The sequence below is a fragment of the Cervus canadensis genome, chromosome 2, assembly GCF_019320065.1.
Source record: "Cervus canadensis isolate Bull #8, Minnesota chromosome 2, ASM1932006v1, whole genome shotgun sequence".
Classification (NCBI taxonomy): Eukaryota; Metazoa; Chordata; class Mammalia; order Artiodactyla; family Cervidae; genus Cervus; species Cervus canadensis.
Window position 1 is genome coordinate 42,049,614 of NC_057387.1, and position 144,179 is coordinate 42,193,792.

Below are 144,179 nucleotides of genomic sequence, written 5' to 3' on the forward strand. Positions count from 1 at the left end.
CCTTATCCATTCATCTGCTGATGGGCATCTAGGTTGCTTCCATGTCCTGGCTATTATAAACAGTGCTGCGATGAACATTGGGTGCACGTGTCTCTTTCAGATCTGGTTTCCTCAGTGTGTATGCCCAGAAGTGGGATTGCTGGGTCATATGGCAGTTCTATTTCCAGTTTTTTAAGTAATCTCCACACTGTTTTCCATAGCGGCTGTACTAGTTTGCATTCCCACCAACAGTGTAAGAGGGTTCCCTTTTCTCCACATCCTCTCCAGCATTTATTGCTTGTAGACTTTTGGATAGCAGCCATCCTGACTGGTGTGTAATGGTACCTCATTGTGTTTAGCATTTGCATTTCTGCTAATAATGAGTGAGTTGGACACTTTTCATGTGTTTGTTAGCCATCTGTATGTCTTCTTTGGAGAAATGCATCTGTATTTAGTTCTTTGGCCCATTTTTTGATTGGGTCATTTATTTTTCTGGAATTGAGCTGCAGGAGTTGCTTGTATATTTTTGAGATTAATCCTTTGTCTGTTGCTTCATTTGCTATTATTTTCTCCCAATCTGAGGGCTGTCTTTCACCTTACTTATAGTTTCCTTTGTTGTGCAAAAGCTTTTAAGTTTCATTAGGTCCCATTTGTTTATTTTTGCTTTTATTTCCAATATTCTGGAGGTGGGTCATAGAGGATCTTGCTGTGATTTATGTCAGAGAGTGTTTTGCCTATGTTCTCCTCTAGGAGTTTTATAGTTTCTGGTCTTACATTTAGATCTTTAATCCATTTGAGTTTATTTTTGTGTATGGTGTTAGAAGGTGTTCTAGTTTCATTCTTTTACAAGTGGTTGACCAGTTTTCCCAGCATCCACTTGTTCTTAAAGAGTGTTGTCTTTTTTTCCATTGTTATATCCTTGCCTCCTTTGTCAAAGATAAGGTGTCCATAGGTCGTGGATTTATCTCTGGGCTTTCTATTCTGTTCCATTGATCTATATTTCTGTCTTTGTGCCAGTACCATACTGTCTTGATGACTGTGGCTTTGTAGTAGAGTCTGAAGTCAGGCAGGTTGATTCCTCCAGTTCCATTCTTCTTTCTCAAGATTATTTTGGCTATTCGAGGTTTTTTGTATTTCCAAACAAATTGTGAAATTCCTTGGTCTAGTTCTGTGAAAAAATACCGTTGGAAGCTTTGATAGGGATTGCATTGAAATTATAGACTGCTTTGGTAGATGCCATTTTGACACATATTTGATTCTGTCCAATTCCATGAACACGGTATGTTTCTCCATCTGTTTGTGTCCTCTTTGAATTTCTTTCATCATGTTTATAGTTTTCTATGTATAGGTCTTTTGTTTCTTAGATAGATATACTCCTAAGTATTTTATTCTTTTTGTTGCAATGGGAAAGTGGTATTGTTTTCCTTTAATTTCTCTTTCGTTTTTCATTGTTAGTATATAGAGCAAGGGATTTCTGTGTGTTAATTTTATATCCTGCAACTTTACTATATTCATTGATTAGCTCTAGTAATTTTCTGGTAGAGTCTTTAGGGTTTTCTATATAGAGGATCATGTCATCTGCAAACAGTGAGAGTTTCACTTCTTCTTTTCCTATCTGGATTCCTTTTACTTCTTTTTCTGCTCTGATTGCTGTGGCCAAAACTTCCAACACTATGTTGAACAGTAGTGGTGAGAGTGGGCACCCTTGTCTTGTTCCTGATTTCAGGGGAAATGCTTTCAATTTTTCACTATTGAGGGTGATGCTTGCTGTGGGTTTGTCATATATAGCTTTTATTATGTTGAGGTATGTTCCTTCTATTCCTGCTTTTTGGAGAGTTTTAATCATAAATGAGTGTTGAATTTTGTCAAAGGCTTTCTCTGCATCTATTGAGATAATCATATGGTTTTTATCTTTCAATTTGTTAATGTGGTGTATTACATTGATTGATTTGCGGATATTAAAGAATCCTTGCATTCCTGGGATAAAGCCCACTTGGTCATGGTGTATGATTTTTTTAATATGTTGTTGGATTCTGTTTGCTAGAATTTTGTTAAGGATTTTTGCATCTATGTTCATCAGTGATATTGGCCTGTAGTTTTCTTTTTTTGTGGCATCTTTGTCAGGTTTTGGAATTAGGGTGATGGTGGCCTCATAGAATGAGTTTGGAAGTTTACCTTCTTCTGCAATTTTCTGGAAGAGTTTGAGTAAGGTAGGTGTTAGCTCTTCTCTAAATTTTTGGTAGAATTCAGCTGTGAAGCCATCTGGTCCTGGGCTTTTGTTTGCTGGAAGATTTTTGATTACAGTTTCGATTTCCTTGCCTGTGATGGGTCTGTTAAGATCTTCTATTTCTTCCTGGTTCAGTTTTGGAAGGTTATACTTTTCTAAGAATTTGTCCATTTCATCCAAGTTGTCCATTTTATTGGCATAGAGCTGCTGGTAGTAGTCTCTTATGATCCTTTGTATTTCTGTGTTGTCTGTTGTGATCTCTCCATTTTCATTTCTAATTTTGTTAATTTGGTTCTTCTCTCTTTGTTTCTTAATGAGTCTTGCTAATGGTTTGTCAATTTTGTTTATTTTTTCAAAAAACCAGCTTTTAGCTTTGTGGATTTTTGCTATGGTCTCTTTAGTTTCTTTTGCATTTATTTCTGCCTTAATTTTTAAGATTTCTTTCCTTCTGCTAACCCTGGGGTTCTTCATTTCTTCCTTCTCTAATTGCTTTAGGTGTAGAGTTAGGTTATTTATTTGGCTTTTTTCTTGTTTCTTGATGTGAGCCTGTAATGCTATGAACCTTCCCCTTAGCACTGCTTTTACAGTATCCCATAGGTTTTGGGTTGTTGTGTTTTCATTTTCATTCATTTCTATGCATATTTTGATTTCTTTTTTGATTTCTTCTATGATTTGTTGGTTATTCAGAAGCGTGTTATTTAGCCTCCATATGTTTGAATTTTTAACAATTTTTTTCCTGTAATTGAGATCTAATCTTACTGCACTGTGGTCAGAAAAGATGACTGGAATGATTTCAATTTTTTTGAATTTTCCAAGACTAGATTTATGGCCCAGGATGTGATCTATTCTGGAGAAGGTTCCGTGTGCACTTGAGAAAAAGGTGAAGTTGATTGTTTTGGGGTGAAATGTCCTATAGATATCAATTAGGTCTAGCTGGTCCATTGTGTCATTTAAAGTTTGTGTTTCCTTGTTAATTTTCTGTTTAGTTGATCTATCCATAGTTGTGAGTGGGGTATTAAAGTCTCCCACTATTATTGTGTTACTATTAATTTCCTCTTTCATACTCGTTAGTGTTTGCCGTACATATTGCGGTGCTCCTATGTTGGGTGCATATATATTTATAATTGTTATATCTTCTTCTTGGATTGATCCTTTGATCATTATGTAGTGTCCTTCTTTGTCTCTTTTCACAGCTTTTATTTGAAAGTCTATTTTATCTGATATGAGTATTGCGACTCCTGCTTTCTTTTGGTCTCCATTTGCATGAAATATTTTTTTCCAGCCCTTCACTTTTAGTCTGTATGTGTCTCTTGTTTTGAGGTGGGTCTCTTGTAGACAGCATATATGGGGTCTTGTTTTTGTATCCATTCAGCCAATCTTTGTCTTTTGGTTGGGGCATTCAACCCATTTACATTTAAGGTAATTATTGATAGGTGTGTTCCCGTTGCCATTTACTTTGTTGTTTTGGGTTCACGTTTATACAACCTTTCTGCATTTCCTGTCTAGAGAAGATCCTTTAGCATTTGTTGAAGAGCTGGTTTGGTGGTGCTGAATTCTCTCAGCTTTTGCTTATCTGTAAAGCTTTTGAATTCTCCTTCATATCTGAATGGGATCCTTGCTGGATACAGTAATCTAGGTTGTAGGTTATTCTCTTTCATTACTTTCAGTACGTCCTGCCATTCCCTTCTGGCCTGGAGGGTTTCTATTGATAGATCAGCTGTTATCCTTATGGGAATCCCTTTGTGTGTTATTTGTTGTTTTTCCCTTGCTGCTTTTAATATTTGTTCTTTGTGTTTGATCTTTGTTAGTTTGATTAATATGTGTCTTGGGGTGTTTCGCCTTGGGTTTATCCTGTTTGGGACTCTCTGGGTTTCTTGGACTTGGGTGGCTATTTCCTTCCCCATTTTAGGGAAGTTTTCAGCTATTATCTCCTCGAGTATTTTCTCATGGCCTTTCTTTTTGTCTTCTTCTTCTGGGACTCCTATGATTTGAATGTTGGGGCGTTTCACATTGTCCCAGAGGTCCCTGAGGTTGTCCTCATTTCTTTTGATCCTTTTTTCTTTTTTCCTCTCTGCTTCATTTATTTCCACCATTTTATCTTCTACCTCACTTATCCTATCTTCTGCCTCCGTTATTCTACTCTTGGTTCCCTCCAAAGTGTTTTTGATCTCATTCATTGCATTGTTCATTTTTAATTGACTCTTTTTTATTTCTTCTAGGTCTTTATTAAACATTTCTTGTATCTTTTCAATCTTTGTCTCCAGGCTATTTATCTGTAACTCCATTTTGTTTTCAAGATTTTGGATCATTTTTATTATCATTATTCTAAATTCTTTTTCAGGTAGATTCCCTATCTCCTCCTCTTTTGTTTGACTTGGTGGGCATTTTTCATGTTCCTTTACCTGTTGGGTATTTCTTTGCCTTTTCATCTTGTTTAGATTGCTGTGTCTGGAGCGGACTTTCTGTATTCTGGAGGTCTGTGGTTCCTTTTTATTGTGGAGGATTTACCCAGTGGGTGGGGTTAGACGATTGGCTTGTCAAGGTTTCCCGGTTAGGGAAGCTTGCGTCAGTGTACTGGTGCGTGGAACTTGATTTCTTCTTTTTGGAGAGCAATGGAGTGCCCAGTAATGAGTTTTGAGATGGGTCTATGTGTTAGGTGTGACCTTGGGCAGCCTGTATATTGACATTCGGGGCTATGTTCCTGTGTTGCTGGAGAATTTGCGTGGTATGTCTTGCTCTAAAACTTATTGGCTCTTGGGTGGTGGTTGGTTTCAGTGTAGGTATGGAGGCTTTTGGACGGTCACTTATTACTTAAGGTTCCATGTAGTCAGGAGTTTTCTGGTGTTCTCAGGTTTTGGGCTTAAGTTTCCTGCCTCTGGATTTCAGTTTTATTCTTCCTGTAGTCTCAGGACTTCTCCAACTATACAGCACTGATAATAAAACTTCTAGGTTAATGGCGAAAAGATTCTCCCCCGTTAGGGACACCCAGAGAGGTTCACAGAGTTACATGAACAGGAGAAAAGGGAGGAGGGAGATAGAGATGAGTAGGAGGAGAAAAGGGGGGACTCAAGAGGAGAGAGACAGATCTACGCAGCTGTCTGTTCCCAGAGTGTTCTCCCTATCTCAGACACCTACAAGGATTCACAGAATTGGATTGGGAAGAGAAGGGGAAAGGAGGAAATAGAGGTGTTCTGAGGTAGAAAACAGAGAGTCAAGATTGGGAGAGAATAATCTTCGGTTTAAAGATAGGGCTTCTCTCTTTTTTTTTTTTGTAAGGTTATAGTGTAGTGAAAATGAAAATGAAGAGTAGTAGAGGAGTACTAGAGGACTTTAAAAGAAATAAGAGAAAAAGAAAAATAGAAAATAAAAGAGAAAACGGAAAGGAAAAAAAAAGAAGAAAAAAGAAAAAAAAAGAAAAAGAAAAAAAAGAAAAAAAAAAGCAAGAAAGAAAAAAAAAAATTTTTTTCCCCCTAATTAAAAAAATCGTAAAAATCTATGAAAATGAAAGTTAAGGAGTAATGGGGGAGTAATAGGGAATTTTAAAGGAAAATAAAAGAGAAAAAATAAAAAAGAAAAAATATAAAAAGAAAACAATTTTTTTTTTTTTCCTTACTTAGAAAAAAAAAAGTAAAAATATATCTAGGAGTTTCTCTGGAGCTGCTGCGGTCAGCGTGGGTTCGGCTCAGTTTCAGATAGCTCCTCGTTCCAGCTTACACTTCTCGATATCTACAGGGCCCTTCCGGTGAAGTCGGTGTTTTCTACAGGGATTTTAATCTGTTGCACCAGTCCCTTCTGAAGCGGTTCCCTTTGTTTATTTGGCTTCTGTTTGCCGGTCTCTTCAGAGCCTCATTTCCGCCCTGACACAGGCGGGCGGAGGTGGACTCTTATTCAGTTAGCTAGTTCCGTTGCGCTGCTGGGAGGGGCTGACGCTGCGGGGATGGGCTGGCGCTGCGGGGCGGGGCTGACGCTGCGGGGAGGGGCTGGCCCTGCGGGGGCGGGCTGGCGCTGCTGGGAGGGGCTGACGCTGCTTTCTCCGGTCTGCGCTGCTCAGGCTCCCGGCTGTTCTATATGGAGCGCGCCCCGCGCTGCGCTAGGTTCCAGCCCTCGGGTGTTACACAAAAGCGTGGAAGGAAAAGCTGCGCCTGCTCTCTGTGCCTTCCCCGTCAGAGCGGTCCAGGCAGCGAGGGGCTTGATGGGCGCACTATCCCCAGGTGTGGCGCACTCACTCCCTTCCGCGGACCCAGTCTCAGTTTCCGCTGGCGCCAGTCGGGTGCACGCGCCTTCCGCCCTCTGCGTCCCCAGCCCCAGTCCCCGCCCGCGCCGGTCGGGTGCCTGCGCCCTGTGTCTCACCGCGACCTTCCCCTCCCCCCTGCCTCCTGCCTCCGGCGGGGCTGGGCCGGTCCGCAGCCTGCGAGCTCTTCTCCGGACTTTCTCCGTCCCTTTGTTCTGCGAACGGCCGGCAGTGTGTTCCGGCCGGTTAATTTTCTCTCTCTCTTTTGGTCTCCCACAGTTCAAGTTGGCACCTCACAGAAGCTCCCTCCGATTGTCCTCAGGGCACTCAGGCCCGGACCCTAGCCCAAGCAAGGCCGCCTAAGACTCCCTTCCCAGGACGGGTCTCCGTCCTTAGCTCTTTTGTCTCACTTTTTATCTTTTATATTTTGTCCTACCTCCTTTCGAAGACAATGGTCTGCTTTTCTGGGCGCCTGATGACCTCAGCTAGCGATCAGAAGTTGTTTTGTGAAGTTTGCTCTGCATTCAGTTATTCTTTTGATGAATTTGTAGGAGAGAAAGTGGTCTCCCCGTCCTACTCCTCCGCCATCTTGGCTCCTCCCCCTATTTTGATCTTTAACTGAGTGTCAGTTCTACCATTTTACTAATTCTTTTGTTTCTTTATCTTGTCGTTGAAGTCTTCTGTCACTGAATCCATGTTGCTGCTGTTCTTCTAAAATATTCTACTGTACAAGGCACTTGTAGGAAAAGCTCTATTTCTTTGACTGTAATTGCTTCCACATAAGGCTCTATATTCATTCTTTAAATAATGTGTTTCTTTATTTCTACTTTTTGTGTGTTGATGTTTTTGGAATGGAAGCTTTGTTGTTTCTTACTGATTTATAACACAAATGGTCTTATTAAGACATTCCTTCTGTTTTGATATAAAGTGGGTATTTGTCCCTGTTCCAACAGTTGTCTGTACTAGTTTGGTGCTCATAGGCACTTTCTCAGGCAGAAAGTGTCAAACGTCCTACCTTTTCCCAGTGCAGAATGCAGCCCTGAACCTTAGCTTCTACAGAGAGTGAGGACCAGATTTGTATTTTCATTCTCATTTCATCTTCTCCCCCTAAAATCTATTTCACTCCTCTACAATTCAGAGAGGGGAAAACACTAAGTGATATTTGTGTGTCTTATTCCTGGAGTTTCTAGGGTGAGGGGTGAAGTTGGGAGACACTTTCCTTGGAGATCTCTGTATTCCACTTCTCCTAATTCTCTGCTCACTTACCAGAATTTAACTGCCTGTTAAGATTTTCTCATATTTATTTTTACTTTTGCTTTGTAAATTGCCTCGTTTCCCCTTAAGCTTTCTCCCATTTAATAAGGTCACTATGACAGCCCCTGATGGATTTTTGTGCCTTATTAAGGGAACACTTAATAAAATTAAATTGTAGATGAGTATGAGCAAAATTCTTGAAGGTTGCTTTGGACATCTGTCTGAGTTTCTCACATAACTTTTCATCAGCTTTTTAACAAATTAGTTGGGAGTATGTTTTCAATGGGGTTTAGGTGGAGGGTATGGCATATTTATCTTCTTTGTTTATAATTTTTCTCTGAGGGGAGATAAGGTTAGGAGGATGCTGAGTCATATTGATCTTTCTGGCTGTACTGAGTTGGTACACCTTTCTTTAAACATTTGAAGCTGACATATCAGTTTCCTCCTTGAAGAGTTTGTTGTTGCTGAGTCCCTAAGATTTGGGGAAAATGGAAAATTAATATCCAGCCTCACCTTCTTTCTTACCCATGATTTTTAAACATGTGCTGTCAATATTTAGCCCAATTAAAAAATACTAACAATCTTCCATAGGTGCAAGTGGCTATTGATCTAAACTATGCAAGTTGCAACTCCATTTAGTAACACAGAAAAGGAGATGAGCTTGAGGTAATGATGTATGGTTGTTTTTCCTAATAGCACCAGGATGCTATTGGAAACAAATTGCATGTCTGAGTAAAAAGACAGTTTATTAACATTCAACATTAACCTTTGCTTTAAGAGAAATGCACATAGATTTATCATGTCATTTCAGTGAGCAACCTAGTAACTGGAAAAAAAATAGTCTCCATAACATCAGGAAAAAAATGTAACCTGAGGGATTTTAAATAATATCTAGTAAGTATGACTGTAGAGACATTCAAAGAGACAGCACCCCAGAGACAGGAAAGTTATTATCAAATTTTACATAATAAAACTCAGAGAAATGACACATACATGACATCTTCAGAGGATTCCAACTAGAAAAGCTAGCATTGATTTTTTTTCTAGGTTTTAGATTCATTGTCCATAGATTAGTGATCTACTGTGAGTAATCTATTTCATGACTTTATTCATATATGTACTACACTTCTCTTATCCAAACCAGTGATACAGCTTTATAAGATTCCAGTCACTCTACCTGAAGTAGGGAATGGAAGCAAGTAAAAAAGATAAATTGAAGGGCAAAAGAAATATGAAATAAGTTTAAAAATTCATTAAGGTGTTAGGTATAAATAAATTCCTTTTTCATATTCTAAAAGTAGAAAAGTCTTTTAAAATAGCATAAACCATGGGAAAATTCAAATGGATAATTATTTGCAGTAAAGGAAAATGAGTTAAAATAACTGGGAATATTAAAGTTTATATTTTTATGTTCTCCAGATTTCTCTTGATTCTTCAATGTCTACTTTCCTACCCCTCTGCGTAATTTTAGAAAAGGTAGACGGCTAAGAGGAAAAAAATGTGAGGTTCTTTCTGCCCTAAGGGCAACCAAGGAAGCAGACCCCTTTACAGCCTCTGTCTGGTAGAAGTCTATGAATTCCAGCCTCATAAGAAACTCAGGCCTCCTTTTAACTATTTCCCTCTCCTAAACCAGAAACAAACATAGTGCAAATCCTCAATGCCAGCTGGTACCCTGGCCATGTCACATTGTAGATGATATTTCTACCTCTGTCACCCTCACCTCAGTTTATTTAAAACACAAAATATCATTAAGTACACACCCAAGGCAGCCTGGAAGTGGTAAAGTATGGAACGTAATGTCACATAATACCCACATTTTCTACACTCCTATGGACTGTACTCAACAGAAGTTCAGACTTTTTCATTTTTTTTTTAATGTTGAAGCTGACCATCTAAGTGCTAGATCATCATTTTTTTTTTTTTAATTTTATTTTTTGGTCACACCAGTGGCACTTGGGATCCTAGTTCCCTATCCAGGTATTCAACCCCTGGTTGAAATCCAACCCATTTTAGTGGAAATGCAAGGCCCTAGTTACTGAACTACCAGGGAATTCCCTCTCAAGTATTCCGTAAGCTTCGTTCGTCATCTATGACTCACAGTTTCACCTCTCTGGGGCCTGAGCTGCCAGTCCCTGTCCCTGTGTCCTCTGAAGCTCATGTTTTGTCACTAGCAAGATCCTCTGTCCTGTCAGCCTCTTCTCTTAACATTCCCTTCAGCTGCACGTGACAGCAGAAGCTCTCAGTTCCCCGAGGACACAACCTCCCCCCATAACCTTCTCAATGGGTGATTGTTTTCTCCTGCACTGGCCCCAGCTAGGGGCAGAGTAGATATTCTTGTTCCTCTTTTTCTAGGTCATCGCTCCTTTTCTCCATCTGAAGAATCCCAACCTCTTTAAGCACAGATCAACAAACAACAGAAAATTCCCTTGGCCAAATGTCCCTATCCAGTTTCTGCCTCACATCTTTGTTTTCTTTTAATAAACATTTTCTCTTTTAATAAACATGTTCTCTTTTAATAAACTTTTCACTACTTCACTCCTCACTCACTGAGTGTCCATCACAATCAGGTTTTCACCACCAGCATTTTGCTGAAGTTGCTGTTATCAAAGTCAACCTTCCTGGTGACTTAATGCAGCCAAACCCAATAGTCAAATCGAATTTCTCACCTTGCTCTACTTTCTGCTTCATTCAACACTGTTGATCACTCCCTTTTCCTGAAATCCTTTTTTGACTCATCTTTCAGGACAGTAACCTCTTCTTGTTCTCACAACTATCTCCTTAGATAGGCTTTTCCAGTCTCCTTCTCTATTCCGCTTCTCCCGAATTCTAGGTTTTGGAGTGTCCGTAATTTGAAATTTCTCTTTTTTCTAACTTCATTCTGTTAGGTAGTTAGAATAGGGAAAAGGAGTCCAGAATGGCGGTGGCTAGAAGACCTGGAAGGGAAAAGCCCACGAAAATAGAACAGAGGAAAGTCCGAGGACTGGAGTGAGAACCTCAGGTGAAACAAACAGCACTTCTGGCTGGCCCAATTTACGTAGGACAGGCCCAGGGAGAGAAAAACATAAAAAGAGGAGCCAAAGCTAGCTCTCTCTCTCCCACTCGCTGGGGCGCTCTTCTCTTCGCATCTTTGGGTCAACATGCCCTCACACCTTGAAGATGGATTTTCCTGTATTATCTAAATAAAATAGAGCTGTGACACTGAGCTGTAACACTGATTTATCTAAGAGCTATAACACGGTCTGTTTGAGACCTGAGAGCTATAACACGGTCTGTCGAAGACCCAAGAGCTGTGACACGCCGAGGGGGCTTTAATGTCCGTCACTCCAGATCTTTGTTGTGACGAGACAAAGACCGAGGAGCATACACTCTCCTGACAATTTCCTAGCAGATCACATCCAGACATCCATCTTTGAATACCATCCATCTACCAATGTTTCCCACCTTCATATTTCCAAACAGTCCTCTTCTCTGAATTCCTGTCTCATATATTTAACTGTCTCTGTGTGTGCTCATTTGATTAGTCATGTCCGACTCTTTGTGACACCATGAGCTGTGTAGCCTGACAGGCTCCTTTGTCCATGGGATTTTCCAGGCAAAAATACTGACTTGGGTTGCCACTTCCCTCTCCAGGGAGTCTTCTCAACCCAGGAATCAAAACTTCATCTCTTGCATTGGCAGGCAAATTCTTTGCCACTGTGAAAGAAGAAACAGGACAGGCTCTATTTTGAAAGCAGGACTCCATCTTGGGCCAGACTGTGGACTTTGAGCTATATGCCCGGTATCTATGGAGATGACATGCCAATTGGAAAACCAGGCCCCCAGAAGGAAAAGCCCCAGGGCTCTCCATTGCCTAAAAGAATACCTTAATTATCTGTGCAACTGAATAGAATCATACATTGTATTATGCTTATTGGGGTATGACCACAGGCCTATTGATAATTGTCCACTGTTAACTACCTAGACTTAAAGCATATGAATCATGGGTTAACTTTGTATCTTTCTTTTTCCTTTGTTCAGACTAGCTTTAGGGAATTTGGGGATGTGGGTTTGTGCACGTACACTGAGGGTATATAAGGTTTTCACAAAAATTGGCTGGGGTCCTTGGGTAAGAGGAGACTCTACCTTGGGCCCACCTGTGTAATAAACTGCACTCCACTATCTACTTTGTCTTTCTGAGTGAGTTTGTTTCCCGGAACATGTGGCTACAACAACTGCACCACCTGGGAAGCCCATATTTAACTATTCACTCCATATCAAAACTTATCTAGAAAACAGCACTCTCGATTCTGTCCCCAAACTCCCTTAGTATTTCCACCTTTGTAAATATCACTTTCCTTCCTCCATTTGCTCAGGCATCTTCTACATTTCTTCCAATCCATCAGTAAGTCCTGTTAGCTCTACCTTCATACTATATCCTGAATTACCTTTATAACTACTATCATCCTTCAAGCCATTATCATTTCTCTCCTGGACTGTTGGAATAGATTCCTAACTCACCTCTCTGGTTTCGACTTTGCCACCCTGATGTCTCTGCTCTGCATGGGATCCAGACTGATGATTCTAACAAGGAAATTACACCACATCACTGTTGAATCTTCAGTGCCTTCAGCACTTTCTGCTGCATAGTTGTCACTCAGGAAATTTTGTTGAATGAAGGAAAAAGAAATATACTTTAGAGAAAGGGATTAAATATAATAGCTCTGGTATGTATGTATACATTAGTTCCTTTTGTGGTTCAGTCTCATTATCACTCATAAACTGCCTTCTTGAATTTTGGGGAAATTTTTCAACCTCTATCATTCTTCCTTACCAACCACAGCTGAGCTCCCCAAAGTGTGATATTGAGAGTAGCCTTGTGGGTTCATCACAATAGAGAGCATATGCTGATGTCCTCCCTTTTGCTCTCTAGCGTGCAATAGGAAATTCACTGACATGAACCACTCCATCAATGTAAGAGATTATACCTTCATGATAGTTAAAATTATTTTCAAGAACCAACATGTTTGTGCTGCAACTCAAAGTGTCAGGCATATAGAGCTTATAATATACATCTAACTATAATAGGCAAAGACTTCCCCAGGTGGCACTAGTGGTAAAAAAACCCGCCTGCCAATGCATAAGACATAAGAGATGCAGGTTCAGTCCCTGGGTCAAGAAGATCCCCTGGAGGAGGCAAGACAACCCATTCCAGTATTCTTGCTTGGAGAATCTCATGGACAGAGAAGCCTAGTGGGCTGCAGCCCATAGGGTCATAAAGAATCGGACATGACTGAAGAGACTTGGCATGCATGCATAATAGGCAGGATCACAGAGGGCTGGGAGAGGATTTGTTGACTGATGAGAGAACTTTTCAGCTCCTCAGATCACACCATATACTTAACCCACCAATGTATAGCATCAGTCCCAACCTTGACATTCATTATTCAGTATGTAGATATTTTAGGAGGTTAGTATTCAGATTGGTTTCAGGAGTTACATCAATTTTTTCCCTAAAGTTCACATATGACAAAATGGGAAAAGTCAGAAGTTGTTTTTCTCTTTTTTCCTAAGAAAACTAAACTTCTTGTAATCAATCTACTGACTAGTTAATTAACAAGAGCTGAATAAAACCTCCAGGCCATGAAGCACTTAATTTGCCTTGGGATTCTAATCTAGTTAAATGCCAAGTCTCTGGAGAGAGACACTATCTTGCCACATTGTATTCTTGGTAAGCTGTTTGGAATTAGAAAGAACCAAGGAAGCCCAGAAAGAATAAGTAGCTTTTGGCTCAAGCAGCTCTTTGGCAAGATAGACCTGGATGTCTATGCTTGTCAGTCTCCATTAAGCACTAAGAAAAAGAAAGATTGAGGAAAAAGCAATTTATGTCTCTGAAAGCCTTCTTGTATGTAACACAAGACAAACCAAATTGGTAAACCAATACAGGTTAGTTGTGCTATGTCCCTGTGACCTTGTTATAATGAATGGTAAAAAATAATAGAAAGCTGTTGCCTTTTCACTAAATCTGCTATATTTGAAGATCATGAACTACTTCAATATATAAGAGAAAAACATAATGCTTTTCAGTGTGAAACAACAGATGCCAAGATTTTATGGCTTCAGGGTCAGCATCCTGAAGAAAATTTAGTCACAAGAAGAGTAGAAAATTGAGTCTATAATTTACACTCTAGCTTCTATTTTTGGCTTTATCTGATGACAGGAGGCCCCAGGTTAATTATGGCAGGTCTAGTATTCAGGAAGAAGCAGAGTCAAGGCAGGGATTGTGTGCTGTATAAATAGCTACTCCCATTAGCTAGCCTTGGGATATTTCATTTGGGATGCCAGCGTTCAATGCTGCTGAACTTGACACCAATCTAGTGATATTTAAAAGGCTCGTTTTGCTTCAATAGTTTTCACTTCCTTGAGTCACAGTTAACGATGACACATTTATTTGTCAAGTGAAGGTGAGTGGCAGTTTATGCTCATTAGGAATTTATTGAGGGAATTTAAAGTCTTTCAAAATCTAACATTATTTGCTTAAAGAAATTCATGTTCAATGCAGTAGCAAAAATCATGAATATAATCAGTTTTTGAAAAGAGAAAGCGGTTATGTTGCTGAAAAATGAATGGAGAAATAATAAAGTCAGGGGAGCCCTGTGATAAGGTAGAGGACTGCTTCCAGGGCCCAGACCCAACAATGAAAGGGATTATTGTTAGTGAGCATGAGACAAAGCCAAAGGCTCTTTACTCAAGGTCTGGCGGAGATAGGGAAAGACCAGGACAAGAGAAATAAGGCAGCAGATGGTGGATTGGATTGAGTAAGGGTGACGTGTAAATGTCAGTTTTTAAGCCACATGTTTGTTTGTACAGAAAGTGAAGCATAGATAAAAATATGGAAAAAAACAATATTTTGCCCCAAATTGAAAGTTAATATTAGATTTATCCTTGCCAAGTGCAAGATAGCAGAGGACAGCTCAAAACATATAATTTGATTAAAATGAGTGAATACAGAATCCTTTCTTTGAGTTCAGACTCTTCGCATGCCAAGTAAAATGATCTCCCCAATCCCATGTCTCATACTGGAAAGGACTCAGAGGGTTGTATTTATATGCTGACTTTTAATCTGCAAGTGAAATTTTCTTTTAAGTGAAGAATAAATAAATTATTTCAAAGAGCATTTTGTTTCCCTGAAATGTGTTAAAGATTCCAAGTATAAAAAGAATGGAATATTTTTGTTTCTTAATTTAAGGAGTTAGAACAGCTTCATTAATCTTTGCATGTGAATCTTTGAAGTAGACAACAATCATAGGATATCCTTTCCATATTTCACATGGGAAATCTCTGGTAATGAGAGTTAATGGGCTTCTGAACCTCAACAATAGTATGGGACTGTGAGAACCTATTAACATAAGTTTTAGATTACAGTCTTAAACTTAGGGATCTTGTTAGTTAAGGCATGTGGCACTTAAATACATTTTAAAGATACAAATGAAAGCATTTGGGTCTTTTGTTGGGCATATGTCTTGAAAGGCTGAAATTGGAATTAATTATTTGAAAGATGATTTAGTTTTATCTGGGCTTTCCCCCAAACAGCTTCTAGCATAGATGTTATAAATGTGCACAGATTCTCAGCATGAATAAAAGATTGCCATCTTCTGTCTCATGGGAAAAGTATAAACTTCTATGGATACCACTATAAATAGTGCTATGCTTAAGAATATATTGATGTATATTCTACATGCCTAAGAGTATGCTGAAATTGAAAAAAGAGTGCATTTACCTTAAGAACATTAAGTTAGTGATGAAAAGATGAAACTATACTATATCTAGGTATTTGCTAAGGTCTTTTTCTATTCTTGTTTTAGGTACTTTTCTAATTAATAATGTTGGTAATATTGACACCAGATAGATGGTGTCTTTCTTTTACTCTCTTCGAACTGCAAGCCCACATTTTCCCATTGTGAAGTGTGTTGTTTTAGACATGTCAAGGTGTCTTGGTGTCCCCATTCAGGAGCAAAGATGATACCACTTAGCTGTAGTGAAGGATAAATGAGAAGGTGTGCATGTAGCAGGGACTGAAGCCAAGACTCACATGGGGTTTATGTGCATAGACAACACCACTTCATTACCTTCCCTTAGATCTTCTCTGCGTTCTAAATAGTCTAACAGTCTGAAAACATCCCAGGTTTTGTTCTAAACTATCTTTTGCATAGGACCACTCAGACTGCAGGGAAAGAATTTAAAGCTTGTCCACTGTGAGCTTCCCTGGTGTCTCAGTGGTTAAGAATCCACCTGCCAGTGCAGGAGACACAGGTTCGATCCTTGATCCAGGAAGATCTCACATGGCACAGGGCAACGAAGCCCACACACCACAATTACTGAGCCTGTATATATGTAGATTCTTAAAAATCCAATAAACTAATGAATATAACCACAAAAGAAGCCAACTCACACATACAGAGAACAAACCAGCAGTTACACATGGGAGGCAATACAGGGGTGGGGGAGTGAAAGGTACACACTATTGAGTGTAAGATACGCTACAAGGATGTATTGTACAATACGGGGAATATAGCCAATATTTCATAATAACTGAAATGGAGTATAACCTTTGAAAATTGTATTTAAAAAATAAAAATGAACACACAATGAAGTGAACAGTAGCGTTGGAGGTGGTGGTGAGGATGAGGTCCAAACAGCTCTGAGCGGCTGGGGGCAGCTCAGCAAAGAAGCAACTCTTTACTTGGTGTTTAAAATGGGAGCAACATTGAATATGTATATCTTTCTTCTGTGGAATGCTAAGTATTTTTTAAAAGAGAATCCTGACTCATCACCGCAGAAACACAGAGCACACACTAAAAATAGCAGAATGGCTCTGCGGTGGGGGATAGTCGGTTTTGCTTTTCAAATAGAGGGGTGATCTACAGAGAATAGAATTATCTCCTGGCTAGAGGACCCTGTCAGCTGCCGGGGGGATTTTCCTTTCAGATGATTAATAAGAAACAGCGGAGATAGCAGGGAGAAAGAAGTTTGTGGATTTTGAGGAAAGTGAGCTTCCTAGGCGGCGCTAGTGGTAAATAACCGGCCTGCTAGTGCAGGAGATGTAAGAGTAATGGGTTCAGTCCCTGGGTTGGGGAGATCTGGAGAAACACACGACAACCTGCTGCAGTCTTGCCTAGAGAATCCCATGGACAGAGGAGCCTGGCGGGCTACAGTATTTAGGGTCGCAGAGTTGGACCCGGCTGAAGAGAATTAGCATGCATGCATGGTACTGTTTCTGTAAGCATTTCTCCTCACTTCTATTAATGGAAATTAACATACACTCTGGTTTCCTCAAGGTCTAGATCAAATTGACTTTAGCCAAGAAGCAAACCCAACAGATACCTTTACAAAATCCTCAGTTCTGTTTTGGCTTAGATTTGGGAGAAGCTATTCTGCACACCGGTCTGGTTTTGCCTGACCTCATGTCATGGCCTCAGAGGAAAGTCAATTGCTGAGAAGGTTCATAGGGACAAACAAGACACCTTCTGCAGAATCTAATGTTTGGGATCTTGACTGTCCCCACAGTTGGGTTCACTGGTTCTTTATGAACCAGTGACCAGAGTTACCAGCTAAAGAGCCTCAGTGTGAAACTGAGGGTCTCTCCTGGTCAGAGCTGCAAAGAATGGACCATCTCTGTTTCCATGCACAATGGCGCTTTCCAAAGACAGACACTGCATCTCCTCACCGCAGTGAATTCTGCTCAACTCCAAGTGAGCCTACACACCCCATTAAACTATAGTTGATCTATCAAATCATTGCTGAATGATACATTTAAAGTAGAATCATTAAATGCTGCACTTTAACATTTTTGTAAGAAATTATTTGACAGTAAAAGGAAAGAAAGAAGGATTTAAAAAAAAAAAAAACTTCTGCTTATATAATGAAAGATTTCAAAATTTAGTCTAATATTTTCATTATATTCTAACTTATATTCAAACACATTTCCTTCATTTTACAAACACAGTATGAATATATTTTGATTAAGAAAATTTTCTATTATTTTTACTCAAGTTTCCAGCGTCAAGAGGAGATTTCTGAAATCAATTGATTCTGCTTTTGATGTTTTGATAGTTTCTGCAACCTGTTTTGGTCCTATTATCTATCTGTGACACTTTAATAGAAATATTTTGAAAACAGAATTGCTGAATATTTTAAATAATAGCAGGTGTGCATAATGCTTGCTTTAATGTTCTTTTCTTGTATCTTGACATATTATCCCAAATCTTCAAGGACTTGAATATCATAAAATGTACAGTAATGACCTTTAAAAACACCTGAACAGTTGGGTACTATGTTCCATCTTGAGCTGAGTGGGAGTTATGCTAGTTAGTCTCATTGTGGCCACTGCCACAAATCCTTCCCTGAGACATTGATAAATGCAGAAATAGGCCTCTTTACTGTTAAGTTTCTCTGATTCGTCCATTCTGTACATATCACTGAATATTGAAAGAAGAAAAATATGTGGGTCCTTTAAATAGCCTTTAAGTTTCAATATAAATACGTTTATTGGGTAGTCATTTCAGTATCAGTTTCTGTGAAAAGAAATTTTCAAAGATGAAATATATAATATTCCATTCCAGATCAGCTTTCAAAAATAAACATTTGCAATGATTTTGATGTTAGAGAACACTAACTTAAATCCCAATTAAGAAGATGTTATTCTCCCTCAAATAACTACTTTCATGTGTGTACCTGTATTAAAAAATTGTTTTCAAATATTATTGTAGTTCGAATTCTGTCAGTAAAAATTTTGTGAAATTTTGTCATCTCTCTTGTTATAAAAGTTCCTACATAATATCTTTGGTTTTGCCTCCAGGCCTACAAAACCTAAAATGTTTGTTGTTCAATCCCTTATAGAAAAAATATATACTAAGTCTGTTTTAAGGCAATTGTCCTAGTTGTAGGAGGGAAGATGGATTGTTGGGTGGTGAGGGGTTGGGTGAGGGTGCTATTATAGATGTTCAGGTGAGAGAAGACGGTGTTTAGAAACAGGCAGGAGTGTCAGAGTGGTCTTCTCCCTGAAAGAAGAGTGTTAAACCTTTTCCACATACCCTTGACAAGAGTCGGAGAAGGCAATGGCAACCGGCTCCAGTACTCTTGCCTGGAAAATCCCACGGACGGAGGAGCCTCCTAGGCTGCAGTCCATGGGGTCGCTAAGAATCGGACACGACTGAGCATCTTCACTTTCATTTTTCACTTTCACGCACTGGAGAAGGAAATGGCAACCCACTCCAGTGTTCTTGCCTGGAGAATCCCAGGGACGGCGGAGCCTGGTGGGCTGCCGTCTGTGGGTCGCACAGAGTCAGACACGACTGAAGCGACTTAGCAGCAGCAGCAGCAGCTTGACAAGAGGAGGGAGGGATGGAAGTCACATTCCCCTGATCTAAAAAAGAGTTTCTTTAAAATAACCACTACTAGAAACTAGGGTTGATAATAGATACTAGGGTTGATAATAGATAACACATATTGATTGGTACTTTTATCAGGTACTATTATAAGAATGGCTTCACAAGTGGTGCTAGTGGTAAAGAATCTGCCGGCCAATGCAGAAGACGCAGGAGATGAGGTTCGATCCCTGGAAAAGGAAATGGCAACCCACTCCAATATTCCTGCCTGGAAAATTCCACGGACAGAGGAGCGTGGCGGGCTATAGTCCACGGGGTCGCAAAGGGCCAGACACTACTGAATGATTGAGCACACACATTTTAAGAGTAGTACAAGTATTAATTTATTCAATCATCATAATAACCCTACGTGTTAGGAGTTATTCTATCTCAATTTTACAGACTGGGTATCTGAGTTACCGAGAAATTTTACCAGGGTCACAAGGGTACTAACTAGAGGCAGGGGGATTTAAACTGAAGCAGTCTGGCACCTGCGCTTGTGTCTTTCCTGACTATGCTGCCTCTTCCAAAAAGAAGGCAGGCAGCTAGTGCAGGTCATGGCTGAATATCTGCAGAGACAGTAAGCTTGTTGCTCTGTCCTCCATACTTAGCAAAACAGGGGAAAGAGAAGAGAGAGCAGGTGGAATCTCAATGCTTGGTGTGGCAAGGACAGAGGGATCAGACAGACTCTGGCAGAAGCTGGGCTGCAGCTATCTTGTGAGTACCTGAGGGCAGAGTTCTGCCTGCTGAGGTAGAACTCCAAAAAATAAGTGAGAGAGAAAATGGGGGAGATGGAGCTACAGAGTATCTTTTATATCAGCAAACTATGCATTGTGGAGACTTCTATATATTTTCCTGAAGAACTTACACATGTGCCACTTGGTGAGTGCGGTTGGGACGGGGTGGATAACAGTAGGACACCCGCCACACAGAAGATGATGATAGCCTAGAGAAGTGTTTAGTAACAAAAGGTATTTTTAAAAAAGTGTCTCCTTTTTTCTGCCTCAACTCACCCCTAACACTGCTAGAGATGTAATGAAAGCAAAATTGTGTGTGTGCGTGGCAGGGAGGGGCAGACTGGTGGGGAGCAGAGACAGAATGAGGGCAAGAGAAGGACAAATAAGTCCAGCTTACTTCTCACCTTAGTTCCTCCATGTTGTTCTGAGTGAGTGAGGGAGTGAAAGTCGCTTAGTCGTTTCTGACTCTTTTGCGACCCCATACAGTCCGTGGAATTCTCCAGGCCAAAATACTGGAGTGGGTAGCCTTTCCCTTCTTCAGGGGATCTACCAAACCCAGGGATCGAACCCAGGTCTGAGCCTGCCTAAATGGAAAGTTCAAATTTCTCTCCTACATAGACATCATATACTTAGAGAATGTGAATCAATTTTACTGTGGAATAATGCCAATAAACAGATCTGATTATCCAAAGAATGCTGTAAAAGCATTTCATGGGGCAGAACAACTTGATATTATTGACTACACGTCATGTTATATAAATCCCTTTGCAAATAAATTTATCTTAATTTTGATAGTCCTTCAATGAAAATTGATGGCTCTTTCCCAGGTGACTCAGTGGTAAAGAATCTGCCTGCCAATGAGGTAGATGCAGGAGATTCAGGTTCAATGGATCCCTGGGTAGGGAAGATCCCTTAAGGGAGGAAATGGCAATCTGCTTCAGTATTCTTGCCTGGAAAATTCCATGGACAGAGGAACCCAGCAGGTTACATCCATGGGGTCACAAAGAATCAGACACGACTGAATAAGCAACAACATTCACTGTATACAATATAGTTTCCCATTTCCACCCTCAATTTCAATCTGCGATGAGCCCCAAGTCACACAGACAGACCTAAAGTGAAATGAAACAGCTTGATTCACGGTAAAGAACTGCTCATCTTAGAATCTGAGAGGACTGTCTGTATCTGTGTAGGACTTGAAGATTATTATAATTATTGAGCCATCTGCAACTGATTTGCCAATTACATCATCAATAAAACTGAAAATTGGAGGTGTCCTATAATATTCAAAAAGCCACACTCTCATTCTCAAATTTCATCCATTCAAGCAATGTAAAAATATCATAAAGACTATATTCATTCATTAATTCAATAACATTTTATTAAGTACAAGGCTTGTTTTAGGCACTAGTGATTCAGTCATGAAGGAAATAAACAAAATTCCTTTTTCTTGTAGAGCTTATATTTAGTAAATATATATAGATGTGGGTGTTATGTGGGGAGGGAGATAGAGGAGAGACAGACAATAAACAAAAAAATAAGTAAGTTATAGAACAGGCTAGAAGGTGACAGGTGTTGTGGGAAAAAAATAAAGCAAGGTTGGGAGAGGAAGGTTGTGTGGGGAAGTGGTTTGCAATTTTAAAAAAGGGCTCTTCCCAGTAATATATGTGTATATGTAAGATTAGTTTTCATGTGGCAAAACATCATACAAAAGCTAGAGTTTTTTTAATTGGGGGAATTACAATATAGGCATCCATTTTCCAAGGCAGGAATATGCAATCTTGTAATGAAGAATGTACAGAGGTACAGAATAGTCTGCTTAAGCATTATGTGCTCATCAAGCATCTCTGCATCATGGTCCCTAATATCTTCTAGTGAAGAAATAAAACTATTTCATTGGAACTGGATGCCTTTATGGTTCTTATAAGGAACGTAAGGAACAGTTTAGAATGGAAGACTAAGATAAGATATATTTATTTCTACACTGGTTTTCAAAAGCATCCAGGTATCAATCATCCATTCATCCATCCATGCATCAACCCATTCATCCCAAATTATTTACTGAGTATGTATCATATAAGATGATACTGTTAAAGTGCTGCTCTCAATTTGCCAGCAAATTTGGAATCTCAGCAGTGGCCACAGGACTAGAAAAGGTCAGTTTTCACTCCAATCCCAAAGGAAGGCAATGCCAAAGAATGCTCAAACTATCCCACAATTGCACTCATCTCACATGCTAGCAAAGTAATGCTCAACATTCTCCAAGCCAGGCTTCAAAAGTATGTGAACCATGAAGTTCCAGATGTTCAAGCTGGATTTAGAAAAGGCAGAGGAGCCAGAGATCCAACTGCCAACATCCATTGTATAACTGAAAAATCAGGAGAGTTCCATAAAAACATCTTCTTCTGCTTTATTGACTATGCCAAAGGCTTTGACTGTGTGGATCACAACAAACTGTGGAAAATTCTTAAGAAATGGGACTACCAGACCAGCTTACCTGCCTCCTGAGAAATCTGTATGCAGGTCAAGAAGCAACTTAGAAGTGGACATGGAACAACAGACTGGTTCCAAATTAGGAAAGGAGTACGTCAGGCTGTGTATTGTCACCCTGTTTATTTAACTTATATGCAGAGTACATCATGTGAAGTGCTGGGCTAGGATGAAGCACAAGCTGGAATCAAGATTGCTGGATGCAGATGACACCACCCTTATGGCAGAAAGCGAAAAAGAGCTAAAGAGCCTCTTGATGAAAGTGAAAGAGGAGAGTGAAAAAGTTGGCTTAAAACTCAACATTCAAAAAGCAAAGATCATGGCATCTGGTCCCATTATGCCATGGCAAATAGGTGGGGAAACAATGGAAACAGTGACACACTTTATTTTCTTGGGCTCCAAAAATCACTGCAGATGGTGACTGCAACCATGAAATTAAACGAAGCTTGCTACTTGGAAGAAAAGCTATGACCAACCTAAACAGCATATTAAAAAGCAGAGACATTACTTTGCCGACAAAGGTCCATTTAGTCAAAGCTATGGCTTTTCCAGTAGTCATGTATGGATGTGAGAGTTGGACTATAAAGAAACCTGAGCACCAAAGAATTGATGCTTTTGAACTGTGGTGTTGGAGAAGACTCTTAAGAGTCCCTTGGACTGCAAGGAGATCCAACCAGTCCATCCTAAAGGGAATCAGTCCTGAATATCCTTTGGAAGGACTGATACTGAAGGTGAAACTCCAATATTTTGGCCACCTGATGGGAAGAACTGACTCACTGGAAAAAACCTTGATGTTGGGAAAGATTGAAGGCAGAGACGGGGACGACAGAGGATGAGATGGTTGAATGGCATCACCGACTCAATGGACATGAGTTTGAGCAAGCTCCTGGAGTTGGTTTTGGACAGGGACCTGGTGTGCTGAAATCCATGGGGTCACAAAGAGTCAGACATGACTGAGCTACTGAACTGACTGATGTATTTTATCCCAGAAATTTTGAAAAAGGGCTGGAACTATAAAAGTGTTATGAAAGTGTTCATGTTCTAGGTGAAAGAGATAATAGAATTAATGTTAATATCTAATTAATAATAGAATTAATTAGGGATTATATTCTAGAGATTTAAGTGCTTGCTATGTTATTTAAGGAAAATGTCTACAAATTTCACTTAACATCAGAACAAAATATAAACAATTCCTTGAAAAGTGAAGTAACATACCTTCTTATATAGGGTGTGCAGAAGATCTTTAGTTTAATGGTAAAGGTGATGAGCCAGGACAGACTTCCACAGGAAATTTCATAGTGTGATAAGTATTATAAAAATCAAATGGAAAATAAGAAGAGTTAGCTATTGAAGTGTCTTATAAATAATATTTTTAGTTAATATTATAAAGAATTGCTATTGTTGTTCAGTTGCTAAGTCATGTCCAACTCTTGGCAACCCCATGGATTTCAGCTTGCCAGGCTTCCCTGTCCTTCACTGTCTCCCAGAGTTTGCTCAAATTCATGTCCACTGAGTCAGTGATGCTGTTTAACCATCTCATCCTCTGTGGACCTCTTCTTTTGCCTTCAGTCTTTCCCAGTATCAGGGTCATTTCAGTGAGTTGGCTGTTTGCATTAGGTGGCCAAAGTATTGGAACGTCAGCAACAGTCCTTCCAATGAATACTCAGGGTTGATTTCCTGTAGGATTGACTGGTTTGATCTCCTTGCAGTCCAAGGGTCTCTCAAACATCTTATCCAGCCCCACAGTTAGAAAGCATCAGTTCTTTGGCACTCAGCCTTCTTTATGGGCCAACTCTTACATCCATACATAACTACTGGAAAAACCATAGCTTTGAGTATACAGATCTTTGAATTCTAGTTATTGGCATAGTAAAAGCCACATTCAAGTAGAAATAGTTTTATTTCCTTTAGTGTAATTTTCAAGATGGCACTGACAACCTCATATTAGTATATCATTTTCAAATTCTTGTGTTTATAATCATTTAGTATTTTAAACATTGCACATTTTAATTTTAGAAATATTAAATAAATTCATTATCATAACTATTTTTAAAAGTCAGATAAAATAATAGTTTCAATTATCATTGTTAATTTTTTCTATGTGCTTATTGCATATATGTGTACATAAAGAATATATAATTTTGTCTAACTAGTTTATGAAATATATGATACTGTAAATGTATTGGTCTATAGCTTGCATTTCTGCTTTATAGTACACCCTGGAGATTGTTTCACATTGTGTAAATACTGATATATCATTTTTTTTTCAAGAGTTACACTGCATGGTTTTACATAATTTTCAGTGTCACAGACAAAGTTATGAAGAAAGTCATTGTATATACCCTCTACACGTGGGTAGGTATTTCTTTAGAAAAGGTGCTGAAGAGTTCAGTTGCTAAGTGACAGCATAGAATGGTTAAAAGTATATTTTGACTTCTAATGGTGCTTACAAATTATTGCCTAAAAGAGCTGTGCCAGTTTTCACTCCTACCAGTACTGTATGACGATAGCTAATACTGCCAAAACTCAACATGAGATAGTATTAAACGTTGAGGTGTTTACTAATTTTCAATTATTTTTAAACTGATTTGATGAGCTCTGTATCTATTGTGGGAAATAATTCTTTTCTCATTATAAAGGCTGAAAATATATTATTGTCATTTTCAGTTGATCTATTCTGTATATCAATCTCTCTCTGTTGCAGTTGCCATCTCTGATGGTTCAGATGTTAAAAGAGTCTGCCTGCAAAACAGGAGACGTGGGTTTGATCCCTGAGTCGGGAAGATCCCCTGAAGAAGAGAATGGCAACCCACTCCAGTATTCTTGCCTGAAGAATCCCATGGACAGAGGAGTCTGGCAGGCTACAGTCCATGGGGTCGCAAGAGTCAGACATGACTGTGTGACTATCACTGTTTTATAGGTTGACAGTACATTTGCCCAATCTATAGCTTTTTAAAATCTGGGATGGGGAGGGAGGTGGGAGGGGGGTTCAGGATGGGGAACACATGTACACCTATGGCTGATTCATGACAATGTATGGCAAAAACCACTGCAATATTGTAAAGTAATTAGCCTCCAATTAAAATAAATAATTTTTTTAAAAAAGAACTAAAAAAAAAAAGGACAGAAAAATAAATAAATAAAATCCATCTATGCTGTGCATCTGGGCTTCCTTGGTGGCTCAGTGGTAAAGAATCTGCCTGCTAATGCAAGAGATCCAGGTTCGATCCCTAGGTCAGGAAAATCCCCTGGAGAAAGAATGGCAACCCATTCTAGTATTCTGGCTTGGAAAATCTCATGGTCAGAGGCGCTTGGCAGGCTACAGTGCTTGGGGCTGCAAGAGTTGGACACGACTTAGCAACTAAAACTAAAATAGATGCCGCGTACCTATCTATGCATCTACAGATGTAGCTATATAACTGCCTACCTGTCACATCTTTTTTTTCCCCCCATTCATCTATTAGTGGTACTTTGGTTGTTTCTGTATCTTGACAACTATAAATATACATGATTAAGTCGTTACACTAATTAACGTTCCTACAAACAATGCAAGAATGTTTCCTTTTCTCTATATCCTCACCAACAGTTCTTATTACTTGTCTTTTGGTGATATTATTCTAACTGGTGTGAGGTGCTATCTCATGGTGGTTTTGATTTGCATTCCCCTGATAATTGGTAATGTTGAGCATCTTTCCATGGGTCTACTGGAATGGTATTATACTTTTAAGTTTCAAATCCCATTTACTTATTCCTGGTATATAGGAAAGCCTTTGACTTTTCTATATTAATCTTGTGTCCTGAAAACTTGCTATAGTTCCTTATTAGTTGCAGGAGGGTTGCAACTAATTCCTTATTAGTTGCAGTTGTTGTTGTTTTTGTTCATCCTCGTATGTTGTTGTTTAGTCACTAAGTAATGTCCGATTCTTTTGTGAGTCCATGGACTGTAGCCCGCCAGGCTCCTCTGATCATGGGAATTTTCAGGCAAAAGTACTGGAGTGGGTTACCATTTCCTTTTCCAGGGAATCTTTCTGACACAGGGATCAAACCCACCTCTCCTGCATTGGCAGGTGAATTCTATCCCACTGAGCCACCAGGGAAGCAGTTGCGCAGTTGGTAAAGAATCTGCCTGGCAAGGTGAGAGATGTAGGTTCAATCCCTGGGTCAGGAAGAGCCCCTTGAGGAGGAAATGGAAACTCACTCTAGTATTCTTGCCTGGAAAATTCCATGGATAGAGGAGCCTGGTGACTGAGCATGCACTCACTCCAATCCTTGTATGTTTATTACATAGGTCATCATGTCATCTGTAACAAAGCATTCTATCTTTCTATATGCTTATCTATCAGCCTTCTGCATTGTTTCCTCACCCTTTTACATTAGCTAGTATTTCTGGAGAAGGAAATGGCAACCCACTTCAGTATTCTTGCCTGGTGAATCCTGTGGACAGAGGAGCCATGTGGACTACAGTCCATGGCGTTGCAAAAGAGTCAGACACGACATAGCAACTAAACAGCACCAGGATCTTCAGCACAATGTTAAAAACAGATGGTGAAAGGAGAAATCCTTACTTTGTTCCTGGTCTTAGCAAGAAAGCTTCAAGTTTCTCATCATTAAGTATGATGTTAACTATAGCCTTTTAATGGATATTCTTGATCAAGTTGAGGAAACCCAATCTATCACTTTGTTTTCTACTTTTTGAAGTTTAAATTTTGGTGTAGTCAGAATTTCCAATGTTTCCTTTACAGCTTCTGTGTTTCAGTATTGTTTTTATAATACAGAATAAAAAGCCTCTTCTATCTGCAATTATAAGCATAAGTTTCTATAATGTTCCTATAATGCACAATATAATTTTTCTTATAATGTGTTTGAGGATTTGACTTTTACTTATATAGCTTTAATCCGTGTGGAATTTCTTTTTGCCAATGGTGTAAAATATTCAACTTAATTTTTTCTCTCAATTTGAGACAAAATTCCATACATGTCTATCCTCTCCCTGCTGAGTTATATTAACTGCCATTATCAATTATTGAACATTTATCCATATGTGGGTCCATTTCTGGACTGTATTCTGTTACAGTAATCCATTGGTCTCTTCCTGTATCCATATCATGATGTTTTAATTCCTGCATTCTTCTGACTTTACATTGCCTGCCACTTGCATGTTAATGTTAGCAAACTAAATACCATGTTTCCCAGAAATGATCCTGGCAGAGAGTAGGAGTTAAACTGACGTTTATTGAATTTTTTTCTTTAGACTTTGCGTTGCCTTTGGCAGACTAAAAAACTAATGTACTTGAGAATAAGATAAATTGGTTTTTCTATTCTCTTTCCCAGCCTCGCATCTTAGAAATCTTGGATTCAAGTAAACCTGATTTATTAATCTCCACCTAGGGGAGAAGTTGGCAGGCCACCATATTCTGCTTATAAATAGTTGTGTTTACTGAAAGATATATTGGGCTGGAACCTCCAGTAGCCCTTACCGTCAAGGGTTTAAAGAAGCTGCAGTTCTTCCTTTTAATTGTTATTATGTATCTTTGAAGAAAATAGCAGGATCTGAACATGTTTACTATCTGAGAAAAGTGTATTCCACAAGCATTGCTTTCAAAAGGTTTTATTGATGATTTTAAAATGTAAGTAAATATCAACAAAGCAGCAGAATACGCAGCATGAAATAATCAAAAGTAAATAACTTGAAACTTTCACTAAAAGGATTAATTATATTAATAAGAATATTGTGAAAAGAAGTCCTGAATATGGTAGAAAAAAAGAAACTAAGGAGGATAAGGGATGAAATAAAATACCCCTAGAGACCACTACCCTATGTGGCAGTTAAGTCATTTCTCATTGCTGGATGGGAAGTAATTTTATTTTTGTTTTTATTAGCTATAATAACTTTCCAAATTCATTTGGATTTAGGTCAGAATAAAGAGCAATATAATCTTAACTGTTCTAAAATGTACATTAGAATAACTTACTGCTTAAATGAGCTAATTAATGCATGGTAACCTTTCCTTTCTTGCAGTCTCACAAACGTCTCCTTTTATTATTCATCACTGAATTGTTTTGCATTTATGACCCTTATTCTTTCTGCATGTTTGTGCTAATGGAATAAATTTAATATATTTGATATTTTTGTCTTGAGAAACTATGGATACAAATTTAAAAAATCAATGGTTGTTGTAACTCATCAGACATTATAGACCATAGGAGGTAGAATATGAATGGCACCTATGTGTGGTCTACTGGAGGCTGATGGAGACCAGGGAAACTGTAGGCTGAGTTTGGGGAAAAAGGAAAAGTAGATATTGTTCATTCTGCTGCTAAGGTCCTTGTTTTGCTAAGGCCTTTAGGTTATTGATTTTTAATCATCTGCCGGGCCTAAGAAGAAAAGCACTTTGCAGCTCCTGGGAATCTAAGTGTGAGTCTGTATGGCATTGATAAACCACGTCTTTGATCCTTCTTGACTCTTACTCATATTCTATAAGATGTCATCTAGCTATTGTTGGATATTTAAAAAATAATGAGAAGACATTTAATAAAAATTTAGTTCCTATGATAAAAATTACTTTTTGAAAACCAAATTGTTTCAAAATATGCCCATACTTTAAACTGATCCTCTTTAATGTTTAGGGGTAAGGTGAAAACCTTAGTTTTTATTTGCATAATGATGATATATGCTGCTGCTGCTAAGTAGCTTCAGTAGTGTCCAACTCTGTGTGACCCCATAGACGGCAGCCCACCAGGCTCCCCCGTCCCTGGGATTCTCCAGGCAAGAATACTGGAGTGGGTTACCATTGCCTTCTCCGTGATATATGCTACTGCTATTCAAATAATTTTAATCCCATAGGGCTTAGCACTGCTGTTAGATCTTATTGAAACTTCTTAAAGTTTGTAATCAGATTTCTTAAAGAAAAGGAAATAAAAGAAAAAATGAACAAATGGGACCTAATTAAACTTAAAAGCTTTATCAACAAAACAAAGAGGCAACCTACTGAATGGGGGAAAATATTTGCAAATGATGTGACTGATAAGGGGTTAATCTCCAACACATATAAACAGTTCATTTCAAATGTTAATTAAAGGTAGGATATGACAAGGGTATACCTGTTAGTCCTATTGGAGTTTCAGCTTCAGTATCAGTCCTTCCAATGAATAGTTAGGACTGATTTCCTTTAGGATGGACTGGTTGGATCTCCTTGCAGTCCAAGGGACCTCAGTTTGTCAATTCTAAGTATATTGTTTACCCTTGCTTTGGCACTGTTGCTTAAATAACAAAACAACAATATAGTCACAAGAAAAGAAGAATTCAAACTGTAGACTCAATTAATTCCATTATTGTGATACTAAGAAAATTAGTCTCATGACTACTTGACTGAAGAAATAGCTCAGTAAGTCATGTTGTACAGCGGGCTCTTATTTTATCTATTTTATACATAATAGTATGTATAGGTCAGTCTCAGTCTCCAGTGCATCCCTCCTACTTTACACCCTGCTAACCATAAGTTTGTTTTCTACATCTGTGACTCCACCTCTGTTTTGTAAATAAGTTCATTTGCATCTTTTTTTTTAAGATGCCACATATAAGTGATAAATATATGTCTTTCTCTGTCTGCCTTACTTCACTCAGTATGACAATCTCTAGAACAGGGGACTCTACTCAATAGTCTGTAATGGTCAATATGGGAAAAAGAATCTTAAAAAAAAAAGAGAGAGAAAGAGAGGGAATATGTATATGTATAACTGATTCACTTTGCTGTACACCTGAAGCTGACGCAACATTGTAAATCAACTAGACACCAATAAAAAAATTAAATAGATCATGTGTCACAGGGCTGCATACCTAACAAAGTATCTTCTGTGTTTTCCTTCCAGTCCCTGGCAAAGGAGTAAAATGCATGAGTTTGAAGTTCAGGTCCCTGGATTTGCCTGCTACTTGGTACTAGAGTGGCTTTGACTAAGACACCTAGCCTTCTGAGTTCTGTTTTCTCTTGCTGAAAAAGTGACAAATGTCACCTTCCTCACAGACCTGTTGAGAGATCACATAGTTCTGTTCATAAAAGCACACAGTAAACTACAGAAATGTATATTAAACTAGTTACACAAATATTAGGCATTCCTTATGAACAAGTGTATATAGAGTTCGTGTAGAGCACTTAGTTCAAAGGGTCCTCTTATCTATAACAATATTTCATTTGCCTTTGGTCCTACCAAAGGCTTTACCGCAATTATATCACAGCTAGGCATCCTGAAGTTACAATTGTGAGGTCAGAAAAGGTTGTTTCCATTCTCCCTCAAACCATTTTCCAGTTCAGTTTTCTTTTCATATCCTATAAGATGAACACTAAGACATAGGACCTCCTTTTAAAATTCTTGTCAGGATGTCATGAGAAATGTGAAATTCCTTTCAAAAAGTGCTTCAGATATAGAAAGACATACTATTCTTTGTTTCAAATTCTCTCATTTATGCAGGTGAAAATTCCTTGAACACTCATACTCAATACGAGCTACACAGTAATTTAAGACTGTCTCATACCTTCTATCTGATGAGGGTCAGAAACAGATTTGCCTTATTTTGTTCACTTTTCTGTGAACCTCTTACTGTTAGGTTTTCCAGTTTTTCTTTGGATTGTAATTTTATTGTTTCCATTTCTAAAATCTGTATTATTTTTAAACTCTTCTGTTACATTTACAGATTATTATCATTACTGGAGCTTTCTGACATAGGAAGTTTCTGATTTTCCCTTATATGTAATTAATCTCACTGCTCCCAGAGGCTTACACAATCTGCAGACTCAGATTCAACAGTAGTAGCTCAAAACGAAGTAAAATCAGATACAATTTTAGATTATACATTTAATGTATAAACAAAATTTGCATTTAAGTTTCCCCTTCTTCCCAGTAACCTAAAAATAATTTACCCCAAATCTTTTCTGGATGAACATGAATGATTTATCAGTCTCAAATTCCAGTCCTTGAGTATTGGATAGACATACTGTTAAAAAAAGAAAATTGTTGATTAATATCTCTCCATTTCTTTCTCTGTTATACCAGTCCTTCAAACATACATAAACTGGATTTCAGAATGCTTTGAAGGAAATCAGATTGATTATACTCTTTGCAGCCAAAGATGGAGCAGCTCTATACAGCCAGCAAAAATGAGACTGGGAGCTGACTGTGGCTCAGATCATGAACTCCTTATTGCCAAATTCAGACTTACATTGAAGAAAGTAGGAAAAACCACTAGACCATTCATGAAGATCTTTTTTGTACAGCTCTTCTGTGTATTCTTGCTACCTCTTCTTAATATTTTCTGCTTCTGTTAGATCCATAACATTTCTGTCCTTTATTGTGCCCATCTTTGCTTGATGTGTTCCCTTGGTATCTCTAATTTTCTTGAAGAGATCTCTAGTCTTTCCCATTCTAGTGCTTTCCTCTATTTCTTTGCATTGATCATTGAGGAAGGCCTTCTTATCTCTCCTTGCTATTCTTTGGTACTCTTCATTCAAATGCAGAGTTTTGTCTTTTCCTTTTTATCTTATGTCTTTCCATTTCTCCTCTGGCTTTCGCTTCTCTTCTTTTCTCAGCTATTTGTAAGGCCTCCTCAGACAACCATTTTGCCTTTTTGCATTTCTTTTTCTTGAAGATGGTCTTGATCACTGCCTCCTGTACAATTACAGGAACTTTCATCCATAGTTCTTCAGACACTCTATTAGATCTATCAGATCTAATCCCTTGAATCTATCTGTCATTTCCACTGTATAATTGTAAGGGATATGATTTAGGTCATTCGAGTATGGTCTAGTAGTTTTCCCTACTTTCTTCAATTTAAGTCTGAATTTGGCAATAAGGAGTTCATGATCTGAGCCACAGTCAGCTCCCAGTCTCATTTTTGCTGGCTGTATAGAGCTTCTCCATCTTTGGCTGCAAAGAGTATAATCAATCTGATTTCAGTATTGACCATCCAGTGATGTCCATGTATAGAGTCTTTTCCTGTGTTGCTGGAAGAGGGAGTTTACTATGACCAGTGTGTTCTCTTGGCAAAATTCTGTTAGCCTTTGTCCTGCTTTGTTTTGTGCTCCAAGGCCAACTTTACCTGTTACTCCAGGTGTTTCTAGACTTCCTCCTTTTGCATTCCAGTCCCCTATAATGAAAAGGACATCTCTTTTGGTTGTTAGTTCTAGAAGGTCTTGTAGGTCTTCACAGAACCATTCAATCTCAACTTCTTCAGCATTACTGGTCAGGGCATAGACTTGGATTACTGTGATGTTGAATGATTTGTCTTGGAAATGAACAGAGATCATTTTGTCATTTTGGAGACAGCATCCAAGTACTGCATTTCAGAGTCTTTTGTTTACTACAATGGCTACTCCATTTCTTCTAAGGGATTCTTGCCCACAGTAGTAGATATAATGGTCATCTGAGTTAAATTCACCCATTCCAGTCCATTTTAGTTTGCTGATTCCTAAAACGTTAATGTTCACTCCTGCCACCTCCTGTTTGACCACTTCCAATTTGCCTTGATTCATGGACCTAACATTCCAGGTTCCTATGCAATACTGCTCTTTACAGCATTGGACTTTCCTTCCATCACCAGTCACATCCGCAACTGGGTGTTGTTTTTGCTTTGGCTCCGTCTCTTCATTCTTTCTGGACTTATTTCTCCACTGATCTCCCGTAGCATATTGGGCACCTACGGACCTGGGGAGTTCATCTTTCCATGTCCTATCTTTTTGCCTTTTCATACTGTTCATGGGGCTCTAAGACAAGAATACTACTGTAGGATAGTCAAAACACAAAAGCTTTGCTGTCCAAGGGACTCTCAAGAGTCTTTTCCAGCACCACAATTTAAAACCATCAATTCTTCAGTGCTCAGCCTTCTTTATGGTCTAAATCTCAAATCCATACATGACTACTGGGAAAACAATAGCTTTGACTATGTGGACCTTTGTTGGCAAAGTGATGTCTCTGTTTTTTAATATGTTGTCTAGGTTTGTCAAAACTTCCCTTCCAAGGAGCAAGCATTTTTTCATTTCATGTCTGCAGTGATTTTGGAAACCAAGAAAATAAAATCTGTCACTGTATCCACTATGTCCCCATCTATTTGCCATGAAGCGATAGGACCAGATGCCATGATCTTAATCCTAGTTTATAGAATTAGCCATTTCCTCACAGATACTAAGATCTGTTTTTTAGCATCACCACCCATTTTTAAAATTATTGCTTTTCTGATAACTTATTCAAACAAATACCGTTAACAGTGATATAGATGGAACAAGTTCTGCTTTGGATACATTCCACTTCTTTAAATATCAGGAAAAGGAAGCATTGCTGATATTTGATTTTTGAGGCTATGTTTTCCTTCCCATACTTATAACAATTGTGTGTTTAAAAGTATTGTTTATTGTAGGCATACCAAATATAACCATTTTAAGAAATTGCTGAGTTTCCTTAGCACCAGAAGTATGTATTTAATCATAATCTATTGCACCTCATAAATAATACTTGCATGATGCAATTGAATCTCATTTCTGTTAAAATAGAAGATATTTTTATTATTACAAGATAGTTACTTCACTTAATAGGCATCTGAAAAGGTCAACTTATCCTTTTAAATACAGAGCAGTTTAAATGTCTAACAGACATTAAATATCTGACATACACAGTCTCCCCTGAAACGAATGCAAAAATGCATCCATTAATACAATATTGTACTGCTTGCAATAAAATCAATACTATACTGCAATTTTTTCATGCTATTATAATCATTCTTTGAAGAAACCTCAAAAGAAGTGATTAATGTGAGTCTTAACTGTTAGAAGTAATTTATATTTGTCTATGCTAACATGTTTTCTGTATATTAAAAGAGCACAGGGAATACAATTTATTGATTTGTGTCATGAATCTAGCCAGGAAGTATAATGCTAATGATGTTTACAATCAAAATGCAGAAGAAAAGGAAAAGGAGCAGTATTCAAATCATATTAATGTTTTGCTTAAAAACGTTTTCTAGAAAACTAGATTTTTTTTTTAGTATAGTCACTTTTGCTATTTTTGTTCCCTTATGTGAGACACTTACAGGTAGCCCTTTGATGATTCTGATTAAGGTGAAAAAAACCTTTTTTTTTCAGTTGAATGCACAATAATCTGGTATGTAAAAAGCATTTAGGAATAAAACCAAATGTGGTAAAAGAAAATACAATTCTTTCAAAGCAGAGTAAAATTTCATAAGCATAGACTTCAGTCAGACTGTGGCTTTCTTTAATGACCAAAAATAATTAGGCAGTAAGGACTGGTCGATTTATCCAACAATGTTGAATGAGTGCACTTGGTGAGCCTGGGGTGCTAACATGGTTAGGTGGATCCATACAATTTGAGGAGTTCACAATTCATTGGTGATTATATCACGTGAACATTTATAATGCACTTCAAATCTAGGAAAACATTGAAATTAATATTTTTTTATAAGAAAGAGTGAAATGTTATTTATTTTGCAGAATTACAGTTCCCACTCTGTCTCTAGATACATATTAATTGGGACAGATATGTACAGACTCATGGACATTCATGTATATGTACAATCTTTTTTTTCCCCAAGATTATGGTACTTTTATTTTTAAAAGCATACAAAAATCTTGAGAGCTATAAAAATTGGTCTACAAGATTTGTAAGATATGTGGGTAGTAAAGGAAAGCATATCTTAACATGCCTTTAAATATTTATGTATAAAACAAAAAAGCAAATAGAACTAATAACAGAGTATAGTTGAATGATAAAATGCAAGATAAGCATGCTAACATGCTAACATGGTTGTAGTTCATGTAGTTCAAAACTACACAATTCTATCTGAACAGGGAATAACATGTCACTGTATTGTTGAACATAAAACCAAGCAGAGTAAACATAGACACTTTCCCTGTGTCTGAATGGGAAAATAAAAGGTTATATAGGTGTAAATTGTTCCTTAATTAAATAACAGACTAAATGCAAAGAGTAATGGGGATTTTATGGAACTTCAAGCTGATTTTAGACTCATATAAAAGAGCAAATAAACAGAATACTAATACATTTGAAACACACTTATTTATATTAAAACATGCTATTTAAGAACTATCATTGTGGGGACAGAAAAACAAATGAAGGAACTATAGTTCAGGGACCGAAAATAGATCTACATACCTTTGAAATTTAATACATAGTAAATAGAATACTTAAAATTATCAGGAAAAGGATAAGTGCTGAAATCCAACTGCCTTTTTATAAAAAATTACTATCTCACACAAAACAAACAAGAAATTCTGGATCAATTAAAAGCATAATACATTTAAAGGCTATTTAAAAAGAAAAGAAATGTAGGGGGATGTTCTTTACTAATATAATATTGCAGTAGAAAAGACCTCCTAAGTGAAACACAAAATCGGATGCCACTGAAGAAAACTGACATATTTAACTACATCAGTTAAAATAACTGTATGGCAAATACAGCCATAATACAAATAAAGTTAAAAGATAAAGAATAGAATGGGAGATTTTGTGTGTGTGTATATATATATGTGTGTGTGTGTGTGTGTGTGTTTTAAAGGATAATATTCATACAAGAGAGTTTCCAGAATGTCACATTGAAGAGTAGTATTAAGATGCCAATGAACGAAATGGAAGCTAGATAGTTCATATGTGGTTAATAAATATTATTTTTTAAGTATCACGAAATTTTTAGTGGGGACTAAAATAAAACATATACCCAACTGTACGTTTTTCTTTTGAAATACTCACGTATCCTCTCTTCTCACTGTGTACTTGCCAATCTGCACCTACATGAATTTTTAATTTTAGTCTTCTATTTTTACACCCTGACATGTATAAGATATCTGTTTCCTTAAACCTTTGCTTCATATGTTATTTTTCTAGCAATTCTTTTTGCAGAAGGGTATTCAAGAAATGAACTTTCATAAGCCTGCTGTTACAAAATATCTATTTATAGGTAGGCAACTGGCAGAGTTACCATAGAAACTACAACAGTAATCAATTCAGAAACAATGAAAGTGTAAGTAAAGATGCGAGTATTATGAATAGAAAGCATTAAAACACAAAATGCTTCATAATTATTAGAAAAAAAGCAAAATAGAAATTTTTTCAAAGGAAAATAATTGAAGGGAAAACAATTATGGCTTATCTACCAGTATAAATTTGTGCAACTGTAATGAAGGTGGCATACTCTTATTTTAAGATGCTGTCAAGAAATCAGTTATTTTAAGAAACCAGAAAATATAAAACTCTAATGTATTTTGAAAGGTCTATATACTAAGACAAATGACTATTATTCCTCTTTCTTAATTTCCAATATTAGACATATTTCAAGTGCAACTTCTAAATCATTTTGATTTGGCAGGGAGATATCTTGACTCAAAGGCTTCCCAGGTGGTACCAGTGGTGAAAAACCTGCTTGCCAATGCAGGAGACGTAAGAGACATGGGTTTGATCCTGAAGCTTGGAAGAACTGATGCTTTCAAATTAATGTAATTATTGCACAGGTGTTTTCAGCTGACCTGTTTGGTGCACTAATTTGAAAGCATCAGTTCTTTGGAGTGCAGCCTTCGTTATGGTCCAGCTCTCATATCCATACATGACTATGTGAAAAACCACAGTTTGACTCTATGGGCTTTTGTCGGCAAAGTGGTATCTGTTTTTTAATACACTATCTAGGTATGGCATAGTTTTTCTTCCAAGGAGCAAGTATCTTTTATTTTCATTGGCTTCAGTCATCATCCACAGTGATTTTGGAGCCCAAGAAAATAAAATTTGCCACCTTTTCCATTTATTTCCCATCTATTTGCCTTTAAGTGATAGGACCAAATGCCATGATATTAGTTTTTTGAATGTTGAGTTTTAAGCCAGCTTTTTCACTCTCTTCAAGAGGCTCTTTATTCCCTCTTAGCTTTCTGGCATTAGAGTGGTATCATCTCTATATCTGTGGCTCCCTTTGTAATTCTAAAAGGATTGTATTGCAGTTCAGGGAGATTTCAGAATTAGTTCACTTCAAAAACAATTCTCTTAATGAAACAGTAAACTTGCTATTTGACTTTGAAAATGTTAAAGGTCTCCCCACTCATTTTAACACCCAATTAGCACATGGTAAATATGAGAACTAACAAAACAGAAGAGGCCATTTAACTAAGTGTAATCAGAAAAGGAATAGTGGTTGGCAACTCTCAGCATAAGAAACCCTAATAATAAAGACAGTCTGATGATGACATTTATGAATCAAATTAAAAACAAAGGAAAATATTTCTTCCATTTTTATTTGAGCTTTTAATTTGAATATTACAGATAGACAATATGTGTGGAAAAAATTCTGTGAAAGAACTTTCACCAAGCAAACCCTCAAATGTCAGCAGCACACAAGTTGAGGAACAGTATATTGCCAGCATCCCAAAGCTAGCTTTATACCGCTTAGCAGACACCACCTGTCACTCCCAAGGCAAACCATTATTCTTGCTTTTACTATTATGAAATAGTTTTATCTGACATGAAATTTATAGAAGTAGGATCACTCTGTCGATACCACTTTATCTATGGGGTTCCTTTTATTTAACATTACATTTATGATATTCAGTCAACTTTTACATGCATTTGCATTTTTTCATAGTCATTGCTATATAGTGTCTAATTGTGTGGCTATGTCATTTTTTTCTTTTAAATTTGTTCTACTGTTGACAGGTGGTTTTTATCTGGGTTTTTCCAAATAGGGCTACTCCAAATATGATTGTGCATACAGTTTTTATCAACATATTAATAAACATTTTTGGAGGGTGTTCACTGTTAGTGGAAGGAGAGTCTGAAGATCCTTCCTTCTGTGGGCCTTGGTTTACAGTAAGGATGAAAAGAAGAATCTAAAGTCTTATCCATTGCAAGAAAGTTTATTACCTAAGGAAAGACTAGGTTGCAGAGAGTTGGAGGCAACTGAGCACACGCAAAGAAAGAACAGAGAGAACGCAAGAGAGAGGTGGGCCACGCCAAGGGAGGCAAATGGCCCTGGAGGACCCAGGTACAGACTTAAGGCAGTTATTTGCATAATCCAGTCATTTGCATATTCCAAGGGGGTTGATGATTGACAGCTGCAGGTTATATTGCAAGATGCTTTACTGTGCATGTTATTTACAGAATTCAGCCTGTTATAGTTAGATGTCCGTATTGATGGAATTGAGGTGGTGGTAGTGATAAAGAATCTGCCTGCCAGTGCAGGAGATACAATAGATGCAGGCTCAAGCCTTTGGTTGGGAAGATGCCCTGGATAGGAAATGGCACCCCACTCCAATATTCTTCCCTGGAAAAGTCCACGGCAGACCAGCCTGGTGGGCTATAGTCCATGGGGCTGCAAAAAATCAGACATGACTGAGCGACTAAACAACATTCCAACAGATACTTGGAAAGAGGCTCAACATCACTGATTATCAGGGAAATGCAAATCCAAACCACTCTGAGACAGCACCTCACACCCGTTAGAATGGACATCACCAAAAGACAAGGGATAAGAGGTACTGGTGAGGATGTGGAGAAAAGGGAACACTTGTGCACTGTTTTAGGAATGTAAAATATTGGAACCAGTAGGGGAAACAGCATGAAGTTTCCTCAAAAAATTGAAAATAGTACTACTGTATGATTCAGCAACCCTGCTTCAGGGAATATATACAATGGAAATGAGAATATGATATTGGAGAGATATCTGCACTCCCCTGTTAAATGATACATTATTTACAGTTATCAAAATATAGAAACAAAGTATCCATAAATAGATGAATGGATGAAAAAGATGTGATAGGTAGGTAGCTAAGACAGATGGATAGACACACAGCATTGTTGTTGTTTTTTCAGTCACTAGTTCAGTTCAGTTCATTTCAGTTGATCAGTCGCATCCAACTCTTTGAGACCCAAGGGACTGCAGCACACCAGGCTTCCCTGTCCATCAACAACTCCCAGAGCTTACTCAAACTCATGTCCATTGAGTTGGTGATACCATCCAACCATCTCATCCTCTGTAAACCCCTTCTCCTCCTGCCTTCAATCTTTCCCAACATCAGGGTCTTTTCCAATGAGTCAGTTCTTCGCATCAAGTGGCCCAAGTATTGGAGTTTCAGCTTCAGCATCAGTCCTTCCAATGAATATTCAGGACTGATTTCCTTTTGGATGGACTGATTGGATCTCCTTGCTGTCCAAGTAACTCTCAAGAGTCCACAGTTTAAAAGCATCTGTGCTCAGCTTTTAAAATTCTTCTGTGCTCAGCTTTTTCTATAGTCCAACTCTCACATCCATGCATGACTACTGGAAAAACTATAGCTTTGACTAGACGGACCTTTGTTGGCAGTCATGTCTCTTCCTTTTAATATGCTGTCTAGGTTGGTCATAACTTTTCTTTCAAGGAGCAAGGATCTTTTAATTTCATGGCTGCAGTCACCATCTGCAGTGCTTTTGGAGCCCCAAAAAATAAAGTCTGACGGTTTCCACTGTTTCCCCATCTATCTGCCATGAAGTGATGTGATCAGATGTCATGATCTTAGTTTTCTAAATGTTGAGTTTTAAGCCAACTTTTTCGCTTTCCTCTTTCACTTTCATCAAGAGGCTCTTTAGTTCTTCTTCACTTTCTGCCATAAGGGTGATGTCATTTGCATATCTGAGGTTATATTTCTCCCAGCAATCTTGATTCCAGCTTATGCTTCATCCAGCCCAGCATTTCTCATGATGGTCTCTGCATATAAGTTAAATAAGCAGGGTGATAATATACAGCCTTGATGTACTCCTTTCCTGATTTGGAACCAGTCTGCTATTCCATGTTCAATTCTAACTGTTGCTTCCTGACCTGCATACAGATTTCTCAAGAGGCAGGTCAGGTGTTCCTTGGTATTCCCATCTCTTGAAGAATTTTCCACAGTTTGTTGTGATCCACACAGTCAAAGGCTTCGACATAGTCAATAAAGCAGAAGTAGATGCTTTTCTGGAACTCTCTTGCTTTTTTGATGATCAAACAGATGTTGGGAATTGGATCTCTGGTTCCTCTGCCTTTTCTAAATCCAGCTTGAACATCTGGAAGTTCACAGTTCACGTATTGCTGAAGCCTGGCTTGGAGAATTTTGAGCATTACTTTAGTAGCCTCCAACCCTTTGTGACCCCATGGACTGAGCACATTCATGGAATATTTAAGAGGAGTTAATGAGTCCAATGGGCACCAAAAGTTACTTCAGTCCAAGAGAATGTGAGGTGTGTGCATGTGCTTGAACAGGGAAAGCCCTGCCAGTTTTGGGTGGGGGGAGGGGGGTTGGGTTATGACCCCTGACTATTTTTGGAGTGCTGTGGGCATATTAGGAGCAGGGCTGGGAAATTGCTTGGCGGGATTAGGCAGCTATTGATTGGATGGTTAGCTGAAGGGTCTGCCTCTCCTTACACTCAGGTAACTTCCTACTTATCATTCACTAAGGAAGTAAACTGCTGAGTCACGGGTTATAGGCATATTCAACTGTAGCTATCACTTTGAAGACAGCTCTTCAAAGTGCTTAAACCACTTTAAATTCCCACCAACAGTAGATGAGGGTTCTGGTTGTTCCATGTCTTTGAAACACTTGGCATTTTCTGTCCTTTTCATCTAGCTATTCTAGTGGGTGTGTAATGAATTCTCATTGTTTCTAATTAGCACCTTCCTAATATGTAATGAGACTGAAGACTTCTGCATATGGTTGGTAGCCACATGGATCTCCTTGTTGTGAAGAGCATACTGTAATAACGATTGCTTCAGGAAGGAAATCTATAATTTGGTGTACATATTAATGATTCTACATTTTAATGAATACCTCTGGTGGTGATTATTCATGATAGTATATGGCAACGTTTGCCGTCTGTATTCACCATCAGGACAGGGACTGTATTTTTGTTACCATTGTATTCTGGTATCTAGCAGAGTGTCTTGTTTTAGATAATTGGCTTTGCAGTTAAATATGAACATTTTAAACCATAAATTTCTTTATAAGTACTGCATCAACACTACTTAAGTTACATCCTGCTAGTTTTGGTCTATTATGTTTTTATTAGCATTTAATAGGAAATATTTTCTAATTTCCCTGTGGTTTATTCTTTGCTCCATCAGTTACTTAGAAGGTAATTTCTGAATATTTGTAGATGTTCTAGATATCTTACTGATTTTTTTAATTAAATGCAGTTGTGATATTAAAACACATAATTTCAGTTTTTAAAGATTTATCCTGATTTGTTTTATGGCCCAACATGTGGTCTGTCTCAGTGAGCATTTCATAGTACACTTAAAAAGTATATTCTGCAGTTTTGTATGAGTAAACAGTTAGGTCAAGTTTGGCCATGTTAATTCAAAACTTCAATGTTGTTACTGATTTTTATTTTTTTTTTTGCTTGTTCTATCAATTACAAAGAAACAGATGTTAAAATTACTACCTGTGAATGTGGATTTGTTGATTTCTCCCTCTAGTCCTGTTAATTTTCGTTTCTAAGTCTTGAGTCATTGATCTCTGGCTTGGTTCATCTGGCTGGGCTGATTATCAGTACCTTTAGTTCTCGTCTCTTGTGCCAGTCAGATTTCACAAAATGAATTTTTCAGTCTTTGACCTGGAGATTATTAGTCTATCTGTCATCATTTCTGAGATCCCAATGAGGGGAAAAGTTGGGTTTTCAAAAATCAGTATATGACCTGTAGACTTTGACTTAACTCAGCTTTTAATATGGATTTCTGCCCCCCGTCTATGGTGTGTGCTTCAAAGGGACAGATTTCTTAACCTTCTCAAATAAGCTTCTGTCTCACCATCTCAAAGACAAATGTTCAGTCTTCTGCAGAGGTTGGGAATGGTAGGTAAAGAAGATTATTTGATGACTCTTGCTGATTCTTAAACAGCTCTTGTTTTCAGCCTCACTGTGTCTCCATTTTGAGGGTAGCTGGTGCTATAAATTCAGCATGTGGTAGAGGTGGTAAAGAACAAATCAGGTTGCTTCTAAGTTTCCAAAGTTTTGTTGCAGAGCTGATGATTGTATATGAAGGAGTTAGTTGCTAAAAGTATGCAAATTGAGACTATTGCAGTCTACAGCTGTGTTATTGCTGAAATTCTAGCATCATATATTTAGTTTCCTATGAATATTTATTTGTTTACTTAAATAAAAAAGTGTTTCTCCCATTTATAAATGATTTCAATCAACACATTATTTTTGGGAGATTATAAATCTCCCTTTTAAATTCAGATTGCCCTGGGTAGGAAGTATAACACACTGACCTCCTTATTAGTCATTTACATTATATTTCAAATCACTTAATCAGGCCTGTGTGGCAAAGAAATGATAAACCAGCCCATTAGGACTGGGAGTGTGGGTAAGTAACTACAAGAAGGAATTTTGGAACATTGGAAGCTTGCAAAGTGGGGACCTAGAGCAACTGGGGTAAAGAAGGGCTAGGGTGATGTCATGGGTTATGGATAAGAATTGACAGAAGACAGAGTTTTATGATGAGTTGGGCATAGAAAGAGAGGAAAGAAGAAGAATTCAAAGATAATTCTGAGATCCAGGACTTATCTGTTGTCAGTATTTTAAAAACTCCTCTTCAAAAGCTATAAGCAGAAATTTTAGAGTTCACATGAGAATTATTTTTCTAAAATGAAAATTTTCCTCTGGGCCCTTAGAATATAAATACTGGTCAGATTTGCCTTCTTATATTGATTATCAGGAGTTGTTTGTAAGTTACCAATTTTTCTTTTAAATTGAATCTTTTGCTTTTAATTCATCTTGTAAATTTAGAAAACTTTTAAAAGTTATTTATTACTTTATTATTATTTTTTGATTCTTCAGGCTCTCTGTTACATACTTAGCGTGTTTACAGTTAGATGTACTACAAAGTTAATATTTTAGAAAAAGTGATTATTTTGTAATACTTTAAATTTCTCCTAGAATATTTGTGCTTTAGCTGACTTTTTCCTCCATATTCTAATAGTACCAACCAAAAATTTAAAAAATATAGTTAATATACTGATTTAAAGTATTTTTGTTTTCAGAGACCAGATAGTTAATTTTCGTATGGTAGTCTATCACTATGGAAGGTTTTAAATATGACTTTTGAAAATGTAACTGAATTAGGTAAATGTGTTGCTCACAACTCTCTAGTGGCGTGCGTTCAATTTCCCTTCAGGCAATACTCTAGCTTTAACAGGTTTTTTCCCATGGTTATATTCGTTCCTATGGAAACTGACCTCTTTTGTCCTCTTCTCTCTCTTTTTATCCCTTTAGAAACAGGTTACAGAAGCAACAGCCAGGAGGAAACATGAAATATTCATACCATCACTATTTAGAAGCTTCCACTAACATATTAACAACCATATGTTTTCTTTTGCACAGACATGCACAAACCCACATGCCATAGATTTATATATGTTTAACAATCTAGACCACAAGAACTAGAAAAATTTCTCTGACTTGTTAATGAGGCCAACCACTGATGATGCTCCAGAGCCTTGCAAGGCATGTGTGGAAGTGGTCAGCATATGGATAACAGAGCTGAAAGGTGATGATTGCTCACTGGGAACATCTCAGCTCTGAGACAGCATGAATGTGGAGGCACCTGCTGTGATCCTGGTGTCTATCAATTAACAAAATGTTAGAAATCGATCAAAAACTCAGTTTAGAGATAGGAATCCTGCCCTGGATCATCTTGGATTTTGAGAGTCCCTTATGTTTTTCCCCCAAGACCGCTTTTAAGGGATTCTAAACAAACTGTGCTATTTTTTTTAACAACAACAAAAATAATAAATGAGAAACTGAACTCGTATTAGAACAAGGCCTCTGTTCAAAGGTCCATTATCGAATGAAGCAATTTTTTTTTTGCTATTTATAAGGAACTTTCCAAGCTAATTTCCCTTGATGGGATTTTGATGTATTAAATTTCTTGCTCCACTTATCTCCAAATCTAAATGTGTCCTCCAGACTGAATGAGTTGGACATTTTTGAGCCAGATACTCACTAAGAAGGAAGAAAAGTCAGATTCTTGTGGCACACAATCGCATACATAGTTGCAATCCCAAAATGTGGCCTGTCCGATTAACAAACTCACTAACAAGCTTACTAGTTAGTAGTTTGACAGAGTCTTCTAACTTCTTAAAGTTTTTGTCTCTCATTTTTCAAATTGAAACCACAATACCTAAATTGTCAGGAGAATTTAGTAAATTCATATGGATGCTTTTGAGTTTCTCCACCACCAATGCACTTTAGTTGGCACTCGAAATAGAATGGAAAAACATAGTTCCTGTTCTGATGAATACTGCCCAGTGGAATATTTTCCAAGTGCTAGGTGAATAATTATCACCTGGGGTACTTATTAAAATGTAGAATTAAGATTGTGAAGATAATGGCTCTAGTGGGCTGGGAAAGAAACTCCTTACTGGTGCGGAATGGAGTCTGCACTATGTTCTCCCCTGAGTGCTGATTTGTGCAGTGACTCCCATTAGTCTAATTAAACCAACATTGCCTTGTGGCTGGATTTTATATTTCTTAAAGTCCTGCTCTAAATGAAATTTTCTTTGTTACTATATAAATATATGTATTTAATATTTGAGCAGTAGATTTATCATTACTTTAATAAATATCAAATATCCTATTCATTGGGCTTCCCAGGTGCAGTGGTAAAGAATCCACCTGCCAATGCAGGAGAAGCAGGAGACGTGGGTTCGATCCCTGGGTTGGGAAGATCTCCTGGAGTAAGAAATGACAGCTCACTCCAGTATTCTTACCTGAAGAATCCCATGGACAGAGGAGCCTGGTGGGCTACAGTCCATGGGGTCACAAAGAGTTGGACACAACTGAACATGAAGACTAAACCAATAAAAATAATATCACAAAAGCTAATGAACACTTATTCTTAAGTATCAAGAAATACAAAAATTCTTCCTGAGAAGAAGAGATATAAAAACTCAAAGAATTATCAGAAAATATAAGAGAATGAAAATTGAGATAGCAGTGCTTAGGAAAGAAAGGAAGGAAACAGAAATATTCACATTAGAAAGAGACAGAGAGAATTCAATAGTTAATTGGTGAAAGAATCAACAACTCCTATCTACAACTGAGATATAAGAACTCAAAGAATTATAAGAAAATATAAGAGAATGGAAATTGAGATAGCAGTGCTTAGGAAAGAAAGGAAAGAAACAAAAATATTCACATTAGAAAGAGACAGAGAGAATTCAATAGTTAATTGGTGAAAGAATCAACAATTCCTATCTATAACTCATTTGATGGGAAAATCTCAAAGGGCCCAAATTTAAATTTCTTGGTGGCACTTGGGCAGCCAAAGTCCTCTCCACACTCTCCCAGAACCTCACTTCCTAGGACATTATTCTAACACTTAGAGCTTAAGAAAAGATAGGTGGAATTGGCTGAAACTGGCCCATGTCAATAATACATGAGAGATTTGCTCAATGGAGACTAGAAAAAAAGAAAAGGTGTTTTAATAATAAAGAAATCGAAGCAAAGTGAGAAACTAAGGCAATCAATTAAGGACCTTTATGAAGAGTTAAACTTCCTAGATTCTTCTTTCTTTAATTACAGGAAATTAATGTTTAGCACAAAAGCTTTAATATTTTTACCTTCCATGTTTATAAGTTACTATGGTTACTTGGTTATATCAATATAGACTCGTGTGTGATGGTGTGGAGAACAAAAGAATGGAGCTATAACAAGCTGCCTCTCCTCACTCTTCCTCCCATTAAACCTAAGTAAAAAGAACAGTGTTGTATTAAGCCTCCATGTCTAATCATCCTTGGCGGTGGTAAGCAGAGACGTAGCATACACCAGCACAACAGACTGGGAAGCAACCGGTGGGTGGATAACTCAAGATATGATCTAAGAGCAACTATATTCCAACAAAAATTATTTTAAAAACTATGGCTGATTCATGTTGAGGTTTCACAGAAAACAGCAAAAATCTGTAAAGCAATTATCCTTCAGTAAAAAATAAATAAATTAAAACACACATACAGACACACAAAGACAGGATCTGAGATAACAATCTGCCTTTATTTCCTAAAAAATACTACCGCATGATGCTTAAAAATGATCACAGAAGTGACAGCTGGGGTATGATTTATAATCTTATTGAATTCTCCCAACAAACCATTCTTTTAATAAATTTATCTTTAACAAGATAAATGCAGAGTTCTCAGAAAGGGCAGAAGAGTTGCTCAAGGTCACAGAATTGGTGAGTAACTGAGCCAGGGTTGTACTAAGTGTTCTCCATTTCTCACAAGCTGTGTTTACTTTTCACCACTTGTGGCAATGCCATAACAACTGGTAAGAAAAAGGAACGAAATATATAGCTTAGATTAAATATATATATGTAGCTTTAAAGCAGCAGCAGCAGCTTTAAAAAAAAATATATAACTTAGCTTACATTTTTTTGCTTTGCTTTAATAGTTGTAGTGGGGGAAGGACAGTTTGCTATTACAAAGAAGGAGAAGTAAATTTGGGACTATAAATCAGAAAATGTATTCTGAAAATGTTAAATTGAGATGATTATAGATACGTAAGTAGAGATATCAATCAACTAGTGAGTTGCATATTCCGTTCTAGAGTTCTAGGAGAGATGAGGACTAGAGATAAAGAAATCAGAAAACAATGCTCAAGATTAAGAACAAATGTACTGCCACTGCCACAGAGTGTTTTAAATGCTTTGCATATATTTATTTAATCTCCATAACAACTCTAAATTATTATCCCTATTATACAGGAAATGGGAACACAGTAGGTTGATTTAGAATTTGAATAATTATCAGCCTGATCCCAAAGACTCTTCTGCTACTTTCTGAAAATAATTGTGATATCCTAGCAGCAGATGGGGTGAGAATATGAGACCAGTGGACATGCCAGATTTAAATAAATTGCTATAATCCAGGACTCTAATAACTAATTTTGAATTTGAAAAATAAACTTGAATGCTGACTGTGCAGTGCTTGCTATTTTTTCAGTGATCAGTTCAGTTCAGTTGCTCAGTCATGCCCAACTCTTTGAGACCCCATGGACTGCAGCACACCAGGCCTCCCTGTCCATCACCAACTCCTGGAATTTACCCAAACTCGTGTCCATTGACTCAGTGATGCCATCCAACCATCTCATACCCTATCGTCCGCTTCTCCTCCTGTCTTCAATCTTACCCAACATCAGTCTCTTTTCCAGTGAGTCAGTTTTTCGCTTCAGGTGGCCAAGGTATTGGAGTTTCAGCTTCAGCATCAGTCCTTCCAATGAATATTCAGGACCAATTTCCCTTAGGAGAGACCAGTTGGATCTCCTTAGAGTCCAAGGGACTCTCAAGAGTCTTCTCCAACACCACAGTTCAAAAGCATTAAATCTTTGGTGCTCAGCTTTCTTTATAGTCCAACACTCACATCCATACATGACTACAGGAAAAACCATAGCTTTGACTAGATGAATGTTTGTTGGCAAAGTAATGTCTCTGCTTTTCAATAAGCTGTCTAGGTTGGTCATAACTTTTCTTCCAAGGAGCAAGCGTCTTTTATTTCATGGCTGCAGTCACCACCTGCAGTGATTTTGGAGCCCAAAAAAATAAGGTCTGTCAATGTTTCCACTCTATCCCCATCTAATTGCCATGAAGTGATGGGACCAGATGCCTTGATCTTAGTTTTCTGAATGTTGAATTTAAGCCAGCTTTTTCATTTTCCTCTTTCCTTTCATCAAGAGGCTCTTTAGTTCTTCACTTTCTGCCATAAGGGTAGTGTCATCTGCATATCTGAGGTTAGTGATATTTCTTCTGACAATCTTGATTCTAGCTTGTGCTTCATCCAGCCTGGCATGTCTCATGATGTACTTTGCATATAAGTTAAATAAGCAGGGTGACAATATACAGCCTTGATGTTCTCCTTTCCCAATTTGGAACCAGTCTGTTGTTCCATGTCCAGTTCTAACTGTTGCTTTTTGACCTGCATACAGGTTTCTCAGGAGGCAGGTCAGGTGATCTCGTATTCCTGTCTCTTGAAGAATTCTCCACAGTTTGTCGTGATGCACACAGTTAAAGGCTTTGGCATAGTGAACAATGCAGAAGTAGATGCTTTTCTGGAACTCTCTTGCTTTTTTGATGATACAGCAAATGTTGGCAATTTGATCTCTGATTCCTCTGCCTTTTCTAAATCCAGTTTGAACATCTGGAAGTTCTTGGTTCACATACTGTTGAAGCCTGCCTTGGAGAATTTTAAGCACTACTTTGCTAGCATGTGAGATGAGTGCAATTGTGTGGTAGTTTGAACATTCTTTGGCATTTTCCTTTCTTTGGGATTGGAATGAAAACTGACCTTTTCCACTCCTGTGACCACTGCTGAGTTTTCCAAATTTGCTGGCATATTGAGTACAGCACTTTCACAGCCTCATCTTTCAGGACTTGAAATAGCTCAGCTGGAATTCCATCAACTTCACTAGCTTTGTTATAATGATGTTTCCTAAGGCCCACTTGACTTCACGTTCCAGGATGGCTGGCTCTAGGTGAGTGATCCCACTATCATGGTTATCTGGGTCATAAAAATCTTTTTTGTACAGTTCTTCTGTGTATTCTTGCTACCTCTTTTTAATATCTTCTGCTTCTGCTAGGTCCATACCATCTCTGTCCTTTATTGAGCCCATCTTTGCATGAAATGTTCCTTTCGTATCTCTGATTTTCTTGAAGAGATCTCTAGTCTTTCCCATTCTATTGTTTTCCTCTATTTCTTTGCATCAATCACTGAGGAAGGCTTTCTTATCTCTCCTTGCTATTCTTTGGAATTCTGCATTCAAGTAGGTATATCTTTCCCTTTCTCCTTTGACTTTCACTTCTCTTATTTTCTCAGCTATTTGTAAGGCCTCCTCAGACAACCATTTTGCCTTTTTGCATTTCTTTTTCTTGGGGATGGTATTGGTCATTGCCTCCTGCAAAATGTCATGAAATTCTATCCATAGTTCTTTAGGCACTCTGTCTATCAGATCTTATCCCTTGAATCTATTTGTCACTTCCACTGTATAATTGTAAGGGATATGATTTAGGTCATTCGAGTATGGTCTAGTAGTTTTCCCTACTTTCTTCAATTTAAGTCTGAATTTTGCAATAAGTAGTTCATGATCTGAGCTACAGTCAGCTCCTGGTCTCATTTTTGCTGGCTATATAGAGCTTCTCCATCTTTGGCTGCAAAGAGTATAATCAATCTGATTTCAGTATTGACCATCTGGTGATGTCTGTGTGTAGAGTCTTCTCTTGCCTTGTTGGAAGAGGGTGTTTGCTATGACCAGTGCGTTCTCTTGGCAGAACTCTATTAGCCTTTGCCCTGCTTCATTCCATACTCCAAGGCCAAATTTGCCTGTTACTCCAGGTGTTTTTTGACTTCCTTCTTTTGCATTCCAGTCCCCTGTAATGAAGAGGACATCTTTTTTGGGTGTTAGTCTAGGTCTTGTACGTCTTCACAGAATCATTCAATTTCAGCTTCTTCAGCATTACTGGTTGGGACATAGACTTGGATTACTGTGATATTGAATGATATGCCTTGAAAACGAACAGGGATCATTCTGTTGTTTTTGAGATTGCATCCAAGTACTACATTTTAGAGTCTTTTGTTTACTATGATGGCTACTCCATTTCTTCTAAGGGATTCTTGCCCACAGTAGTAGATAGAATGGTCATCTGAGTTAAATTCACCCATTCCAGTCCATTTTAGTTTGCTGATTCCTAAAACATTGATGTTCACTCCTGCCATCTCCTGTTTGACCACTTCCAATTTGCCTTGATTCATGGACCTAACATTCCAGGTTCCTATGCAATATTGCTCTTTACAGCATCAGACTTTACTTCCATCACCAGTTGTATCCACAGCTGGGTGTTGTCTTTGCTTTGGCTCCATCTCTTCATTCTTTCTGGAGTTATTTCTCCACCTATCTCCAGTAGCATATTGGGCATCTACCAACCTGGGGAATTTATCTTTCTGTGTCCTATCTTTTTGCCTTTTCATACTGTTCATGGGGTTCTCAAAGGAAGAATACTGAAGTGGTTTGCCATTCCCTTCTCCAGTGGACCACATTTTGTCAGAACTCTCCATCATGACCCATCCATTTGGGTGGCCCTACATGGTATGGTCATAGTTTCATTGAGTTAGACAAGGCTGTAGTCCATTTGATCAGTTTGGTTAGTAGTCTGTGATTGTGGTTTTCATTCTGTCTGCCCTCTGATGGATAAGAACAAGAGGCTTATGGAAGCTTCCTGATGGGAGTGACTGACTGAGGGGGATACTGGGTCTTGTTCTGATGGGCGGGGCCATGCTATGTAAATCCTTATTCCAATATTCTGTTGATTGGTGGGGGTGTGTTCCCTCCCTGTTGTTTGACCTGAGGCCAAACTATAGTGGAGGTAATGAAGTGCCGGGGTCCAGCCCCAGCAGGATCCAGGGAACCCTCAGGATGAACGGCGTCGGCTAATGAGAGAGAGAGTGAGACAAAGCTCAAGGGCTAAGTCTGAAGTTTATTTTTGCACGGCCCCTTTATACCCTTAACAACATCTTTTTGGGGGAACTGCATATTGCTTACACACAGGTCATCTCAAAACATTACAGCAACTTGACCTTCAACAAAAACAGGATGTCACCCACATACTTTCGTTCACAAGAGTCTTTCTTATCATTTGGCCTTCAGGCCTGCTAACATTTTATGGCTTGCACCTGGTGTGACTTAAGCAACTTCAGTAGCTGACCCTGTTTTTCTTATAATTAATCTATTTTCTTTCTAATAAGCGTCATCTCCACGGGAACTAGATAGGATTACATTTTTACAGAACAGAAATGCGAGGGAATGCAAAAACAGCAGATATAGCACAAAACAGGCTCTTACTCTAAAAGTTAACTACCTGCAAGAAGTCTCCAGCTAATCTCTATCTAAAGTATTTTCTATTAGGCACATTTGTGACTATTATTTGTGGAGTTTTTCTCACCCTGCGAAGGGGCCTATGCTTAATAGTTTCTTTTGTTAGCATACTGTATTTAGGATGTTTAGAACAATCAAGAGCATTTTGTGCAATGAGATCACACATTTATCAAACAAGCCAAAATGCCAGCAAAATGTTTGAATGGAAGCATTTCCTTCATCCCTGGCCCCTTCATAGGGTACCAGCGTCCAGGAGATTTATTAATTAGGGTTTTAAGTTGGTCCTCATTCAGTGAAAGAGGAGCAGGAGAGCTCTCGGCAGGCAACACAAGAATCTGCAACAGGGCAAACAAGAACAACAGCAGAAAAATGGGGGAGGGTACAGGGTGGGTAGAGGCCGAGGCCAGCCTGGAGGGTCCCTTATCCTAGACGGCCTTGCCTGTCAGGTTTTTTCCTCGTGACCTTGTCATGGATGGGGTCCCAGACGGCCTTGCCTGCCTGTTATTTTCTTCATGACCTCGTCACGGGCGGGACTCCCATACGGCTCCCGGCAATGAAGATAATGGAGACCTCCTTCAAAAGCTCCCAGACTCAGACACTGCCACACTCAGTGCCCCTGACCCTGCAGCAGGCCACTGCCAACCCATGCTTCTGCCAGAGACTCCTAGACCTTCATGAGCAATCTGGGTTAGTCTCTTGTGAGATCACTGTTCCTTTCTCCCGGGTCCTGGTGCATACAAGGTTTTGTTTGTGCTCTCCAGGAGTCTGTTTCCCCAGTCCTATGTAAGTTCTGGGACTCTATGGTGGGGTTAATGGTGACCTCCTCCAAGAAGGCTTTTGCTATACCCAGGTCTGCTGCACCCAGAGCCCCTGCCTCCGCGGCAGGCCACTGCTGACCCATACCTCTGCAGGAGACACTCAAACACAGTTCTGGCTCAGTCTCTGTTGGGTCTCTGGGTCCTGGTGCATATAAAGAGTTTTCAATTTAGTGTGTAGTAAATATTCAATGTCTTATTAACTGGTGATTAACTGTACAAATTATATAAGTGTGAATACATTGGCCATGAAAAACACAGGGGGCTTCCCTGATAGCTCAGGTGGTAAAGAATCCACCTGCAATGCAGGAGACCCCTGGTTTGATTCCTGGGTTGGGAAGATATGCTGGAGAAGGGGAAAAGTTACCCACTCCAGTATTCTGGCTTGGAGAATTAGTCAGTGGGGTCGCCAAGAGTCAGACTGGACTGAGGGACTTTCACAGTTTAGTCATAGCTTAAGCATAATAAGTATTCTTCATTGGCACTTGCCTCTACAGAAATTACTGTGGAGGTGGGAACATTTGAACAAACAACTGTTGCAAAATCACATCTATTGTGAGAAGACAGCTTGTTCCAAGAAATCTGGCTTACACCATGTCAACATTTTTAAAAGATGCTTCAAATAAGAAAAAAGAGAAATATATAAATAAATTTGGCTTCAAAATCGTGAAGGGATTTCTGAGAACCGTGGAACTTCAGAGAGAGATCAAATGAACAACTATTTCTTTCTGTTCCAAGACCCTTCATACTTTTTCCTTTATATAATAAATTCTATTTACTTATTTCATGAATTTTTCACACATAATAGGTAGAACATACTGTACTCTTTCAAATATTCTTATATTTATTGATCACTTATTGTGTTAGGTGCTGCATATAAAGAGCTTACAGTCTTGTCTATAGTAAATATTCAATGTCTTGTTAATTGGTGATTAATTGTACAAATTATATAAGTGTGAATACATTGGCCATGAAAAACACAGGTCTACAAACATTCTCAAAAGAGAGAGATCACTCAACCTTTTTGAAAAAGGTACGAACTCTGGTGTCATAATATTTCATTCATTCATTCAAACATTCATTCATTGCAAATGGTTTCCTAGTGTCTAACCTATGTGGTAGGTGATGTGCTAAACATTAGAAACTACAAAATGAACAGAAAGTAGTTGTTTCCTGCTCTCAATACCCTCCTGGCACCTACCAGTTGTGTGACTCTGAGTAAGTCACTTCTCATGTGTCTTACTTTTCTTGATACATAGATAATTAGGTTGATTATACCTAAAAGGATGTGTGATATCTGAAATCCCTTCTAGCTCTAAAGTTGCATAGGGGAAGACTGAAATTTAGTCTTGAAGGACAAAAGAGATTTAAAAGTGAATGCAAAGACTTTCTGGAAGGAGAGTTAAAAATAAACCACAGGCACACAGCCAAATACACACACAAATGTAGAAGTGAAGCCTATTGCACAATAGGTGTGTATGGAAAAGTAGTGGTTTATAAGGGTCTTAGGTTGTACTATGAAGAGTCTTGAAGCTGTATGACAGAGACTGATTGTTCTCATTCAGAAACCATTCTGATTCTTTTCCATCTGGCTAGAGAAGACACAAACTTTTAGTTGGTAATAAGTGCTCTGACCAAGAGACTACATTCTCTGGCATCTTTTGCCACAGGATAATCCAGTTTGCTCCCATTGGGTGGATTATACATGACAGATAAAACTTCTGTGTCATTTTCTTCAAGACAAAGCTGCTTATCCTGGACTTCCTCCCTCCCAACCCCAATCCTTCTGGGAAATCATGTCAACTAGAGCAACTTTGGAAGCCATATATTAAAGATGGTAAAACTACTTCTCTAGCCATGGACTGCTCCTATCTGTGTTGTGTGAGATGGAATCATACAGGTGTAACCTTTTGGCTTTTTCATTCAGCATAGCACCCTGGGGATTCATTCAGTTGCAAGTATCATAGTTCATTTCTTTTTATTGCTGAGTAGTAGTCCATGATATGGTTGTATAACAGTTTGTTAAACAACTCACTCAAGGAAGGACATCAGGATTATTTTCAGTTTGGGGCTATTATTAATAAAACTGAGATGAATACATAGGTACCATTTTTCTTGGGGACATAAATTTTTATTTCTGTGGATAAATGCCCAAGAGTATAAATCCTAGGAAATATAAATGTAAATTTAGGGTTTTTTTTTGTAAAGAAATTGCCAAACTGTTTTGCAGAGAGTTTATACTATTTTATATTCCCACCAGCAATGTGTCAGTGATGCAGTTTGTCCACATTCTTGTTAGCGTTTGGTATTATCATTTTTTAAATTTTAGTCATCCTTATAGGTATGTGGTAATATTTCATTGTGACTTTAATTTGTATTTCTGAAATGACTAATAGTTTTGAACATCGATTCATATGCTTATTTGTTATCTATATATCCTCTTTGAAATGTCTGTTCATGTCTTTGTCCATTTTTATTTTACTGTTTTTCTCTTTTAGTCTCTTCTGTTTACTGTTATTGAAGTTTTTACTGTTGAGTTTTGAGGATTTTTTAATAAAGTCTAGTTTGACTTTTAAAAAATGACCCATAAAGACAAACTTTGCTCTTTGAAAGACTCTATTCAAAGGATGATGGATAAACTACAGACTGAAAAAAAAAATATTTGCAGACACATATCTAACCAAGGACTAGCAGCTAGTCTTTGTTCTATATCCTAAAGATTTTCTCCTATATTTTATCTAAAAATTTTTTAGTTTTACATTTAAGTCTTTGACTTATTTTGAGTTTATTTTTTTAATGCCTCTTTTTATACTCTGGTGGCTCAGATGATAAAGAATCTACCTGCAATGCAGGAGATGGGGGTTCAATTCCCGGGTTGGGAAGATCCCCTGGAGAAGGAAATGGCAACCCATTCCAGTATTCTTGCCTGGGAAATCCCATGGACCGAAGAGCCTATTGGGCTACAGTCTGTGGGGTCACAGAGAGTCAGGCACAACTGAATGACTAACACAAACACACAGACCTCCAGAAATATCTATGGTTATTTAATTTAGATGCAGAATGGGAAAGACTGGGCTAGAGGTGGAGTGGAATTAGTTTACCTAATACTCAAAACTACATATCGTCTCTCAGAGGGATATCGCAGGCTAGAAGGAACAAACTACAACAAGGGAGTTTGTGGGGGGAAAGTTCCTCTTATAGAGAATATCTAGCTTTCTTTCTATAAGTTATTGTATGTGTTTGTGTTTGTGTGTTAGTCACTCAGTCATGTTCGACTCTGCGAACACATGGACTGTAGCCCTCCAGGCTCCTCTGTCCATGGAATTCTCCAGGCAAGAATACTGAATGGGTTGCCATTTCCTTCTCCAGGGGATCTTCCCAACCCAGGAATAGAACCGGTTAGTAGGAGGTGTAGTGTCAGGAGGTGTTTGAGAGAAAGGGAGATTATACACGAATGTGATTTCATATTTTTTTCTTCTTTAAACTCATTCACCTACTTGTCAACTGTACTATTTTTAAAATCTAACCCTAGAGTTTAGATAGATTTTTCTCTTAGGCTATGACTGAAAATCTTAATGAAGAAGGAATAAAGGAGACAAAATGAAGACTCAGTAAGTTTGTTAAATAGAATTGGTGGCAGAACTGTAGCTTTGCTCAGTTTGCCCCTCCTTCTCATTGATGATAGTGAATAAACACTAGCAGTTAGGGATTTTTATTGACAATTGTATGGCCAGTGAGATGAGAGTCATTTCTGTATCAGAGGACTCATCTAGACATTTTACTTTCTTCTGTTTCTTTCTTTCTTTTTTTTTTAAACCATTAGGAAGCATTGTCACTGGGAATTTCCCATTATTGGGTCTCATCTGTAATATCATATGTTCTGTGCTTAGTCACTCAGTCATGTCCAACTCTTTGTGACCCCATGGACTGTAGCCCACCAGGTTCCCCTGTCCCTGGGGATTCTCCAGGTAAGAATACTGGAGTGGGTTGCCATGCCTTCCTCCAGGGGATCTTCCCAACCCAGGGATTGAACCCAGGTCTCCCACATTACAGGCGGATTCTTTACCACCTGAGTCACCAGGGAAGCCTGTAATATCATATACTATGACTGAAGTCTATATTTCCTTCAAACTGTAGCATTCGATCCTAGAGCATAGTAGAAACTTTCTACAGAATAAAGACAGGAGACATTTAATAAGCAGAGAAAATGAAACACTCAGTCACAAACAAACCATTACCCATTTTCCAGGCCACATTTCCCTTTTAGATTAAACCATTTCAATTCCTTTTGATTTCCTTGAATTATTTTAATTAAACTATTTTCTGAATAATGAATTTCTATATTCCATTTGAATTTGAATATGAAATAACCCATAGATATCAAGTAAAGACTTGACCTGTAAAAGGTATAAATGATATGGTTTTAATGATAACTTCTTATGTGTATAACCCAGAATCCACTCACCTGATACCTCATGAGAAATGTATTAGGATCAGGGTTACTTATCCAATCATAGTATAAGGGGTACTTACACAAATGATTCTTTCCTATTTTCTTTTTCAATACTCTGTAACATTGATATGCAAAAAATCTAGGTCTAAATGGCTCAGAGGTTAAAGCATCTGCCTCCAATGCAGGAGACCCGGGTTCGATCCCTGGGTCGGGAAGATCCCCTGGAGAAGGAAATGGTAACCCACTCCAGTATTCTTGCCTGGGGAATCCCATAGACGGAGGAGCCTGGTAGGTTACAGTCCTCGGGGTCGCAAAGAGTCGGACACGACTGAGCGACTTCATTCATTCATTCAAATAAATTTAAAAGAACTTCTTTAATAAGCGTAAAACCAAAATTCTAAATGATAAGGAATACGTCATAGTTCAAGAAGCTTTTCCTTCTTAGCGCAATACTCTTTCTTCTAATTATAATCAGTTCTGAGTTATTCAAATTTTTTCAGCTGTTTTCCTATAAAGTATTATCAATTCATACTCTGTCTGAAGTAAAAGACCAAAGTGCTCCAGTTTTGATGAAGAAATCTAATCTTTATTTCTATGATGTTAGCACAATATACTCACACAATAGCTCTGATCTGTACTTAACAAAATACATTATAGCACTTTACAAACTTTATCAGTTTGGAAAACATTGCATAACATTTTATTAAACACAATACTTTATATATATCATATATATCTTCATAATTTTATTTACTTTAAAAAGATAATTAACTCTCTTTATTCAATACTTGGTTTTATCAATAAAGCACAGCCTAACAAAGGAAGAAGTGCTCTCATTAGCAAATAAGATAAATAGAACACTAAGAAGAGATACCACCTGTTAGTCTCATTTGTTTTAAATTAAGGTACCAGTGGAATGTAAACAAATAATTCTTTGTAATCTTTTGTTTACAAAAGATGTGTTATCAAATACACATGCAGAGGTCTGAGTTCTAGCGACTATCATTATATATTTCCTTAACAATGTGGTACAATTTAAGTCATTAAAAACTGTAGCCTTTGGCACTTTGAGTAGAAAAAGAATATATCAATATTCATGTAAAGGAAAAAAAAAACTTCAATGACTAGAGAAGTACTTTAAAATCTTTTGTTAAGAAATAGGAAAGATTAGGAAATATCATACTGCACCTGAAATGCTGCAGCTTTTTTTTTCTTCAGAGCACTAAAACCAATCCACCTTTCTCTCTATAAATTGGCAAAAGCCAGTAGGAGTGTCATAATGGTGGTGGTGGTGAGAAGTGGGGAAGGCAACATTTTACTCCCACTCCCCTCTCTGAGAAGGAAATTGCCAGAAGGGATATAGTTGAATCTGTATTTTATTGCCAGAGTTTTCAATTCTGCTGGTTTCAGCTAAATCCCTAATGCCATAGGAGGTTGGTTACTCTAGAAAGCTCTGCCCTTTTCCAGTAGAAGTTGATTAAGAATGTGGTCTACTAAACAAGTACTTCTGTTCTCAGTGAAAATTGAACTGAGATCAGATTAACCAGCATTGTTGTTACCTTTTGTCCCCATGGCAATTATGAGATGTACATCAGAATTCTTAAGAAATGGTGTAAAAAGGTTAAATGCAAAATTACAAGAACCAAATATTTCTTCATACTTAAAATTTTAAGTTGGAAAAACACCTCAAAATGTTTTGCTTTTACTTTCTTCTTACTGGCAATATTGGTTTCCATTGATTTAAGTTGAAGGCTTCATTCAGGATAGGTAGCGAAAACTGTTATTGGTACATTGAGCACAAAAACTGTGCCTATCTATTTTGAAGAAATACATTCTTAATGTATACTTTGAGATATTTTTACTTATCAATTTTCTTTTTTTTGTCAGATTCATCCTGTTAGTATACAAATAACAAAATATTTTAAAGATGGTAAAACCCAACCACTGTGACTCTAATTAACTGGTTATCAGGATATCAAAAAATGTTAATAATCTGGAACAAAATGAAAATTTTGGATTACTTAAATTAGAAATTTAAGCCAGTTGGCTGGAAACACCTAAGGTTAACATATGATCAACACTGCTGGCAGCGTAACCCACAGTGTCAAGTTTTGGTTCATATTTCTTGTTTATAAATTCACAGCAGTATATTTTACTCAAGGAATATCAACTGTTATTTTTGCATTAAAAACAGAACATACCTATAATTAAAAAAATTTAAATCAATAAATAAAGGAGAAGCCATAAAATGCAAAATATGATCACATCAATTTCAAAAAACTCTTAAAATAATATCTTTAAATTATGCAAATGTACTCACTAAAAACAGATTTTTCATTAGCAGTAACTTGAAATAAAAAGTAAGCAGCAAAAAGCTATGCAGAAAAGTACTGGTTGTTCCCTTTCACTGAAAATATCCTTATAAATCTTTGTTGTTGAAGAAAGCAAAATTTTGAAGAAATGCACAAAACCTTTTCATTTTTTGACTGACGGAGCCACTACAGAGAAGCTTCAGGGTGTCCTATTCTAACACAAAGAAGCCAACATCTTCTTAATAACAGTAGCATTTCTTTGACAAGGAATTGCACACCACTATTTCACAGCTAAATAGAAATTGAGAGTTTACACCATATATGTACTATAATAATCAGCACCAGCCATACTGAGCTTTTGGTGCAGATTCTGCAAAATGAATATATAATACTGCATGGCCTCTGCTGTAGGGAAAACGTGTGTTCTGGATTCCCACAGCTAATTATAAAGAAAGAACCCTAAAGTTGGCACATTCAGGAAGTACAATAGTATACACTGAAGGAAACCGCTTTCTTTTGATACTGCCCTCTGCAGCCGTTTTGCGTTTGAAGGTAAGTCTTAGGAAGAGTCTTCACATTATCACACGAGTTAGGTTCTTGCATTGTGCTTTTCCCTTCCCTTGATGTGGTCTGCAAGCTTGGGTGGAATAGTTCTCGAGTGTCAGTGAGTCGCAGGCTGATGATGGATAATCTAGTTTGGTGAGAACGTTCCCAATTCGCTGGAACAGAGCACTGGTAGAATCAACACGTGGTCTCTTGGGGTGACCCAAGTGATTTGAATGACCATCCCTCAATCCTTATAAGCCCGTGTGGGGGAGGTTCCTTTGTAGAAGATATTCCTCGTGTTTTCGGGGCTGTTGCTCCTTTCAGGGATTAAAATGATGTTGCCCTTTCTCCGCAGGGTGGAGTCGCGGGAGGAAGAAATGGACAAAGTCTCTGAGCCGACTTCGCTGCCCTCTACCGGGGTGACGCGGATGGTGGTGATTCCGTGGTGGTGATGCTCACTGTTGTCTATGTTGCTTCTCTTTCGATCTCCGGAACCAAAACTGTCTTTCAGGGACTCACAGCTTTCTGAGTCCCTGTTAAGATCGTTGAGCTCGTACGTTTGGCGAAGGCTGCCCTTTTCAGGGGCTTTCCATTTCCAGGAGCCACTGCCTTCGCCTTCGGTGGACGGGATCTGTATGATGGGCCTGTTGTTCTCCGGGTGGGCCTCGACCCTCACGATCCCACTGGGCTCGTGGTCTGTCAGGGTTTTGTAGCGGATGGAGCCGGTGCAGGAGACCGTGCTGCCTTCAGTGTTCTTGGGGCTGCTTTGGAGGACACCCTGCTGCTTGGACATGGCTATGACCTGCATGATGCGAGGCTGGCTGTTGCTTCTGTTACAAGCCACGGTCTTCTCCGCGGCTTTCAGCCACTTGGCCCGGGCAGAGCTGCTTTTGGGGGAGGTGCTTATGTTTTCCTGCGTCTCTTCAGGGATGTGTACTAACTGTGAGGACCCAGGGCGGGATTGAATGGATACTCTTGGTCCCCCAGGCATGCTGTTGTTACACCCAGGGACGGTGCCAGGCTGGATCTTGAGGTACTGATTGCTGCTGGGAGCGTGGTGGTCTCCATTGACCCCCACCCTGGACGGCTCCGAGCTTGATCTCATTTCAATGGATCTGGGTGGTGACTGTCCCGGCTCGGTCTCTATAACCTGCAGAGACAGCTTCCGGCTTTCATTCTTATTCTTCCACTGGGTGAGGAGCTGCTTGGATCTAGCAGAATCCATCGAGGCATGAATGGTGGCGTTTCTTCTCACAGGGTCTTCCACCGATGGGGTATTGGCTCTAGGCAAGGTATTGCTGAAGGTAACCATGTTCTCCTTCCCCATGGGGCTCCGTGGAGTGATGATTTCTACATCTGCATTTGCCCTTTTGAGGTTGGTCAAGGAGCTAGCATCTCTATGGTTTCGGTTAAGGATGCCTTCAGTGTGAGCAATTCCGTCAGTGCTGCTACCATTTTTAGCAGATAAAACTCGGCTGGGGTCTTGATTGAGGTCTGTCAGAGACCTGAGGGCTTCTCTGTGCTGAAACACACTCTCTTCACTAGGCAGAAAATTCCCCACAGCATACAGACCCTAGTGTTGGGAGAAACAATAAACATCAGGCACTAGGAGACACGGTTACTGAGAGTTTGCATTGGAGGATGTAGTGAGGCACATAAAGATGTGTTCTCTATACACCACTGACTAACACAAATAACCAAAACTAAAAGTACAATTACTAGGAAATAGTTGTAAGTTACACCATCAGCCACGGAACTAACTCTTCAGAACTATAAAGTCCATTATTTTTCATTATTAGTTGGGTTTTCTCTCCTTTCTCCATCCCACTGGATGTTTTGGATAATCTTATCCTCTGTTTTGAGAAAAGAAGTCAGACAATGAGAGAAATAAGGACATTCTTCTGTTTCTCTTTTTAAAATTTATTTTTCAATTAGATGAAAATTGCTTTACACTGTTGTGTTGGTCTCTGCCATGCAACAACGTGAATCAACCATCTTCTGTTTTTTCAAAGCAATTCATTTTTCTGGATTTATGAACTGCTTGTTGAGTGACAACTCAGATGGCTTAACTGATGTATTTTACCTTCCATTTTCAATCATACCTCCTGATGGTATGATTGAAATCATACCATTCAATCATACCTGCATGTGGAAATGGAGAACAACAAATCATTCATAAAATATGACATAGGTTTTGTAGTGAGGTCAGAGACACACATCTCAACTGACATGGAGCTCAGCCCTGTGTGTGGAGCATTTTACAGAATGTTCTGGGAAAAGAGGGCAGAAACTGTCCCTATGTTTGGTTCTAAGTTCTTTTCCAACTAAAACCTGATCTTAAATTTTGAAAGTAATATTTGATCAACTCAGTATTATTACACTAAACTTGAGCTGAGTTTTATTTAATCTTGTCTTCATACTCAGGTGATCAATTATTTTTTAATTTGGGGGATAAAAATCTGATGAAGGCTAAATATCAGATTCAGAATTTTAAACTTTTGACATGTAGGAGATCTAATCCCTGCTGAATTTTCAGTTTTTGAGATGCTTAGTTTAGAGATAAGAGCCAGAAGCAGATAACTATTTGTGTGTTAATCTCAACAGAAGGGAGCCACTGTCAAATTGCAGATCAAACCAAAGGAATTCCATGGATATGATATTTTGTAGAGTGCCTAACAATGAACAAGGGCATTGGTTTAGAATGGATAAATTAATAATTTCAGGACAGAGTGTAAACAGGAGCAGAATAAAGTCAGGCTTCTCCCTCTCCAAGTATTTTAATTCCTGGCTAAAATCTTCTAAATAATACCTATCTATGCTCGCACTACAAAAGTTTTCAGGGTAAACAGTCTTTACCTCATGTTCCATTGATAATTGTATTTAAATTCATAAGTCTAGGACCATCTTCCACAAGACTGTACATCAGTTCAGTTCAGTTCAGTCGCTCAATCATGTCCAACTCTTTGAGACCCCATGGACTCTAGCACGCCAGGCCTCCCTGTCCATCACCAACTCCCGGAGTTTACTCAAACTCATGTCCATCGAGTCGGTGATGCCATCCAGTCATATCATCCTCTGTCGTCCCCTTCTCCTCCCGTCTTCAATCTTTCCCAACATCAGGGTCTTTTCCAATGAGTCAGTCCTTCACATACGGTGGCCAAAGAATTAGAGTTTCAGCTTCAACATCAGTCTTCCAGTGAACACTCAGGACTAATTTCCTTAAGGATGGACTGGTTGTATCTCCTTGCTGTCCAAGGGACTCTCAAGAGTCTTCTCTAACACCACAGTTAAAAGTATCAATTCTTTGGTGCTAAGCTTTCTTTATAGTCCAACTCTTACATCTATACATGACCACTGGAAAAACCACAGCCTTGACTAGATGGACTTTCGTTGGCAAAGTATTGTCTCTGCTTTTTAATATGCTGTCTAGGTTGGTCATAACTTTTCTTCCAAGGAGCATACATCTTTTAATTTCATGGCTGTAGTCACCATCTGCAGTGATTTTGGAGCCCAAAAAAATAAGGTCTGTCACTGTTTCCACTGTTTCCCCATCTATTTGCCATGAAGTGATGGGACCAGACGCCATGATCTTAGTTTTCTGAATGCTGAGCTTTAAGCCAACTTTTTCACTCTCCTCTTTCACTTTCATCAAGAGGCTCTTTAGTTCCTCTTCACTTTCTGCCATCAGGGTGGTATCATATCTGAGGTTATTGATATTTCTCCTGGCAATCTTGATTACAGCCTGTGCTTCATCCAGCCCAGCGTTTCTCATGATATGCTCTGCATGTAAGTTAAATAAGCAGGGTGACAATATACAGCCTTGACATACTCCTCTTCCTATTTGGAACCAGTCTGTTGTTACATGTCCAGTTCTAACTTTTGCTTCCTGACCTGCATACAGATTTCTCAAGAGGCTGGTCAGGTGGTCTGGTATTCCCATCTCTTTCAGAATTTTCCACAGTTTATTGTGATCCTCACAGCCAAAGGCTTTGGCATAGTCAATAAAGCAGAAATAGATGTTTTTCTGTAACTCTCTTGCTTTTCTGATGATCCAGTGGATGTTGGCAATTTGATCTCTGGTTCCTCTGCCTTTTCTAAATCCAGCTTGAACATCTGGGAGTTCATGGTTCACATATTGCTGAAGCCTGGCTTGGAGAATTTTGAGCATTACTTTACTGGCGTGTGAGATGAGTACAACTGTGTGGTAGTTTGTGCATTCTTTGGCATTACCTTTCTTTGGGATTGGAATGAAAACTGACATTTGCCAGTCCTGTGGCCACTGCTGAGTTTTCCAAATTTGCTGGCATATTGAATGCAGCACTTTCACAGCATCATCTTTTAGGATTTGAAAGAGCTCAACTGGAATTCCATCACCTCCACTAGCTTTGTTCGTAGTGATGCTTTCTAAAGCCCACCTGACTTCACATTCTAGGATGTCTGGCTCTAGGTGAGTGCTCACACCATCGTGATTGTCTGGGACATGAAGATCTTTTTTGTACAGCTCTTCTGTGTATTCTTGCCACCTCTTCTTAATATCTTCTGCTTCTGTTAGGTCCCTACCATTTCTGTCCTTTATTGAGCCCATCTTTGCATAAATGTTCCCTTGGTATCTCTAATTTTCTTGAAAAGATCTCTAGTCTTTCCCATTCTATTGTTTTCCTCTGTTTCTTTGCACTAACCACTGAGGTAGGCTTTCTTATCTCTCCTGGCTATTCTTTGGAACTCTGTATTCAAATGGGAATATCTTTCCTTTTCTCCTTTGCTTTTCATTTCTCTTCTTTTCACAGCTATAACCTCTACCTACATTGTTTGAAATTCAATGCCCGGAACTCAGCTTAATAGTTGTTTGATTCCTTGTTATGATATGAGGCAAATAGTTATCATCTTCATTTTATAGATGAAGAATCAGGCTTCTGAATGGGTACAAAATTGGCCAAATAGCAGAAAACTGAGATTCGAGCCCAAACCCTTGGATTCCAAGACACCATGAAAAGCAGACATGTACAAAAGCAATGCATGAACTGGAGAGTGACAGTTCTCAGTTTTATTCTGTAACACTTGTTGCCAGTGAAACCCCAGGGACAACCCAGGTTTATGCACAGTTCCTGGCACACCAATTTTCATTTGATGACTTTCTCCTTCACTGAAGAAAGTATGAGTAGGAAGTATGAGATCTGAAGTGACAATCCTGTCTATGCCACTAGTATATAAAAATGAAAAAAAAGTAAATCATTGCTCACTTTAGTACGTTTCCTGTTTTTGTAAGCATTTTTTTTATTAATGCTTTTCACAAGTATTCCAAGATCACAAGATTTAGAACTGCTCCAACAGACAGTTAATTTTTATTTCTCTGTAGATCCTCTTAGTTTCTTTCATCATTGCCTTTTCCTCTGCATGCCACTTGCATATTGGTGATTTCCTGGCTCCTTTTATTCTTAGGACCTGGTAATTTTATATACTCCCATAACTATAATGTTATTTCCACCTATAATGTCCATGATTTCCAAATCTATCTTCCATCAGTCATTGCTCCTTTAAGCTCCAGATCCAACTATTCAACTGCCTATTGATCTTTAAACTGAGCTTGTACACATCTATTCAGTCAACTAATGAAGTCACCATCTGCCAGTCTTCCAAACTAGAAACCTGGCCATTATCTCTCATTCCTTCTGTTCCCTTACCCTCCACAAAGACTTGATCATTGATATGTCCATCTTTTTGCATATGTAATTTCTTCAGCTTGAATGCCCTCCTCCTTTCTTTACCCTAAGAAACTCTCATGTTTTAAAAACATGAGTATAACTCTATGAAGCCTTCCTTGGCTTCCTTAAGCAGTTTGCTATCCTCAAAGTACTTTGTTTATACCCTCGTTTGTCATTTAACATATTGTAACCATTTATACTTTTCTTAATCTTTGCACTGTAAACTCATAAATGATATATCTTATTTATCAGTGCTGTGATGCTCAGTATAGTACCTGGCACAGATCAGATTTTGAATAAATGTAAAGGTAATGAATGCATGAATGAAATGGACAATTTCAGTTCCCTTATGCTGAAGATATTTCCCTTAAAGGAAGATCAGGTTTGGAAATGAAGGTTGCTAAAGAATTCAATGGGACTCCTCAGGTGGCACAGTGGTAAAGAATCCACCTGCCAATGCAGGTGGCAAGAGATGTGGGTTCAGCTCCTGGGTTGGGAAGATCCCCTGGAGAAGGAAATGGCAACTGAAGCCAGTATTCTTGCCTAAGAAATCCCATGGACAGAGGAGCCTAGCGGGCTACAGTTCACAGGGTCGCAGAGAGTCAGACATGACTGAGTACACACACACACAAAGAATTAAATGTTAGCTGGATTATAGTAATATCCAGGTGCCACATTTGTGTTATTGGGAAAGTATATAATTTTTCCATTAAACTTCTACTCTCTTTAACTTACTTTCCTCATCTATAAAATTATACTAGTAATAGTAGCCCTTGACTTTTTTTGGTGGGAGAGTGATAAGGGAAAATGTGATAATCTTTCTAAAATCCCCTTTTCTAGCCCAAGGTATGAGTTTAATGAATTATTTTACTGAAAGTAGAATATTTGTTTTGGCTTAGAATGGGGAAGGAGTCAGGAATTTTCTCATAGATATAAACTATATTGGAAGTAAATTATTACAGTGCAAGACATTTTGTGCATATTTTCCTTTTTAAACTGTGCTTTGTTGAATAATAGTAAATTATTTACCAAGTACAGAGCAATTCCTCCTCCTATTAAAAAGCCACAGTAGACATCAACTGGGTGATTCTTATACTGAGTTATCCGTGTTAGCCCACAGATGATTCCACAGATGATAAAGGTGAAGACCAAGAGAGGTTTCAGAAGCTTAGAGGAATCCGTTAGTGTGGAATTGAAGTACATCTTTAAAAAAGGAAAGAACTGGGGTAAGTATGTTTAAAAGGTCATTTTTTTCTATTCAATTATAATCAAATAAAAAGGTAAGCTCAAATCTCTGATACACTTGATGTCAATTTTACTGTTTCTTTCCCCCTGCTATGGCTAATTTCTGTACCTGAAAAAAAAGGAATGTCTGACAAAATTCATCAAATAAATAACAGACCTCTTATGTGATTACACAAAAGTTTGGAAAAAAATTAAAGCAGTAGAATTAGCCAGATAACTGATTAATCTCCAAGGTTACTTGTCACTTAATTTCAATCCATTTTTTCACATAAAATCTAATAAACTATTATATTAATAAGATATAATGACAATTCATTGCAGAGCGTTCATCAACTTACACTCACTTAGAATTGCTGTTACATAATGATTGAAACGAAAGTGTGTGCTGTGTATGTATATACTTAACACAATTCTTTCAGTTTTACAGTTTTTAACATTCATGTAGTTCACAATACTCTCTCATGAAGTATAATATCACATTAAGGAGATACAAGGCTAAATGAATATTATGACTGTGTCAAAAATGAAACAGATCACCAGCCCAGGTGGGATGCATGAGACAAGTGCTCGGGCCTGGTGCATTGGAAGACCCAGAGGAATCGGGTGGAGAGGGAGGTGGGAGGGGGGATCGGGATGGGGAATACATGTAAATCCATGGCTGATTCATATCAATGTATGACAAAACCCACTGAAATGTTGTGAAGTAATTAGCCTCCAACTAATAAAAAAATAAAATAAAATAAAAAATAAATAACTAAAAAAATTAAAATCCCCCCCCAAAAAAATTACCTTACTATTATATTGTTTACAGTAGCATCTAAATTCTATTTTTTATGCCATTATACTCTTCTGTTATTACCCAGCTATAATATAATCTAATTAGAGTTTGGAGACAACACTTATTTCTCTGATTTTCTCTAGGACACAGTTTGATGAAAAAGACCCAGTTACTTACCGAAACGTACACAGCTGCAAAGGCAGCAAGGGTCGCATGTTGAGAAGGGAATGATTTTCTGCCAAAGGAAGAAGTCAAATTATGCCTTCTATTTCTGACATGCTGCTAACAATTATCACAAGAACACTGAGTGGTTAAAATGTTCAATTAAAAAGCCACAAGGTAATAAGCAATAACTTTAATTTCTGTTTGGTTTTCTGGAGAAAGATCTGAGTGATAAAATAAACACTGTTAATCACCATTAGTATTAAAGAAGAGTAGTGATATACTTTCCAATATAAAGTGTTAGCTTTCTTAAGGGATCACTTCTTTACACCATTGGAATGCTGGTTGAAAGTGGAAATGGAGTGGAAAGCATTATAACTGTTTATTGGTATTATAATTATGTCAGGTTAAAGTAAAAGCCTATAAAAACTAAGATTTTAATGCCTTTAAACTTTCTCTATGCCCCTAAATATATGGTTTCATTTACATAAATATTTAAAAGAATAATTATTTTCTTGCAGTAGTGGGTCTAGAAGTGTTTTTTACACTTTAGAAAGCATAGGGGTAAAAAATCTAATTTTAGCAAAATGTTTCTCTATCCCACTTTAAAATGACTATTATCTCAAGAATCACAAAGTATATTGTTTTGTTAAATAAGAAGCACGGTGGGAGAGGTAGAACAGAGGATTGTGAAAGATAGAAGAACAGAGAATTTTTAATGAATAAAAAATGGGAAAAAATTTGGTTTTATTAATGACCTACTAATTATTTGGTACCCAATAAAAAGGGCTACTATCCAACACAGACATGATAATATAGAAAAACTGAGAAAGAATACAGAATATAGGTCTTAAATGTAAGTTCAAAATTAATTGAATTGAATGGACTATATGTATATAATTATATAATATCAGGTTCTGATTCTTCAAGTGTATTTAACTTATTTTTGACTCTTAAATCAATCTTTGGTAACTGACTGAATGAAAAATAAAATTCTTATATCAGTCTTTTGCTGCCTTCACCCTTCTGTACTTTATTTCTTATGAACTTCTCTTGCCATCTAAGTTTCTTTCTTTTTTTTTTTTATTGATTGAAAACAGTTTAATGCCTTGGTAGTTTCTTGAGCTTTTCAGTTTTTATTTTCTGAAATGCAAGGTCAGGACCTGTACAGACTTTCTGGGTTTATTCAAAGAAGACACATGCAATCCTAGATGCTATTTCTTTTAAAACTCTATCAAAAGGAAAATTCATATGATTTCTTTTTTAATAAAATATGTAATGGAGCTGGAAATATATATAGTCTTCCACTTAAATCACTACATGACACATACTGATTATAAGCCATGACTAACTAAAAACATCTAAAATAAACCAATTTGTGATAACCTAAACCCATAATTCAATCCCTGGGTTGGGAAGATCCCCTGGAAAAGGAAATGGCAACCCACTCCAGTACTTTTGCCTAGAAAATTCCATGAATGGAGGAGGCTGGTGGGCTACAGTCCATGGGGTCGCAAAGAGTTGGATACAACTGAGCGACTTCACTTTCTTTCTTTCTAAACCCATAATTAGTATAGAGGAGATCACAGAACATGACTGGGGTTTGGTGATATGAAGATGAGCAGAATGAATATGGGGCTGAAATTTAGAGAGAGAGGAGCTGGAATGAGCCACCAATGGGTTTCTACGGTATCATCCCTAAAGAGATCACTGAATTGAAAAGAAAAATACAATCCAAGTCATTGTGATTGAAAAGTGTATGCCTATGATGATACCCCAAGCTATTAATGAACAATGAAAACACCAACATGGAAGTATTAATAATCTCCATTTCTAACCTGCCACTGTTGATAACTGTAAGGTCTGATCCTGAGCAAATATCTTCTACAATGTAGGAATTCTCTTTGCAAGACACATTGAGAGAGGTATAGTTTGGCTTGCACACAGTCAGAAAGTACGGTGCCTGGTAGCCTGTGGAGAGCTGGATGATGTCTGTGATAAGAGCTGTAGAGCAGAGTCCAAAGACATGAACACCTAAAAGGAAAAGGAAAGAGCCTGTTACCAAGCTGGCTCTTGATGCCAATGTGGTGCCATCATCAGTCTTGCATATTACACATTAACATGCCAACCTTGAGATCTACTGTGATCATTTTCTCTGGGTTTATTTCAGGAAGATAGTAAAGACAATTTCTAAACTTCCAAACAGTTGCTGAAGGCAATGAGTATCTCCAAAGTCATCATTTGAAGGATTTTTGTCTGTTTGCTTATATCAGGCCAACTCTTAATATTATCAACTGTAGGTCACTTGACAGATGCCTGGAACATGTTAAGGTGACAACTGTGTGATTTGAGAAGGATTCAGTACAGGGAATGAAGCAAAATTCAAAATCACTGTAAACTGCTTAGCAGAATTGTGCTTCCAGGGCTCTCTCCCCAGGAGTTCCTCACCCCAGCCACAGTAGGCAAACCCTACGGGTTTGGTTCCTGGTATGACTACCTACAGATGACGAGCATACCAGGAATGTTAATTAAAACAGAGAAAATAGCAAGCCAGCCCTATGATGAAAACAATAATCATACAAGCACCAGGCTGTGGGAGGCTTCCTTCATTTTGGAATGCAAAAATGACATTCTTAAATCTCTTGATTAAATTCTTTCTTTTCTCTTCTGGGACCAGTTTGAAACCATAAACAGACAAATCTTGATGCAGGCTTGTACATTCGAACTCCATTCTTGCTTTGGCTTCCTTGCCTGGTCTTATCTTTGGGAGTCTAGCCCACCTGCTCCCTCTACACCCTGGAGTCATTCTGACTTGAGAGTCTGGATTCTGATTCATGATTTGCTCAAGGAAATCACTGTGACAGGCAGCCAGGTAACCCAACAGTGTTCTCCTTCTGGCCTGGCCCCTTTTGCATTTTCCTTCTCTGCTTGTTGTCACCTAACAATCACTCTCCCAGTTCTTTCTCCACCCACTCACCTCAGATTTGTGGCCCTGGACCTTTATTTCTACATTCTAACTCCTAGCAGCATGTAAGATCTTGGGGAGGAGTATGGGTAAGTGAGGAAACCTACCCATCTCTAGGCCCCCAGGGCATGGGCGTGGTTGACTCTGGGACTGGGTTCTCCAGGATAAGATGGAGCATCGTCAGTCATTAGGTTTTTCAGAGAGGTTATGTGCCCCTTTGCCACAGCATTGTGTTACATTAGGAAAACTTCCTCTGAGATCAGCTAGATGTCCTGAAGTTTTACTCCTTGGTCTTAGTTCATGATCCTGGTAAGGGGATTATTCTTGCCGTACAGTCTTTGTGGAGCAAACATGTGCCTTTTTTAGTGGGGCAGAGTCAAGGGTATGATTTAGACCAGATTTTTTTCTCCAGTGGAAGAGATGATGGTACTTAATTTTCTATTAGGTATTAAATAAAGCTACCTATTCCTTTGAACTGAGAGGTTACAGGTGAAAATAACTTTTTATTGATTTACTGGGAATGATTTAAAACATTCACAGTGGTGTGATGTACTATGGCTTGACTTTTCAATTCAGTTAAAAAGAAAGGTCTGTGACTCAAATAATATTAAGATAGTCACATGCTAATCAGAAGAGATGAAGGTTTAGATGCCGATTTGACTTTGATATAGGCCTATGGATTTTCTGCAGGTCTCAGAAAAATAGGAGGTAGAGTTAGATGATATAACCAAGGAAAAACAGCCTTGATGCTGTGCTGCTTGGTGACATTTCCACAGACAGTAACTTCTGGATGAAAACACCTCAGGACAATTGAAATGGAATCACTGATGCAGCTAACGTAATTTCTGAAGGGTTATCCATTTATATTGGTCTGCTGATATTTATTCTCCATTTTAAAAAATGAACCCAGATCCAAGAAACCATTTTAAAGTAAATTCATGATTCTACCAGAGCTAAGACAAAAATAAACTGAAATGCATGGCATGCTGGCTCTCAAAACAAGGACTATAACTATAAATAACACATTGTGGATACAAAACTTAAATTAGGGTGTTTTTAACAGTTTTTATTTTTTTATTTTTGTATAATGTAAAATTCATCAGGTACCTGACATTATGCATCTAAATTACAGCTTTAAAGACAATGCCTGTAATTAAATATAACATTTCTATTTGAAAAACATTTTCTTTCTTTGTGGTTTCCCACACCTACCAACGAATCTGACGGCTCTTCTAAGGAAAGAGTTGAAGTTGCAGCCTCCAGCGTTAATGTTGGGCTCCAGGCCAACCCCATTCCTTCTTTTGGACAGACAACAGTAGAGGATTCCTTCCCCTACCATAATCTGCGAAGACAAGAGGGTGTTCAAAATGGATTCAATGGGTGCAGGTGAATTATATAAGTTATCTCTTACGTATGTATGCTCAGTTGCTCAGTTGTGTCTGACTCCTTTGAGACCCCATGTACTGTAGCCCGCTAGACTCCTCTGTCCATGGGATTTTCCAGGCAAGAATACTGGAGTGAGTTGCCTTTTCCTCCTATGGGGACGTTATCTCTTCACATGCCATCAATCAAATTAAGTAAAGATGTACCTTTTGCAGGCATTTTAGAGATGGGAGGATTTCTCCTGAGCATTTGCGGGAGCAGTGAGAAGTCATCAGGGCATTGTAACTAACATTGTTAGATCTTCTGTGCTCCTACATACTGGTCAAAATTGTGATAGCATCCTGGCATTGCAATGTGGTTGCAGCACCCAGACTTTGGCCCTATTCCCAACAATACCCAGTGTTACCGAGCTGCTTAATCACATGGTGACTGATTCTGCTCTGACACTTAGAATCTTGACATTTTATCCTTAAAACCATGAAAATAAGGAGAGAAAAAATTAAGTACCAAAGTTAGAATCAGGAATATTTTATTAGCATATTATTTCAATAAAATAATTTGGGATTGGGCAGAAGGATCACCCATGTAAAGCAGACATGAAAGTAGAAAGGTTCAATCTAAAGCAGAGCTATCTGCTAAAATTTTCTGTGATGATGGACACATTTTCTGCTTTGTCCAATATGGTAGCCACTATTGAGCACTTGAAATAGCACTGTTGGCTATTGAGCACTTGACATTTTTTTTCCTACTGAAGTTGAGGGGTTGAAGTTTTAACTTCATTTTATTGTACTTAATTATTTAAAATGTAAATCAGTCAGATTTAAAATGTAATAGCCACATGTGGCTAGTAACTATCTTATTGGAGAATGTAGATTATAAGAGAATCTATCTAGGTAAGCAGCAACATTTGGGTGAAAGTGCTCCAGGACAACTGAAATAGAATTTGATGTGGTTAATTTCTGAAGAGTTATCCATTCGTACTGAGTAATGCTGAGTAATGGTGGTTCGGCGGTAAAGAATCCTCCTGCAATGCAGGAGACTGCCTACAGTGTAGGAGACATAGGTTGAATCCTGGGTAGGGAAGGTCCCCTGGAGAAGGAAATGGCAACCCACTCCAGCTGCCTGGGAAATCCCATGGACAAAGGAGTCTGGTGGGCTATAGTTCATGGGTGCAAGAATCGCACAACTTAGCAACTATACCACCACCACTACCAGTGAGTAATATGTCTTAAGAATGAAATATTTAGAAAATGTGTTTTCAGTAAACAGAGGACCATACTTACGATAAGGAACAGCACACTTGCTGTTGGATTCTAAGACACAGGACATCAGTGAAAACTCAATACGTTTAGGCATCATTTCCTTCAAGAACTTTCCCTTGAAATCCCTTACTATATCCTAAATTGAATTATGCCCCCTTCTATGTGGCTCCCTTAGTATCTTGTCCTTCTCTCTAGCACAGCTTGATTATTTCTCACTTGACTGTGACCCTCTGCGGGAAAACCATCTTTTTTGTTTTACCTTTTATTCTCACTGTCTAGCACAGTGCCCTGCATTGTGGGGTTTGCTTTTGTTACCTTCACTGTGGGATTCTCATTGGCTAATTACCTTGGGCATTTGGGCTGGTAGTTATTAAGAAAAGCAAGACTTGAAATAATGTGGTTTTTTAATGCAAAAAAATCAAATATTTGGGGTTACTGTGCCTCAGAGATTATGGTGAAATTAGAATCAGTATGGCTAAAAATGTGGAACTGAGAAACTGGGAACAGGCAGTCCCTTAGATATAAGTGATCATGTCACTTTAAAGATTATCACCGTGACTGGGAACTGAAATATATTTTCCAAGGGAAAGTTCCCAGTTCTCAACACCTACTTAACATTTATATTATAAAGTACTTAAATTTATGATTTTTAAAACTCATGACTAAGTCTATGACCTTATGCTTCAAATGTTCTGTCAGATATATTTAGTTCCATATGGTGTGTGTACAATTATAAAGAACCTTTACTTGTATAAAAATAATTTTCTTAATAAAACTCTACCAATAACCTTAGAAGAGTGAAAATCTTGTGGCATACACTGATAAACTCCTTTATGGATAATTATATAAATAATCAGAAGGAATTTTTTTCAAGTCATTGAATATGAAGTTAATTATACTTTTTGAAAAATATCATAATACATTATCACTTCAAGTTAGACATAGAAACACAAAAGATTCTATAATATTCTGCACAGATAGATGTGACATGCTGCACCATGCAAGTAGAATAATATCATGGTTATCCCAAATTCATCATTTCAAGAAAATTAACCACTCATTTCTGAAATGTGTCCTGAAATGCATTGAGAGACTCATTTCATTTTCATTTCTTTAATAATAATTCTGTGAATAATTTTGTTTCTTTTTAATTATACATGTAAATAGTGATTCACATATTATCCATGAATGCTAAAATATGCAAGAATTTATTTGTTTAGTGTCATTAGGGAAATGCTTCTTGTCATATAACACAGCAGTCATTATCTCAAGTGACCTTGAAATTTCAAGAGTTTTCATTTATTTGCTTAATAAGCTCAAAACTCATATGTCAGGAGAGTGCTTTCACACCCTGGTTTGATTATGGATGGAGGTTTCTTGTCAGTATTTTGACATCATCCAACCCTCCCACTCTCTAAGGAGCACATTAATTTTCTCTTCATTCTACTATTCATTTAACCTTGACCTACATGCCACTGTATGCATTTTCAAAATGATTTAATTTGCTTTAAAGATAGAATTCTCCTCAGGGAAAGGATAGATGTTTCCTGATGTATCTTCAAATATGCCTGCTTGTCTCTCCATTCTGAATGACACGCTGTTGTGATGCAATATGGTTTCAAGGATTAGGTGTTGACAACAAAATTATTTGTTGCTGTTGTCATTTGGAAATAGAGAACAGTATATGACAAGTATCTTCTCACAATATTCTGTTTATGCCATACACAATCTTGAAAAGAAACAATACCAATTTGTGCATGTCAGATATCATGGACAGGTTTTTGAAAGAGATTCTAAAATGACTGTTCCAGGGGAGATGCAAAGAGGAAATACATTGCTTATTATTATATGTACACTGCCCTTGGAAAAGCCACCTAAAGGAGACTGTGTGCTCTGTTAAAGCTAAGGTTACCTCCCAGAAACAATAATAAATTTCAATACAATTCCTCTATAAAACTGGATATACTTACCCTTTAATCTTATGCAGTAACATTTTACTTCCAGGGAAGAGAACATACACATGTTTTCTATTCATATAGATTTCAGAAAGATTTATGGTAAGCCTCAATATTCTGTGCTATTTTCCCTGAGAATCTCCAAAGGACTACACAAAATGCTTGTTTCCTCATCACTTAAAAGTAAGTTAGAGGTTAATGTTAAAGTTGAAAATTTAAGGACAGTTTAAAAAAATAAGAATATACATTTCACAGACACGAAAGAAGTTTTATAATTTCTTGTGTAACAATACAAAGGCAGGTAATTTTTAAAATACCTTTCAAAGCATCAAAAAAAAAAATCTGAGGGGCTTCCTTGCTGGTCCAGTGGTGATGAGTCCACCTTGAAATTCAAGGGACTCTGGTTTGATCCCTGGTCCGGGAAGATCCCACATGCCAGGAAGCAACTAAGCCCATGTACCACGACTCCTGAAGTCCCTGCGCTCTAGAGCCTGTGCTCTGCAATAAGAGAAGCCACCACAAGGAGCCCGCATCCCACAGTGGAGAGTAGCCCCCGCTTGCTCCAACTAGAGAAAGCCAGCACACAGCAACAAAGACCAAGCACAGCCAAAAATAACGAACAAATTAAAAAAAATTGTAAACCTGAGAAGCAAACATTAAATGATTTATATGTAAGTGCCTGTATAAAAAATCAGGTGATCTTCCTTCTGTAAAGAATATAAACTTCCTTTTGTAAAGAATTATAAACTTCCTTTTAAAGAATAACTACCCATGTGGGGTCTTTTGTTTTGCTTTGCCTTCTCTTCATATGAATGGGTGAAAATGAGAAGCCCCTCTCCTTACACAAATGGACTATGAAAGTGATTTTCAAAGGAAGAATTCATCCTGCCTCTCTGTCTCCCCCACCATTCCATTTTGGAACAGATTAGTACTGCCAAAAAGAAAAAAAGAAAATGGTATCCTTGAAAGTCGGGAATTAGAGTCTGTTATTTTCACTTTCAGGAAGAGTGGGGAAAGAAGTTGGAGCAGTAACATATGTAGTAAGTTTAGAGACAGAATCATGGTTCTGGCACAGCAGTCCCCAACGTTTTTGGCACCACAGATTGGTTTTGTGGAAGACAATTTTTCCACAGATGGGGGTGGGAGGGATGGTTCCAAAATGATTCAAGCACATTACATTTATTGTGCACTTTATTTCTATTATTGTTACATTGTGATATATAATGAAATAATTACATACCTAATCATAACATAGAATCAGTGGGGGCCCTGAGCTTGTTTTCCTGCAACTAGGTTTGGGGGTGATGAGAGACAGTGGCAGCCACTCCCACCCAGCTTGCCTAACCACCTCAGCTCCACCTCAGAGCATCAGGCATTAGATTCTCATAAGAAGTGAGCAACCTAGATCCCTCACATGCACAGTTCACAGTCGGGTTCATACTCCTTTGAGAACCTAATGTTGCCAATGATCTGACAGGTGGTGAAGCTCAGGGGGTAATGTGAGTGATGGGGAGCAGCTGTAAATACAGATGAAGCTTCGCTTGGTTCCTAATGGGCCATGAACTGGTACTGGTCCATGGCCCTGGGGTTGGTGACCCCTATTCTAGGACTATACTGACATAGAGACACTATAGAACCAATGTTTTGGAAAAAGGCTTTAAAACAAGGAAAAATGAAATTAGAAATTTAGACAAGATATATGTTTAGAAAGTAAGGCATAAAAGACAGTTATTTGATGTCCATAAAGTCAGGATTTGTTTTACAATCAAGTTGTTTACTCAAAATCCATGAAGGAAGTGTAGAAGAAAAGAATCACTGACATCCTGGAATATCTTGAATGATAAGGGGAAGATCAGGGACCCAGCAGTGTCAATATTTCCCTAGTTTGCCTCTCCTCCCATAAAGAGTCATGTGACAGCTTATGGAGGCCCAGTGGCAACCCGGGAATTCAGGCAGTCTCTGCCGAAGAAGTTGGCACCAGGTTCCCCTCTACTTGGTAGAGGTAGTCATAGCAAACTTGTTCTTTCACTTCTCAAGGCTCAAGAAAGAAAGTGTTGACTCAGAATCCCCCAGAAGGCATCCTTAATTGCATATTGAGAATTTATTACTGGAAATGAGGGAGTCAGAAAAGCGGGAACACAATAATGAGGCCAAGGTCATTGGCCCCAGGACCTGTAACAATGTCAGCAAACGGATCAGTGTGAAATAAATGGTGCTGGCAGGAAAAGCCACAATTAGATGTGTTCTCCTAGCCACTTAGTCTAAGATCCAGGGAAGAAAGACTTCTGGGTATATAAAAAAGAAATTATGTAATTGATGAAATATCATCTTGGTCTCTTCAGCAGCATCACAAGCATTTGTATTTAATAACTGTACTTCAAAATAATAATTCCAATAAATTTATGCATTATATTCCAATTAGGAGAAATGCTTTCTGGTCTACCAGATTTAAAACATGTATACTTTTTGCTTTTGTCAAATAACTGGATGATAATAGATATTTTGGTAAGTCATTAGAGAAATGACCAGAAAATACTGTTATTCTGAACAATAGCGAAAGTGAAGTCACTCAGTCGTGTCTGACTTTGTGACTCCATGGACTGTAGCCTACCAGGCTCCTTGTCCACGGGATTTTCCCCGTAAGAGTATTGGATTGGGTTGCCATTTCCTTCTCCAGGGGATCTTCTCAACCCAGGGAACAAACCTGGGTCTCCCGTATTGCAGGCAGACGCTTTACCGTCTGAGCCACCAAGGAAGCCCACTCTGAACAATACTGCACATAAAGGCACATTGTGCTTTTAGTCAGAGTCTCAGCTACTTTCAAGCACATCATTAACAGTTCCAACCACCCTGGAGTTACTGAAGTTCAGATAACTCATTTTTTAAAACTTACAAAGTGTTTTGAGACCTAAAGGTCTCAAAATTCATCTTTTAAGTATGATAAAGTTCTAGGAAAAATTAAGTTTCCATTTTATCTTCTGATAATATTTCATGTAATTTATAGTGCAAATAGAATGTTGTTGTTTAACGTGGGGAAACTAAAAAAGAAACAAATCCAAGAGTATACAAAGGTCAATGCTGAGACTTTTCTAAAACTGCTGCCATATACCAAACCAGAATAGACCAGTTCTTTAGGGGATCTTATAAAAACTCCATTCAAATACAGCTTTTTATTTGATGACCACCTCCTCTGACATTCATTAGCATGATAAAAGTAAAGTAAGAGTTCCTACTGTTAGAAATAAATATTATTAACCCTGAAACATGATTCTTATCCTTTAGGTAGGTTTTGGGGGCAAAAGAGATGCTATAAAGACTATGCTGGTGTTACTTATTAATAAATTTATTGAAAAATATGTAATTCCCAATTTATATGTTAGCAAACTAAAAACAACTACATTTCTAATTCAATTTCAATAGGTTAGGTCATTTCTTTAGGCTACACATTTTAAAATCCAAATGCTTATTCTGAATCTAAAGTATTTTATTTTGTGAGGGGTAGGAATGTGAGTTGTACCCTCTTTTCTTTACAGTTGCGCAAGCTCAATGCTAAGAATCAATAAAAAGTGCTAATCTGCTAAAATTGATAGCAACATGCACTTTGGAGAACAAAGTCTGTTGGCTATAGAATTTTTTGTTTCTTTCCCACAGTTTCTAAGACTTGCGATATGGTATGAACGCATGCTGCTGCTGCTGCTGCTAAGTCACTTCAGTCGTGCCCAACTCTGTGAGACCCCATAGACAGCAGCCCACCAGGCTCTTCTGTCCCTGGGATTCTCCAGGCAAGAACACTGGAGTGGGTTGCCATTTCCTTCTCCAATGCATGCATGCATGCTAAGTTGCTTCAGTCTTGTCCGACTCTGTGCGTGCGACCCCATGGACAGCAGCCCACCAGGCCCCTCTGTCCATGGGATTCTCCAGGCAAGAATACTGGAATGGTTGTCATTCCCGACTCCAGGGGATCTTCCCAACCCAGGGATCAAACCCAGGTCTCCCACATCGTAGACAGATTCTTCACTGTCTGAGCCACCAGGGACACCTCATTTATTACATAAATGTAGTTATTCTTAGTTTTCTGGGGCTGACAAACACAATTTGGGGGCAATTCTTACCGTAATTGCAGGTCCAGCAAAAGCCAAGCTAAGCAACATGAGGAAAGGAATTGCCTCCTGGGTAGGTTCAATGTATGGCATGCTAAGACTCCGGTCATAGCAGCTGAATCCAGAGTGCACGGGTTTGAAGACATCCGTGAGTTCAAGGAAATACAGGCTAACCACCGATGATGCCAATATAGGCAACTGAGAATGAAGGACAGAGAAAATCAATTTATTTTTCTACACAGGTCATACATAGAATCAGTACATCCTGAAATTAGAAACACAAGTGTTTTCCACTTTCTCTCAACACTCCTCTCTGATCTCAGAATTAAAATCATTCATACTTGCTACTGCTTCTGCCTTCAAAATAAACTCCAATTCCTCCACCTCTGTCACCAATCTTCTCTGAACCCACGGCATGCCTCACCTTTGCTCTTGGATTACTTCTAAATGCTGCTCCACTTTCACACTTACCCTCCCCACTCCACCTATCCAATTTCTACCCAGCATCCCAAATATTCTGAAAATGTTTTATTTTAGCTCATACTGCTCCTGATATTCACTACGCCAGTGGGTCCCATTTTGCTTGAATAAAATTCAAATTTCACACCATTGAGTGCACGATCTGGCTCTTGCTTCAGTTTCTTACATCTTTTTATACCATATTTATACTATTCCCCAGTCCCCCACTGTAGAATCTGCCTACGATGCAGGAGGCCCGGGTTTGATTCCTGGGTCAGGAAGATCCCCTGGAGAAGGAAATGGCAACCCACTCCAGTATTCTTGCCTGGAGAATCCCATGGACAGAGGAGTCTGGCAGGCTACAGTCCATGGGGTTGTGAGAGTTGGTCATGACCTAGCGACTAAACCACCACTACCAGTCCCCCTTGGGCTTCACAGGTGGATCTGTGGAAAGAATTTGCCTGCCAAGCAGGAGATGCGGGTTCCATCCCTGGGTCAGGAAGATCCCCTGGAGAAGCAAATGGCAACTTATTCCAGTATTCTTGCCTGGAGAACCCCATGGACAGAGGAGACTGAAGGGCTACAGACTGTGGGGTAGCAAAGAGTCAGACACAACTTAGTGATTAAACAGCTGTAGTAGCAACCAGCCCCCTAACCACTATAAGCCAATGGGTCTCCCCTTTTAGTTGAAAAATAATTGACATATATCAACATATAACATTATATTAACTTCAGGTATGCAACATAAGATTTAATATTTTTATATATATTGCAAAATGATCACCACAATAAATTTAGTCAACATCCATCACTACACATACTTAACAATTTCTTTTTTATGATTAGTACTTTTAAAATCAACTCTCTTAGCAACTTTTAAACATACAATACAGTATTATTACCTATAGTTTCTATATGTACATTATATCCCCAGGACTTATTTGTCTTATAACTGAGCATCTGTGACTTTCCACCCCCTTTACCCATCTTGCCCACTGTCATTCCCCACCTCTGGCAACCACCAATCTGTTCTCTGTTTCTATGAATTTGATTTTTTATTGCTGTTGTTTTTTTGATTCTACATATAAATGAGATCATATGATATTTATCTTTCTCTGACTGACTTATTTCACTTGGCATAATGCCTTAAAAATCCATCCATGTTGTCTCAAATATCAGTATTTCCTTCTTTTTGAAGGCTGAATAATATTCCATAGTATATATGTACCACATTTTCTTTACTTCATCCATCAATCCATGTCTTGATTACTGCAAACTATGCTGCAATGAACACAGTGGGGCATATATCTTTTCCAGTTGGTGTTTTAGTTTTCTTTAGATAAATACCTGGAAGTGGAACCACTGGATCATATGGCACTCTTATTTTTAATTTTTTTTTAGAAAACTACTGTTTTCCATAGTGGATGCACAAATTTCCATACCCAAACAGTGCACAATGGTTCCCTTTCCATCACATCCATGTCAATACTTGTTATTTCTTGTCTTTTTGAGGATAACCATTCTAATAGGTATGAGGTGGTATCTCATGTGGTTTTGATTTACATTTCCTTCATGATTAGTGATATTGAGCATCTTTTCCTATATCTATTGCCCATTGTATATTTTCTTTGGAAAATTGTCTATTCAGATCCTCTGCTCATTTTATAATCAAATTGCTTGGGTTTGCATGTTTTGTGGGAGGATTTTTTTGGATATTAAGTTGTTGTTGTTGTTTAGTTGCTAAATTGTCCCTGACTCTTTGCAACCCCATGGACCATAGCCCACCACGCTAGCCTCTGTCCGTGGGATGTCCCAGGCCAGAGCACTAAAGTGGGTTGCCATTTCCTTCTCCAGTGGATCTTCCCAACCCAAAGATCAAACACACATATCCTGTATTGCAGGTGCATCCTTCACCACTGAGTCACTGGAGAAGGCCCTATTAAGTAGTATGAATTCCTTATATGTACTTTGGACATTGGCCCTAATTATAATAGATTTTGTTGTTCAGTCGCTAAGTCATGTCTGACCCTTTGCAACCCCATGGACTGCAGCACACCAGGCCTCCCTGTCCCTCACTATTTCCTGGAGTTTGCCCAAATTCATGTCTGAGTTGGTAATGACATTATAATAGATAAGTGATTTATAAATACTTTTTTACATCTGATTGGGCTTCCCTCATAGCTCAGTTGGTTAAGAATCTGCAATGTGGGAGACCTGGGTTCGATCTCTGGGTTGGGAAGATTCCCTGGAGAAAGGAAAGGCTACCCACTCCAGTATTCTGACCTGGAGAATTCCATGGACTATACAGTCCATGGGGTCGCAAAGAGTCGGACACGACTAAGCAACTTTCACTTTCACTACATCTGATTGGCTGTCTTTTCATTTTTTGGTGGTTTCCTTTGCTGTGTAGAAGCTTTTTAGTTTGATGTAGTCCTATGGTCTTCACTCTTATCCTGTAGCAGTCAAATTCATTTCTACCTAGGGTTTTTGCATGTGCTGTTTCTTCTTTCTTTTGTGCTCTCCCCCAGCTCTTTGTCTGAATGGCTTCTCCTTATCATTTAATGATGACTTCTGTATCATCACTAGGAAAGTAGCCATTGATCCATCTTTCCCTCTACCCTTATCATCTCGTTTCATTTCTTCATGATGTTTATCATTAACTGAAATTGTCTTGTTGATTCAACACTTTACTTATTTATTTTTCTTCTCCCCTCATCTCCCACTGAAATACATGCTCCATGAAGGGAGAGTCTGCCAGTGTTATTTGTTGCTGAGTGCCTAAGGTATAGCATTATTCCTGGCACATGGTAGGCATGCAATATATCATTTCATAATTTAATAAAACAATAAATGCCTGTTGATAAATGACTAATTGAATCAACAAGCAAATATTAATTCATTACAATAACTAGACTAGAGTTACAAGATTTAGCAAATGAAAATACATCACTCAGTGAGATTAGAATTTCAGATAAGCAATAAATCACTTTTAGAGTGGTCCCCATGTAATATTTTGGAGATACTTACATTAAAAATTGTTTATCTGAAATTCTAATTTCACTGGATGTCTTCCAGTTTGTCTGCTAAACCTAAACTAGGCACAATTTACTTTCTAGACTTTGTGTCATAGATTGAATTATTCATTCATTCAACCTACAATGTGCCAGGTGCTATGTGTGTCCTTACTATGATATGACAGACAAGACATGGGCTTGGTGATTAAAGATCATAAGCTTACTGAGACACCTGTTCTCAGCTAGAGAAAAAATACCGCAAATATAAGGTCCAATGCCAGGTCTTTCAGAATCTGAAGACACAGATTTCTACAACATTGAAAAAAGTATCTATCTTAAGGCTTACTTACTAGTGGAGGATAAAATATTTAACAAAGCAGATCAAGTTTTGTTAAAAAATATTATTGACCATCCATGATTTCTGGTCATCTGGTTTAAAAATAAATAAATTTTACAAGACAGTATTATGTCTTCTATTCCCAATACAGTTTTTGTAATGAGGTGATTGGAAAAAGTAATGATGTATGGAACTAATCTGGCATTGTCTTTCTGTTTTTCAGATGGATGTTTTTCAATATAGAGAACAAAAGCCTGTAAAAACACTTACATTTTTCTTATTAAAATCCATGACCATTTGACCACTCTAAATATCTGGTCATTCCTCCTCACCATTTCCCTCTCTTGTAAGAAGCAGTATCTTCCAGACTCGACCAATAAATCAACACTTTATGGTTTATGTGCACAATTAAGATTTTTCCATTTAAATCAAGTTAAATATACTCTATCTTTAATTCAACAAATACTTTAAATAGCACTCAATATGACAGATAATTTTCTGTCTTTGAAATTTTAATTAATCTTATTAATTAATTTTAATTCATCTAATTAAAAACTTTCTATTATGACATAAGTGCTAACTATTTGGGAGATACTTATGCTAAACAATTATTTATACTTTTCGGATAGATAAGCTCAGTTTCCTCTAGCAAGTAGAAGTGGTTGGATTTTGAATCCATGAATTGTAGCCATAAGGTCTTATTTCTAAAACATAGCTCTGTGCTTCATTTCCAAAAATGGGAGTAGAGTTTTAGGATCAGTTCAGTTCAGTTCAGTCACTCAGTCCTGTCCAACTCTTGCAACCCCATGCATGCCAGGCCTCTCTGTCCATCACCAACTCCCGGAGTTAACTCAATTTACTAAAATTCATGTCCATTGAATCGATGATGCCATCCAACCATCTCATCCTCTGTCGTCCCCTTCTCCTCTTGCCCTCAATCTTTCCCAGCATCAGGGACTTTTCAAATGAGTCAGCTCTTCGCCGAAGTATTGGAGCTCCAGCTTCAACATCAGTCCTTCCAAAAAACACCCAGGACTGATCTCCTTTAGGATGGACTGGTTGGATCTCCTTGCAGTCCAAGGGACTCTCAAGAGTCTTCTTCAACATCACAGTTCAAAAGCATCAACTCTTCGGTGCTCAGCTTTCTTCACAGTCCAACTCTCACATCCATACATGACTACTGGAAAAACCATAGCCTTGACTAGATGGACCTTTGTTGGGAAAGTAATGTCTCTGCTTTTTAATATTCTGTCTAGGTTGGTCATTGCTTTTCTTTGAAGGAGTAAGTGTCTTTTAATTTCATGGCTGCAGTCACCATCTGCAGTGATTTTGGAGCCCCTCAAAATAAGGTCTGTCACTGTTTCCACTGTTTCCCCATCTATTTGCCATGAAGTGATGGGACCGGATATCATGATCTTAGTTTTCTCAATGTTGAGTTTTAAGGCAACTTTTTCACTCTCTTCTTTCACTTTCATCAAGAGGCTCTTTAGTTCTTCTTTGCTTTCTACCATAAGAGTGGTGTCACTGCATATCTGAGGTTATTGATATTTCTCCCGGCAAACTTGATTCCAGCTTGTGTTTCATCCAGCCCAGCATTTCTCATGATGTACTCTGCATATAAGTTAAATAAGCAGGGTGACAATATACAGCCTTGACATAATCCTTTTCCTATTTGGAACCAGTCTGTTGTTCCATGTCCAGTTCTAACTGTTGCTTCCTGACCTGCATACAGATTTCTCAAGAGGCAGGTCAGGTGGTCTGGTATTTTGAATTACAATTAGCATCAATGAATAGGGGTACTGTTTAATCTGCAGTTCTGTTTAAATAAGAGTTTATATTTGCAAACCTGTAGTTAACAGTAAATTTCACTTAGCATAAACATTATCTTAAAAACGTGGTTTCAATAAATTTAGAAAAAATTTTCCTCCATTAATTTGAATGTCAAATATTTAACCAGATTTGGTGATCCACATCCTTCCCTTGATGCCATTAGTTCATATTTTAGGCCTTCTACATATATGTTTTAAACAGGAGTCATGTTTGAGACGGTCTTTGCTGTTATACATATTAATAATAATACACTCCTCAAATGTAACTTTTCCCACTTGCCTTACTTGGTAATTCTTTTTGAGAGTAATTTCCTCTTTCTTAATTTCCCAGTATTTTGTCTTTGGAAATTTCTACACACTGTTCTTTATTACAGTGATCTGGTATAGATTAGTTACAGCCTTTTTTCTGCTTCCCCAATGAAAATATCCTTAAGATGGGGCCTAAGCTTATTCACTTTAATATTTAAACTAATAATATAACATAATAGTGTTTTTCAAATATATATGCATATATATTATAAATAAATGTGTGAAATAATTTCCTTCATTATTAATATTATGCATTTTAGCCTTTTAAGACATTAGCCTCCTTGAAACGGCCAATTTTTCCAGTTTTTCTAATCCATATATCTTTCTATCCATATGTTAATATCTTTTATATAGTTCTATTGAAGCATGTTTCAAGACTTTCATCTGTCTTCAAAATAAGAATCATATTTTTATTCCCTTTTGCTATTTGTTTCTTTGACTTTTTAAAAAAGGTATCTTTTATTCTTTGCCTTTTACATCAATTTTGGTTTTTAAGAAAGAGCTTTGAACAAAATGCTTATTAAATATTTGGGGTAAAAGTAATTTTAGACATCATTTTCCTATACTGTATTTTACTACTGGACAGTGTAATGGATTAAATGGTAATGTTTGTTTCTAACATACTTATCTTCAAAGATTATTTTTATCTTTTGAAGTATACAACAATAATTTTCTTTTGAATGTAAGAAATTTAACAGAGAGTATGTGCTAACTTTGGCATAGATATAGAATTGATATGTATACATAAAATGATATAAATACATAAAATCACACAGACAGCTTTTGATTGCATTTAAAAAGAGATTTTAAAAGTCCTACATAGTCAAGTATTAGGAATTTTATTCTCTAGTTATGTCGTAGCAAAGAAAAAAGTGTGAACACACTATTTTTATGCAGCAATACAGAGAAGGGAAATTATCTGAAGACTGGGAAAATAGTTTTCAAAAAGAAAAGATTGATTTTTATAATTATCCTCTAATACGAGACTTGCAAGTAAAAATAATAGGGCAATTTTTAGAGAGAAAATTACAATAGTTTAGAGAACAGAGCAAACAAAAGAAATGTGTTTCAAAAGATGGCATTTACTAGATAATATTGATTTTTCTGATGCCAGCTTGAACAAGACAAATACAAGGTGTACTTCAATGTTAGTGAAACATTTTATGGAATCTATCATGACATTTTATCTAGGTCAGATACCTTACTTGTTTTTAGCATCTTGATAATAACAAACTTTTCTCATTCAGGGAGTTCACTTGCTCTCAGCCTACAGACCTATCAATTCCATTCTTTTCCTTTTACACAGACATGGTAAATTTGGAGTCCACTGAGATATTCATAAACTGCTGGGATCATGGTAACAGAGGGTCAGTTACATACATTATATCCATGGCTCACTTATTTATTCATTCAACAAATATCTATTGAAGCCTACTGGTTTGAGGCATTGTTCTACATCCTGGGAATACAGCTGTGATAAAAGACAAAGTCCTTATTCTGATGAAGATTTCATTCTTTCTGAAGAATGCAGATAAAAATTAAAAATTACAATATTAGCAAGAACACATATTATAAAGAAGACAAGACAGGGGGCTGTGGTAATTGACTGTATTGCTATTTTAGATCAAGGAAGACCTACCGAGGTAAGTATTTTTAAAACAAAGAATCGAGTGGGCAAGAATGAACTAACCATATAAAAACCAGGTAAAAGGCATAGTCAAAAGGAAAGCTAAAGTCAGAGAGGTGGATTTGGGACCAGACTTCGCAGAGCACTGAAGTCCATGGCAGGTGTTCATATTTTATTCATTCAAAGTACATTTGGAAATAACTTTGGAGTGTTTAAGCAGAGATATAGTAAGGCTCAGAATATATTTTAGGAAGATCACTCTGGCAGTTGAGTTGAGAATGACTGCGATGGGTCAAAGGTAAAAGCAGGGTGAAAATTAGAAGGCTCTTCAAAATCCAACAAATACTTATTGAGTGCCTAGTATGTGCTAGGGCTTTCTAGGCAGCAGTAGTGGTAAAGAATCCACCTGCAAATGCAGGAGACAACGGGGTCTATCCCTGGGTCGGGGAGGTCCCTTGGAGGAGGAAATGGCAACCTGCTCCAGTATTCTTGCCTGGGAAATCCCAGGGACAGAGAAGCCTGGCGGGCTACAGTCCATAGCGTCGCACAGAGTTGGACGCCTCTGAAGCGACTTGGCACAACACATGGCACACAGCACTGAGACAAAGATGTCGGCAGATTCTGGATATAACTTTAGAGGCAAAAATGACAGGGCTTGTTGATGAGCTGGTTATTGAAAAGAAAACAATAAAGGTTGATTTTAAGGATTTGAGGCTTGAGTGATTGGGCTGGGGGGTGTCATTTACTAGGATAGGGAAGGCTGAGAGAAGCTTAACTAGGAGGAACATAAGGGTTTTTTTTTTTTTTTTTTGAAATATTAAAACTGAGATGCCTCTCAGTTATCAAAATACCAAGAAGAGAGTAAGATGCCAATCTGGGTCTAAAGAGCGTCCAAGGTTGCAGGGAGAAAGCTGCATGTCATTGATACAGGATGATTTGAACACCATCACCTTCAGTTTTGAAAAACACCACTTGCACAGGAACTTCAAACTTAAATTAACTTGGTTTTGATACAAATAATGTCACAAGAATCAAAGAATATAATTGAGTATATTCATACCACTTATATGCAAGAGATAATTTAAGAGAAAAAGAACATTTTTATTTAATAACAAATTTTAAATGTCAGACTCTGCATCAATTCTAAGTATCCCCCAATCATACAAAATATGAAACTTAAAACATACATTCTATTCAAATGGAATTCAAACTGGAAGAAATATTAGCATATGAAAGTAATTTTATTAAAACTGGTGGCCAATAAGAACTTGGTCATAGGTCAATACACAGTGATAGAGTTTTCCATTTCCTATAGTGTGATCTTTAATGATATTCCTTAGCATTTTTGCCTTATAGTTAGTAGAGATAAATATTTCCTTTAAATACTGAAAATAATAATAACTAGTAATATAGTATAGGGCTTTATGGTTTGTCTTCAACAAAATTGTAGCATATTTAGGTTAACTATAGTGAACCTCAAGAATATAGATCATGAAAAGCATACTAACACTTGTAACATCATTAAGAGTAGGTCAGAATGTGTCTAAAACATATTCAAGGTCTAGATATCTAAACGAGTTTTCACAAATAGAATGGATGTGGCTTATATCAATGACATGCATCGATACAAATTAAAACAGGACAGTGTGACTGAGGGAAATCAATGCTGACCACAGGACCAGAAAAATTGTTTCTTCCCTCAATTCTTCCACTAGCTTTTGGACTTCCCTGGTGGCTCAGTGGTAAAGAATCTACCTGCAAAGCAGGAGATGAAGTTTTGGTCCCTGGGTTGGGAAGATCCCCATACTGGAAATGGCACCCACTCCAGTATTCCTGTTGGGACAATCACATGAACAGAGGAGTCTGGTGGGCTACAGTCCATGCGGTCAAAGAGTCAGACACAACTGAGGAACTGAGGGCATACACAGCTTCTGGGATTTGGAGCAGGTCACTTAACCTTTCTAGGTTTTATCTGTCATCAGTGAAATGGGGGGCTTCTAATATTGTCATCTACATCTAAAATTCTCTATGTGCTGTCATGATGTAAAAATCATCCCTCACACTTCTTTTATACTCTTACTACCACATATAATGTATTAGATTTTTTTTACCTCTATTCTCTATAATTTGTTTCATCCTCCATAATACTTCAAGTCTAATTTTTCCAGAATTCACCTCTAATCATGCCTTTCATGATTCTCTGCTAATTACAAAATAAAACACAAATTTCCCAGAATAACCTTTTGTATTATACATGATCTTTCATATTACAACTTCCATCTGCCTTTCTTGTTTAATTGTGCTCTGTACCTACTCTTCACTTGCTCAACCACAAACACTTCTGACCCCCTTACACTTATGTCCCAGACAGACATGTTCAAGTCTCTGATTTACATTTTCACATTTGCTTCCCATAAAAACTATCCTCGTAGAAGTTGAGATCACATAATTTTTTCTCCCTGAAACCTCTCCCATGGTCTCCATTCAGAACTGAAGATTCTGCCTCATGTATTCATATATATCTTTATTGTAGGACCTGTTAGTCTGCCTTGGATTGTAGTTATTTGTATATTATCAGCCTTTGTCTTAAGATCTGGTACTACAAAGTGAGACCTTTGTAATTCACACAGTGCTTTGAAAATTTGGGGTGTCTGATAAAATGCTTGCTGAATTTAATTGAAAGAAATCAGGATATTACTATTAAATAAGCAGAAAACATGGACAGTTTCTTAGTAGTACATAGAATGTGTTGAGGACCTGGGTGAAAGATACTAAGCTAGTTCTATAATAGACTGCTGCATTCAGTCCTACAACCCTATATACCATCTATTGGTATCCCCAATTTACAGATGAGGAAACTGAGAGAGGTCACATAAATTGGCCAATGGTCACAAAGCAGGTAAAGGGGATCACCCAGATTCCTACCTGAGTGCCTAAGTATAGGAAAAATGCTCTAAACTGCTTTGTTCCTGGGTCTCAAACTGCTTTCCCTCTCGACATTGCTACAATGGCTGAAATTCCCAAATGGGAAGAGGGTATTGCAGAAGGAATGTGCAGTATGAAAAAGCTCCCCCTCACTCTTAACTCTTAAATACTCCTAACAGTTTCTCCGCTGACTTGTTATCACTCAAACATGAAAACTGCTTCTTTTGAGCAAATCTAGTATCTATCTTTACTAGAACTCTCTTCATTTTGTTTCAGAAAGAATATATTGAGCACTTATTCCTACAAAAATATATATATATATATCTATATTGACTTTTTATTTAAACATTTCCCCATAAGTTTTCTGGGAATTTAAGATAAACTTTAAGGTGGAGACCCTGCTCAAGGTAGGGTGAACAGCATGCCTGGATTCTAAGTACAGGCCGATTGTAGGAACCCAATCTGTTAAATTCCTGGAAGCGTGAGTCCCATTACACCCTGCTGCCACTTCGGTACATGTCACCACGGCCATCTGGCACTAGTCTGGTGCTTTTCAGGAAAGAATAGCCCCAGGCTCCAGTGGAAATGCCAGATTAGAGGACAGAAGTTCAAGATGGCCATGTGTACAAGAGGTTTAATGACACCCAGAGCAAAGGGGTGCCAGGCACTTTTGAATCATGCTCTTAATTATATGGTATTCCAAGGTCTTGATTATTTTTTCCTGTGCAGTTTTCGCCAATGTTATTTTTTATTTTTTGTAATATCTCAAGAAATTTAGTTATATCTTGGACATGGTCTGCTTTCATCTTCACTTCTATTTTCCATAGCAAATGACTTCAAATACAAAATATCAGGAATTGGCACATTTCAAGCTCCCCAGATGCTTTCCTCTCATGTTTCCTTTGGATCACTCTCTAACTGCACAGAGATGGCCCAATGAATGCCTCTGACACGGCAATTGTCATTTGGGATGGCAATTATTCCTTTACTTTTCTCTCTTACTCAGTGACGAGATCCTGAGAGTAGGGAAATGATCCCATTCACTTCTCTATCCAAAGGGCCTAGTATTAGGGAAGGACCTGCCATACTGGGTAAACTTGATGTACCAAATTAATGCATATATGGATGACTTGAACAGAAATGTCAATGTTTACATGGTTCTTATAAGTGTAGTTAACTTGACTAAAGAAAAATCCCCAAGTTAAAAGACCCTTGTTTACTTCTACTGTAGAAAATGCTCCTACTGTGAATTTCTAGAATTCTAATAATTTTTTTCAACACTACAGAACACAAGAAGCTCAGACTGAGTGCTTCAAATAGCAATGGTAATTAATAGGAAAGAGAGAACAAACCTAATATATATGTTAGGTTTAAGGAGGAAAATATATTGTATGTCTTTATGAAAAGTGAAAGTCTGTCACTAAGTTGTATCTGACTGTTTGCAATCCAATGGACTGTAGCCCGCCAGGCTCCTCTGGCCGTGGGATTCTCCAGGCAAGAGTACTGGAGTGGGTTGCCATTTCCTTCTCCAGGGGATCTTCCCAACAGTGATTGAACCTGGGTCTCCTGCTTGGCGGGTGGGTTCTTTACCACTCAGCCACCAGGGAAGACCCCTTATATCTTCATGACCAAATATAAATTACATCTTTACAGATCTAAAAAGACTAGTTAAAATCACTGTGATCTAACAGTAAAGTTTAAATAATGGTATGTGGTTGTTTTATTGGGGTTCCCTGATAGCTCAGTTGGTAAAGAATCTGCCTGCAATGCAGGAGACCCCGGTTCGGTTCCTGGGTCAGGAAGATCCACTGGAGAAGGGATAGGCTACCCACTCCAGTATTCTTGGGCTTCCCTTGTGGCTCAGCTGGTAAAGAATCAGCCTGAAAATGAGGATTCCTTTATTACGTAGGTTGTTTTATCACTTGAATATTGATCTAGCATTAAGCTTGGAGTACTAAGCTTTGTAGTCACCAGCTTTAACCTCAGGTTCTGATTTGCTCCTCTTACATAATTACACAAGTATATGTACTATCTTGAAAAGCATTTTGTTCTTTAAAGCTAATTTGAGACTAAGACCTGAGGCTGGGGACCTGTCTTTCAATTCTTAAAAGTAATTGCTTTGAAATATTTTCTTACAGCTGTAATTTCTTTGCCCATAGAACATATACCTGTCTTTTAAAAACATCAGTACAAATCACAACTTAGTGCTATTAATATTTGTCAGGTATCATGTAAAGTTCATACTTTTACATTTCTGAATTCATCTGATCTTCACAACAGCTGTCTGATGAAGGTACTATTACTTCCCCATCTAACAGATGAGGTAACTGAAACACAGAAGTATCACATGGTTTATACAACATTATACAGTTTGTTAACTAGATTATAAAATCAAGAAATCTAGTATCTAAGTTCATGTTTGTATGCCTACTACCTCTTGCTAAAAATTTTTACCACTGACCTTACTCTCCAGCAGAAATTGAGAAATAGCAGAAAATAAATTAATATAATGCACATTTTTTCTTTTTCTTTATATACTATGAATGTCATCCTACAATTTCTGCTGAGAGTGGTACTGTCTCCTAAAAAAAGTAAGATCTTAATAAACTCAGAATAAATAGTAATTTTTTATTAAATAGTATTTTTTGATGCCCTGGTGGCTCAAACAGTAAAGAGTCTATCTGCAATGTGGAAGACCTGGGTTCAATCCCTGGGTCAGGAAGATCCCCTGGAGAAAGAAATGGCAACCCACTCCAGTTCTTGCCTGGGAAACCCCATGGACGGAGGAGCCTGGCAGGTTATAATCCACAGGGTCACAAAGAGTCAGACACAACTGACCAACTTCACCTTCACTTTTAAATAGCATTTTAATTATTGGTGTAATTATTTTATTCATATAGAAAAAACATATATATTTGGACCTGAATAGTTTAATAAAAGAACAGATAGTATTTTGGGATCCAACACATATGTCGTAATATCAAATGAAATAGGAGGTAATGAAAAAGTGGGAAAAATATTAAATGATGTCAGAGTAATAAAATTAACTAAAAGTTCTGTATTTGAGACATGGAACAAGAGAAACAAATTTCTGATTTTGATATTTAATGTGACAACCTTAACTTATATACACATAAATTATTGACTTTGAGACATCAATATTTGTAAACTACTTCTTTTGAGTTGTTTACTAAGTTAAGTATCAAATTCGTCCTTAAAACATTTTATGTCATTCTAACTTCAAAGTTTATTCAAAATGTAGTCTCCACCACTTTCTTTAACCATTTTTAAAATTGAAGTATAGTTAGTTTATAATATTGTGTTAATTTCAGGTGTACCGCAAAGTGACTCAATTATATATGTGTGTGTGCTTTTTCAGATTACTTTCCACTGTAGGTTATTACAAGATACTGAATACAGATCCTTGTGGTATACATGGGTCTTTGTTGTTGATTTTATATGTAGTAGTGTGCATCTAATAATCCCAAACTCCTAGTTTATCTCCCTTCACTCAGCTATCCCCTTTGGTAACCATAAGTTTGTTGTCTAAGTATATGAGCCTATTTCTGTTTTATAAATTAATTCATTTGTACATTTTTTTTAGACTCCACAAATGAGTGATGTCATATGGTATTCATCTTTCTTTTGTTACTTACTTCACTTAAAATGATAATGTCTAGGTACATCCATGCTGTTGCAAATAAACCATTTTATTTAAGGACTATAAAAGTTTATGTTTTATATTATGTAATAACTAATTAGTTTATCTAGCAAATGGTTATTGAGTGTATACCACATGCCTGATATATTTCATTCAATCCATAAATTATCCAGAGAAGGGATCTAATCTACTCTGGGAGATGATAATTCAGCAATATATCATTAGCCACTGTCTTTTCAAACTTGTCTCCTATATAATTGTTGTTGTTGCTCAGTTGCTAATTTATGTCTGACTCTTAGAAGATATTTAAATGTGCATTATAGGCCCACCTTCAAGATTAAAATCTTTCCAAGGCTGCTTAAGACCTAATTTACTTGAATATGTCTATAAAAGGGATTGATGAATAAGAGATATTGAAGGGGGATGGTTAATGCGGGACATTAATAACTTTAATTTTCCAACATCCTAAGGGTATGATTAAATTAAGTATGATTGTTATGTGTTTCATTGTGAGATACACCAAAAAGTCAAATTATGAACAAAATATATAAAAGAAATAAAATGAAATATGGGATACAAGTATATCACACAAACACATTTTATTACTAACAAATCTAATAATTTATTCTACCATAACAACAATAAAAAAAAATGTCTTTGCTGGCATGTGCACTTTATATCAAATAATTTTCTATGAAAATTAAAACTACAAGTTCTTTGCTTAAATATGCCTCTCTTTGAAGTTGCAAATCTCAAATAATCCATAGGTATGCTCCAGATCATAAATGAGCATAAATATAATTAAGAATGAGGACTTATAGATCTTAGAGATTGATTCAATCTTAACCTTCATCACAACTTATTTTTCATATACAAATGTCTCCACTGGCTGAGAAAAGAAAGTTAAGAAAAACAATTATGTTTATAACTATTAGTCTTATTTTACTCCATCCATTCAATAAAACTTTATTGAAATTCTACTATAGATTAGAAGGTGTGCCAGTAATGATTCCATATTATTTCCATTAATTTAACCAAAAGGCATATAGTAAACAATCAATAAGTATTTATTAAATGAATAAATGAATTTTCATAAAAGTACAAACAGAATACACTCTGCTATTTTACTTTGGCACCCATTTTGGAGTGTATTTAATATAAGATTGGTCTCTTTTAGACCATCCACAAATGCCCAGTTTCTGAAGCATGAGTAGAAGTTAATTAAATGATGATTTTACCGCCAAAGCAGTCCTACAGCACAGGCTTTGGTAAGGACATTAAATTGCAGACAATACATCCATACATATTTCCATGGTTATTACTCACAAACAACCGTCCACTAAATGTACTGATAACTTGTTCACCTTTTCCTGAAAATACACTGATTTTTATTACCTTTATTTCTTCTTCTCTTTAATTTGTACCTAAATGGCCTAATGTCAGTTTTAGCAGAATGTACAGAAGTGATCTTGATTTCAAAACCAGGCCCAAGGTGTCCCTGGGAGGTGTGAGCAGGAAGGGTTCCTTGTTGGCATTCAGTTTTTTTGTGACATAAGATGGCAGAGTAGGGGGAATTGCGCTCATCTTCTGCGAGAACTCCAAAACAACTCGCTGCTGAGCAACGGTCAAATGGAGAATGTTAGATCCCACCAAAAAAAAAAAAAAAATACCCATACCCCACATCCAAGGGCAAAGGTATAGCCCCAGCAAGATGATAGGAGGGGCAAAATCACATTGAGAATCAAACCCCTCACCTGCCAGAGGTGCCCAGAGGACTCAAACAACCCTTGTGAGCACAAGGACCCAGAGACCCCATAGAGACTAAGCCAGAACTGTTGTTTGAGTGTCTCCTGAGAAGCTATGGGTCAGCAGTGGCCTGCCATGGGGGCAGGGGCTCTGGGTGCAGCAGACCTGGGTATGGCATAAACCCTCTTGGAGGAGGTCATTATTAAACCCACCATAGCACTGCCAGAACTTATATAGGACTGGGAAACAGACTCTTGGAGGGCACAAACAACCTTGGGTATAGCAGGACCCAGGAGAAAAAAGCAGTGATCCTGCAAGAGATTGACCCAGACTTGCCCGTGATTGTCCACCAGTCTCCGGTGGAGGCGTGGGTCAATGGTGGCCTGCTGCAGGGTCAGGGGCACTGAGTGTGCATGCCTGCATGGGACATTTTCAAGGAGGTCGCCATTACCTTCATTACCTCCACCATAGTTTGGCCTCAGGTCAAACAACAGGGAGGGACACAGCCCTGCCCATCAACAGAAAATTGGATTAAAGACTTACTGAGCATGGCCCAAGATTAGAACAAGACCCAGTTCCCCCTCAGTCAGTCTCTCTCATCAGGAAGCTTCCATAAGCCTCTTATCCCTATCCATCAGAGGGCAGACAGGCTGAAAACCACAATCACAGAAAACTAACCCAAGTGATCACATGGACCACAGCCTTGTCAAACTCAATGAAACTATGAGCTATGAAGTGTAGGGTCACCCAAGATGGACAGGTCTTGGTGGAGAGTTCTGACAAAACGTGGTCCACTGGAGAAGGGAATGGCAAACCGCTTCAGTATTCTTGCCTTGAGAACCCCATGAACAGCATGAAAAGGCAAAAAGATAGGACACAGAAAGATGAACTCCCCAGGTCAGTGGGTGTCCAGTATGCTACAGGAGATAAGTAGAGAAATAACTACAGAATGAGGAGATGGAGCCAAAGCAAAAACAAAACCCAGTTATGGATGTAACTGGTGATGGAAATGAAGACCAATGGTATAAACAGCAATACTGCATAGGAACCTGGAATGCTAGATCCATGAATCAAGGCAAATTGGAAGTGGTCAAACAAGAGATGGCAAGAGTGAACATCGACATTTTAGGAATCAGTGAACCAGAATGGACTGGAATGGGTGAATTTAACTCAGATGACCATTATATCTACTACTGTGGGCAAGAATCCCTTAGAAAAAATGGAGTAGCCATCATAGTAAACAAAAGACTCTGAAATGCAGTACTTGGATGCAATCTCAAAAATGACAGAATGATCTCTGTTTGTTTCCAAGGTAAACCATTCAATATCTCAGTAAGCCAAGTCTATGCCCCGACCAGTAATGGTGAAGAAGCTGAAGTTGAACGGTTCTATGAAGACTTACAAGACCATCTAGAACTAACACCCAAAAAAGATGTCCTTTTCATTACAGGGGACTGGAATGCAAAAGTAGGAAGTCAAGAGATACCTGGAGTAACAGGCAAATTTTCCCTTGGAGTACAAAATGAAGCAGGACAAAGGCTAACAGAGTTTTGCCAAGAGAACGCACTTGTCATAGTAAACACCCTCTTCCAGCAACACAAGACAGATTCTACACATGGACATCACCAGATGGTAAATACCAAAATCAAATTGATTATATTCTTTGTAGCCAAAGATGGAGAAACTCTACACAGTCAGCAAAAATAAGACCGGTAGCTGACTGCAGCTCAGATCATGAATTCCTTATTGCCAAATTCAGACTTAAATTGAAGAAAGTAGGGAAAACCACTAGACCATACAGGTATGACCTAAATCATATCCCTTACAGTTATACAGTGGAAGTGACAAATAGATTCTAGGGATTAGATCTGATAGACAGAGTGCCTGAAGAACTATGGATGGAGGTCCACGACATTGTACAGGAGGCAGTGATCAAGACCATCCCCAAGAAAAAGAAATGCAAAAAGGCAAAGTGGTTGTCTGAGGAGGCCTTACAAATAGCTGTGAAAAGAAGAGAAGTGAAAGGCAAAGGAGAAAAGGAAAGATATACCTATCTGAATGCAGAGTTCCAAATACTAGCAAGGAGAGATAAGAAAGCCCTTTTCAGTGACCAATGCAAAGAAACAGGAAAACAATAGAATGGAAAAGACTAGAGATCTCTTCAAGAAAGTAACAGATACCAAGGGAATATTTCATGCAAAGATGCACACAATAAAGGACAGAAATGGTATGGACCTAACAGAAGCAGAAGATATTAAGATGAGGTGGCAAGAATATACAGATGAACTATACAAAGAAGATCTTCATGACCCAGATAATCACAATGGTGTGATCACTCACTTAGAGCCAGCCATCCTGAAATGCGAAGTCAAGTGGGCTTTAGGAAGCATCACTATGAACAAAGCTAGTGGAGGTGAGGAAATTCCAGTTGAGCTATTTCAAATCCTAAAACATGGCGCTGTGAAAGTGCTGCATTCAATATGCCAGCAAACTTGGAAAACTCAGCAGTGGCCACAGGACTGGAAAAGGTCAGTTTTCATTCCAATCCCAAAGAAAGGCAATGCCAAAGAATGCTCAAACTATCACACAATCGCACTCATCTCACACGCTAGTAAAGTAATGCTCAAAATTCTCCAAGGCAGGCTTCAAGAGTACGTGAACCGAGAACTTCCAGATGTTCAAGCTGGATTTAGAAGAGGCAGAGGAACCAGAGATCAAATTGCCAACATCCATTGGATCATTGAAAAAGCAAGAGAGTTCCAGAAAAACATCTGCTTTATTGACTACATCAAAGCCTTTGACTGTGGATCACAACAAACTGTGGAAAACTTAAAGAGGTAGGAATACCAGACCACCTGACTTGCCTCCTGAGAAACCTGTATGCAGGTCAGGAAGCAAAAGTTAGAACCAGACATGGAACAACAGACTGGTTCCAGGTGGAAAGGAGAACATCAAGGCTGTATATTGTCACCCTGCTTATTTAACTTATATGCAGAGTACATCATGAGAAATGCCAGGCTGGATGAAGCACAAGTTGGAATCAGGATGGCTGGGAGAAATATCAATAACCTTAGATATGCAGATGACACCACCCTTATGAAAGAAAGCGAAGAAGAACTAAAGAGCCTCTTGATGAAAGTGAAAGAGGAAAGTGAAAAAGTTGGCTTAAAACTCAACATTCAGAAAACTAAGATCATTGCATCTGGTCCCATCACTGCAAGGCAAATAGATGGGGAAACAATGAAACAGTGAGAGAGTCTATTTTCTTGGGCTCCAAAATCACTGCAGTTGGTGACTGCAGTCATAAACTTAAGAGACGCTTGCTCCTTGGAAGAAGAGCTATGACTAACCTAGACAGCATATTAAAAAGCAGAGACATTACTTTGCCAACAAAGGTCTGTCTAAGTCAAAGCTATGGTTGGATGTAAGAGTTGGACTATAAAGAAAGCTGAGCACTGAAGAATTGATGCTTTTGAACTGTGGTGTTGGAGAAGACTCTTGAGAGTTCCGTGGACTGCAAGTCCAGGGACCAAACCAGATAATCCTAAAGGAAATCAGTCCTGAATATTCATTGGAAGGACTCATGCTGAAGCTGAAACTCAAATACTTTGGACACTTGATAAGAAGAACTGACTCATTTGAAAAGACCCTGATGCTGGGAAAGATTGAAGGTGGCAGGAGAAGGGGACTACAGAGGATGAGATGGTTGGATGGCATCATGACTCAATGGAAATGAATTTGAGTATGTTCCGGGAGCTGGTGATGGACAGGGAAGCCTGGCTTGCTGCAGTCCATGGGGTTGCAAAGAGTCAGACATGACTGAGCGACTAAACTGAACTACACTGAATAGAAACCATCTTATGATAGAAAATAAGGAAGCAATTATCCTCCCTATGATGATTAAGGTAAATGTTTGTGATTTAAAAACAACGAGACAACCGACTATATAGCAAAGGGACTCTACTCAAGCTCTGTGGTGACCTAAATGGAAAGTAAACCCAAAAGAGAGGGGATATGTGTATACATATAGCTGACTCACTTTGCTGTACAGAGGAAACCAACACAACATTGTAGCAAATACACTCCAATAACAACTAAAAAAAAAATAAAACAAAGGCCCAGTGATGGACCTAAGAGGTGATTGATTCAGCGCCTAATTAAAGACTGGAAAAACACACTGATATCAATTTTGTCCAAAGAAATGACAGTCCATTCCAGTATTCTTGTCTGGGAAATCCCATAGACAGAGGAACCTGAGGGGTCACAGACCATCGAATCGCAAAAGAGTCAGACACAACTTAGCAACCAAACAATAATAACCTTGGCTTTCACATTCCAAAACCCAGCTCACTATAAGGAAATGATTCTAGTCCATAGTTACATGGAAGTACATGTCTCAATTAATTAATTCTAGAAGAAACTAAAGAAAGCTTAGATGTTTCTAATTAGACATTTCACAGTAAATACAATCATTTTTCTTCCTGTGGTCAACAGGGGAAAATGGCACTACTTGGGCTTTAGACAAATTCTTGAGCTTTAGACACTACTTGGGCTTTAGACAAATGCATGAGTCTCAGTTACTTAATTTGCAAAACAGACTTAATATCTACTCCTCTGTTGTATTAAAAGGATCACATGAAATAATGTATGTGAAAAAGTAACATTAAACTATAATGTAAACTGTTTTATCAAACTGGGCTTCCCTGGTGGCTCAGTGGTAAGGAATCTGCCTGCCAATGCAGGAGACCTGGGTTCAATTCCTGGGTCAGGAAGATTCCCTGGAGAAGAAAATGGCAACCCACTTTGGTATTCTTGCCTGGGAAATCCCATGGACAGAGGAGCCTGATAGGCTACAGTCCATGGGGTCGCAAAGAGTCAGACATGTCTTAGAGACTAAAAAACAACAAACTGTAAAGAAAATTCAGTTATTTTGTCACTGATATTGTAAATTATATCCTCACTCCTTTCAGTGTTTCCACTTTCCTTTCCTGTCAGAGACCTCATCATGTCCAGAGAAGTCATTGTGAAATGATAAGTAGACAATTAAGCAATGAGAAAGAAAAGTATCACTTACAATTTTATGATTTTTAGCTGTAAGCATACTTTTCAACAAGTCTAACAATTTGGAAAAGCAGAAGATCCATTCATAATTGCTTTAACTTGCTAATGCAATGTGATATGAAATATGTAAAGATATTTAGATATAAAGTTCAAAAACTGAACACAATTTGTTCATGTGTAGAATTATAATGACTTATATTGTGTTATAATCCAGAGGGAAACCCTGTAATGTAAGGAATTCTAGAACTAGTATAATTAGAGAGGAGCAGTAGAACAGCAGTGGGGAGACAGGCTGTATTCTTGTCTGATATTAACCATCGTGTGTTTTTAGGTAACTCAGTTAACCTTTTCAAGCCACAGTTTCCTCATTTGTGATAGGAGAATCAAACCAAGTGTTCTGGGAGTACATGACTTTATTAGACCTAATTCAGCAATGAGACATTTCCTCACATTTTGTTCTTGATACATTGCATGAGAAATAGCCTGTGATGTATACACATGCAGGGAAGAAATCTTTGTGATAATATTTGTAACACACTCCCAAAGTAAACACTAAAAATTGCACCCTTAATGCTTTTTATTTAACAAGCCAATTTAGACAACTCAAGTCCCTAATGGAATCCCCAGAGCTTGCTCACAAAGTTGATGCCCATTGCCTCCACATGCCTTTCATGCCTATCTTCTATTTTTCTCATGTTTTTTCTCCTAATCCTCCTTGGTCTAACCTCCCTCCATTTCTATTCTATTAGGAATTCTTTCCTCCATGCTCTATCGTTCTCACAGACATACACAATCTATTTTTCTAAATTTTTTAAAATTCTGACTCTTCCTTCTCAGTCTACCCAAAGCTCCGTGTTCACTCTTCCTTCACAGGAGTCTCAAGGGTACCACTTGTGCTTTCCCAAAGGAAGCATCTTTTTGGGTAGACAGCCCCTGTGCCATCTACACCTCTGTGTCAGAATTAAACTAGTTGCTCTCAGTAGAAGATAGCACTATCAAAGCCAGGTTCAGTAGCTAAATGAAGAGAAAACTCTGTTCCACAGAGTAGAACCCCCACAAGACCTCATCCACACACATGACTTCCAAAACCACAAAGCTAGCCAAGTCACGGGAGAGGTCTCCCAACCCACTCCCTCATTAAGGTTAGCATTATTAGAGTCATTGTGAGGTGGACTGGGGTAATGGTAATGCAAGAGGGAGATGGACAAGCACCCAAATCGTGGCTCTTCTCTTAACTGCTGTGTCCCCAGAAAGACATTTAGCTCTTTGAGTTACAACATACTGTTTATAAAAATATGGATAATGATGCCTTCTTGATAGTGTGCTGTGCTGTGCTTCGTCGCTCAGTCGTGTCCGACTCTCTGTGACCCCACAGACTGTAGCCTGCCAGGCTCCTCTATCCATGGGGATTCTCCTAGCAAGAATATTGCAATGGGTTGTCACGCCCTCCTCCAGGGGATCTTCCCAATCGAGGGATCAAACCCAGGTCTCCTGCATTGCAGGAAGATTCTTTACTGTCTGAGCCTCCAGGGAAGCCCATGAACACTGGAGTGGGTAGCCTATCCCTTCTCCAGTGGATCTTCCTGACCCAGGAATCAAATCGGGGTTTCCTGCATTGCAGGCAGATTCTTTACCAGCTGAGCCACCAGGGAAGCCCCTTCTTGATACTACCTTATTACAAATAATACTACCATTTAAAATAATTCTCAGGGTGAAAGATAATGTATACATAGAGTCTGTAATATAAAGGCGGCTTGAAATAGACTATTCCTTTTTTATTATTATCATTATCATTAATATCCCTTTAAGGTTGGTAGAAGGCACCCATTTTTTCCCCTACTAGGACAAGGATTACTATGAGGGACTTGACCATGAAGACACAGTAAGATAGTGGAGCAACCTAGGAATAGTATAGAATTCCCTAATAGCTGGTTCTGGGTTCAAGACCTGGTTTCAGTATTTGTGGAAATGTCCTCATTTAGTGTCTCTAAAACCCAGGACTCTATTACTGTCTCTATTTCCTTTTTGTTTTTCACCAAAGGACTTTGCACTGTAACTTTAAAAAAGGAAGAAGGATTTGTCAGCTTGTCTCTCTTGGTAGGGTTTGGACTTCTTCTTTGAGTGGACCACCTATGCCACGCTGAAAAGGGAAAAATCCTACAACTACTATTTTGGTATGTGCGATGCAGAAATGTTGTCATTTTGTACTTCCTGCTGATGCTAAAGTTTATGTAAAAGGAGATCAGTTAGCTATATTTCCCAGGAAGATCGTGTGAATTATAAAATTTTCACATAGATCTTGGGCTAAACAGAAATCTTGTGAATTAATGTTTGCTACAATTAAGATACAGTGAACACTTTCCAGTGAGGAAAAACATAAAAACATGTTAAGGTTTTGTCAAGACACAATAATGTCTAGGCATGATGTTCAGACTGAACTAACCAGGGTATCTTTGCTTAAACAAAGGCCTTTTGAACTTCTTCAGGCAGGACAGTAACAGAGAAATGATGGCTTCTACTCCTGAACACAATGTCTAGATATTGATTTAAACTATAGTAATTAACCTGCATTAAAAAATTCCTGAAACATATCCATTAAGTACAGTATTCAATTAGTGAAAATTTTCTATATGACTTCAAGCCTGTCGTGTTTAAAATATTTTGAATTGGATTCAGGTAGTTATTTCACGAAGGATAGAGAATCTTTTCCCCATTTATTTATTAAGAACTTGCAACTTTCGGTTTCAAGGTTAATTTGTCATTTGTTTATAGTAGGTACTGAGTCAATGTGAACTCATATCTTGGAAAAGGATGACTAATGAGAACAAAATTGTGAGTCTGAGCACAGGTGGAAGCATTGTTAAGCTTTGCATAAAGGAAATGAATTAGGCACACACCAGCCTTCTCATGTCTAATATTGGGTTCTTAGGCTGAAACACCTTTTATTAATTTGAGGCGTGCTGCCGGCTGCAATTGCATGGTAAGTGATACAACCATCACTTGGAGAGGGCTTTGGAACTTTAAAGGCAAGAGAAACCTTTTCTTCAGTGGAATGTTCCTTTCCACCCGCTTTTCTGTTTAACCTGATAAGGCCTAGGGTATGCTTGCTTTAAAGTTCCTTTCATAACTTGACTTTTCTCTTCCCAAATTAAACAGTGCAAAACTGAACTGTCAAACATGTTCATAAAGTGAGGTACCATGTTGGAAATCATTTGTGTTTTTTAAATTAACATGTAATATTGATATATTTAATTACTGTCAACCATAAACCCCTTTATCAGCATAAACAATTGGCAGCATAAACCAAAAATGTAAGGAAAAATTAATTATATCCATTAATTTAACATTTGCTTATCATCGAGTTTGGACATAACCTGAGACATGATTACTTGACTTTAGTGACTGAGTACCTCAGCCTATATATAGGATATAATTTCTATACCCTGACACCATGCAAAAGCACCTGATACATCCTGAGTGCATATTCTAGCTCAGGTATGATAGCTGGTATATTTTATGCTTTAACTGCATAATATTTTCTAAGATACATGGACATTATAATTTCTATTACCTATGAATAAATATATTTGTCATACCATATAATTTTTATCACATGTGTAGAAATTGAGAATGAGAGAAGTAACTTGGCCAGAATTATCCAAGCAGTATGTAGAACAGGTGGTATATGAACCAGGTCAAGCTGTCTATCAGACCAGGTTTTCTGGCCATAATTCAGTTTAACCTGATTTCAGCCTCCTCTGGTTGGAATGAATGTTGTTCTTCACTTTCCTAGTTAGTTTCTTCACGTGCTGTGCTGTGCTTAATGGCTCAGTCATGTCGGACTCTTGGCGACCCCATGGACAGTAGCCCACCAGGCTCCTCTGTCCACGGGGATTCTCCAGGCAAAAATACTGGAGTGGGTTGTCATGCCCTCCTCCAGGGGATCTTTCCAGCCTAGGGATGGAACCCAGATCTCCTGCATTTCAGGCAGATTCTGTACCATCTGAGCCACCAGGGAAGCCTGATAATACTGGATTGTGCAGTCTTTCCCTTCTCCAGGGGATTTTCCTGACCCAGGAATCGAACCAGGGTCTCCTGCATTGCAGATGGATTCTTTACCAGCTGAGCTACCAAGGAAGACCTAGTTTCTTCATATTTAATGCCTATCATGAATAGCAATTTAAAACAGCCTGAACTCCAAGAAGAAAGGCAAAGTTTAAATTGTCCGTGGTATCACTGACTTGAGACTCAGAAACTTTTTTTCTCTAAAATTTCTTTAGAGTATCTTCTGTTATAGAGAAACTTTTTGGGATGGTAGGAAAATGTGTTAGTCTTTTCCTATATTATTTCTGACTTTAGTTATACGTTAAGAAAGGTCTTTCACACTGTAAAATCTAAAAAACATATGGTTATGTTGTTATTACTATTTAGTTTTTAACCATTTCTTAAAATTTAAATTATTGGTCTGTCTGGAATTTATTTTTGTATGGGATATGGGTATGGATATGGGAACCTAACTTAAGTCTTAGGTCCCATATTCTCCTCAAATTCTGGTCTTTTTTACCTTTTTGTTCCTTACATTATTGTCTGGCGTAACAGAAAAGAAATATGTGCTTTGGGTTGATATGTGGTGAAAGACTCACTCATGTTTCGTTCTTCCATTTTAATTACTAAGGTCTGGGGAAACTATACTGGAAAGCAAAGTGCCATTACTCTAGAGCATTTTACTGACATGTTAATTCATGCTATATTTATTCATCCTCCAAAGGAGATACAAAGCTCATTCTCACTGCCTACAAAATGAGTCATTCCAAAGGAGTACAGTAGTGCATTCTGTCAACTCTTTAAATAATCGGTGTACTAATGCCTCCTCTCATTTTTGAGAGGCTCTTTAGTGGTTCATCATGAATATAAATTTCAGAGAGATCATCTGCAATCCAGTTTTGTGGCTCTTCCTTTGAAATCTGCTACTCTCAAGACATAATGTCATAAGTACAATCCAGACTCCATGAATTGTTTTCAAGAAATGGTTCTATAGCTTGTCCTACTAGGGAATCCATAGAGGGTATCTGAATGGTTCAAAGTGAAGGTAATGATTTTGAGCTGTTTCCACTCATGGAAAAGAACAAACATTTGTGAGATGCTTGTTTCTATAGAACATATTTCAATGTATTTTGAGGCATTTTTACTTTTAAAATTTTAAATTAAAAGATAATGTACTCCTATTAAAGTCACCTCAAAAGTGCACACATAGATTCTTTTAGGTACATCCTTAATTCTCTGGTTTGCATCCTCTTTCATGAAAGTGTTTTCCTCGAAGCCATACAGCTACAATCTAAATGTGGTCAGATTCTAGCTGACCTCAAGTGTGCTCTGTCCTGGAGACAGAAGCCAGCAATTAACTGATTTCTCCTGGACAGATGTAATAGATCCAGAAGGGAATGAACATGCTTTTGCACAAAACCACAGCGGATTAGCAATGCGACAAGTGGCCTGACAGGATTTAACTTGAAGGCAGGGATCTCATCTCTCTATCCCTTTACCCTGTTCATCATGGAATCTTCTGTGCCCACATTTTTTACCTCGGGAAAACTCTTCATAAGCTTTCAACAAAATTATCTAAACCATGGCCTCAAAATCCCTTGTGAAAAGAGAAAAGATAAAAATAAATGAATCAATTAATTACTTTAAATAAACAGGTCATTTTTTTCCCCTTCTTTTCTATTGGTCATGGATGAAGGAATCACCCATCATTTCTCTGAGATTTATGCAAATCACGTACATCTTTCTTAACCCTGAAACCATTTTTTTAAAAATTTGCAAGACCTAAGAGAAACCTGCAGGTATACTGTTATCTATAAAAACAATCTGACAATGTCACTTCTCCCAAGTTTCAAAACAGTGACTATACCTCAACACAGATAAGCCTCACAATCATCAGATACAGAATCTACTATCTGTACTTGTAAGTGCTAAACCTCCATATTTGGCTGAAAAGACAGCCAAGGAAGGATATTTATAATTCAGCAATGGTCTTATACTTCTCTCTGAAATCCAGGCTCTAATTACACAGAATACAGTTTTATGCTTAAAACCATATGATTTCATAAACATATCCAACACATCTCTTCTCTACCTATGATTTAATAAACCTCTGGCTTAAAAATGTCTTCCTAATGCAGTGGACCACAGTGCATGGAATCACCGGACCTGTCAATCTTTATAACCCTCCCATAAATTGTACCTCCCTTAAATACCGCATTTTGGTAACTTAGACGCTCATTATGAATATATCTGCATGTTAACTGCTTATCTGTGATACTGCTCAGCACAGAATAAATGCACATGTACAAATCATGTAAAATCAGATGATGTCATTTATTTTAAAAATATTATACATACGTATACATATGTATAAATATACATATACATGTATATATGCATATAATTTTTGTTAACCATGGAAAAAAGCTAATAGATTGATACCTAGAGATGTGGACCCAATTTTAGAAGCAGATGTGAACACCAGAGTAATTTTAATAGGGGAGGGGCTTTTTGTTTTTGTTTTTGTTTTTGTGTAATAAAGCAATCGATATTCCTAATCCTGTATAAACATCCCCAGCCCTCAGACACCCAGGGCATGGCTGTGTGTATTTGAACTCCCTTAGAAAGCTCACAGAGTTCTAGACAGCTATTCGTAGATTGAGGACACAAATCCCAAAATATCAGCATCATGGCCCTTCCGGGCCAGGGACGACGCTGAGCACACCGGCAGTCCAGGAGGGCCAGGGAACTAGCCCCACGCTCACTCACACAGGTATCTCCCCGTCTGCAGGCCCCCAGCAGTGGCAACGCTAGTGGCAACCAGCCCGGGCTGGCGGGCACTCACAGGCACACTCCGGGGAGATCCCGAGAAACCTAGGGGGAAAGGGGAGCGTGGGGGCATTTGGGGGCAGCAGCGGGCACCCAGCACGGTCTCTGCTCCTCCAACACCTTCCGGGACCCGAACTGGCTCCGGAGCCGCCCGGAGGATCTGCATTATGCCAAGGCGCTGGGCCAACTCACCTCCACGAAATAAAAGCAGGGCAGGAGGGTCACGCTGTCCTTGATCACTTTGCCCTTTGGCCTCTCCTTCGCCGACATCCCTGCCGCCTGCCCGGGATGCGTCCTCCCCGGGGCGAGGTGTGCACGGCGCAGCCCAGGCGAGATGCCTCCTCCAGCCGCAAGCGCGCGGCGCCGCTGATGTCACATTCCCCGCGGGCACCGCTGGAGCCAGCGCGGTGCAGGCTGCGCCCCCGCCTCTCCCCGCCCCTCTTTGCAGCAACCCAGCGGCTCCCGGAGCGAGCAGGTCCCCCGCCTCCCCTACCCTGGCTGCCACCCCCGGTTTTTCTCGGCGGAGACGTCCAGCTCCTTCCTCCAAGCTGTTGCTGCAATGGCTTCCCCTCCCCGCCACCCTTCCTCTGCTCTCCACCGCCCTGGCGAGGCTTCGTGGCGGTCGGGGCTTGACGTCAAGAATCGGCAAAGGGGGACGCACCCCTGGATGCTGCAGCCCGAGGCTGAGGAGAGCAGGCACCCACGGCCCCCCGGGAAGCCTCCTAGATCCCTCTAGGAACTCTTATTCAGGACTGCTGCAGAGCGGAAGCTCAGCCCTTGCGCACTGACCCGCAGCGCGAAAACCGACCTCCACCTGCGCGAAATTAAAACTTAGATCCCATTCCGAAAAGTAGGCCGTGGTGGGAACTCACTGAGAGCTGGCTGCCAGCCAGGAGTGACTTCCCCGACTGAGGATTCTCTGCCCAGCAGACTCCCTGGCTCCCCAGGACACCGACTTAACCTGCTGATAAACTTTCACTGTTGCCTGTCTGGGAATGGTGAGGCACTGGTGGAGGCGGACGTGTGGGCATCCTCATAGAGCCCCAAAGCCACGATATCCTCTTACCTCATCATCGCACCCCCGGAACCACGTCAGTATTTCAGCCATAACCGTAAAAGGAGGCACTTCTCGGCCGTTAACAATCTAAATTAAGTCCTTCACTTTGTTGCCAATGTCCTTGGCTTGTCTCAACTTTATGCTTATTTTGGCAACCCAGAGGTGTCAAATGATATAGAGGAGAAAAAACTCAAAAATATAAAATGCTGTGTTATGCTAAGTAAGATAACCCACTTTCAGGATTACATGGCCCTGGGCATTTCAGTCTCCACATTAAGCGTCTGAGAGCCAATTCCCACCGCACTTTTCAACTCACTTCAACTGCTAGCCTGTCTTAGTTAGTTTGGGCTTCTATAAAACAAACAAACAAGCAAACACATAGACTGGGTAGTTTAAACAACAGACATTAGTTTCTCACCATTCTGAAAGCTAGAAGTCCCAGTTCAGGCTGCCAGCAAGATCGGGTTGTGGTGAGGATTCTGTTCTTGGCTGTATGCTTATGTAGAGGAAAAAGAGAACTACTTTTCTGGTCTTTTCTTAGGAGGACACTAATCCCATCATGAGGGCACCATCCTCATTTGTTGTTGTTATTTTTCAGTTGTTCAGTTGTGTCAGACTCTTTGTGACCCCATGGATGCAGCACACCAAGCTTCCCTGTCGGTCACCATCTTCCTGGAGTTTACTCAAACTCATGTCCATCGAGTCGGTGATGCCATCCAACCATCTCATCCTCTGTCACCCCCTTCTCCTCCTGCCCTCAGTCTTTCCCAGCATCAGGATCTTTTCAAATGAGTCAGCTCTTCACATCATGTGGCCAAAGTATTGGAGCTTCAGCTTCAACATCAGTCTTTCCAATGAATATTAAGGGTTGATTTCCTTTAAGATTGACTGGTTTGACCTCCTTGTAGTCCAAGGAACTCTCAAGAGTCTGCTCCAACACCACAGTTCAAAAGCATCAATTCTTCGGTGCTCAGCCTTCTTTATGGTCCAACTCTCATATCCATACATGACTACTAGAAAAACCATCCTCATGACCTCATCTAAATCTGATTGCCCCTCAAAGATAGCACCTCCAAATTCTGTCATCTTGGGGGTTAGGGTTTCAATATTTGAATTTTGAGGAGCCACGAATACTCAGCCCATCACATACTCCAGTCAATCTTTGGCAGCATCAGGACAGTCTGATCTACCAACATCCACATTTCTGATCTACCACTGCCACTACCACCTCTACTGTTCCCTTCCCCTACTGGTTTAGGTTCTAGAGTTCAGCAGTATAATCTCTCAGTTCCTACTTCTGGTTCACCACACTCACCTGGAAAAACACCAGCTCAGTTAAACCCAATTCTCTGCTTTTACCAGAAGGTGGATGGAGAAGAACTCACAACTATCTTGTTTTGTGTCACATTAGACTCAGGACTACAAACTTCAAATAGTCCCTACTACTTCTCACATAGTCTGTTCACTTTCTTATTCTCTGAGGACAGACTCACACCTCCTCTAGTCTCTTCAAATCTTGACATTTTCAGCTAATGACTTTAACTTGCCTTCATTCAGTTCTTTGTTGTTCAGTTGCTCAGTCATGTCTGACTCTTTGTGACCCCATGGACTGCAGCACACCAGGCTTCCCTGTCCTTCACCATCTCCCAGATCTTGCTCAAACTCATGTCCATTGAGTCAGTGATGCCATCCATCTCATCCTCTGCCGTCACCTTCTCCTCCCGCCTTCAATCTTTCCCAACATCAGGGACTTTTCCAATGAGTCAGTTCTTTGCATCAGATGGCCAAAGTATTGAAGCTTCACCTTCAGCATCAGTCTCTCCAATGAAAATTCAGGACTGATTTCCTTTAGGATTGACTGGTTTGGTCCCAGGACTTGCAGTCCAAGGGGCTCACAGGAGTTTTCTCCAAAATCACTATTCAAAACCATCAATTCTTCTGGGTTTAGCCTTCTTTATGGTCCATCTCTCACATATATACATGACTACTGGAAACGAATAGCTTTGACTAGATGGATCTTTGTTGGCAAAGTAATGTCTCTGCTTTTTAATACACAGTCAAGTTTTGTCATGGCTTTTCTTCCAAGGAGCAAGTGACTTTTAATTTCATGGCTGCAGTCACCATCTGCAGTGATTTTGGAACCCAAGAAAATAAAGTCTCTCACTGTTTCCATTGTTTTCCCATCTATTTGCCTTGAAGTGATGGGACAGGATACCATGATCTTAGTTTTCTGAATGTTGAGTTTTAAACCAGCTTTTTCACTCTCCTCTTTCACTTTCATCAACAGGTTCTTTAGTTCCTCTTTGCTTTCTGCCATTAGGGTGATGTCATCTGCATATCTGAGGTTATTGATATTTCTCCTCTCAATCTTGATTCCAGATTATGCTTCATCTAGCCAGGCATTTTGCATGATGTACTATGCATATAAGTTAAATAAGCAGGTTGACAATATATAGCCTTGATGTTCTACTTTCCCAATTTTGAACCAGTCTGTTCTTCCATATCCAGTTCTAGCTGTTGCTTTTTGACCTGCATACAGATTTCTCAGGAGGCAGGTGAGGTGGTCTGGTATTCCCATCACTTGAAGAATTTCCCACAGTTTGTTGTGATCCACACAATCAAAGGCTTTAGCATAGTCAATGAAGCAGAAGTAGATGTTTTTCTGGAATTCTCTTGCTTTTTCTATGATCCAACAGATATTGACAATTTGATTTCTGATTCCTCTGCCTTTTCTAAATCCAGCTTAAACATCTGGAAGTTCTCGGTTCACACACTGTTGTAGTCTCTCTTGGAGAATTTTGAGCATTACTTTACTAGCATGTGAAGTGACTACAATTGTGCTATAGTTTGAACATTCTTTGGCATTGCTTTTCTTTGGGATTAGAATGAAAACTGACCTTTTCCAGTCCTGTGGCCACTGCTGAGTTTTCCAAGTTTGCTGGGATATTGAATGCAGCACTTTAACAGCATCATCTTTTAAGATTTGAAATAGCTCAGCTAGAATTCCATCACCCCCACTAGCTTTGTTCATAGTGATGCTTTCTAAGGTCCTCTTGACTTTACACTCCAAGATGTCTAGCTCTAGGTGAGTGGTCACACCATGATGGTTATCTGGTTCTTGAAGATGTTTTTGCATAGTTTTTCTGTGTATTCTTGCCACCTCTTCTTAATATCTTCTGCTTCTCTTAGGTCCAAACCATTTCTGTCCTTTATTGTGCCCATCTTTTCATGAAATGTTCCCTTAGTATCCATAATTTTCTTAAAGAGGTCTCTAGTCTTTCCCATTCTATTGTTTTTCTCTATTTCTTTGCATTGTTCACTTAGGAATGCTTTCTTATCTCTCCTTGCTATTCTTTGGATCTCTGCATTTAGATGGGTATGTCTTTCCTTTTCTCCTCTACCTTTTGCTTATCTTTTCTCAGCTATTTGTCAGGCCTCCTCAGATGGCCATTTTTCCTTTTTGCCTTTCTTTTTCTTGGGTATGATTTTGATTACTGCCTCTTGTACAATATCATGGGCCTCAGTCCATCATTCTTCAAGCACTCTGTCTATCAGATCTAATCCCTTGAATCTATTTGTCACTTCCACTGTATAATTATAAGGGATTTAATCTAGGTCATACCTGAATGGCCTAGTGGTTTTCCCTACTTTCTCCAATTTAAGTCTGAATTTGGCAATAAGCAGTTCATGATCTGAGCCACAGTCAGCTCCCAGTCTTTTTTTTTGCTGACTGTATAGAGCTTCTCCTTCTTCGGGTGCAAAGAATAAAATAAATCTGATTTTGATATTGACCATCTGGTGATGTCCATGTGTAAAGCCATCTCTTGTGTTGTTGGAAGAGCACATTTGCTATTACCAGTGCATTCTCTTGGCAAAGCTCTGTTAGCCTTTGCTTTGCTTCATTTTGTACTCCAAGGCCAAACTTGCCTATTACTACAGGTATCTCTTGACTTCCTACTTTTGCAGAATGGTCTCTGTTTATGCCAAGGCAAACCATTCAGTATCACAGTAATCCAAGTCTATGCCCCAACCACTAATGCCAAAGAAGCTGGAGTTGACAGAATTTACAATTCTTGGTAGATGTTGAAAAGTAAGTTAGAACTTTCCTGAATCTCAGCATTTATATATAAAAGTAAATAAAACACAAGGCTAAAACTATAGTTTCCTAATGTCATTGGCCAGGAGCTGAAAATATGTGTCAAAATACCAGAGATATATCCTGACCATACCTCAATAATTTAAGAAAATATTGAGACATCAGAAAGGTACTCTCCTTCCCTCTCTAGGTTATTTGATCAACTTGACCTGATCACATGGTCAGGGATCAAGAAATGCTTCAGAATTCAAAGCCAATTCTTATTACAAATTCTTTATCACTCTTTTACCCAGTTTCTCTTTCTTTCTCTCCCTCTCCTTTTAAAATACTCTTTCCTATCTAAAATCATTTCACTAAGCAACCAAGCTACTCATGTAATCCCTTAAATACTAAACAGAGTAATAATGCCTACATTAGGGTAACAGCATTTTACCTACTTGAACTTTTGATGCTCAAACAAAGCAATAAGCAGGGCAATTTCCCCCCTATTTTTTAGAAAAGTCTTGAAGACAAGTTTCAGAGATGAAAAATAAATAAATAAATGAAAGGTTGAATCAGAGGAGAAAAAGATTTGGAGTCAGAAGAACCGAGTTCAAGCCCAGGACTTGTTACATTTGACATCTGCTCTTGAGAAAGTCATTTAATAACTCTAAGCTTCAGTTTCCTAACTTGTAAAGTGAGAAAAGTATTTGGTACCACTGACAGCACCATTCTCTAGTCAAATGTGTGCGAATGCAATTGGTAGATGATCAAATTGACCCATCCATTCATACATTCATACATTCAACCTACAAATATTGACTGACCCTCCACTATGTGATAGGTATTTTTCCTTCTGAATATCTACTGGAGAGAAGAGATATGGTTCCTGCCCTCACAGAGCTCACAGTCTAATGCAGGTGGAGAGGAGAGAGACACAGATAATACATTAGTCACAACAATAAGAAAACACTTACATGATGCTCACTACAGATGAGGTACTGTTAAAAGTGCTTTGCACATGTTACCTCGTTTAATTCTCACCACATCCTTAAGAATGGGTACCACCCTGCCACATTTTTTCAGTAAAAGAAACTGAGAGTTGGAGAGGTTAGTTATGGTTATGCAAGTGCAACGAGTATAATTACTATAATTAGTGAAGCTGAGATTTTGAACTCAGTGGGTTGCTTCAGTTCTGTGATCTTAAGGGCTACACATACTGCCTCTCTTAGCAAACATATAATTAGATCTTGTGCTATACACTACTGAAGAAACATTAGAATGTGGTTATAATTACTATGAGAAACTTAAGTATGATGGCCAAGGAAGACCTTAGGAGGAGCTGACATTCAAGCCTGCTTATAGTATTGAGGTTACTACAGGATGGTCCTGAACTGGAAATATGCTCCATCACACCTTCAACCCATGTAAATCCACCTTTAGGTCAAGGACAGAACTCATATGTTGACTATCGCTTCAGGTATGCCAGCTGCAGGTCCTCATAATTACAGTGGCATTAGAAATAATTTAAGGTGTCTCACAGAACTTGAATATTTTCCATGAAAATCCTGTTTCAGGGCATTCAAATGAAAAATGGCACCCACTGAAAAAGCTGCACTCTGATATTTCACAAGACAGTGTACTTCCCAGCACAAATAACCTGGAAAAATATGCCTGAAAATGCATTTGACATCATCATTAACACTGTCAGATTCCAGAGATAAGAAAGAAGCTGCTCTTCTATATATACTTTTGGGTTGCCCACAGCCAAATACAAACCCTTCTTCAGCTTCCTGGCAACTATTCATCCTCAGAATATTTGTCTGACATTTATCTTTAAGGTCATAAAAAGGTGTATTTAATTTAGTAATGGATTTCCCAGAAATCAGCTCACTTCACGGTATTTTGAGGAGACACTGTAAGATTTTATTTCATTTTTTTAAGAGAGAGAGGTTTAAAAGAACTGAGCATGCAATTTGTAAAAGAGGAAAAGTACTGAAATGAGGAAGATCCTGGAATATGGTAAAGGGATTTTCTGGTCCTGGCCTCATCACTGACTAACAGAGAGGCTCTGGAGAAGAACATTTTACCTCAGGGACTCAAGTTTCCTCACTTAAAAAAGTGGAGTAGGCTTGGTAAACTGCACATCTGTTGTTTCTGTTTGTCCAAGATATGTTGTTCATTCTTCTTGAGTTTGTTTCTTGAATTTTCCTGATGGACTGTCCTACTAGTCACAGTCAGGACTGGGCCTGGAATGAAGGTGCTCAGCTCTCTCTGGAGTTGGGGAGGGGATGGTGAGCCAAGGAGAACAACTGGAGTCTACTCCCAGGAACTTGAATCTTTTTTTTTTTTTCAGTGGGTTTTGTCATACGTTAACATGAATCAGCAATAGATTTACACGTATTCCCCATCCCGATCCCCCCTCCCACCTCCCTCTCCACCTGATTCCTCTGGGTCTTCCCAGTGTACCAGGCCCGAGCACTTGTCTCATGCATCCCACCTGGGCTGGTGACCTGTTTCACCATAGATAATATACATGCTGTTCTTTCACAACATCCCACCCTCATCTTCTCCCACAGAGTTCAAAAGTCTGTTCTGTACTTCTGTGTCTCTTTTTCTGTTTTGCATATAGGGTTGTCGTTACCATCTTTCTAAATTCCATATATATGTGCTAGTATGCTGTAATGTTCTTTATCTTTCTGGCTTACTTCACTCTGTATAATGGGCTCCAGTTTCATCCATCTCATTAGGACTGGTTCAAATGAATTCTTTTTAACGGCTGAGTAATATTCCATGGTGTATATGTACCACAGCTTCCTTATGCATTCGTCTGCTGATGGGCATCTAGGTTGCTTCCATGTCCTGGCTATTATAAACAGTGCTGCAATGAACATTGGGGTGCACGTGTCTCTTTCAGATCTGGTTTCCTCAGTGTGTATGCCCAGAAGTGGGATTGCTGGGTCATATGGCAGTTCTATTTCCAGTTCTTTAAGAAATCTCCACACTGTTCTCCATAGCGGCTGTACTAGTTTGCATTCCCACCAACAGTGTAAGAGGGTTCCCAGGAACTTGAATCTTGAGGGGAGTGATCCTGAGATGGAAAAGTCTTGGTATCGATTCATGGCAAAAGCTGAGAGAACAGTGATTAATGTTGGTCTTTCAATTTTCAGAACTGCCCTTGATCCATTTCTTTCAGAAGTCTGGCTTTTCTCCTTTTGGTACATCCCATATTCTTTCAAATAAATTCTTCTGTCTGTCTCCATCTCTCTCTTCCTCTCCCCATCTCTCATTTTTCAATTAATTTAGCCAGAGCTAACGTCTGTGACCCCAAACACCTAACTATTACAAGGAATCACAAGACATTCATTTGCTAAATGATTAAGATCTAAAAAAAAAAAAAGCAAACAAATAAAACAAACAGAAAAACCCTTAACACCTAACAGAATCCTCTGGCAAGAGACATAAGAGAGAAATTTTAAATCAAATTTTGTATTTACTATCAATGACTTTGGTCCACCATGGTCTCCTGTGATTCCCTATCAGAGCATGGTAGAAGGTGATCTGCACAATTCTAGTGAATGTCATTCCCCAGAATATGCCTTTCCTCTGGGGGTAGGGGCTATCCTGAGAAAGTGAAAGTGAAAGTCGCTCAGTCGTGTCCGACTCTTTGCAACCCCACAGACTATACAGTCCATGAAATTCTCCAGGCCAGAATGCTAGAGTGGGTAGCCTTTTCCTTCTCCAGGGGATCTTCCCAACCCAGGGGTCAAACCCAGGTCTCCCGCATTGCAGGCGGATTCTTTATTGGCTGAGCCACAAGGGAAGCCCAAATCCCATAGCAATGATTCAAAGAACAGAACAAAAGTTTGCATTACAGAGCTTTGCTGTGGGTGTGCATTGCATATTAGTGTGCTGGGAATGGATTACATCTGTCCCACAAAATATTTGTTTCTTCAGGTTCCTTCTGGTTGTGAGCATCCTGGTGGGGGGTGGGGGTGGGGGGTAGAGTGTTCTCTGCTAGCATGCCCTGTGGGCTGCTAGGGAGAAAACCAGAGGAATCATATCAGAACTTGCTGTTCCATCCCAGAACAGAGCCAAGAAGGAACCCTACCACCTGGAAACCCACTGAGCAGAGCCTGGAATCACTGAACATACATCTGGACAGTCAGCTGCAGAACATGTTACTGTCACAGCCTCAGGTGTGGCATGTTGGGGGTGATGAGAGAATGGAAAGATCCAGAAGTGTCCTCATGGGTATGTCTGATATCCCTCTTAGATCTGTTAAGTCTGTCCATGTTTTTTATGGGGTGTCCAGCTATGTAGCAACTGCCCCCCAAATACATATACTTTCTGCAAATAAGAGCATCATTTTTGTTTTGAAACACTTGACATAAAAATACATAATTGGATTTAAAAACATCCAAGTTATCACAGAAATGTAAAGGTTACTTTTATCAACGAAGGCAGAGTTATTGGATTTTTTTCCAATGTAATTTCAAGGGTTGCTGTATTTTCAATGATCACAAAGCAATGATTTTAGATTTTTATTAGCTACGTGTACAGTTTCTCTTCAATGATGACTATCAAGAAAAAGAACTCAAGTTTGTTCTGCCAAACAACACCCCTCTGGATAAATATGCCACTAGACTTCCCTTGTCTCAGCTAAACGGCCTAGTTTCCTGTTCTGAAGGCTGTGTCCTCTCCTTTGATGAGCTTGTTTGACCCATACTTGAACCGTGTTCGTTGTTCTGTCCCTGTGCCTCCTCATATGTGTTCCCCTCCCCTGGAACGCATTAACATCTCTCCTTTCTGAATTGTATTCATGTTGCTCCAACGTTCAGTGACCTCTCTTTGAACACCAGTGGTCCTTATTTTGCACTATACATTCTAGCTCTTGTTTATGAACTGTTTTATTTGATACATTCTAATCTTGTCCTCCCAACTGTAGGAGTGAATTGGGGGAGAGATGCTTGCCTTTTTTCTTCTGTCCATCTCCCTCCCTTCCACCTTTGCTCTCCCCATTTTGTTCAGCTCTTCATTAGTTCTATGACAGTAGAATAGGCTCCAGGCCAGTTTCCCTGGATTCATCTCTGTTTTCTGATCAGTTCTTTAATTTTGTACCAGGATAATTCTCCTAAGCACAATTTTGATTATGCCACTTATCTGCTCAAAATGCTCCATAGTTTTCCAGTCTTTACCCTGATGTTTATTTAAGGGCTTCCTTGGTCTGGCCTCCACCAATCTGACCCTTTAGTCTCCCCTATGCAGAGCCTACACTCAAGATACCCCAAACTACATGGTACTGCATAAACTATACTCGTCTGCAATGAAGAAACACACTTTTTATGTGTGATTCCTTTTCCACCCTCAAAATTTATAGACAAAAAAACAATTTCCTGATGAATCTTACTCAATCTTTTCCAAGTCTAAAAGTCTTTTAAGACTTTCCTTGGACACTGTTTGTAGATCATGTTATTTTCTGCATCAATTGTTTTATTTTTCCTCAAATATATTTTGCTGCTTGTAAGTATGGATCATATCTAACTCATCATTCTTTTCTTTTTCTCTTGAACCTTCAGCATAGTACACATAAAAAGTTCAGTGAATATTTATTGAATGAATGAATGAATTCCATAATTTCTACTCTCCCCTGCAGTAGCTAGCACAGTTCTAGAATAATGCAGAGATTCTGAGTACATACTTATTAATTAATTTAGGGTTTTATGAGTTGTGATTCTGTAGGAATAAACACTCTCTCATTCTCTCTCCTCTCTCCCAACCCTTTGAAAATATTGACAATTCTCACAAGAAGTACAAAAAGACTTTGACACACACAAATGAAAACTTGTTTTAATTAGTCCAGAGTGACTCCTGTTCTCTCCATCCTTCAATAATTATTCATTGATTGCACAGAGTTTGTCTAATGATTAACTCAACAAGAGGATGTTGAGCATTTGTCCGGAGCTGCTAAAAAGTGTGCTCCAGTCACCAGATTTTCATCCTCTTCTCTTCTCTGCCCAGTGTCTAGCCAACCAACCGTGATCTCTCTTAAATATTACAGATCAAATTCTCCTAGAGAAACAAGTCCTTTAGGAAGTTACTTTAAGCTGGTTTTTGGGCTCTAACAGATCCAAACATGTCCCATCATCCATATGCTAGCTGTCTTCTTCTTTCTCTGAGCACCTGTTCAGTTATGTGGCTCTTGTGTAGATCCTCTGGCCTATTCTGGTCTCCTTAGCTGTTGAACTCCTCTGTGGGCCAGGACTTCTGTTTTATTTGTCATGCTAAACTACATTTCTCTTTATGCTGTCTTAATTTGACTATCATAATGGTAGATACTATGTTTTATTTTTATTGAGGTATAAATAACATGTAATATTACATTGGTTATAGATGTATAACATAAAGATTTTATATTTGTATACATTGTGAAATGATCACCACAATAAGTCTAGTTCATGTTTGTACTGATACATAGTTACAGGTTTTTTCTTATAATGAGTGCTTTTATTATCTACTCTCTTAGCAACTTTCAAATATGCAATATTTCAAATATACCATTCAACACTGTTAACTATAGTCACCATGCTATGTTTCATAACCAACTATAAGAAAAACTAGAGCAGGAGTCCAGATGATTTTAGAAGGATTTATTGAAAGGAAACATCTCCCCAGACATGGAAGGCCATGTGAAATGATGTAGAGAAGTGACTCTGAACCTTTGACACCATTCACACCACTTTTATTGTCACAGTATGTGCTCAAAGCACTTATGGAAAGAGCAACAGCAAGATAGCACTTAAAATTAAGATATCTCATGATTTTAAAATAAAATATAATTATAGTTTAATTTCTTAGTAATATACAAACTACATGAAAATTGCATATTTCAAACAAACTTTACTCCTTTAGTTATATTTTAGATAAATATTTGTTCACTGATATTTGAAAAATAACCATATTCATGTTGGACTTTATTTTGATGTGCTAAATTAATACAAATTTGATTTCACATAAGTATGGAATCACAAACGGGAGAGGATCTCTTCTGTCTTTGCAGATGTATAGATGTTGCTCGCCTAAACTCTGGAATTCTCAGATTCATTGACTCAAGTTTTACAAGAACTTATATGTCATTGATTTGTAATCTAGTGAAATATTTTCTCACCCAGTTTTTATCTTTTATAGGCTCCAGGCATAGGAAACATGTGCTGCTTGGTTTAAAATCTCTCCTTCTGAGATAGGACATCTTCTCCATATACAAGTTAATCTGTTATTCTGAAGCATGAGGGCATCTGTTGTCACAGAATTCACCATGTTGGTCATGGAGGGAGCACACGACTGAAGTGACGCCTACCATATGTGACTCTCTATCTTCTGCTCATGGAGATTTATCCAGAGATGCTCATGAAACCAGTGGAAGCCTCTCAGAACATTCTCCCAGGAGTTTTCTAACTAGAGATAGGAAGGAAGAATGCCCTTCCCTTTTTGGTGATAAGATTAAACAAGTGTTAAATTCCAAATTGCCTGTGGTCATGTTTCCTCGACTAAATGAAGAAAGGCTCATAGTAGTAAAAGAGAATAAGGCTGAATTAAGAGAGAATAAAATATCAAAGATATAGAGAGATTTCTGGGAGTTTCATGTCTTTGAATTCAATTACCCACAAGATCAGTTGCAGAAAAATCTGAGAGATTCAACTACATGAGTCAATAATTGGCCCCTTCCCCAACCACCTGTGCCTGAATTACTTTTCTTTGAATTCCAGTCATTTGTAAACAAAAATCTCTGTGCAATACACACTCTATAAGAATAATACTACTAATGATATTTTAAGAGTTCTTCTCTGGGAATAAAGTATGAGGTGTTAACAATCAGTGTCTAAATGATGTCAAGCTAAAATCTTATCATGCTGTCATACTGAAATGTATCACAACAGACTACAAAGTAAGCCTCAACACAAGTTATTCATCATTGTATAACTTGTTGGAAGGGATGATGATAAGGGTGTCTGTGAACCATCATAGGAAGTGATTCTGGTGCTTCATTACTTGTGGGCATGCACAGCTTGTCCACGTACATAACTCACGGGATTAACTGAAGTTGGCAAATTTTGATTGGAGAATTGTCCAAGTTGTGCAATGGACCAGCATGTGTGAAGTGATGCCTGAATAAAGATAAGCAGAGTACTGGCAATTTAAAAGAACTAATATATGCAGTGCTTTTTAATTTGCATTTTGGATAATTAACTTATATTCAATTTAGAAAGCCTAGTCCTTCCAGAAAGAACGACCCAGGAAATGACCTCACACCTAAATATGAGCTTATTTTAAATAAGGCTAAACTTTCTTTTTATGATGACAAACTGCTAGTTTATTCTACAGGCAAAGAGAAAAGTCACCTTGGAGCAGATCTTTGCTTTGAAAGGGTCAACAAGGACAAATGTAAACTGAATAGGAAACATTCTCAGAGAAGGTTATCACATAGCTTTTGTAGCCAGGAAGCTGCTTTTCTGTTTTCTTTAGTATGCCAACAGGTGAACCTGTTTTATAAAAAGTTTCATTGAAGAAAGAGACACAGACTCTGACACCTATTTAACTGGGTACAGACTCTGCAGGTGACCTAGGATAGCCCTGAACAAGCAGTCTCCTGGTAGGAGGAGACATAGAGACACAAGAGGAACACACTGGAAGGAAAGAGTTTCTGATTCAGTGACCCTGGTCCAAAATAATAGAGCCCAAGCAATGTCAAAGAACAGCTCCTTTTGGAGGGATATGTAACTAAGGCGGCAAGTCCCTCTGGACTTGACCCTGACATGGTGTGGTGTTTAGAGGGACAGTGATGACCATTTGCAAAACAAGACAGTTCTAACCACGGTATTGTTGCAGCCTGTGTGAGATGACACCACAGCAGAAAGAGAAGAAGAACTAAAGAGCTTATTGATGAAAGTGAAAGAGGAGAGTGAAAAAGTTGGCTTAAAGCTCAACATTCAGAAAACTAAGATCATGGCATCTGGTCCCATCACTCATGGCAAATAGATGGGGAAACAGTGAAAACAGCAACAGACTTTATTTTGGGGGGCTCCAAAATCACTGCAGATGGTGACTGCAGTCATGAAATTAAAAGACGCTTGCTCCTTGGGAGAAAAGTTATGACCAACCTAGATAGATTATTAAAAAGCAGACAACTTTTACTTTGTTACTTTGCCAACAAAGGTCCACCTTGTCAAAGCTATGGTTTTTCCAGTGGTCATGTATGGATGTGAGAGTTGGACTATAAAGAAAGCTGAGCACCAAAGAATTGATGCTTTTGAACTGTGATTTTGGAGAAGACTCTTGAGAGTCTGTTAGACAGCAAGGAGATCCAACAAGTCCACCCTAAAGGAAATCAGTCCTGAGTATTCATAGGAAGGACTGATGCTGAAGCTGAAACTCCAATACTTTGGCCACCTCATACAAAGAACTGACTCATTTGAAAAGACCCTGATGCTGGGAAAGATTGAAGGCAGGAAGAGAAGGGGACACCAGAGGATGAGATGGTTGGATGGCATCACCAACTCAATGGACATGAGTTTGAGTAAACTCCGGGAGTTAGTGATGGACGGGGAGGACTGGCGTGCTGCAGTCCATGGGGTCACAAAGAGTCGGACACGACTGAGCGACTGAATTGAACTGAGATTCTGAGTCACTGAGTGAATCTGTGCAGCCTTAGATTAACCTGGGCTGGACTGCAGATGATGAGGGTATAGCAGCAAATGGAACCAAATGTCAGAGGAAGAGGAAGATCTGTGATTCCCTCTTCTGGAGTTGGCAGGGGACTCAGCCTTTTGAGCAACTAATCACCCCCTGCGGTTCATGGTCACTCCAGAGCAACGCTGGTCAATGACAAGCTCACAGACCGAATCTAGACTTCTTTTCTAGTGTCATTAAGACACAACTGCCCCCATTCCTTTCTGTATTGTCTGCTACTGCTTTGGTGCTCCTGTGGCAGAGTTGAGGACTTGTGACATAGATTATATCCCTCAGAAAACCTGAAATATTTATTCTTAGGCTCTTTACAGAAACCATTGCTGACTCCTGATATTCATCAACTTTTACAGTTTTGCTTTACCTCACCTATTCTTATTCCCAATGTTTGTCTCTGAGTTTACTCTGAGTCCACATGTTTGCTCTTATCTTCAGAATGAACCATGACTTTTTCTTTACATAGCATTTTCACCCATCTCGCTCATGGCTGAGTTCTTAAACAACACCCTGTGTGTGCATGCTGTTGCTTCGGTTTTGTCTGGTTCATTGCAACCCTATGGACCCTAGCCCACCAGGCACCTCTGTCGATGAGATTCTCCAGGCAAGAATGCTGGAGTGTTTTGCCATGCCCACCTCCAGGGGATTTCCCGACTCAGGAATCCAGCCCGCATCTCTCAAGTCTCCTGCATTGGCAGGCTAGTTATTTACCATTAGTGCAATCTGGGAAGTCCAAACAACATCCTACTCCACTACAATACCAAAGTGTTTGATTCTTCAATGTCACATTCTAGGGACATGAAATCACTGAGTGCAGTGAACTTCTGACATGACTTCAAACACACAGAAGAATTTGAGCACAAATTTGAGTTTAAAGCTTATGTTTAAAGATTTAAGGGAAATTAAAACTATTTCCTAATATTTCACAAAATATAGTCAAGTACTAGTCTTAATAATACATTTAAATTTCAGACATCCATTTGCCTTTGCAGATATTATTCAGAGAAAATGTTAAGCCTTAAATGTCATAAAATGGCAAAGGCCACATCAAATGAATATCATTAATTTGTTCAATCTGTGCTGAATTCTTTCAAAGGTATTTATTATGGCTTGCAAATTTGAGTAAATTCACCGTTTTTTCAGGAAAAACAGATGGGAACTTTGTTTTACTGTCATTTAAACACTGAAACCAATAGTTGTATTGACTAGAAAGGAATATGACTAGATTTAATGGAAATAATATTACATTCCATTGACTCATTATATTCCAGTCACACACTGTCACCATACACAATACAGTTTTTTAAAGTATATATATTGACTACATACATAGTGAATGTGCAGGAGAAGTAGCTACTCCTGGCATATTATCTGCCTCTCTATAATTAATCAAATCAAAATTTAATAATTCAATAAATACTTATTAAAGAACAACTTTATTCAAGGTACAGAGATAAATGAGCACATTTGTGTTCTCACCAAGTTCATACTAGGCAAAGGAAAGTTATGCAAAATCAAATGCTCAGAAAGCAGACACCAGTTTTCTAATTTTTTTCTCATTTAACCCTTAAAATAATTTTTAAAAAATGCTTTTCCTTGTCCAATTTGTGTTAGTATCAATTTTTAGCATATGTTCAAATGATTGCAAAAGATATAATTTTAGCATGTTGTAAATATTGACAACATTGAATAAATCTGTTATATCATTTTAGAACATGTATCCCATGGAACCTAAATGCCACTGTGATTTGATACCTACCTTCATTCACTGGTGGCTCAGACAGTAAAGTGTCTGCCTACAATGTGGGAAAACTGGGTTTGATCCCTGGGTTGGAAAGATCCCCTGGAGAAGGAAATGGCAACCCACTCCAGTACTCTTGCCTGGAAAATCCCATGGATGGAGGAGCCTGGTAGGCTACAGTCCATGGGGTCGCAAAGATTTGGACATGACTGAGCAACTTCACTTTCTTTCTTTTCTTTTCATTCACTAATGATATAAATGAAAAAGAAACGCTTCCTGTAATGGTGATTTAGGTAGTTGAGACTAACACTCTTGCTAAATACAACAGAAAATATATAGAATATATCCTCATAACAGCATCAGATACCCAACAAGTCAATGAAGAATAACCAATCTTAGGACAGTAAGAGTGAACACCTTAAAGAGGTGAACTGGAGATGTTGACCTCGGGGACATCTGTCCATGGAGAGGAGGCAACTCACACTTAATTAAGTAAGAAAACAGCGCAACTAGGAGGGAATTCCCCATAGACAGCTTTGGGGCTGATTTTTGGAGATGAGGGGACTGACCTTAAGCTCAGTGACTGCCAAAGCCAGGAACCTAACATAACTCACTCCTGTTATGGACAAATAGCTCATAGAGACAACCTGGGTAACTCAAGAGAAACCACATACCTTGATCCTGTAACTGCAAGTGTCCACGGGTAACTGGAAATGGGAAATAAAATTCTTTCTGTAGAAGATAATAGCAAAAGTGATACATTTTATCACTAATTTATTTTCAAATAAAATTGGCCAGCAAATCATTTAAAATTACAAAGCGCATGAGTTTACAAGAATCAGAATGAGCAAGCGTAGACAGAAACTGACCCAAAAGAACGTCAAGTACTGGATTTACCAGACACATATGGGAATAAAACAAATACATTCTTTTCATGGAGATAAAATTGAAACTCAAAATTTTCATGGAATGTAGTTTTGCAGATTTGAAGAGGAACTATCTAAAAATTATATAATTCAAAATTATATAGATAGATTTAATAGCATATTAGACCCTTATTAGAGTGTAAAGATGGAAAATAAACATGATCAGGAGAAGATCAAATCTACAGTATTTTAAACTTGTAGGTTGTATTACAGGAGGAGAAAAAGAGAAAATAAAGACACATCAGGTGAAGAAAAAGTTTTCAGGCAGAACAAGAAAAGCACTTAGAGGAATGGAAGATATAAGCATGTAATTCATGATGTGTAGTGTATAATACATGGGCTTGCCCAGTGACTCAGTGGTAAGGAATCCACTTGCAATGCAGGAGACATGGGTTTGATCCCTGGGTTGGGAAGAGACCCTGGAAAAGGAAATGGCAACCCATTCCAGTATTCTTGCTTGGAAAATCCCATGGACAGAGGAACCTGTAGGGGTACAATCCATGGGATTGCAAAGAGTCAGACAGAACCTAAGTGATTAGACAATAACAACATATAATACATAATTATATATGTAATTACATGACTTCAAATTGATTAAGTTAGTTAAAATATGAGAACTAGCACACACATTTAAAAATTAATTATATCATATTTACAGAAGATTTTGAAAATTAAAGTGAAAAGAAAATAAATATTACACCATATAAAAACAACCAGAAGAAACTGATGTAGCTCTATTAATTTATAATGGAATAAAAAGTTATCAAGTTGCTGTAGGAATTAATCAAAGGCTTTTCAAGACATCTACAGTAAAAGTTCAAAAAATTTAATGGTAGAAATTAAAGGCCTAAATAAATGGAGAATTATACCATGTTTGTGGAGAGAGACACAAGAATACAAAATTGTCAATTCTCTCTGAAACCACCCATAAATTCAAAGCAGTCCCAATAAAAATTGCAAAATATTTTTAAAAGGAACTTGACAATCTGATTATAAAATTCATATGGAAAGATTTTGCCTGTCTTGAAAAATAATTTGTTAACTAGGCATTATAATCATTTGTTTTCTAATTTATTACAAGTACATGAAAACATAGTTCCAAGACATAACAAACGATCATTCACTTAGAAGCACTCTGTTTATCAAGTGAAATTTATATGATATAGGAAGTTAAAAAAAAAACCCTATAAAATCAGAAATTGTTTGTTTTTGGAATTTGCCTTTAACTTCAAGTAAAAGCTTATATTGTGCCTAATCTATTTCAAGTATCTCTCAAAGTACTAAAATACAAAACAAATGAACAGAGAGGTAGACAAAAGAATTATTACACCTAAATTGGTTGACATATTTATGGTTAATAATTATTACATGTGCCATTATGAATTGGGCCAGCACATTTGCATTTGCAGAGGATTAATTGATATTAATTAATTGAATTGAGTTGCTTAAACTCAACATATTAAATCCAAGATTGCATTTTTGGGAGAGAGTCGGACATGACTGAGCAACTGAACTGAACTGAACTGAACACTACAGTAAGAGTCATGGTGGGTGAGAATTGTATCTGTCTTTGGTAAAGTCAAAAGAATGTCACATTCTTATTCCCTGGTACAATGTGTGGCAAGTATATAGATGAACCTAGGCTAGTCTGGGGGTTGATGGGAATCACACAGCCCTTTTGTGTCCTCCGTCCATCAGACAACCATCAGAAGCAGAGCCATTTAGCTCATTGGCAACTGATAACAGACCCATAAAGGAACCCAGTCTAAGTGTCAAACCACAAAGCTGTAAGCTAAACAAATGGTTCCCACTAAAATTTTGGAATGATTTATCACAAGCAAAAACAATTTCAGCTGGAATGATTTTGCCTCAGTTTTGGGCTGCAAAACCTTGCTTTTTTTCTTTCCCAAGCCTGGTTTTCAGCTTATCTGGTGATGCTGAGATTCTTTTTAAAATAAGTTCCTTTTCTGCTTAAATCAGCTAGAGACAGTTTCTGTTGCTTGCAACTGAGAACTCTGACAGATACACTTGCAGTGAGATAGAATTTGATATTCTAATGCATTTTTATTGCACTGCCAGTAATTTATATCAGTTTACAATATTTTCTTTTACTCAAAATAGCTAATATATATTACATTTTAACTTGGAGAATAGATGAAATATATTGCAGTGAACCAAAAAGGTAGCTCTTAGTATAGAAAAAAACTTAGAATGAAAAAAAAAATGTTTATATTTTCCCTGTCTATTCAACTAACCTTGGTATCCCACCAACTCTAGAGTAAGATTCCACTGTCTTGGAAGAAGAGAACAAATTATGAGGACCAAGTGAGCTTTAAGAAAGGTGAGTTTAAAAAGTAGCATGGATGCCAATAATATACTGATATAGATTAGATATAGATCTAAACATAAACATAGACATAAAGATTGATGATATATACACAGACTTAGAGATAGATGATGTAGATATAAATGTAAAGCAATATTTTATATTTGTAAAACATCTTTTCTTTGAGTCAGTTTCAGAGGTGTTTACTGTCAATGGAATATAAAAGTTGGAAGAATATTTAAGTTTTACCTAATTCAATCTAAGGATTATTTTTTCTTTAACATCACTAACAAATGTTTACTAGCCTCTATCTGATCATTTTTGACTTCAGGGTTAGAAAATCTTAAGGTTAATGGATTGCAACATAGCATATTTTCCAGAAAACACACCTGTGAAAAAAAGAAAAATGAATTATGGAATAATAAAAACATAAAACATTGAAAATTTTAACAGTGAATCTTTCATTACAACCAGGGAGGAATTTCAATTCGTTAAAAAATGTAATCAATGCCTTATGCTTCATTGCAGGAAATCAAATAATTCTTCTAACCTGAAAGAAGATAGGAAGAAGTTAAATTCCTTTTCAGTCAAATGGCCCTTGGCTCGAGCAATAGTTTTCTACAAGCCAGGAAACAGTGTATATTCCTTTTCTTTGAAATTTCTGTTTTTTCTAAAACTATCCCCATATTCCTACTTCATTCAGAGACTATAACTCCCAAAAACCAGCAAGGAGAGACTTACAGTGGTACACTGCATACTGAGAAGTTAATTCCCCAAAGTAAAATACTTTGAGCTGAAGCAGAGGATGTCTAAAAAGCCTCAAAGGAGCGCAAGCCAAGCACTGCAGTTTTTCCTAGATTCCATTACTTTATTAAGAATCAGACAGCAGGAGTTCAAGAAGTCCCACTTCAGGACAGCAGAACTGCATAAAATGCATGCCTCGTACACATGCATTGAAAATGACAGAGTAGCCTTGTCCCTGTACTACCTTTGCATTCATTCACTCACTCAGCAAATATTACACTTGAACAGTCTAGGCATGGAGAATAGAGCAGTCAATTAAAAAGACCAAGTCCCTGCCCTTTAAGGAACTGCTTTCTAACAGAAGGGAACAAAGAAATAAAATATGTCTATGGCTCAGCAGTAAGGAATCCTACCTGCAATGCAGGAGACCCAGAGACACAGGTCCAGTCCCTGGGTCAGGAGGATCCCCTGAAGGAGAAAATGGCAACCCACTCCAGTATTCTTGCCTAGGAAACCCCGTGGACAGAGGAGCCTGGCATGCTACCGTCCATGGGGTCGCAAAAGAATCAGGCACGACTTAGCAACTAAACAACAAACAAAAGTGAACTTAATGAATGAAAAATAAAGACAGTTAAGCGGTATAGGCAAGGCTGTGTGAGGACTGCTCACTGTTACATACATGAGGTCAGGGAAGGCTATTTGATACAGTCAGTGTGAAAAGTTGGTCTGTAGGAAGACGCCCAGCAGACCATGTTAGCTTCTGTGCTGAGAGGAAGTCTGAGCACCTGCAGCTGGCATGCCCCTCCTTAAGTTACTTGCATTGTCTCTCCTTCACCTTCTTCAGTATTCTGAAAGAAAGAACAGATTATCCATGACAACAAAGAATCAGAGAGCTGCCAATAGACTTCTCCAGGAGAAAGAGTGTCTAATGTCAGTTTCTATACTTTGAGATAATCATGTCTTTCATAATCATACACTAAGCTTTTGCAACCCAAAACATTATTGACAGGCCTAAGAAGTTGTGGATTCTAAGCCACCGCATGGAGGTGTTTGTAAAGGATGGTTTCTTTTCTAGGGCTGCCGTGATACATGACTGCAGAGGACACTCTTCATAGAATATTCTATATCCTGATTAGAGTTGTACAGTTGACTACTTTCCGCCCATTGCAACATTATCTACACAAAGAAAGAAAGAAGAATCCATGGACAATTTGTCTTAAGTTTATGGTTTGTCACTCTCCCCCTTCTCTTCCCATTGCATTGGTATTTATTTCATGGTTTACTCCAGCATCTATTTCATCGTTACGTATAGCCTTCGACTGGGTGGATCACAAAAAAAACTGTGGAAAATTCTGAAGGAGATGGGAATACCAGACCACCTGACCTGCCTCTTGAGAAACCTGTATGCAGGTCAGGAAGCAACAGTTAGAACTGGACATGGAACAACAGACTGGTTCCAAATAGGAAAAGGAGTACGTCAAAGCTACATACTGTCACCCTGCTTATTTAACTTATATGCAGAGCACATCATGAGAAACGCTGGGCTGGAAGAAGCCCAAGCTGGAATCAAGATTGCCAGGAGAAATATCAATAACCTCAGATATGCAGATGACACCACCCTTATGGCAGAAAGCGAAGAAGAACTAAAAAGCCTCTTGAGGAAAGTGAAAGAGGAGGGTGAAAAAGTTGGCTTAAAGCTTAACATTCAGAAAACTAAGATCATGGCATCTGGTCCCATCACCTCATGGGAAATAGATGGGGAGACAGTGGAAACAGTGTCAGACTTTATTTTTTTGGGCTCCAAAATCACTGTAGATGGTGATTGCAGCCATGAAATTAAAAGACACTTACTCCTTGGAAGGAAAGTTATGACCAACCTAGATAGCATATTAAAAAGCAGAGACATTACTTTGCCAACAAAGGTCTGTCTGGTCAAGGCTATGGTTTTTCCATTAGTCATGTATGGATGTGAGAGTTGGACTGTGAAGAAAGCTGAGCACCGAAGAACTGATGCTTTTGAACTGTGGTGTTGGAGAAGACTCTTGAGAGTCCCTTGGACTGCAAGGAGATCCAACCAGTCCATCCTGAAGGAGATCAGTCCTGGGTGTTCATTGGAAGGACTGATGCTAAAGCTGAAACTCCAATACTTTGGCCACCTCATGCCAAGAGTTGACTCGTTGGAAAAGACCCTAATGCTGGGAGGGATTGGGGGCAGGAAGAGAAGGGGACGACAGAGGATGAGATGGCTGGATGGCATCACCGAGTCGATGGGCACGAGTTTGAGTAAACTCCGGGAGTTTGTGATGGACAGGGAGGCCTGGCGTGCTGCAATTCATGGGGTCGCAAAGAGTCGGTCACGACTGAGTGACTGAACTGAACTGACTGAACTGATTTATATGCATATTGGTACTTCTCATTAGCTAGTAGATTACTTGAGGACATGCATACATATGGGTTAGCTTTGCCTCCTCAGTCTAATATAAATCATTGCTAGATAAATGATGCAGGAATTAAAAAATATAGAAACTTGTTAAGCTTGTATTCCCTTTTTGGTCTGTGCATTATTTTCCTCAGATATTTTTGAGTCTAAAACATGCAAGAGAATATAATTTAGCATCAATAGCCAAAACAGCTTCAAAACAGTTGTGTCCACTTATTTAGGGCATGCTTATGAATGGCCTTTCATCTCGGTTAAGTAGCCATTCTTTTAAGAGAAGATGGCATTGTAGTCATAACCATACATCTGGCCAGACACAGATAGTCCATTGTTTTCCCAAGTCCAAATAAAGAGCTTTTCAAGCTGTTTGTCAGACCCATTGGAGGCAGAGTATTTCAACAGAGTTTTGGCAACAGGGGGGACGTGATAAAGAAAAATTCACCCCAAATTGTAATGATTTTTTTTTCTAGGCATCTTAGATTCTTTGTTCACAAAACAAGTGTTAAATTAATAAATGTTTGATGCATAAAGTGGAGCAAATCCAGGAAAACAGACACAAAATCTATTACACTGTGATAATGATTAACATATTAGTGTATATACTCTTTATATTTTATTAGACATTGGAGTTGTTAACAAATCTGCTTTCTCATAAAAATTCTATAACTCTGATTATTTCTTTCTTAGAATTAATTCCTAGGAAAAGAGAGGTGTTTGATTATTTGGTACATTGAAAACCCAATGCATGATTCTTGGAAAGTTTGATGTGGCCACAAGATTTGGTGATCAAATACTACATGAAGATACCAAGCCTTCTGAAGTCACTGTTGACTGGAATCATAAGTCAATAGTGTTTTTAATAAGCCAAGGTCCTGTGGATCTCAGTTAGCATAGCCCATCCATGTTGATATAGCAAAAATGACTCAATGGGAACAGCAAGCTACAGCTTCTACAGGAAGGAAGTCCAGCTGAGTCAGGGTTAGAATATTAGAAAATGAAGCATATCATCATGCAGGTTTTGAAATTTATCTTCTTGGCACTGGTGGATGGAATCAGTTTTGCTCTCTTTATTTTGATTTTTATTGTGAAATTCAGGCCAAAACTATCCTGCGAAGGCAGATAAGATTCATATGGCCTCAGGGCCCAGGTGCGTGAGATTTTGACTTAAATGTGGAGGGCCAGGCATAGGGAGTTGGCCCTTTGATGCGGGTCAAATTAAGCTCTTGTTCAGAGTCTCTTAAATTCATCACTCGTTGGGTTCGTGTTGATTTTTAATTTCATAAGGTCTAGTTGTGCTTTATACTTCAGAGACCCAGAGTTTTGTGTATTAGTCATCTTGGGCTGCCATAACAAAATACCACAGACTGACCAACTTGAACAACTAAAATTTATCTTCTCATGGTTTGAGAGGTTAAAAGTCCAGGATCAAAGTCAAGCAGATGCAATTCTGGTGAGAGTCCTCCTCCTAGCTTACAGACAGTTCACCTTTTTGTGTGTTTTTACACGACAAGGAGGGGGAAGAGAATTCTCTGATATCTCTTCTTATAAGAATACAAACCCTAGAGGATCAGGGCCCTTCCCTTATGACATCATTTAATTATTATTTCCTTATTCCAAATGTAGTCACAACGGGGGTTTAGCCTTCAGCACATAAATTTTGGAGTCAACAAATAAATGTTTCAGTCTGAAGCATTTGGGTTCACTACAAAGGGATTTACGAACATTAAAAAAAAAAAAAGAGAGAGAAAGAGAGAACTATAACGATACCATCTTTTGGGCCAGCAGGCAGAATTAAGTCAATGCAATTATTATAATCACTGATAGACTCTTAAGGAATATAAGCAGACTGTAGTTTGGACAGTGTCAGTAAGAATCCAGTTTGCTTAGATTTCCCAAAGGACATTTCAAAGTAAATTTTGAAATTAGAGCAAGGACAGAAATGGAAGAATAAAAGGAAAATAGTTTCCTTCCTAAAAAGTTAAAATTTTACTGACAAGGTTAGAAGCTTGGGAGTGACAAGGCTACACAATCATGAAAGGCAAAAGAAGATGAATTCAAATCTAATAGTTCTCAAAGATGAGACTTCAATAAACGGCAAATTGTGTTCATTAATAAATCAGAAAGGATGGCTAGAACCAAGTATGGCCTAAACTAAGGGAAAAAAGGCAAAATTTCAAAGAGTAAATGACTTTCAAGAGGAACCAGATACAGGAAATTATTGGAGGGTGTAGAATCAATGATAAGAGTGATTGAGGAATTGCCTCTTTTTATTGGAAAACACAACTAAGAAAAATTTTACATGGAAAAAAAATGTTGAATGAATTTTCAGTGTAATTGTAGCATGATTTGGAGTTAATTTTAATAATTTTTTGCCCAATAAGAATTTCTAAAATATGTTGTTTTCTCAGAAGGACGTAGAATTTTTGCATTTAAGGAGTGGATTTATGAAGATGGACACTGAGCTGCCCTCAGTAAATTTATGATGTCAAGCACTTTCATTTTTATTTCCGTTGATGAAATCTAATTTCCAGAGGAATACTTCCAGTTCTGAAACATTTCTCTAACTCTGAGTGAGAGAAACACTGATACCTCTGATGAGACAAGGAGGAAAATACTGAGTGTGTATTTTTCTTTCTCTTTGTCTCTTTCAGATCTTGTAAAGTCACAAGGATAAACTGTATCCCTGGTTACGCAGTTTCCCTGCCTATGTAATGACTGCATGAGGGAAGGGAGGGAAGAATGCAGAAATGGGAAACCCAGTATATCCAATATATCCACATGTCTGCATTCTCTGATTCAGTTTCATCAGCGATAAAGCTATATTTCATTTCTCAGTTGATTCTGAGAGGGGGACTGAGATAAAGCTAACCAACATGCTCAAAGCCGTCAAAGTTCAAAAGCACTCAGAATGAAAAGCAGCAGCTCTCCACCCCGCACCCCACTTCAGCTCCTGAGTTAACCATTGCAGCTGTTGTTTTAAAATCCTTCTGAGGGTTACTGACATAACCTATGTATCTACTTCTTTTTTTTTCTTTATTTAATTAAAAAATTTTTTTCCATTTATTTTTATTAGTTGGAAGCTAATTAACTTAGCCAGGACAAGGAAGCAACCTAGATGCCCATCAGCAGACGAATGGATAAGGAAGCTATGGTACATATACACTATGGAATATTACTCAGCCATTAAAAAGAATTCATTTGAATCAGTTCTAATGAGATGGATGAAACTGGAGCCCATTATACAGAGTGAAATAAGCCAGAAAGATAAAGACCAATACAGTATACTAACGCATATATATGGAATTTAAAAATATGGTAACGATAACCCTATAAGCAAAACAGAAAAAGAGACACAGATGTACAGAACAGACTTTTGGACTCTGGGAGAAGGCGAGGGTGGGATGTTCTGAGAGAATAGCATTGTATCTACTTCTTGATTGACGAACTTTGAATAACATTACTAACCCTTGCTCTTTTCTCATTTTATGTCCATTTCTAGTTCACCTAGTGGTTTTATTTATAAGTGATATACTATGTGTCCATTTCTTGAACTATCAACTTTGTTGTTCTTCAGTCACCAAGTCCCTGTGACTCCATGGACTGCAGCATGCCAGGCCCCTCTGTTCTCCACTATCTCCCGGAGTTTGCTCAGATTCATGTCCTTTGAGTCAGTGATGCTATCCAATCATCTAATCTGCTGTCCTCTTCTCCTTTTGCCTTCAATATTTCTCAGCATCAGGGTCTGGTGGTTTTTGGTTTTTCATCTAGTTGTTTTATTTATAAATGATGCACTTAAATCTCTACTTCTTGAACTATCAAGTTTAGAAAGTATAAAATTGACATTTAATCCTGATTTCATCTTTCATCTTCTGTAACTCTCTTACTGTTCCAAATTCTATCAGTTCTATTATTATTGCTTTTGAAATGTCAATGTTTATACTATTCATGTTTACAGTCTTTTTTAACACTATACCAGAAATGTCAGTTTTTTGTTTATATCTTGATTGCACAAATTGAAAAAAAGAACCAGTCAAATGCTATAAACACAGAAATAATTATTCAGTGAAGAATCAATAATGTGATTGTGCTTATAAAGAAGAAAATATTACTTTATACTGCTTTAAATTTGCTAATCAAAGGAAAATAATCCAAAGAGTAATTTCATATGGATTATTTTTTTCTCATTCCCCATTATTTATTCAAAATGTATTTTGGTTTTGAGCAGTGGTTACTTTTCCCTTGAAAAGTTACTTGACTTTTCCCTTGACAGTTACTTGAGCTGTCATTTCCCCCAGCATTTCTTATTTCATATTTTATTAGTTGATAGAATTTAATATATTCCATAGAAAATGTATTTTTGTCTTGTCACTAAGAAATTTAAAGTTCTTAATTGAACCTACAGTTTACATATTCAAATCTACTTCCTTCTCTATGTCATTCTTCTGAAGATTTTCTGACTTTCTGTTAAAATCTAAACTGACTTCTAGTCTAGCTTCAGAGCTGTTTCTGAGATTTCTTTTTCTCACATTCCTAGGTTATTCCTACTGTTTCTTGTAGTGTACATCCTGCTTTCCAAAAAAAAAACAGTTCCCATTTTGTTAGAGTACATCCTTAAGTAATTTTTTTTCCAGAAAGTGTGCTTAAGAGGTAAACTTTCTATGTAAAATCTTCCAATGGCTTTTCCCTCATACTTGAGTTATAGATTGATAGGATTTGAATTCTAATTTTAAGGGAAAAGTGGCCAAGATGGCAGAGTAGGAAGACCCTGGGCTTGCCTCCTCTCATGAGCACACCAAAATTACGGTTATTTACAGAACAACTATGGATGAGAACAAAATGAAGGCTAGTTGAAAAGATTTTCCACATCAAAGGATATAAAGAAGGAGTCACAATAAGGCAGGTAGGGGGTGGAGACCCACAACCCTGTAGGCAACACAAAAATGGGAAGGAAATCACAACTGCCGAGGTTCTCCCCAAGAAGCAAGGGGTTCAAGCCCATAGTTTCCAGGGCTAAAAGAAATATAATTTGATGTTATACATGAGGTTTTGATTCAACAAATATTAATTGAACTATATACTCTGCACCTAGAGCTGTGTTAAAGAGCTTAAAGGCATTATCTCATTCAATCTTCAATTTTACCATATGAGAAAGGTATTATTAATATTCCATTTTTAATAGATGAAGCAACTACACCTAAATACCTAACTCTAAAACTCTTTCTCTTAATTGTGAATTCCTGAGAAATAAAGTGACATTTCCACTGCTCTGTGGAGAATGAATGGCATTTGCAGTATATACTGGGAGTACAGTTTCATTCTGGCTTCAATTTTCTCACATTGTCTTAATTCTCTTTCTTTGTTCTAAACAATGTTTTCATATTTTAGTATGGTTATCATTGCAAACTATGTCAGATATCTTTTTGGAATGAGTGAATAATAATAATCATAGTGTCTGATAAAAATTTTGTCTATATTTTCAAACAGAAACTTGCTGGATGTGAATCATTTCCCTAGGTAACATAAATCTATTTCCTTGATAACAATTATTATTATTACCAATAATTACCATAATAATTAATCCATTATGTATCAACATAACTCTAATATTATTTGCTTTTGTTCTTCTCTGTTATTATATCACAGAAGACCATCCAATGCTTTGCTGACATCTAAAGGTATTAATAATTTCTGCAACATTCCCCTAATCAACAACTTTACTTTTTAGAGAAGAAAAGATATTAGTGTTGAGTTGCTTTCTAATAATTCCACACAGAAAAAAACTCACTCTATGTGTTTCTAAAATACACAAGCCATCTGTTTGCGTTTTAGAGCTTCTTTCAGAAGCATTCATTTGTATGATGATATTTGTATTTTCAAAATATATGGTATTTTATGCTGCTTTGCACACAATGAACTAGATTACTCTTGCTGGTGAACTTCCCTGGGGACCAAAAGGGGCATTTTGAGAAGCTCCACTAACTGTCAAGTCCTGTTAGGGCACCACTGATGAAATTGCTTCTCAGATGCTCAGAAATAAAGTCTTAATGACTTACAAAATGATTTCTCGGTAATCCAAGTGTTTAACTTGCAGGCAGGGTCAAACTTGCCTTCAAGCTCCCAGTCTAGGAGTCAGCCTTCAGGATTTCTAGACCAGATGATGCCATTAACTGATTGTTTGCTGTGGCAAATATTTAACCTCTGAAGTTCTCAGTTTCTGTATCTGAAAATAAGAGGGTTGGACTGCATTGACCCTAGGAATCCCTTCCTGCTCTGAAAGGAATGGTTCACAAGAAGGGACTCAGCCTTACTATGTAGCAAGATCAAAAGAGTTACATGGCAATGTGTGACTATGTCTTTGTGAGTGTGTATGTAAGGTCCATCTAGTCAAGGCTATGGTTTTTCCAGTAGTCATGTATGGATATGAGAGTTGGACTATAAAGAAAGCTGAGTGCCAAAGAATTGATGCTTTTGAACTGTGGTGTTGGAGAAGACTCTTGAGAGTCCCTTGGACTGCAAGGAGATCCAACCAGTCCATCCTAAAGGAGATCAGTCCTAAATATTCATTGGAAAGACTGATGCTAAAGTTGAAACTCCAATACTTTGGCCACCTGATGTGAAGAACTAACTCACTGGAAAAGACCCTGATGCTGGGAAAGATTGAAGGTGGGAGGAGAAGGGGATGACAGGATGAGATGGTTGGATGGCATCACCGCCTCAATGGACATGAATTTGAGTAAACTCTGGGAGTTGGCGATGGACAGGGAGGCCTAGTGTGCTGCAGTCCATGGGGTCACAAAGAGTTGGACATGACTGAGCAACTGAACTGAACTGAACTGAAGGTAAAAATAGATCCACAGAGGGAGATTGTAAGAAAGGAACACCTTTCAAAAGGTCTGTCTCAAATAATAATCCACAAATTATGACAATTTATTCCATTATACATATACTGCATTGTATATTACAGCAAAATAACATGTACAAAAACAACATACTGAAATATATGTATGATGATATGTGTGCACTTAGTCATTGAGTCATGTCTGACTCTTTGTGATCCCATGGATTGTAGCATGCCAGGCTCCTCTATCCGTGGGATTTTTCAGTCACAAATACAGGAGTGGGTTGCCATTTTCTCCTCCAGGGGATCTTCCTGACTCAGGGATGTTTGAACCCATGTCTCCTGTGTCTCCTAAATTGCAGGCAGATTCTTTATCCACTGAGCCATCAAGGAAGTCATATATCATATATCACATATATATATGTATATATACATATATATATATATAGAGAGAGAGAGAGAGATGTCTATATATATATGGAAAATACAATATATTGTATAATACAAAACATGCATAACAAAATAAACATTTCCCAGGTGGTGCTAGTGGTAAAGAACCCAACTGCCAATGCAGAAGATATAAGAAACATGGGTAGGATCTCTGGGTCAGGAAGGTCCCCTGGAGGAGGGCATGGCAACCCACTTCAGTAATCTTGCCTGGAAAATCCCATGGACAGAGGTGTGGGCTACAGGCCAAAGGGTTGCAAAGAGTTGGACACAACTGAAGTGACTTAGCATGCATGCTAACAAAATAAATCTGTCACAATCTGTGGGTTATTATTTGAGGCAGATCTTCTGAAAAGAAAGTCCTTTTTCACAGTATCCCTCCATAGATCTGTTCCCTACTTCTCTACTTCTTGCTTCTCTAAAATTCTTTCTACTAAAATTTTCTCTATTGGTTGCAGTGGTAAAACAACTATACCCAGAAAGTACTTACATAGAATCTTTAAAAGAAGAAGGGTTCTTTTTTTCATCATGAGTTTGTTTATTCTGTTTGCTATCACTGATCAAAGACTTGGAAGTTGCAAATGGCAAGCAGATTTGAGACCCATGAGATGGGTATAATATATGTAAAAAAGTGTGGTACAGTCAAGAAATAATCTTATATCTGAACCTAGGGAGTAACTTTAGACTCCTAGGTTTTGAGGACCTCAAGTTGAAGTTCTGAAAAGATTGTCCACACTGAATTTCACTGACATCATGGTTTGTCCTAAGACTCCCATCCATGAAGTTTCTCGTAACAGAGTTTAAGTCACTTTGTATACACTCGGGGGACTCCACCACTGGCCTCTCGAGAGGCCAGCGCAATGCAATGTGCTTTGCGTTGGTCTCTACAGCTGCTGTAACGCAATTGTCCTTCCTTGGATGACTTCTCGGTAACATTAGCTCTGCATGAAACTGTAATGATGCTACTCTGTTCTACAGGTTACCAGAGATATTTTGCAGAAAAGCTAGACTTAACTTTTTTTTCCTATTCTTTCTATCACAGGGCAAGGACATCTGAGAATACACCAATCGGGGGATGCTGCAAAACTCCTCTTCCCCAAGGGAATACCCCAAGGACTGAGCCAGTAAGGGCTTTGCAGAGATTGGCCTTAGTGATAAACTGTTTGCCTGATGTCTCACAGATCAAGTCACACTGCATATAAAGGACCTCTGGATCACAGGATGTGTGAAAACATGAAGATAATTCTGGGATGAAAAAGTGTGTTTATATGCTTAAACGCTTTATAAAAAGCCTCAGCAGTTTCTCAAGTAGTCATTTACAGTAGAAATGTAATAATGGTTTCATGCTTTAAATTATTTCCTGCATTTTCTGCTGTTGTTTTTAATATTGAAGGTAAAGATGCTTAAAGTATTTTGCATCAACCATAGCTGAGAACTAATACTGAGGTTAAAATTGTATCCTTCTCTAAGAAGAGATATTAGAGACTAGATTTCTTTCTAACCTAGTTTTAAAGAACAATGCATTATTTACAAATGAATTAAATTAAAAGACATTCTTACTGTTTCATTGATGGTTTTACATTAAAAATATAAGAGAAGGTACCATACAAACAGAATAACATTTTAACAACCTCCCAAAGAGTCGCATAAAGGTACGACTTTGGAGAAAATCTATGGTGCTGTTGAGTTTTATTCCATGAGCATAAACTAATGAGTCAACAAGCATACCTGCAGCAAGAATTCCATTAACCTCTCCCTGTCTTCATGTCAAACTAAAGTTTTCCAAAATGATAATAATCAATCGTTGGGTTTTTAATAATATAAAATAAAAGATGGGTCCGAATTTACTCACATTAGCATTCTGAGAATCCTGGCTCAGGGTCAGTAGATTTGTTGCTGTTGTAATAAAAGTTACCAACCATCACATTTGCTGGCAATGGGTTAATCCCATAATGGTATTGACTATGATGCAGTTTAAAGGAAATTATGTAGTAGAATCTGTCGGAACAAATCTTGAGTAGGAGGAGTAAACGTTTCACAGCACACTGTGTGCTTCCACGTCCATCTGGTGTTCTGAAATAAAGAAAAGCCGAAGACGTCTACAAAATGTGCTCGATGGCACATGTGAAAAAGCAAATATCAGAAGAAAATGCATGTCCATGTTTTTGTTTCATTACAATACCTATTAGCAAAGGACACCAGACTGAACAGGCCATGACTGTATTTTGCCTGAAATAGAGTTTAGAGATGCTTTCCTTCTCGCTTGATGAAGCAAACATTGCTTCCAGATACATTTTACTTTTTAATGACACAAAATTTCCAATTCCAAATGAAATCATGACACTAAAGCTGTCCAGTGACCACTTTTCCATACCATTGCCAAAATTCAGATACATGCTTCTCCTGTACATGATTCCAGTATTGAATTATTTAATTCTATCAAATTTTTATGTATATGGCATTCTGATGTTAAAATGCTCAATGCAACAACAAAAACCACTTGAAAACAGAAAATCACAAAGGAAAGATACTTTTATTTCTATTGTCACAAGATTACTACTTTAAACATTTTGATGAGTCCTTCCACAATTTCAAAAAAAAAACAATGCTGTTGATATTTTACTTTGTAGGCTGCTCTCTGTTCATTTAGTAATCTAGCATGAGGCTTTTCCCATGACTATAAACATTTAGGTATAGGTTTTAAATTAAATATGTTTAACAATTAACTTTATTTATAACGGGATGTTATAATCCTGATACTCATCCAGTTGTTTGTAAAAAATCACTGGCTTCTTTGTGGGATGCAATCCTACTGTTTCATTTTTGGATTAGAATAAAGAGATTTAACTTCACGAGATCTCCTTCAGAGATGTCTGATGACATCATATCTCATGGCACCTGATGCACAGCGAGAGGGTCTTCTCCATGTGTCCATTGGCTAACTGATTGGCGTCATGCAGGCAAAGCCCTTGTCAAATTCTATTCCCTGGGACAGGCTGCTGGAGATTGCAATATACCCAGAAGCAGTAACAAAATTAGTGGTTTAGGGCTCTACTCATGTCAGGGCTATTAGGGATGAACCAACAGTAGCTGGGAATAGATAGCAAAAGACATGCCCATCTGATACAGCAGGAGTTTTTGTGGGGTATTATGTTTTCATTTCCTGAACAGTTCACCACTAGGAGTGGTTTTCTCTCAAAAAATACTGTTTCTGAACTAGCTGACACCTGCAATTTTCACTGCAAGGTTTTTACCCTCATTTTAGTGACTGTTCCTTTCCTCCATCAAGCTCAAATTCTGAATGTGGTTTAGCTGCCCCAGACTCTCTGGCCACTAGGCACAGGCCGTCTGATGCTTTCATGCCTATAGGAGTAAGACATGAAACATATCATCTGGCCCAAACACTTTTTAAGTCTCACCTTAATCACAGTCTTTATCAGGTCTTCCCACTTCATTCCTCCGTACCATGAGATCTTTTACTTCTTATTTCAACTAAAGTGCCTGGCTCACAGTAGGATACCAATAAATATTTGTGGAACTATGAGTAAATGAATGAAAGGGTGACATTTAAAAAATGGAATTTCCAGGGCTGTGACAGCAGATTTTTTGGTTCAAGCTTCTTTCTGAAATCTGTCAAATCCAACACAGAGTTTGTGTTTTTTTTTTATCTAAAATCAGACTTGAGTGGGAAACAGGTTTTGCAATGTCACAGATTTGGCGAAAGACCTCAGACAGAGTTTCTGGAGGTACGTTATTGCTGCTGAAGGCTTAAGAAAATCAACTTCATTTTGACTCTTTTTTTTTTTAATGTAGGAATTAAAAGCTAAGGCCATTTCACTATTATCTGTCCCATTTCATCTAAGCAGGTTAAAATTTGAAGCTCTTGTTCATGTACTAGACAGGAATTCTCAAGGCTTAAGAGCATAGAAATATCTCCAGATTTTCAAATTGCACAAAGCAATGTGATACCTTGGCCACATGATGTGAAAAGCCAGCTCACTGGAAAAGACCCTGATGCTGGGAAAGATTGAGAGCATGAGGAGAAGGGGGTGACAGAGGAGAATGAGATGGTTGGATGGCATTCCTGACTCAATGGATATGAGTTGGAGCAAACTCCAGGAGATAGTGGAGAACAGGGAAGCCTGGTGTACTGCAGTCCTTGGAGTTGCAAAGAGTCAGGCATGACTGAGCAAATGAACTGACTAACTGACAGTCACTATGATAGCTCCAAGGCAGACCATTAAGACCAAAAAGTGGGCAGAGGCCCAATTCCTGTAAATCTTTGCCCCTTCCCCAAAATAGTTGGGGTAAATCCTCCCACTCCTTAGCTTATGAAACCACCCACTCCTATAAAAACTAACCATGCCATATTTTGAGGCTGCGATCTCCTCCCGAGATGGCCCACACTCTGTGGAGCGTTTCTCTCTAAGTAAATCCAGTTCTTATCTATCACTTTGTCTCTCACTGAATTCTCTCTGCTATGAGACATCAAGAAATTCAGGTTCATTAAGTGCTGAGGCCAGGTGGGGGTTCAAGTTTCAATCTGAATTATACGGTTTCACCTCCCATATACATATTTCATTAAATTTTTCTTCTGTAATCTGTCTCATGTCAATTTAATTTCTAGACCAGCCAGAAGAACCTAGAAGGGTAAAGGAAAATTTCTTCCTTCTTAACACTATTAATACGAATAAGCCACAGTTAGGACTATGTCTTATTCAGCATTATTTCATCTGATCCTAGAAAAGTACCCAGAATATTTGTTGTTATTGTTTAGTCACTAAGTCATATCCAACTCTTCTGTGACCACATGGACTGTAGCCCACCAGGCTCCTTTGTCCATGGGATTTCCCAGGCAAGAATACTGGAGTGGGTTGCCATTTCCTTCTCCAGGGGATCGTTCAAACCCAGGGATCGAACCCAGGTCTCCTGCACTGGAGGCAGATTCTTTATCATCTGGACTACCACAGAAGCCCTGAGTCACTGGGGAATGAGTTATATAATTTATTTTTCTCAAAAAGTTTGCAGCCTATCTATTTTCTCCACATAAAAGAAGATATCAACTCCAGGGCACTTCTATCAAAAAAATTGCTTTTCCTTTTGTTATTTTTCAGCAGAGAAAGAAATTATTCCTGATGTTGTGATATTGCTTTCTAGAAAGAGCTATTGTTCTGTTTTAAGAAAGTAAACATCATGGCATTCTTTAATAAAAATAACCATTTTATAGTCTTTGTAAAAATGACATCAGTATGAGTATAGATCAACCTAATCTCCTTAAAAGAATATTTAGTTTTCATTTATATCTGTCTTGTTCCACCCTGAAAATTTTTGCAGATTGTAACTTGTAAATTTTGGACTTTTAAAACATGAATGATTAATTATAGGTCTAGACCAGACTTCAAGATACAACATGACAAGAGCTCTGGAGAGGCTCTTGAAGATTCTAGGCTAATGTGTAATCCTAGCAAGGTCTCTTTTGAAGACAGAAGCCAGAAAGGCTGAATGTCTGGGCAAAGTCACAGATTAAGTGGGATAATGGCTACAAAACTAAAGCAGCAGAAAGTGTTTTGTAAAATTTGGAAAAAGCGTCATTGGTAGAAAATTGAAAGAGAGAAAGGTAGGAAGGTCTTCTTCAACACAACTCAACTCTCAGAGAAAACAACGTGTGGAAAACAGCAAAGTTGCCAGAATATCCATGTTGATATGGATTAATCTAGTTTCTATACTGGAGAAGGCAATGACACCCCACTCCGGTACTCTTGCCTGGAAAATCCCATGGAGGGAGGAGCCTGGTAGGCTGCAGGCCATGGGGTCGCTAAGAGTCAGACACGACTGAGCAACTTCACTTTCACATTTCACTTTCATGCACTGGAGAAGGAAATGGCAACCCACTCCAGTGTTCTTGCCTGGAGAATCCCAGGGACGGTGGAGCCTGGTGGGCTGCCGTCTGTGGGGTCGCACAGAGTCGGACACGACTGAAGCGACTTAGCAGCAGCAGCAGCAGTTTCTATGCTAATTATCATGCACTTTATAAATAAGATCACCAGTTTGGGTGTCAGAAATACAAATGTAGAAAGAAGCAGACAGATGAATCCTGGAATCAGAGAATATTACTTCTATTGAAGATGGTAGCTTTCAGTAGTATGTGAAAGTGAAGTCACTCAGTTGTGTCCGACTCTTTGCAACCCCATGGACTGTAACCCTACCAGGCTGGAGTAGGTTGCCATTTCCTTCTCCAGGAGATCTTCCCAACAAAGGGATTGAACCTGGGTCTCCCACATTGTAGGCAGATGCTTTACTGTCTGAGTCACCAGTAGTATAGTTACTTTTAACCTGAAAAATTTCAGCAACTAACATTAATAAGACCTTAGGAACTGTCTCAAAAGTTATCACAGCTTATGAACAGCTGTTTATCCGATGACAATACTCCTTTACGGTTAGCATTTATGTGAGTGAATTGTATCTCTGAAACAGGTAAATCTCATTGCTTTGTATATCAGTTTGGTGAAAAAAAAAATGTTCTTCCTCTCCTGGATTTCAAATCTGTCCTCCTAACACTGGATAAGACTATATTTCTTTTTGGGTTTCTCAATATGCTGCTATTTTTCATGAAGAGCTATAAAATTAAAAAAACAAATGATGAAAAATGAGTGTAAAAGACCACAGGAGACATTTTTGCATTCAATTAACATCCAAATGATGCAATCACATGGACTTTTCTGTGTAATTTTCATGTTGAAGAGTTTACTCAAGCTGATTAGAGAGGATTTTATATAAAGTTGGAGGGCTTTCATAACAAAGCATTTTATTTTGAATAACACCTTAAGAGCATTCATTAGCAATACTGATCTCTCAAATGTTTCTTTAATCTCTCAAAGATTTCTGACAAATAGGAAAATCAAACTTTTTAAAAACCCCACAAGCGGACAATAATCTTATTGCAGCATTGTGCTCACCATTCTTTTATTTAATGTATTGCATGTAAAGAAATTCCCTCCTCAGTAACAATATGTATTCATGACTTCCTTATTATTGTGTAGGGAGTAAATTTAAAATGAACATTGTTTCTAAAAAGATATATTTATTTG

At 38.2% G+C, this 144,179-nt stretch overlaps 1 protein-coding gene across 2 annotated transcripts; it reads right to left on the bottom strand.

Annotated features, from left to right (window-relative positions):
* Positions 1-57,072: 57,072 nt before the first annotated feature.
* On the bottom strand, positions 57,073-107,720 carry PLPPR4 (phospholipid phosphatase related 4). Of its 2 annotated transcripts, XM_043460560.1 has the most exons (7): positions 106,952-107,720; positions 78,931-79,116; positions 71,431-71,560; positions 69,092-69,287; positions 67,269-67,326; positions 66,098-66,271; positions 57,073-60,939 (listed from the first exon to the last, which is right to left on the bottom strand). In XM_043460560.1, the coding sequence occupies exons 1-7, from the start codon at positions 107,027-107,029 to the stop codon at positions 59,611-59,613; spliced, it is 2,151 nt and encodes a 716-aa protein (XP_043316495.1). In that variant the 5' UTR covers positions 107,030-107,720; the 3' UTR covers positions 57,073-59,610. The 2 variants fall into 2 exon arrangements, with proteins under 2 accessions (XP_043316495.1, XP_043316496.1); XM_043460561.1 differs by lacking the exon at positions 66,098-66,271 and having other exon boundaries at positions 106,952-107,186.
* Between the last annotated feature and the right edge of the window lie 36,459 nt (positions 107,721-144,179).

Bases quoted from the DNA above. Each gene is read 5' to 3' on its own strand.
- PLPPR4 (XM_043460560.1), bottom strand. From the start codon at position 107,029: ATGTCGGCGAAGGAGAGGCCAAAGGGCAAAGTGATCAAGGACAGCGTG. The intron at 67,327-69,091 runs GTTAGAAATGGA...TTCCTTTGGCAG, and splicing joins ACAGTTATCAACAGTGGCAG to AAAATCATTCCCTTCTCAAC. The intron at 66,272-67,268 runs GTAAGTAACTGG...CCTTTTTTAAAG, and splicing joins TTGCAGCTGTGTACGTTTCG to ATGTACTTCAATTCCACACT.